Below are 122,262 nucleotides of genomic sequence, written 5' to 3' on the forward strand. Positions count from 1 at the left end.
ACGGTTGTGTCGGCCTCCATGCTTAGATTACAAGGAGGCGCAACCCTCCCCGGCCTTAGGCACCACCTCTAGCATTGTGCTACTATCTCCCACTGACCGACGTGCACGGCCTCCGAGAAGCTGGATTACAGAGGGTCGCCACACCCTCGAGCGTCAGCTGCCAAGACGCAAGTGTTCTCCAGACTAGGTCACACAGTTTATGCACACACACAGTGATGCCCCCTCCAATTGGACGGGTGGAGATCCACCTGTGACTGGACCAACCACCCGAGCTCCACTTGGATTACAGGACGACGCTGGACGTCCCGCTCGTAGCATGGAAGTACCAGCCACAGCCGCCTCCAGGTAATCATAGTTACTCCCGTCGTTTACCCATGCCTTGTATTTCTTAACGTTGACATTTAGAGCACTGGGCAGGCATCACATTGCGTCAGCATAGCCAACGGCCCCACAATGCTTTGTTTTAATTAGACAGTCGGATTCCTCCCGGTCCATACCAGTTGAAGCACACCGGACAGTGCAAAGCCGCACTGCTGTAGCCGCATTTACTCATTTATTCATTTTCCCTTTTCAGGTGGTAAAAGGGTAGCATCCGTCCATCGGTAGGCAAATACGTGGTAGGAGGCCATCGCCACTGGGGCTACAGGAATCCTGAAGCCTCCATGTTTTTCTTGTTTCTTGAGGACGTGGTGAGGGGGGCCAGTATACCGGACGGACGGCACAACCAGCCGCTATAGCAGGACTCTCTAGAAAAACAAAAAGTTAAAGAGAAAGGACAAAAGGCACCAAAAAAGATAAGCTTGCAAAAAAAATTAAGTGGACAACGCTCAAGCAGCTTTGGGGGCTGGAGTCGACTTCCACGCTATATTTGCTGGAAGCTTCTGTAAACATACATTTATACAAGATATTTCCCCAGTTGGGCCACAAAATATGGCCAGAAAATATATGAAGCATTGTACTGCTAAAATAATAAAGATAAAAGCGATGAAAAGGAGGGTAAAGGTAAAAAGCGATAAAAAAACGAAAGATAAAAGCGTTAAGAAGAGTATAGAGTACATGTATAAAGATAAAACACATAAATTTATGGCGTGAAAATGGAATGACGTGAAAAACATGGAATGGGGATGCAAGCACGTAAACGGGCTGCCAATTCCCTGGTCATCAAGCGACGACTTGTTTTGAAAACCGGTTACGGCAGATTAAAGTGCCCACCAGTGTTCTGGCTGCTAACCAAGCCAGTTCCCCTTTCCGAAGTCCAATTTCCTTGGAAGCCCGTTTGGTACTTGGACAAATTAGACCACGTGCACCGAGCGCCAAGCCCAGGACCTTCACCTCCTTCTGAGGCTGACGCTCTCGAAAAGGTGACACAAAGGGCAAATACTTGCGCGTCTTGTGGGTGGGCATGGCCTCAAGGGTATCAGTCCTGGCATCCCAAGCAACCGCCACATCCAATATGAATGTTTTATCCTTGAGGTCAACCACGATGCCGGGCCGAAGCCTGACACCGTCATCGGCCACAAGGAGGCGTTCACTTGAGACGTCAGCATCTGGGTGACGTGCCTGAAGTTTGTTAACTATGGCTTTCGCAATGAAGATCTCTCAAGGGAGTCATAGTTACTCCCGTAGATTACCCACACCTTGTTTCATTTCTTCACGTTGACAATTAGGGCACTAAGCAGAAATCACATTGTGTCAGCGTGGTAAACAGCCCTCGCAATCCTTTGTTTTAATTAGACAGTCTGATTCCTCCGGTCCATGCCAGTTGAAGCACACCGGACTGTGGAAAGCCGCACTGCTGTAGCCACAATACTCTTTATTTTCTTCCCCTTTGGTGTACAGGGGTAGCCATGCTGGAACCAGGAACCACAGAGTAGGCCGAAGTTGGCCATATTCAGAAGGCTTCTCGGAATTCCAGGTCACCTTAACTTGTAGTGGGTATACGTACTTGCTGTAGTCCACTGTTGGTTCCAACAGGCTTACAAAAGGTCTTCCTCGGATTACTAGAAAAAAAAGAAAGAATTAAAGACAAAAGACGCAAGAAGTGAAGCATGCTAGGAAAAAAGTGAAAAAGGACGTGCCGAAGAGACTAGAACATCGGGGCGATGCTCTCGCGCAGTTGGCAGAGCACCGGAGAGGCATTGTGCACGGACATTTCTTCCCGATGGGACCAGCTAAGTGGCCAGAATATATAAATGGTATTTAACCATAAAAACAATGCAGCAGCTGGAAAAAGGTAGGCACATGAAAGTGACATAAAGTGTACATGTTTTATTTAGCACATTAACCGAATACCCCTAAAAAGACTGTAATCAAGGGCCTAGAGGTTGCTAAAAAACCGTGATCCCTAATTTGTAAAATTAAGAACCCCAAGTGTTGTATAATAGGTACCCAAGGCTACCTGTAAAACTATGTTATTGACGATGTACATTTTTATTTCGCCTATTACCTATTACCTTACATTACCTATTACCTTATGCTTTTCAATTAAATTTAACGTTACGTTTATCGTGTAGGCTAACGCACAGGAGCTAAATGATTTTTTTAGTAAGTTATGGTGCGGTTTGGAAAAAAAAAGTTACGTATTAGATGAGAAAAAAGTATTTAAAAGAAGGAAAAAAAAGAAAAAAATTAAAATAAAGTGATATGCGGGCTGAGAGACAAGGATGGCATCAAGAGTGCTGTCGATTCTCCAGATCAAGCGATCACTTTTTTAGAAAAACGGTTGAGGCAGATAAGACTGCCAACCAAAGTGCGTGCCGCAAGCCAGGCCAATTCCTACTCCTTTAAGCCAATTTATTTGGCAGCCCTCTTGGTGCTGGGGAAAAGGAGACCGCGTGCGCCAAACGCCAGCCCTAACACCTTCACCTCCTTTCCAGGGCACTTGGCCTGAAGTACCGGCACCAAGGCCTGGTACTTTTGGCGTTTAGCAGCCCACATGCCTTCCAGTGTTTCTGTTCTGGCATCCCAAGCGATCGCCACATCCAAAATGAATGCTTTTTCCTTGAGCTCGAAACCAATGTCATGCGTAAGCCTGGTATTGTCCCCGGTCACAAGGAGGCGCTCGCTCGAAATCTCAGCATCCTTGTGCTTTTCCCGCAGTTTAGTGATGATTGCCTGAGAGATGAAGTTATGCCGAGAGCAACGCGGCTCGTGGACGGATGGACACACCTGGAGGATGTGATATGTGGTTTCTTGTGCCTGATGGCACCTTCTACAAAGCTTGGCCGAATCGTCAGTGGAATGCCGATTGCAGAGCGTCCTAATTGGAAATAGGTTAGTACGCAGGCGCATGGAGCGGATGCGATCACCTTCTCCCATATACCTGGTATCTGGCCGAAGCCACCCATTTCCAACCGGATCGCTCTCAAAAGCAAATAGGCTTTCGTTTGTATAATTTTTCTTACAATCCTCCAAGTGTGTTTTACGCGCCTGCTGCAGAGCTTTTTGCAGTGATTTAGGCTCTACGAGGGCGGTCGCTACGCCCATCTTTTCTTCGAGTGCCTCCCGGTCTGAAAGTAGTACTAAATGTTTTACATGGTGTTGTGCTGCACGTTATCAGCCGAAGAGATTGGTAGCACGCCTCCTCTCTAGAGGGTGCTGCTGCGATGCTAGTGTTTTAGGGCACATACCTTCAGGCCCTGGAACTCAAAAACCCCGTGGGGCGACTGTGCCACAGGCAGTGACACATTTTATTGTCTTATCCACATATACAGCATGTTTCATGATCATGGCCCACATCCCTTGTCATTGCCATTATTTCGGTGTATATATATCTTGCGCCATATACAGCGAATGTTTTGAGGCCTCCTTACAGCGTAGGACTATTACCACTTGTCATTTACCACTACATAGACTGCTCATGCTATTTTGCTTGGCGCTCTTTGGCCGTTCCTGGACTTTGCGCCAATAAAACCCATACCGTAATCATCATCAGCAGCATCATCACCCTTAGGTTAAATATAGCAAGCTAATTTTGTGTTTTGAGGTATGATTAGGCGCTCCCCTACCCCCACCCAAAATAAAGCTGGGCATGATGCATGAAGCGCAACGTGAAATTCATTATCGCGGGAACTGCCCAGCGCCAGCCGTCTCCGCCAGCATGTATGGCGCACCCCATTCGTCATTGGTTACACCTCTTCGCGGCGAGGCACGAAAGACAATCTTCGTTGCCCGAATAGGGGATACATAATAAAGAAAAGCATTACTTACGTGGCTAACGCATTAAGAAAAAAATTCGCCTCAGCTGCTGTTTTGTCGGATTTTCCGGCGTGCACCCAAAAGCGCGCGCTTTCAAGGGGGGGGGGGGGGGGGGGGCAGCAAATGGCATACTTTGCCCATCGGCTTCTGACAGGGGCGGAGAGGGATGTGCGCCGTCCATGGTGAACACGCTTATGCCCATGACGCCAACTTCCCACAGGGGACGGTCATTTCAGGAATCGCCCGACGTTTGTGCGCAGACGCGAGTACAAGAGGGTGTGAGAGAGAAAATCTGGAGCTGTTGCTGCTTGATTGCCTAAATTTGCCGAGGTACCACGGTGGAAAAGTTTCTTTGATCGTTTTGTATGCGTTAGTACCTAGGCGTGTTGACATTGCGGTGTGAGGTCGTGTGTGTGCGTTGAGGCCGTGCGTCGTCCACCAGTTTTCCTCGCGCTCCTTGGATGCTGCTGGTGAGTTTGTTGCGTTTTTGTCGCAACGGTAACATAGTAAATCGTTTGATAGTCGCGAGGGATCATTAAACCTGCGAGGTTGACGACGAATGGGATAGCTTTAACGCTGTGTCTAAAGGTACGCAGGACGTACGCGAATTCCAGAAGCTAAAGGTACGCCGGAGAGATTCTCCCGCCTGCGGCGCTCGTGGTGAGTCAGTCATGCTGGATTATACCTTTTTCGCTCAAAATAACATGACTGATTTTCCCGGGGGAGCAGTATATAGGACCTGTAGCAAATACCGGGCCTGCTATCCTGGAGCAGAACCTTCGCTCGTGCCAGGCTTTTCGTATGCTGCTCCCCGTGGCTTTTCAAAAGCATTTTATTGTCATAGGAATTATATGGACACTCCTGGCGCATTTTTTGCCGTCGCCGTGATGTACCGCGTAAGGTCCAAGGCCGATAACACCGCCGCCGCACGCCGTATGCTGTATGTGCGAGTGAAAGCAAGCGAGGGGAGCCGATGATCGTAACTCAATCTGGCACGCGCGAGGTAGTTAGGAAGGCGGAAACCAAACGAGCCGTCTTCCGTCGTGCGAAAGGCCGTAGGGGGATGGGAGGGAAGGAGGGAGGGAGGGAGGGCGGCGCTGGGCTTTGGGTTAGTAATATCGATGAACGACTCATCGATAAATCGATTAAATGTATCCCGCAAAACGGTTGTTCATCATCGATGTCCACCTTTCATTTTATCGACTTAATCGATCGTACCTGTTCAATTATTCGTTTTCGAGAGTTTCACAGGAGTCGTGCGAAAATTTTGAAATCGCACTGCATTGGCGGCGCACGAGCAGTGACTGTTGCACGGCTGTGGTAGAGCGACTGTCGACTGTTTTTTCGAGTCCCCAGTGATGCCGAGCCGAGCGCTTGCCCTCTCGTCCCCGACACCGCACACGCCACCACGCCGCCCGAAGCTTGGATTCCTTCACAATTCAAGGCAGCCTGTAGAAACTCAGTCATTGATCGTCGTGCCACTCCCAGTCCACTAAAGACGTGGCACAGCTTGCGCGTCGGTTTGGAGCATGTATGTTGGCATAGCGACGGTGTTATAGTGGATTCCAGCATATCTTTAGCGCTCGAGCATCTATCGTCGCATGCTGGCTGTGTGGCCATCCAGAGGTGGTGTCGGTTTCACCCAAACATCCCAGCTAATTGACATTCCTTGCACCCGCCGTGGTTGCTTAGTGGCTATGGTGTTGCGTTGCTAAGCACGAAGTCGCGCAATCGAATCCTGGCCATGGCGACCGCAATTCAATGGGGGCGAAATGCGGAAACAAGCGTGTACTTAGATTAGGCAAAAATTTCCGGAGTGCCCCAGCACGGCATGCCTCATAATCAGATCGTGGTTTTGGCAAGTAAAACCCCATAATTAATTCTTTTTAACATTCCTTCGCTCTCTAGAAAAGAGCACGTCGTGGTTTAAGATCCTGAACTATTAATTTTCTTTTCCCCTGTGCATACTCAGATTCCGAGCATATTTCAGTTGGACTGTATTTTTCACTTTTGCCATTTTCCTTCTTTAACTGTGCTGTACAAGGATTTACTAGTGCCGTATAACTTGTTTGGCTCTGCACTAGGTGCAATTTTGTAACATATCATCACTGGCGGGGGACTCACGCTGCAGCTCGACCTCCTCGTTATGGAATTTGTCGAGCAATCAACTACATAAATAAAAAATGGCTGTGGCTTAGCTAAGGTTAAGCCCAGGATGCGAAGCATAGTAGCCTTTATTTTAGTTGTTGAACCACTGTTTAGCCTGGTGAACTGCTGTTGCTTCGCTATATTTGGTTCGGCTAGACGAAGAAACAACTCATGCGTTACTCTGCTTCGCCTTCAAGAGTGGAACGCGACAGCGTTCCCGTCGACCCGCCAAGGGGTGTAAGACAATGGGCTACGGCGCAGCGACTACGCGCCCCGCATTGGACGCGGTGAGCGTCGAGCAACGCAACGTTCGGCGCGGCAACGAAATGTGCGCCTGAGCAAGCGACGCACGCCTGAGCCTTAGAAACAGCTCGTTTCTAAGGCAACACCGCATTCACTAGAGGCGCTTTTGTACCGCTTTGATGCATCGTACTCGTGGCTCAGTGGTAGCGTCTCCGTCTCACACTCCGGAGACCCTGGTTCGATTCCCACCCAGCCCATCTTGCAAGAGTTGAGCCAAAGCCACCTAGAAAATCAGTCTCTGTAGCACGCCGCAACCTTAGCTTCTCATTCCAACGAGCAGCTCTGTCTCCAGGAGGCATCTCACCTCGTGAGTGTCTAGCAGAGGCAAGCGCAGCTGCTTGTATACCGCCACGACGGCGCGAGTTGGAGCCCCGTTTCTCCTCTGTCGTGACGTCACGGTGTCACGTGGTATTGAAGGCGACACCGCCGCGCCTGAGGAGCTGGGTTCAGCTCTCATAATATGCTTCGCATGAAAAAAAAATGCAGCGCCCGGGCAGGCGGCTCCGGCGCGCTCTCAACGGCGGTAATTTCGTTCCAGGCCGCCAGGCGCCGCCAGCACGATAACGGCTCCGCGGGCTTGTAACCTTTTCTGGTCGCCGCAAGCAGCGGAGTTTCGACTCCTAACTGTTTCTTGCTCCGTGCCCTACACCTAAAACATGTTGATGATGGATTCGGTGTACAACCGGACTGGTACCCTGTTTTGGTGAGGTGCTTATCCTTGCCACCCTTCTAAAGTGAAACGAACGTTTCTACTCACAGTATGAACGCTGCCTTTTCTGTGTGTGACTTTCATTGTGCCCTCCATTCTCTGACTATGCAGAACTGGTGAACGTCTGCTACTATAAAAAATACCATGAATTAAAAATAAATGAGAAGCAGTAGCTGAGTGATACAATCGCGCGCACCTGTAGTCCCTCATCACGGTGGCCGAGGTTCGATTCCCGCTTCGCACTTTTTTTTAAGCCGCATAGGACCTAGTTTGGGGGTGGGCCTACTTAATGTTTGGGGGTGGGTTAATTGAAATTTGGGGGCCTGTTTACGAATAGTTAGACAACACCAGTGGTGTTTCTGCATCCTTTTCGTCATCGCAAAGTAGGTATATTAATAATTGTTGGCCAATACCCCTCAAGGTGAGCTACCACTCGAGCCTTCCCAGCCCACTGGGCTAATAATGTTACAGGAGTGCTCTCATCGTGACAACTGCGACGTTCAAAGTGGAGATCCACAAGAACTTATCGCAGACCAAGCTGACCATTTTCACACCAATGTCATCGCTAACACTACTCGCTCGTGCTAGACGCAACACAAGATTACAACGATCATAATTCAACTTTCAATCGCACGCTAGTCGACACGCTCTCAGTGCACAATTTCGCCAATCATCTGGATAGGAACCTTGCTCGATGTTTTACTGTTATGGTGCGTCGTTTTTCACTAAGGCCTTCTCCCGAAAAGAGAATGCATTTTGAGATTGACGAGGAAAGCTAATATATAACTCATACGAAGCAAATGTATAAAGGGTTATAGTGATTCTTCCAAAACACACACACACATATATATATATATATATATATATATATATATATATATATATATATATATATATATATATTGTGACGAAGATCGGCAGGCTGAAAAGCCCCATTGTCATCGCGTGGCTCGTACCCTGTTCGCTCGCTGGCTGCGCCCTACCTGCTGTTGCCGCGTTGGTCGCTGCTTCTCTACGACCCGCATAAACCCCCTTTACAATTGGTGGAGGTGCTGGGTACAACCGCATTTCTGGAACTTCGCAACCGGACACTGCAGCCTGTCTTCATTATGCCGGAAGAAGGATCACCGCAACCACAACCCGCTGCCCCGGTGACTACCGTGGTCTGCCCCGGCCCGCTGCGTCAACGCGACCCACCCATCTTCAGCGGTACCGAAGACCATGACGTAGAAGACTGGCTCGGTGACTACGACCGGGTGAGCATCCACAACCACTGGGACGACACCAAAAAACTGAATTACGTATCGTTTTATTTGAGCGGTGTCGCCAGCGTGTGGCACCGCAACCATGAACGTGATCTCACGACGTGGCCAGCCTTCAAAACTAACGTGACGGAGGTATTCGGGCGACCCGCCGTTCGCAAGCTTCGCGCCGAGCAACGTTTGCGCAGTCGTGCGCAACAGTGCGGGGAGACATTTACAAGTTATATAGAAGATGTTGTCGACCTCTGCAACCGCGTTGACGTCACAATGGCTGATGCCGAGAAGATCCGCCATATCTTAAAAGGCATTGAAGACGACGCCTTCCAGATGCTGTTGGCGAAAAATCCGGCGACAGTCTCTGAACTCGTCAGTCTCTGCCAAAGCTTCGACGAACTCCGCAAACAACGCCTAGCCACCCGCCAATCGCCTCCTCAGGCGACTTCAATGTCGAGCTTGGCGGTTTCCCCGGATAATACGTCGCTACTGCTACAGATCAAGGAGTTCGTCCGTGAAGAGGTGGCTCGTCAGCTTTCTCTGATTCCCCTCACGCACGGCCAGTCGAATTCTCCGTTGGCGCCCGCTCTCCAATCTGTCATCAAGGCGCAGGTAGCCGACCACATTCCACCTTCTCTCCAGCAGGCTCCGGTTGCCGCTCCCCTGACGTACGCCGAAGTCGCTTCGAGGCCTGCACCACAGACCTACGGTCCCCTTCGCCCGCCTTTGCGCCCGCCCGTATCCACTCCGGTCCGGCCACTGGTGCAGTATGCACGACCTCAAGATCATTGGCGCACGGAAGATAATCGGCCGATTTGTTTTTATTGTGGCCGTGCTGGACACGTAGCACGTCACTGTTGCCTCCTTACCCCCAACGTCCCCAACAATGTGCGTCCATATGCGCCACGTTTCCACCAACGCCGCAACTATTCGGACACCTTTGACTCTCCTCCTGTTGTTGACACCGCATTCTCCGCTGCTCGCCGTTCACCTTCTCCTCGCCGCCGCTGGCTTTCACCCATGCACCGGCGTCGGAGCCCTTTGCGCCAGGAAAACTAAATATCGCAGTTCAGGAGGCGAGAACTGCGGTGCCAGCGAAATGTATAAGGCCTCACACTTCCCCGAAGAACGTTATTGAAGTCGCAATAGAAGGAACATTGACGCTAGCACTTGTCGACACCGGCGCTGCACTTTCAGCGATGGATGCCCGTATTTGCCGCAAGATCGGAAAAGTGACGACACCGCTTTCTGGACTGTCTCTTCGAACTGCCAACGCGCAGCACGTCGAGCCATCCGGCGCCTGCACTGCTCGTGTCGTCATTCAGGACGTCCTCTATATCATAGAATTCGTCGTGTTGCCATCATGTTCACACGACGTCATATTAGGTTGGGACTTTCTCTCTACACATCATGCGATCATTGACTGCGCCCGCGCCGAAATCGAGCTGTTTCAGTTTTCGACGGATATTATCACAGACCATAAGGACCATTGCCGCAAAACTTCTTCGCTTGCTCCAAGGCTTCTCTTCCTCCTTTGATTGCCAAGCAACATCACTCGGCCGCACAACGACTGTTTCGCACACTATCGACACTGGGAGCCACGCACCACTTCGACAGCGTCCCTACCGAGTATCGGCGACTGAAAGACAAGTTATCAATGACCAGGTGAACGATATGCTCAATCGCGGTGTCATCCAGCCTTCTAGTAGTCCTTGGGCATCACCAGTCGTCCTAGTTAAAATGAAAGACGGCTCCATACGATTTTGCGTCGACTATCGAAGGCTTAACAAGATTACCCGAAAGGATGTATACCCGTTGCCACGTATTGACGACGCACTTGACTGTTTGCAAGGAGCAGAGTTCTTTTCCTCCTTAGATCTCCGCTCTGGCTACTGGCAGGTGCCCATGGCGGACGCTGACTGTTTTAAAACCGCATTTGTAACACCAGATGGCTTGTATGAATTCACTGTGATGCCGTTCGGTCTGTGCAATGCACCCGCCACCTTCGAACGCATGATGGACGGCATCCTACGTGGCCTAAAGTGGCATACTTGCCTCTGCTACCTCGACGACGTTGTCGTCTTTTCCCCTGATTTTCCGACCCACCTTCGGCGTTTACACCAAGTTTTGACCTGTCTCCGGAATGCTGGTCTCCAGCTTGACTTAAGAAAGTGCCGATTTGCAGCTCGAAAACTGACTATATTAGGCCACGTTGTCTCCAAAGAAGGCATTCTTCCTGATCCTGATAAACTTCGCGCCGTATCCGAATTTCCGAAGCCCACTAATTTGAAAGCACTGCGCAGCTTCATTGGCCTATGCTCCTATTTTCGACGTTTCGTTCGCAATTTCGCTACAGTGATCGCACCACTTAACCAACTTCTTCAAGGCGACAATGAACTTTCTGGTTGGTCGGAAGCCTCTGATGATGCCTTTACGACTCTTCGTCACCTCCTCACGTCTCCGCCAGTCTTGCGCCATTTTGATCCGAGCGCACCTACAGAACTTCACACTGACGCCAGTGGTGTCGGCCTTGGTGCCGTGCTCGCACAACGCAAGAACACTTATGCCGAATATGTCGTCGCTTATGCTAGTCGTGCCCTCACGAAACCTGAGGCCAATTACTCAGTCACAGAAAAAGAGTGCCTAGCTATCGTATGGGCTCTTCAAAAATTTCGTCCATATCTCTACGGTCGACGCTTTGACGTGGTGACGGATCATCACGCTCTTTGCTGGTTGTCCAACCTAAAAGACCCGTCGGGCCGCCTCGCTCGGTGGGCCCTCCGAATCCAGGAATACGATATCCGTGTCGTCTATCGTTCTGGACGCAAATACTCTGACGCCGATGCCCTCTCGCGCTCCCCAGTTACTTCAGACAGCAGCACTTCTACTTATAGACATGACATCTCACCACTTGACATCCTGGACATGGCATCGGAGCAACGAAAAGACCCATGGATCGTCATGATATTCGACTTTTTATCAAATCCTCCGGCAACTTCGGCACCTCGAGCGTTACGCCGACAGGCGCAGCATTTCACAATCCGCGACGGACTTTTATACCGCCGCAACTACCAAAATGACGGCCGCAAATGGCTCTTAGTAGTGCCTCGCCACCTACGACAAGATTTATGCTCCGCTTTTCATTCTGACCCGCAGTGTGGTCACGGCGGAGTGTCAAAAACTTACACACGGCTTCGCCTACCATATTATTGGCGAGGAATGTACACCTTCGTCCACAAATACGTGCGCTCCTGCATTGCCTGCCAGCGACGCAAATGTGTCCCGCATCTCTCCACCGCACCTCTCCAACCACTTCCCTGCCTAGCTCAACCATTCGACCACGTCGGCATTGATATATACGGGCCTCTTCCATCTACTGGCGCTGGCAACCGATGGATTGTTGTGGCCGTAGATCATCTGACACGGTATGCCGAAACCGCCGCCTTGCCTGCTGCATCAGCAAAAGACATCGCCTCGTTCATACTAAACAACTTCGTTCTCCGCCATGGCGCCCCTCGCGAACTGTTGAGCGATCGGGGCCGCGTATTCCTCTCAGACGTCCTGCAGTCACTCCTATCTGAATGCCAAATTATTCACCGCACTACTACTGCTTATCATCCACAGACCAATGGCTTAACAGAACGATTCAACAGAACTCTTGGTGACATGCTATCAATGTATGTTGCATCTGACCCCTCCAACTGGGATCTTGTACTTCCGTTCGTCACTTACGCATATAACACTGCCTCTCAAGCCACTACTGGATTCTCGCCATTCTTCCTGCTTTACGGCCGCCATCCCTCCAGCACCATTGATACTGTTCTCCCGTACCGGCCGGACACTGCTGAATGCTCACCTGTTTCTGCGATTGCTCAGCACGCCGAGAAATGCCGACAACTGGCCCGTTCTTTGACGTCTGCTCAACAGTGCCGCCAAAAAGAGCGCCATGACCTCAATCCTCCCCCTCACCCTCTCCCCGTCGACTCACTCGTGTGGCTTTGGGTCCCGCCTGTTGCTGCTCCTGGCCTTTCGTCCAAGCTCCTCCCGAAGTACCACGGGCCCTACCGCGTGGTTGCACAAACATCACCAGTGAACTACGTGGTCGAACCCGTATCGCCATCTCCCGATCTCCGTCGACGAGGGCGAGAGACTGTACACATTGGCCGGCTGAAGCAGTACTACGATCCGCCCACCTCTTCCTAAGTCGCCAGGATGGCTACTCTTCAATTTCAGGGGTGATTGCGACGAAGAAGATCGGCAGGCTGAAAAGCCCCATTGTCATCGCGTGGCTCGTACCCTGTTCGCTCGCTGGCTGCGCCCTACCTGCTGTTGCCGCGTTGGTCGCTGCTTCTCTACGACCCGCATAAACCCCCTTTACAATATATATATATATATATATATATATATATATATATATATATATATATATATATATATATATATATATATATAAGTAAATAAGATTTCAGATGGTATGGTTTCGACCGGGCATGACAACGATTTCTTCCCACATGTCACAGTGCTTTGACCAAAAACCTAATTATTTTGCTCAAACGTGTTGCCGCAATACTACATGGGCTAAATGTACAAAAGTGCGGTGCGTGGTCACAGCCTCAAAGCCAGGCTATTTTGTGTACTGTTGTTGATATTGTAGCAATGTGGAGTTTTCCTCTTCATTAGAGCACAGAATGAAAAATATTACAGTTGATAGCTAAACGCAAAGTACATTGGAAGGTCTGAAACCAGCGATCTTTTTTTTAGTTTGCGGGTTGGTCTTCTCGGCTGGTAGATCGCTGTCCGATCACTACAACGAATATCGTTTGTGTGCAACTGCAGCAAACATGTCGATACTACCATTTCATTACCAGGACCTTTATGCCCTCCACAAGAAGGACAAAAGAGGCACACGCACTTTTATAAGCTGATATTGTTTTGCTAATTTCAGTGTAGCGAGGTGTCTGCGAACGGAGCATTTCCTTAGTATCAGTCCAGCTTTAGCAGCGAGAAGCAGTTCGGTCGACTATACCCATGAGGGCATACTAGCCACTGTAGCGCTGTACTGTAGGACAAGTTAAGCGCTAAAACTTGGTGTGCCTTGCCCTTTCCGCAGGTCGTCCATCCATTATGTTATGGTGACGATCAACGTTGTGTCCGTCAGGCCTCCTCCTCATCTTTAGCTTCACCATCGCGAGAGCGGACCGAGAAAGGAAGCTTTCTTCACAATCAGCCCCAACGGGATTCCACCACTCGCAACTGCTCCAATTTGCATTCAGTGGCTGAACATGCTAACCACATCCTTAGTTTCACAATCGCTAGAGCGCGCAAAAAAAAGGAGAGCTTTGGTCGCTATCACTACCACGAACCCATGTCAATGCAGATATAAGTACGTGCAGGAGCCGGCCAATCTAACTTCTGCGCTACCACCTGCCACCGCCACCTTAGATTTTCCATGCATACCTGCTTCTTGTTTTCATCGCAGACGCATGCAGGACAAACGCGGATAAGAAAACAAATCTCAGTGCCCTTCCACTCTGTAAAGAAGGATGACCAGCAAAGCTGTGTATGTGGGCCCCTTAATGGCAAACTGCACCTCCGCCGCGGGTCGCCCCGCCATTTAACTTTGTTCGGGATCGGCCGACGTATGGGGATTGCTTAACGCCTGCTTCACAGCCGCTGCGGGTCGGGTCGGTATTGCACTATCTTCGGGATCGGCCCATGCATGAGGAGCGCTTAACGCCTGCTTCACTACCGCCGCGGGTCGGCTCGGTATTGCACTATCTTCGGGATCGGCCCACGAATGGGGAGTGCTTAACGCCTGCTTCACCGCCGCCGCGGGTCGGGTCGGGTCGGCATTTCACTATTTTCCGAATCGGCTATTTATGGGGAGCGCTTAACGCCTGCTTCACCTCCGCCGCAGGTCGGGTCGGTTTGCGCTATCTTCGGCATCGGCCCACGTATGGGGAGTGCTTAACGCCTGCTTCACCTCCGCCGCAGGTCGGGTCGGTTTGCACTATCTTCGGGATCGGCCCACGTATGGGGAGTGCTTAACGCCTGCTTCGCTGCCGCCGCGGGTCAGTGCGGCATTGTACTATTTTCGGGATTTTGTTCTACACGCGGACACGATAGTGGAGAACGTAGCCCTTAAGAGGAAGCTTTAGCTCGGGTGATTTTATCTAAATATATGGAAAAGGAGAATTCGTTTTTCTCGGCAACCACTGCACCAAATTTGACAAGGTTTGTTGCACTTTAAAGAAAAACGTAAAATCTAGTGACTGTTCGTTTCGAGTTTTTTATTTAGGTCATCATTTGTTTATTGAAAATTGGCGAAAATCGCAAATTTTCGGAAAACGAAACCATCAAGTTTACAACTCTGTCTTTCGGCAATGAAAAATGTTATCACAATTCTGTGCATTGCATCTAAAGCGGACAAAATTAATATATTAGACATGAATCTCAAAAGAAAATTAGTCATATTGTAAGGCAGATTGAAGACGGAGTCTTACAAAATACGGTTCTGTTTAATCGCGGGCCAGGAGAAGAACGTGCAGCTCACGCGCTTCATCGTCTTTTATGGCGCCGACCTTTGCCCGCGCCGTCCCGCGGTGCGGGAGCCCCACATCATAGTGTCAATTGCCCCTCCCCCCTCCCCCCATGCGAAAAGTGACCGTGTCGGTCGCGTCAAGAAGTTCTTTCGGCGACAAAAAATGGAGCTCCTCAGGTGTATCTCGGCGTTCACGTACGAGCATAGTAGGTTTTCATGCGCGCTATGTGAACAACTTCATTGCGAGGACGACGACAGAGCGAACCAGGGTCAGAACTGAAGGGGACGACTTCGTAGGTCACGTCATTGAGGCGGCGTGTAACCTTGTTGGGACCAAAATACCGGCTGAGCAACTTTTCCGAGAGTCCACGGCGACGGATGGGCGTCCAGACCCACACGAAGGCGCCGGTATTGTAATGGACGTCGCGTCGACCCTGGTTGTAGCGAATGGTGTCGGTATGCTGTTGGCTCCGGATACGATGCCGAGTAAGCTGGCGTGCTTCTTCGGCTCTTTGTACGAATCCGCGTGTTCGTTGGGCGGGCTATTATCAACCTGAAGTAGCATGGCGTCAAGTGTTGACGTGACGTGGCGCCCGTATACAAGTTCGAACGGCGTAAACTGTGTATTCTCCTGTACAGCAATGTTATACGCGAAGGTTACACAGGGTTAAATCTCATCCCACGTCTTGCGCTCTACGTCGATATACATGGAGAGCATATCAGCCAGCGTTCTGTTCAGACGTTCAGTTGATCCATTGGTTTGCGGGTGATACGCAGTGCTTTTGCGGTGAGAGCAATGCGTCAGCTGGAGAACGTCCTCCATAAGTTCGGCTGTAAAGCTGCACCGCGGTCGGTGATGAGAACAGACGGTGCACCATGTCGTAGGACGATGTGGCGTACAAAGAACTTGGCCACTATATGTAAATACAGCTTTTGCAGAACCCTTGTACACAACGTAACGAATTCACGTAAGATATAAATCGACATGTCGCATTTGTCCGCTTTGAATGATCGAATGGATGCCGTTTACAGAACCCTGATATCTATTCTTGATGCGGAGCTATTAATTTGTAAACTTCGCGCTTCTTTTTCCCACTTTCGAATCTCTCGAACTGTTCTAACAACATTCAGGCTCTAAATGGAAAGTCTGCTTCCAAAAGTCACTAGAAATTACCTTTCCCTCTAGAATCCAGCAAATATCAGTAAAATCGGTCCAGGGGTTATCTAAGAAAAGCGTTTCGGCGTTTTGCATGTATTTGAATAGGCCGCGCCAGAGTTGGGCAAGAGTTAAAACTTCCTCTTAACGGCTTCGCTATATAAAGAATAGGGAAAAGAAAATAAATGCCTCAGCCGTCAATACCGCAGCCCAAGATTTTGTCACGATGACACCGTCACCATCGGCACGGCTCCTTGAGCAGCTACCAAGCTGTTCAGTTTTGTTATCTTCCTTTCCTCGGCGGCAGCGCATTGTCTTGATGCCAGCGACACGCTATTTCTGCACGATCATTGCGTCATGCATCGCTTCTGCGACCAAGCAAGCTTTTGGCGGCACACGTTCACTGCTATATTGGCAATAAGAATTTAAACTGCTTGCGTTCGAAACGACAGCGTGAATAAAAACCGAAAGTGGACTGGCCGGCGACAAAGAATCTGCTCACGGGGCCATACTATTGATGACAGCATCACAAAAGGCTAGGTGCGGTCAGGTTGACTTTACATGTTTGCAAGTAATGACTGACGGGCTAGTCAATGATTGCAGCGCTAGAATTTTGTCTAGTATCTTCTAGGAAACTCACTGGCTCACCCTCACTCTTGCACTCGCACATACAGCATACGGCACGCGGCGATATTATCGCCCTTAGACTTTACACGGGACCTCACAGTGACGCCAACGGCAGAAATGTGTCTGGAGCGTCCATATAATTGCTATCGCAATAAAATTTTGCTTCCTAGGGTTGCTATAATTTTACTTCCTCTTAAATGCAACAAATATCGCATCTGATTTGGTTTAAGCGTTCTGTCATAAAATTATTGCTGCCTTTTACATGTGTTTCAACAGTAGAGTTGGATTTGCGCTAGAGCTTCTTCTTAGGCAGTGCTTGAACTGTTATAAGGAATGGTTATAGTGACCGTTTTTTAGCGGCAATTCCGTGAGCGTTGCCACGTTTGATCAAGTGCCTCCATTGCCTACAATGAGTGTGTATGACACCGGTGCTTGCTTAGAAAACTTCTGTTTCGGGAGCTATCGTAGACTGTCTGGGTGGACAACACGAAATTTCGGCCACAGCTTCAGAGAGCATGTAAAAGCGCCTGAAGCCTGTTTCACATGATGCGATTTTCGTCGCCCCGGAAGTGCGATTTCCATCGTTTGCGACGAAAATCGCAGTCGCAGTGCCAACTCCCTGATTTTCGCCTCCGACCAACCAGTTGGTCGCACCGTCGCAGCGATCCCTGCTATTTTCCCTCGAAGTTGTGCGGATAGCTATTTCGCCGGTTTGCTTTGGGAAATGGCGTCTCGCTCAACCAGTGCAATGGGTGGAGACATGAATTGCCGAATTCGGTACATATGCGAAGGGAGAATAAAAAAACTTGTACCACAGATTAAATTCTCCCATTTTTACGCGTTCGGTGACATGCTACGCAGCAAATGAAATGCATTTTTACGTTTGCTTCATACACCTTTGCGAGTTGCCACGAGACGACATGGCCTTTGGGGTCATCAGAATTTTCTTTTATTGAATAGCATACAAAAATCACGCGTACAGAGCAGCTTAAACACTTTCAACCTCAGCAAGGGCAAATGACAAGACAGCAAAGTAGCCGAAGTTTCAACGTTGTGCTGAACGCGGTACCGTTTAGTTGCATTTTCTTGTCGGTTTTCAAGCATGAGTTTCACGATTCATCTTGAAAGGTTATCTTACCTCACCTATTAAATTTGACAGAGCAAAAGCGTATGCTATCATAATGATTTGTTATGATTGCATTTAATCCGTGGCTTGAATAAACAGCGTCGTTAATTTGTTTTCGAATATTACATGCACGTTAAGTTGCACCTCTTCTCTGGAGAATTTTCTTTCTCTTGCACAGAAACCAACAAACGAATATGTTGCGGGCTTTGTAACCTTACTGCACCTGTATTAACATTTGCTTTGAAAGGTATTTAACTTTAACGCTAGTAAATTAAGTAAATTATTTGCTTGCTATAGTGGCACAGTGACAACGTACATTCATGCACCATCATGTAAAACTCGTGCAACAATGCGAAAAGCAGGCCAGCAGCCTGTTCTTGTGGGGATAAAACAGTAGAAAACGGCACGTTAAAGATAAGTAAATCAAAACTGTGCAGGTGAAGTCAGCCAGTTGCATCCCTTCCTGTGAAACTTTGAATCATTTAAGTACAAACAGTTCTTGCATGTTCACAGCTGATCAAGTGTGCAGAAACATTCATGCCTTACATGTTTCTAATAAGTTTGTGATCACATATATTAGTGTGTAAACCTATATAACAATATCCGCTGTGATTACTATCTTTATAAGTAATGAAATACCACGTTACTTGCAAGAACATATCACCCGGGGATTTTAGAAGTTTCTGCATTTCAACTATACACAATATGTGGTTTATTCAATAAAGGACCACAAACAGCTTTTTGCAATGACAAACTTATTCCAAATATTACCTACATACAGGCAAGGAAAAAATCTATACACAAAAATATTGTTCCTCAATTTATTCACCTGCCACTGTGGCTACAGCATTCTGCAGCTAACACAAGGCGAGGGGTTAAATTGCCCGCCATGGAAGTCGCATTTCGATGGGAGTCATAGGTTAAAAAAAGGTTTGTCTCTAACTACTATTGCATAGGGAGGGGGGGGCATGCTTATGCGAAATCTAACACCAATCGAAAGCAAAGGGCACAACTGTAAAACAACCATCTTTCGTGATCATTCGAGTGTGTACGTATTCATTGCATCAATATGTATTGTTCAAGAGCACTGCACAAATAAGAATAATCAGGTATAGGAAGTACTCCATCAGGAAGCTGGTTCTACAGATCTATAAATGTCAAGACATGAATGCTCATACTACGTCGCACATACAGCACAAAGAAAACCTTTTTCAAGAGCTGTCCCTTCTGGCAGATATGAGTGGGCCACAAGCAGCAGAAATTTTATTGCAGGGCATCACGTAATACCACTTATGAAAGAATGAAGAGAGTGAAGAGGCTTTTAACAGCAGTACCTCATCCTACTCTAATAACAGGAACAATGAGCAAAAAAATTTCTGGTAGAGCACTTAAGTTAAACAGTAAATTTTTGAAAGACAGAAAATGCCAGGTGAGAGTTGGAGGTACATTTGGCCCACCCATACCAACAACACAGGCATACTACAAGAAGTACTACAGCCTATGGTGTACTACAGTCTATGGGAAAGCTATCTTACACAGAAATCAAGAATGATGCAACAAGCTCTCGACAACACTGCAGACTTTCTTGACCAGTCTGGCCTCTCGCTTTCTGATAAGTCGGCTTACATCGACGTCGGAAAATATACTAGAATCAAGAACTACCCCAAATTGTACATTGTTCTCCACATAGCTGGACAAATATACCTCCAAGTCAACATCCATAAATGCTTAGCTAGTGCAAGACCATGACGGCAAAGCCAGCACGTGGGTGAAACAATTATGCCCTGCGTGGATGCAAATTTTACACCTGGTGAAAAGAATAATCTTGAAATCATGGGGGGGTGGACGAGTGGATACTATGGAAAGTCGCAGATGCTGTGCTTGTGTCCAAGGTATTGCACGGTATGAATTAACAGCAGCACACAAAGAATACAACTCCTCGAATACAGGCATCGGGTAATAACAGGTCTTTCCGACTTTACCATGCTTGAAGACCTCTATGAGAAAGAGCAAATGAACAAACACTAGACAGAGTAGAGTTGCAGCCTGCAGTACAAATTCTTTGCCTCAACAGCTCAGAACCTGGTCCCAAGATACAATGCCAGCTAGCATATGAGATGCAAGGACGACTACCCCTCCCTCCAAAAGCAACCTCGGGAGCACCTGAACTTCAAACACAATGAGCCCATACTGTGCAATATGGGGGCAAACATTATGGCCAGGAGACTATATGCAACTGCCAAACACACAGAGGAGGTTGCTAATCATGAAGATGCAAGCAAACATCAGAGACATATATGATGTGGCAATAGCAGTGTAACGGTAGTATGAGACTACATGAAATTAAACTCGACATAAGCGAGTACCATTCCAGGTCATCCTACACCTAGAAAAGGTGAACTGAAAGCAATCAAAGCAGCACTTGTAGTGCAAATTACACCCTGCACAACACCCTGCACACCCGCATGAATTCACCAGAAACAGTCTGGGCCGGCACATCACACGAGATTGTCACGAAAATCAACTGATTGAGACGCGACTTGCTAGCACATGGCCAAGAATTAAATTACAGGATACATAGCCACACAGATATTCCAGGTCACAAGTGCGCTTATAAGCCAGACGTAAGAACTGAAAACTGGATGAGTTGGCGTGTATTCATTATTAACTAAAGCGCAACAGATATACAACGGACAAGAGCGAAGCACTTAGTGTGTTCACTTCGTTCTTGTCCATCGTATTCCTGTTGCACTATAGTTAACGAATTCATGAAGCTGCACAGGAGAAGAATGATACCTCCGGCCAAGGGCCCGATTTCACATCCAAATTCATGAGTGCGCATGAACGCACACACACACACACAAACGTTCCAAGGATGCATAGCATGAAGTAACATCAACAGGGTGACACTAGAGATGGATGAGAACTTTCATCTAAGGTTCACTGTGAAAATATGGCGAGTTATACAAATTACCAGAAAAAAAAACATATTTGAAGGCTAGGTAAGAATTGGTGTTTGATGCAAACAAATGAAAATGCTACAGAAAGTAAACACAGAAAAATTCCAAGGGCAGGAAAAATCATTAAAATTGCCAATCCTGCTTGCCAGCACCTTTCAAGAAACTGTTCTTAATCCGACAGACAGGCTGACAGCTTGCTTATGCAAGCACACTCTTCTAGTTCCATGCCATCGGGGGAAAAACGACTTTCTTGGACGGCAGCCACGTGCGCACTTGGTGATCACGTTTTTTTCCCTGGACTTGTATATCTATATGTATTTTCTGCCTTTGCTGTTTTTATGGTTGGTTTCATCAATCACTAGTTTTATCAGGTTTTCTTCCTGTGCTACTTTCTCGTAATCTTTATCAACCACTCATCATCATCATTATCATCAGCCTATTCATGTCCACTGCAGGACGAAGGCCTCTCCCTACGATTTCCAATTACCCCTGTCCTGCATCAACCGATGCCATCTAACACCCACAAATTTCCTAATTTCATCGCACCATCTTGTCTTCTGCCGTCCTCTACTGCGCTTCCCTTCTCTTGGCACCCATTCTGTCACCCTAATGGTCCAACGGTTATCTAGTCTGCGCATTACATGACCAGCGCAGCGCCATTTTTTCTCTTAATGTATTAGAATCTCGTCTATACCCATTTGCTCTCTGATCCAAACCGCTCTCTTTTTGTCTCTTAAAGTTATGCCTAGCATTCTTTGTTCCATCGCTCTTTACGCGGTGTCACGATCCGCCCGGTTTCGTGAACAAGGGAGGGCTCGAGGCACCCTCCGTTAGACAGACGCTCCGCAGCGTGGTGGTGATGAACGGTGATTGACCGCCGAGCAGCTGTGCTCGTCGGTATTTATTGCGGACTTATTGCGGTGCGGTGACCAACGTTGCCTAACTGAGCCTGGCAGGCCACCGAGCCTGGCGGGCCAACGAAGATTATGCCCGAGGGGGGCGTCACATGCTTGTTACATTTCTAAGGTCACATGCTTGCGGTCCTTAACTTGTTCTCAAGCTTCTTTGTCAGCCTCCAAGTTTCTGCGCCATATGTCAGCACCGGTAAAATACACTGATTGTATACTTTCCTTTTCAATAATGACGGTAAGCACCAAGTCAGGAGCTTACGATGTCTGCCGTATGCGATCCAACCCATTTTTATTCTTCTGTGAATTTCCTTCTCATGGTCAGGGTTTCCTGTGATTAGTTGACCTAGATAAACGTACTCCACCGCAGACTCTAGAGGCTGACTTGCGATCTTGAACTCTTGTTCCTTTGCCAGGTTATTTATCATTATCTTTGTCTTCCGCATATTAATATTCAGCCCCACTCTTACACTCTCCCTGTTAAGGTCCTCAATAATTTGTCGTAACTCGTCTGCATTGTTGCTGAACAGAACAATGTCATCGGCAAACCGAAGTTGTTGAGGTATTCGCCGTCGATCTTTACTCCTAAGCCTTCCCAGTTTAATAGCTTGAATACTTCTAAGCACGCAGTGCATTTTCACAACAAACCTTTTAATTAGAAGTTAGCGCACCATGTTCTTACTGCTTCACACTATACATTCTAGCTACATTGGACAAATAAAAGATTTTATAAGGTACACAGGCGCATCATAAGGGTCATTAAAGTGATTTGTTGCAATCTAAAGAAATAAAGAATAGCCTGGCTGCAAACTGCACCAGAGAACACATAGGACGAAGAAAGCCGAGATGATCTAACAACCAAAAGTTTAATGTACACACCGAGTCAATGCTGGCTGAAAAGCAATAAACCGAACATACACAAAAAGGAGAAGCAAAAATTAATGCGTTTCCTGACATGAAATGCATCCATTTCTAACGGAGGCCATGCTGACAAGATTCTCCCAGCGTTTTTAGGTCTACAGCTTCCATAATTTCTCTAGGCAGCCGATGTGCACAGAATGCTAGCTTCTTCGTCTACAATGCACGCTGAGATGTTGAGAGTGCATTGCAGAGGAAGCTAGCATTCTGTGCACATCGGCTGCCTAGAGAAATTATGGAAGCTGTAGATGCAAAGACGCTGGGAGAACCTTGTGTCAGCATGGTCTCTGTTACACTTTCAGAGATGGATGCATTTTCTGTTGGGATCTGTATGGACACACATGTTATTGCTTCTGCTTTTTGTGTAACTTCGATTTATTGCTTGTCAACCAGCATTTACTCGGCATGCTTAATAAACTTTCATTAGTTAGTACGCCTCATGATCGTCTTGGTCTCTAGCAGAAAGGTGTTCATTCTTTGTATAGTGAAGCTGTATATGCCTAGACGAAACACTCGTGGTCCGATCACAAAAACCCTAGTGTGGGGGTATGAGCCATTGTTTAGGGGTGTGTGAGCCATTGCATTCGTCTTACGTGACTGCCGGAGAAATTTCTTGTTGGGTAGACATAGAAATGCTTAGGCATTTAAAACATACATTTACCTATTTATTATTGCAAGGAAGGGACACAGAGGGGGACGGGGTTAAGACAAGATCATGATGTCACAATTATCTCGCAGCAAAAGTGTGGTGGGCCATTGGCTATACCGATGATGTCGGTCGCAAATGCATCGCAAAGCCGACGCATTTCATGCGTCGGCTTTTGCACCTTTAGAAATATTTAGAGAGGCCTCCCATATATATATTCACAGCACACGCACGGCGATGGACGAACCAGGCTAGAGCTAAGGTTGAATTTTACAACGCAATTTTCATTCCACGTTCAGTAATTACGCAGATCATTTGCGGCTTCGTTCAGGGGTACACGAGGGCGTCGGGTTGGCGCTTGTTGCATTCGGCGCAAGAATATGGCTAGGAGCAGACACCGCATATGCGCAATCACGATCAATATACACACGTCATTTCTCCAGAAGCTGACGCCGAGCACGGGTAGCGCGAGCACCTTGTTGGGCTGACACGACGACTTCGTGGCAGCCGAATTCCGAATACTGCACATGTGGTGAGGGTAGCTATATTAACTTGAAGATAGGTCAGCTTGTAGATTGTTGTAATGCAGGCAGAACAAAACGGTCATAGAAGGCAGATGAGACAACACACAGGCTGAACCACCTGTGAACAGCTGTTTACGTGCACCATGTGGCACTGAACTTCAGAAACTGCCTCTGCGCACTCCAAAATAAATCTTAACAGGTTTTTAAATTACTAAAGTGCATAAGTTTGCAGGGACAACATGGCCACAATTAGTACATGATCGGGGTAGTTGGAGAAGTATGGGAGAGGCCTTTGCCCAGCTGCAGTGGGCGTAACCAGGCTGATGATGATGAATCAAGAAAAGTCAATATTATATCTAAACATTTTATTCATTACAATAAAAGAATTATGCAGCGTGTGCCACGGAACCTGGCAGTAAGCAACCCTAGGAGTCGCACCAGTCGCATTGTGGAAATCGCAATCATGTGAAATGGGCCCTCTAAAAATCGCATTGCGACTGCACCGATTTTCGTCGCTCCAGTCGCAGCATGTGAAACAGCATTTAGGAACTGATTAAGCTATGTCCAAATGCCATGAGTCACCGGCACAGCACGTGAAAGTATGTGAAGAAGATTACGACGCCCACCGGCGAAACGGAGAATGGAACCGTGAGGCGAGAAGCACGTGAAGCGCGAGAAAAAAAAATGAAGGGGGAGGAAGTCGGAAGAGGGAGCATTGCTGACGTGTCGCATCTCCAGCTGTGCTCTGGAGACTGAAAGCAGCCGCTTCGGGGTCCACAGACCGGACATTCGAGAGTGGGCTGGCAAGTGCTCGAGAGCCCAGACTACACGTCGCCGTGGCCGTGCTCCACGGCCCTGGTCCAGCCCCACGCTGCCGTAATCGGCCGCTGTCCAGTACCGCGGAGGCAGTCGCCTGGCCACGTCAGCGGTAGAACGGCCAACCGGCCCGGACCGCGTCCTGTGCTATGCTGCGCTAGTCTTGGCAGGGGACGACCACCTCGTTGCTCGCAACGGCGAGGCCTACGCCGCGTCGGAACTACGCAGGCCGACGAAGTCTTACGCCACGCCGGTCCAACGTGAACCGCTACTCTGACGGTCAGAACATCCCATTCTTACCGACAACGTGTCGGTGGCGAGTCAGAGTATAGATCAATATATAGCTAATGTTTAGTTTGTTCTTCCAGCTGCATGGTTTTGTGAATTGTCTCGTGTGTTTAAGGCTTATGTAGTTTGAGCTTACTTCGGTGCTTGTTTTACGAAACTGTTTCTTGAAATAAATGTTTTTTAACATGTTCGCATTGCGTATCTCTCCATTTCTGGAGGGCCGAAGTTCGTGACACCAAACGGCGCGAGCAGCGTATATGGAGCTTGTTCCAACAGCGTGTTCCAAGCTATCGAAAACTGCCGCTTATGAATCGAATCAAGATCAGCGTGTTTGGCTTTACGTTCTTTCTTTGGCAAATACTCTGAGGCAGCGGCTTGTCACGTTTCTGACCCAGTGAATGGAATGGAATGGAAAACTTTATTGGTTCTTTAAGATATTAGCGAGTTGAGGACGAAGTCTTCATTCTTGAAAACTTTGGGTCCTCTTCAGCCTTGGGTGGGCCCCTAGTCCAGGGGCACCACTGAGTCGGGCCACCTCGCTTGCGTGTGCTATGAGGGCCCTTTGGACCCCTAGCTCGCAGCTGGTGAGCCGGCTCTCCCATTGCTCCGCACTTGGTGTTGTATGTTTGTGGAATGTCTTGTTTCTCTCGCATTCCCATGTGATGTGATATAGCGTTGGCCTTGCTCCGCACCACGGGCATACGGCGCAATATTGTGTGGGGAACATCCTGCTTAGTACGTAAAGATTTGGAAAGGAACCCGTCTGCAGTCTACGCCATCCTGCGGCTTCCTCCTTCGTCAACGCTTTGTGTGGTGGGGGGTATTGGAATCTTCGCCCCCTATATAGGTTTAGCAGCTCTGAAAAACTGTCCCTGCAAGTAATCTGAGGCTCTCCCGGGGGGACTTAGGTGCCCGCTCGGATGGTGAAGCCTCGAGCTAAGCTGTCCGCCCCTTCATTGCCCTCAATCCCTGCGTGGCTTGGTATCCAGATTATGTTGTGTGTAGGTTGTCCTTCATAGAGCGGTGCTCTACTAAGGATCTTGAGTGCCGTGCTGCTTATTCTACCCCTGATATAGTTTCGGCACGCCTCTTGTGAGTCTGTTAGGATGTTGAGGGATTTTCCTATCCTGTATCCTTCCTCTGCTGCCAGTGCAACAGCTATTTCCTCTGCTTCGGTTACGTCTGATACCGCTGCCGTGAGACTCGTGATTAGTTTGCTTTTATTATTAGCTACTACCGCTACTGCGTGTTTCCTGTGTTCTTTTGGATAGAGGGAAGCATCTGTGTAGAATGTGTTGTCTCTCTGCCCCATCGTTCTTTCGTAGAATTCTGCCCTAGCCTGTCGCCTGCTGGTATGGAGATTGGGGTCCATATTGCCGGGGACAGGTTGTATATGTAGTTTCTTCCTTAGCAGGTACGGTATTATTGCCCTACTACTTTGCGGTTTTTCTATTTCCCAACCCAACTTTGTCAGGAGCGCCCTTCCTGTTGTTGTGTTACTGAGCCTTCGCGCTTGTGCCTTGAGCTGGCATTCTTTTAGTTCTTCAAACGTGTTGCTGATTCCCAGTTGCATCAGCTTGTCATTGGATGTGTTTCTTGGGAGATGAAGGGCTGTTTTGTATGCATTCCGAAGGATTGCTTCGGCTTGTTCTCTTTCGGCTTTGATGGTTACATGGTACGGCAGGGAGTATGTGACCCGGCTGACCACCAGGCTGTTGACCAGCCTGAGGGTATCTTCCTCTCTCATGCCGTATCTCTTGTGCGCAACTCTGCTGATCATGCGCAGTGAACTTCCTCGGTGCGGTCACTATCTGATTATTTTCTGCCTAATCGCTCGCGGGTGTGCTCAGTGGCGACAGATTCGTTCTTACTGCGCGCAAGGCTTGGAACGCGTAGCTGTGCATTGTAATACCTTGTGGCTAAGGTAATATTATCGCTAGTTACTCGCTTACTCTTGTGGACCGTCACAAACCATCCAGCTTCGCCCATTCGTATTCCGTCGGTGTAGTCCGTCATTTAATCTGCGTCTCAAGTGCATATACATTCGAGTGTGCCCCAACTTGTTCTTGATATGTTGTCAACAGAGTAGGCGTGAGTAAGTCTGCGTGCGAGTTGGGGTAGATGTGTCCAGACAACGTGAGCGAAACTTACTATAACTGGAAGCGCCGCTACTCCATTTTTCATTGTTTAACGAGCGGTACTCACTCTTGCCGACGTTCCGGGGGTTGAAGTCCCTTCTTTGGACGTTACCGATACAATGCTGGTGGATGAGTGAAGTCTTTTATTCTGGGGAAAATTGTGCATCACGAACACCCGGCAACACAGACTGTACTAATGTAGCTGCGGTCCGTGAGCTTGGTCACACACATTCATTTAATTCCTTAATATGCAAGTCACTATTTTCGCAGCCAACTACTTCACACGTCTTCAATCCACCACTCCACAATTTACAGCACAATTGGAACACAGTGTGCTGGCGAAAACTCAATTGCATTTCGTACAGCTGATTGCACAGAAGCAAGGTAGAAGCGGTAATGGTTTCGTATTCGTGCGCTGTCGCTGAGGCCATGTGCGGCGCGCCACCGAAAGCACCATCTCGTTTCTCTAGAACAAACTGCTCCGTGAAAAGGATAGCTAAGCACGAGCAATGGTAAATTTAATACAAACAAAAATTAATTCCTCGGTTGCTTCCCGAACTCTTTGGGATTGAGTCCTGCCTTCCGCCATCATGGGAGGTCGCCGAACTCCGTAACCATTGCGAAAAACTCAATGTTCTTCCACTCTGTGAAGGATGACCAGCGAAGCTGTGCATGTGGGCCCCTTAATGACGAGCGGTACTTCCGCCGCGGGTCGGCCCGCCATTTCACTATCTTAGGGATCGGCCCACGTATGGGGAGTGCTTAACGCCTGCTTCACCTCCACCCCGGGTCGGCCCGACATTGCACAATCTTCGGGATCAGCCCACGTATCGGGAGTGCTTAACGCCTGCTTTCACCTCCGCAGCGGGTCGGGCCTGTATTGCACTAACTTCGGGATCGGCCCACGTATAGGGAGTGCTTAACGCCTGATTCACCTCTGCCGCGCGTCGGCCCGGCATTGCACAATTTTCGGGATCGGCCCAAGTATCGGGAGTGCTTAACGCCTGCTTCACCTCCACCGCAGGTCCGGCCGGTATTGCACTATCTTTGGGATCGGCTCACACATGGGATGTGCTTAACGCCTGCTTCACCTCCACCGCACGTCGGCCCGGCATTGCACAATTTTCGGGATCGGCCCACGTATCGGGAGTGCTTAACGCCTGCTTCACCGCGGGTCGGGCCGGTATCCCACTATCTTCGGGATCGGCCCACGTATGGGGAGTGCTTAATGCCTGCTTCACCTCCGCCGCGCGTCGGCCCGGCATTGCACAATTTTAGGAATCGGCCCACGCATGGGGAGTGCTTAACGCCTGCTTGACCTCCGCTGCGGGTCGGGCCGGTATTCCACTATCTTCGGGATCGGCCCACGTATGGGGAGTGAGTAAAGTTTCGTTCGTTCTCTTGTCCTCGCTTCTCCGTGAAGCTTCTCGGACGATGATGGGCAGTTGTTGATCAAATGCAGACAGGAAGCGATGGAGATCAGATGTACAAGAAATATTTATAGGTAAACTTTTCTATATACACGGCAGGTAAAACAAATACATTACAAACTTGAACAATTGAGACACAAAATCTCTCTTCGACTGTCTCAATGACTGTTAGAGCCCAGAGTCTTTTTATCGTATATAGTACGGAGGCTCACTGATCTATCCGCAATCCTGATTTCAGCCAAGTCTAATGTATTATCGCGCTCAGTATGAGGTACAGCGCGTGACTACATTACCATGCGCTTTCCCGTTGTAGCTCATACTGAGCACGATAGTACATGATACGGAGCCTCACTGATCTATCAGCAATTCTGATTTCAGCCAAGTCTGAGGACAGCATGTCGTCCCGATTTTTATAGCCCAAATATACAAAGAAGAAAAAGGCGGTAGGGCCATTGGCCCGTCCCACAGGTTCAGTTGCCAATGAGAGTCAACTGTTTGTTAAGCCACAACCCAAAGCGCTGGGCTTACTATTAAAAGTAAGCATATTGGAAAACAAAGCTCTTTTCCTTCTACCCTAAAATACCATTGCCCTCTCATTTCTACGTAGTCAGTGACGGCCTCAGCAAGACACGCCAGGACCGAAGAAGTTATCGCTAGGCCGCCTCAAACCCCGAGGGCATCTCTAGGCCGCAAATGTCTCGGAAGCAGGGGCATCGACACCACGTACGGCAGCTGCACTCAAGGTTTGTCCGCGTGGGAGACTGATGACCGTCCTTGTCCTTCAAACTTATTGTCTACAAGACAAAGTCCTCCGAGTGCGTGTTTACAAGACGCCGCCGTCCAAATGCGCTCCTCACATGCGCACCGCATCTCTACGGCGCACACTGTAAGCTGTCCTTTTACACCACACAGGCTTTTCTCCGCACCCGCCTCCAAGGTCACCGATTGCCTTCCGGACGCGTAGAAGAATAGATCCCCGCTCCGTATATGCAGCACATGGTCAAGGTTGCTAAGCCCTTCTTAACCTCGGCGGAGCCAGGGCTCCGCATACCTTTATTGACAAGTGTGCAGCAGAATTTAGGCTCGTATATATAGTATTTTTTTAAAGTGGGGGGCAACTAACTTTACTTATTAAGACCTCTCCGAACTTCTTACAATGAGTGACAGCAGAAACAAAATGAGAGTTAACACATTCAGTGATCAAGGCTAAACTTTTCCGTACGTTTATCTTTGGTTGAAACACACCTTGAAAAAGAAGTATGCCTGCATATAACATTGCTCTTGTTAGCATGCTAACTGGTCTGCTCCAGGAACACAGCCACTCGTCGGTGCACTCAACGAACGGCCGCCCCCGTCGTTCTCGTGGGTACACAGGTGCCGATTCAGCCCGTTCCGCCTCGTGAAGGTGCACGGGCAAATGTGGCATTCGAAGAGCCTGTTTTCCGAGTGAGCGCGCAAATGGTTCGATAGGCGCTTCTCGTTTGTGAACGCCGTCGGGCAGAGCGAGCACTTGAAAGGCTTTTCGTGGCAGATGGCGTGCCTCTTTAGGCTCGGCATGGTGGAGAACTTGCGCAGGCACTCTTGGCACTTGAAGGGCATCTCTCCCGTGTGCTGCCTCATGTGAACCACCAGGGCCGTCCTTCTGCAGAATGCGCGAGAGCAGACGGTGCACGGGAAGTACTTCCTGTGGGTGATCCTGTGCTGCGACAGGTAGCTATAGTTGGCGAACATACGGCCGCACAGCTCGCACCGGTACCGTTTCTCGCAAGTGTGCCGGCACGCCCGCTTTGCCGGGCCATCCTCCCAGCTGGGCGTATTCGGGCACAGTCTGCACTCGGACGACTTCGGGTGGTCGTGCATGTGCTGCCGCAGGTATCGCCGGGCAGTGTAAGCCTTCGGGCACAACTCGCACTGGAATGGTTTCTCTCCCGTGTGCCTTCGCAGATGAACCTTCATGCGATCTTCGTCCTCGAACGCGCGCGAGCACACGGGGCACAGGGCAGGATTTTCATGAATGCGCGTATGCTTCACCAACTTCGTTTCGCTGCTGAAGCCTTGAGAACAATTTTCACATTTGAACGGCTTTTCCTGAGCCGCTCCGTGGCTCGTTCCAGCCACAGCACTTTCATGTGGGTGTTCGTGCGCGCGCATGTGCAGTGCCAGATGATACTCGTCGGAAAACGTGCGAAAGCACTTCTCGCATTCTAACAACGTATCTGTCATAGTATGCCGCTGCGAGTGCTTTGCCAATCTTTTCTTATGGTTAGTGCTGTAGGAGCACAACGGGCACCTATAATTGCCCTTCCTACTGCCGTGATTCCACTGCAGTCTTTCCCTAAGCGTTGACGCTCCTCGAATCCCAGAGGACAAGCCACGGCAACAGCCCACACCACCGTCGTCCGCATCAACGTCGTCCGCAATCGGAGAATTCGAGACGTCAGGTTTGCGAGAGCACAAGTCGGAAGTGCTTCTTTCATTCCCGATGTCAATTCTGCTCGTCTCAAAAAAGTTTGCGCTTCCAGACGACGCTGAAAGAAAAGAGAAAGTGCTTAAGTACATGCTCATACAAAAAGCAAACGAGACTTTGGTGACCTTGCAGGATCACCATTTAATTTCCAGCAAAGCTGTTCCTTTCGAGTTGTTGCAATACAAATTTCAGTTGTCCGTAGTTAAATACCATACTTTAAAACGTTGTTCCAATATGGCTTGTCCATTTGAAACCTTGCCAGCACATATCGTCTTCGCCTACATGGTAAACAAGGTTAATGCAGTAATTTATCCGCACACATTTTACTTCCCGAGAATATTGGACACATGTGAACACTTGCTTAAGAACATTGTTTGAAGAAGCTAGATTTGCTCCACAGGCAGTTAACTTCGTACACGGATTCGCCATGGAGGTCCACCCATTTTCGCTAAGTTTGATTTTTGTGGCATATGTAGTTATGTCAAGGTATCGGGCTAAGTTTATCGCCGCTTGTAAAGCACACTCGCAACGCTCCGGATCACTTGAACATGTAATTTATTTCCAAGTGCCGTAATTAGCCCGCATACTTTAAACTTTCCTTATATATGAGCCATAACTTGCGCAAATATAAACAAGGTGTCTTGTCTAGTTCACTGAGGACGCCGGAGAAACCAGCTACGAACCTCGTATGACACATGAACACAAGGAAAGAACGAGGGTTTAGTAATACCTTACAACGCTTCTACGTAAACCAAGAACTTTCGCCGCACATGTTACGCTCAACATTCCACCTATTTCCACCGAATGTGAAGCGGTGTCCTGTGCAGTTGTTTTAGGACTTTGAGAAATATTGTTAACAACAGAAGCATGACACACTTGAACGCTCGAATAATGATGTGTAGCGGTTAATGGCTCAAGGGCCAGCGATGGCCAAAGAGTGCCATGACATATGGTAATGAGTTAGTGTATTAGGAATGAGTGAACAGTGAGTTGCAAATGGTGTATACAACGTGGCTGTAAAGAGACCTAAGACAAGTCACTGTAAATTGCATAAAATATACGAGTATTAAAATAATGACATTGACTCATGACGTTGGTTATGAAAGAAATGTTCAGTTACGAAGAGTTCATATTATAAAACGTATGCAATAGCACTAGTGCTTCAAAAGGGTCCTTGAAGTCAAAGGCTCAGAGGCACGTGACGCTTGAATAAGGAACTTAATACAGAAACTGTAAACAAGATACATAGATGGCACCTTTATTGTTCACCACGCACCACATGCTTCCTACATCAACGAAATATCAACACCGTGCCTCGCATAGTTCTCCAAGGAGGCCGGGAAACAGCAACGGTACGCCGTGCGTACCGGACTAACATAGTAAGATGACAAGCATTCAGTAATTATTTTCAAAGCACGCAATTACCCTGAATACTTCAAACTTTCGTAAGACGTCACCCCTACAGTAACACCACCATTTTCTGTAAATACGAAATTTCTACCACCTATGGTCCTCCCACAGAAGAGAACAAACTTTTTAAGCGTTTCACATAACGCTTGTAAAAGGGCCAAAAACGACGGTTTAACAATTTTTATTTAACTCCTAACTGACGTAGACATTTGAAAATAGGCCTGCTTACGGCCTTTTGCATTCCCCACATTTCCTTAAGCTATAGATTACGTGAGTGATTTAGTTTATTTCTCATAGAACTGCGAAAACTCGCATACAACATTTTTGAGCGCTTCTATAGTCCCGTGTAACAGCCTCACTGTAAAACTGTGCAGTTTAAAATTTATAAGCTAAAACGTAAAATGAACATTAAAGCAAACATCTTCAATGAGTTTCAAGCATCCCGCAGAACACTAGCACAACTTAGGTCAACCCACCGTGGTTGCTTAGTGGCCGTAGCGTGGGGCTGCAAAGCACAAGGTCGCGGGATCGAATACAGGCCATGGTGGCCGCATTTCAGATGGAAGCAAAATGCGAAAACACCCGTGTACTTAGAATTTGGTGGACGTTAAAGTATGCCTAGTGATCCAAATTTACGGAGCCCCCCACCACGGCGTGCCTCATAATCAGAATGTGCTTTTGGCATGTAGTAAAACCCCATAATTTAGTTTTTTTAAACTTAGGTCACCCCACAGCTCGAATAAGGACTGCGCGCAGCTAGTAGGCACACCTGGAGATGAACGAAAACGTTAGTGTGCAAGTCTTGCAGTGCACCTTCACAAGTTTCAAGGCACACTGCGGTTGTACAGGAACATTGCGTCATTTCAATGAAAGACCAACATTAGTCATGAACTGACCAATCGCAGCCACATCTGATCACGTCTTGCGTCACTCATGTGACAGCAGTTGAAGGGGTGAGTGAACATTACGATTTCCATTTCAGATTGCCAATCTTTTGAAGCTCTCCATTATATAGCTTTTTTTTATACCGGCACATTACTCCACAAGCTCCTCAGAACTAAACAAGTTAAAAAAAAATTCTCAGTTTGCCGCAGATGTTCAGACAAAGATTCTGCACGAATGTTCCTTTGTTCGTCGTTTTTTTTAATGGCGTTAGGCTGCTGAGCACAAGGTCGCGGGATCGAATCCTGGCCACGGTGGCCACATTTCGATGGGGGCGACATGCGAAAACACCCGTGTACTTAGATTTAGGTGCACGTTAAAGAATCCCAGGCGGTCGAAATTTCCGGAGTCCTCCACTACGGCGTGCCCCATAATCAGAAAGTGGTTTTGGCACGTAAAACCCTATAATTTTCTTTTTCATTTCTTTAAGGAACATTCGGCTATATATGCATATTGAACAGTGGCGTAGCCAGAAATATCGTTCGGGGGGGGGGGGGGGGGGGGGAGGCTCACGTCGCAGCTTGGCCTCCTCCTTAAGAGGAAGCTTTAGCTCGGGGACTCCTATCTACGTAAATACATGTAGAAGCTGAATTCATTTTTCTCGGCAACCACTGCACCAAATTTGACGAGGATTGTTGTATTTAAAAGAAAAATTAAGCTCTACTGACTTCTGGTTTCGAATTTATCATTCAGTAGTCAATTTTTATTAAAAATTGGCAGAAATAGCAAATTTCCGGAAAACAAAACTATTATGTTCAAACCACTGTAACTCAACAATGAAAAACAGTGTCATAATTCTGTGAATCGCACCTAATAGTACATCTACAGCGGACAAAATCGACATCTTACTAATGAATCTAAAAAAAAGTTTAGTATTATCGACATACGGCTTTTGCAGAACTTTGTACACCGCGTAACCAATTCACGTAAGGTTCAAATTGACATGCCAAATTTCTCCACTTCGATTCTTATAATAGATGCCGTTTGAAGAATCTCGATATATCTTCTTGATGCAGAGCTATAAGTTTGTAAACGTCGTGCTTCTATTTCTTTTTTCGCACTTTTGAATTTTTCAAAATCTTTAAAAAAAATCAGGCCCTAAATCGAAATTACGTTTCGAACAGATACTAGAATTTAACTTTCTCTCTCAACTGCAACAAATTTCACTAGAAGCGATCCAGGGGTTATCTCAGAAAAGCATTTCTACGTTTTACATGTATTTGAATAGGCCGCGCCGGAGTTGGGCCCGAGCTAAAGCTTCCTCTTAAACACTTTGTCGAGGGATCAAATACATTATTAACTGCATTGCCATTGAAAAGGATGTTGCAAATGAATTCTTGAACGCTATACGCACTGTCAAAACAAGTAATATATGCATTTTTTAAGAAAACATATACTCGTACGTGCCAAACATTGTGCCCAATATACCTTATCTCAATGCTTCCATGTCTTTGTCTACTTAATAAGTAAAGAAAATATCACACGATCTTTAGAACTATATCAGTTCGAAACCAGCAAACCAGTGCATGCCACTGATATAAAAAATGTAAAGGCCATGAAATTAACAAGTTGAGGAGAAATATGTAAATGAACCTTTGTCATTCACGAACCTTGTTTACATGTTTGTACATATGCAACGGCCAGTGAAAAATCTAAATGACGCTTTCCTTTATTTTAATGTATTATGCGGGAACAGCTGTCACCGGTCGTGTATCGGGAGTAGTTGCACCGAAATTATTGTCCGAACAGAGAGCACGTATATACAGCCGTTCTGCAAAATACACCAGGGCGAGTCGAATGAAAGTGAGCCAATGCGAATATATGACAAACGGGGTACTTTATTTAACAGTAGTCTCCATAAGCATTTCGACATTTGTCCCATTGACTAACGAGTCTGGTGATTCCCGTCTCATAAAACTGCTTGGATTGCTGCTTCAAAAATCTGCAGCTGACTCTTTCACGTCATCGTCCGACACGAATCTGTTTCCCTTGAGCTGTTTTTTCATTTGTCCCAAAATGTGGAAGTCGCAAGGCGACAGGTCTCAGCTGTATGGCGGATGTTGCAGAGTTTCCCACTTCAACTTTACCAGTTTTGTAATAACTACTTCAGCCACGTGGGAACGGGCATTGTCGTGGAACAGCTAAAAATTAAATTATGGGGTTTTATTATGGGCAAAAACCAGTTTCTGATTGAGGCACGCCGTAGTGGACGACTCCGGAAATTTTGGCCACCTGGGGTTCTTTACCATGCACTTAAATCTAAGTACACGGGTGTTTTCGCATTTCGCTCACACTGAAATGCGGCCACCGTGGCCGGGATTCGATTCCGCGACCTCGTGCTCAGCAGCCGAACACCTTAGTCAATTTTCTACGTCGTTTGTTCTTGATTACGGCACACAGCCGATCCGGCGTTTCACATTATCGGAAACGATTGATAGTGTCCCCGACTTTAGCAAATTCCATCAGTAATGGCCCCTGACGACCGAAAAAAAAAGTCAACAATACCTTTCCGGCGGAAATGATGGCCTATGCTTTCTTTGGGGGTGGTGAATTGGAATGTTTCCATTGTAAGCTTTGCCGTCGTGTTTCAGGCTCGTAGTAGTGTCACCATGGTTCGTCCTCGATGACAATTGCAGAAAAAGGTCGTCACCCTCATTGTGATGCCAGATCAGATGAGTCAAGGCAGCGCAGAACCTTCTTCTAGCGGTGGTTCAAAATCTTGGGCATCCATTGCGCACACAAGGGCCGATAACCGAGATGTTCATGAATTATGGTGTGAACCGAACCGTGACTGATGTTCACACGCTCTGCCAGTTCATCTATTCTTATCCTCCGTTCTTGTCTCATCAGCTCATCAACCTTTGCAATTTTGTTGGGGGTGATTCCACGGAGGCTTTGGCCCGGCCTTGGATCGTGTTTGCAACTTTCACGTCCTTCTTTCAACAGTTTGCTGCAACGCTTCACAGTGGCCAATGAGATGCAATGTTCAACGTACATGGCAGCCATACGGCGACTAATTTATATTTTGGGAAACACCTTCAGCTGTCAAAAACCTCACGGCACTACGCTGCTCAACTTCTGAATCGTCCATTACGTCACGCAACCAAGTTCAACTCAGTGTATGAGATCATTAAAGAACACTAACCCTCACACCTGCGTGTTACTTTTGTAAATGCGAGGTGCCTGTGTGCTACGCGCATGCCTCGCAGATAATGAACCGAACCATTATTGCGCGAGGTGGGTAGGCTCACTTTCATTTGACTCACCCTCTTTCATTAGCAATACGAAGATACAATGATATATACTGTGGGAATGCGCGACTCTCGCGCGTCCCCTGATATCTTGTTTTCCCGCATAGCTTCCATCTCTTGCAGTGCGGCTTCGCGGCGTGGCCTGGCGCCCGCGGCGGTCGGAGTGGTTGAAGCGCAGTGCGAGAGATGGCGCGACTGTTGTGCTGCGGCAGGGTTACTTAGGCGCAAGGGCGAACACGCTTCCTTTTTGGCTGCGGGTCGAGGTACGACGCGGACGTCCCGCGCTTGCACCGATCCATGCTTCTGCGAGACCGTCTCGCGTGGCATCCATCGAACGCGCCACCGTTCGCGTGACCGTACGCGCGAACGACCAGGCGTTGGGATCCAGCATGGGGCGAACATATTCGCTCGCTATATCCGGTCGCGGTGAGTCAGACTTCTAGATTTGTCGCGCGCCCATCGGCATGTTTTGTGTATAGCAACTCGGCTAGCAGGCACTGATTTATGAAAGGTGCAATAAATGCCCTTGTGATTGTTTGCACTACTGTGTTGTCGTTCCTTTGTCCCAAGAGCATGGGTGTGAGAACCCCACAATACAAATCCATCCTTGATAAAGGGCCAAGAAAGTGTCACTGAAAAGAAAGTTCACTGCACGTATACACAAAACATTGCACCAAGATATTTAAATATACGTATAAGTCTCCAATAAATTTACGTATCTAAGAAAAGGTCACTGTATATAATGCGTCAAACAAGGCAAATAAACATGCCCAATCAGATTCACAGAATCCTAGATCCCACCCCCATTCCATCCACTCCCTCCAATGTATCGCGCGCGACGGAAGGCGGCGCGCTTGCTCCCGCTTTTCTCCTTTGAGCACACAAGACTGAGCAACCATCATCGGCTCACCCATCCCACCCGCCATCCTATTCTTTCACTTGCACGTACAGCATGCGGCACGCGGTCCCGACGTTATCGCCCTTAGACTTCATACGAAACATCAGGGCGACTGCGACAGCAGGAATGCGCCTGGAGTGTTCATATAGTTGCTATCGCAATAATATAATAATAGTAACCGGCAACTGAAGCGTGCCGTGGCCGAGTACTTTCCGCAATAGAAGTAACAAACTGTCACCATGCGACAATTCGCTGCGCCGCAACAATGTATTTTTTTTTTTTCATTTGTGGGGGGAGGGCACCGAAATGAAAAAAAAAAAACGCAAAGGACAATATGTTCGCCACAATCCGATGCCTACTTTGGGCACCTAATGTGGCTACCAAATGAATATCGAAGAAAACGTGAGACGCCTGGTCCACCGAGAACCATACGCTCGGTATCCTCGGTGTTCGGTATCCTACACCTGCGAGACAAGACTTTCTGGAGAGGTTGCGCTCAAGCGAACGTCGTGCAATCCGTCGAGTCTTCACAGTAATGGGGTTGAGCGACCACTGTTTCTTTTTCTCGTCTGCTAGCCAGAAGGCCAAAGAGAACCAAACGCGCACCGAAGTGCGCCGCGCGGTGGTCGGGGCAACACGACAAAACGCATGCGCTCTCGCTGGCCCTGGCAGCCTGCGGGTAGGGTAGCGAGTACAAAAAAAAATTTCAGAGGCTCAATGTGTCCTCACGAATAAAAGTCAAAGTAGAGAAATAAATAACGTAGTTACCCTGGCTGGCTTTAGTGTCTTGACATGGATGCTATGGCGAGGTGAAAAAAAAATGTTGATATTTTTTGTGCGACATGACGGCACAAATTAACCACCACAACGCTTCGTCTCATCGGATCTCGCTACGTGTTTTGTCAACTTGTCTGATAGTGTGTTGGTTTGACTTGTCTAGTGGTATGTTCCGATCTAAGACTTTAGAAAAGTCAATGCACCTTTGGTGTCAAATGTTTATAACAACATTAAACCTACAAACTTTCGCACTTGAATATCTGAAGCACAACTTTGGAAATGTGAATGCACGTTTCGCATCAAAAGTTTGAGAACTTTATGCCCGTATAGTTTGGGAATTTAAATCCATGCGCTCCGTAGATTCCGCGGCCTCCGCGCGATTCCGCGGCGAGCCCGTTCGCCATCAAAACGTCTTCGAAAATGTGTGCTCGGATGGGGCTCCTGGCGTTATGTGACTCTCGGGGCATGGGCGTTGCCGCGAAATCCAGCCCGAGTTCGCAATGTTCGCGGTGAAATGTCTTTTGGAGCGTGAAAAAGACATTCAAGACAAAATCCAGAATTATTTCCGGCACCGGGGGTTCTTTAGTCGACGGCGCATGGACAGCACGAAAAAATTTCGGGGAGGGGGTGAAGCCCCCATAAGCTCCCCCCCCCCCACCCCTTGGCTACCTGCCTGGCTACGCCCCTGATGTTGAAGGAAAACCGAGGAGCTCGATTTTTGTTAATCATGACCTACAACGCCAACAGACAATGAAGCCACAAAAGCATAGGGGAAATTAGCTGTGGTTGCAATTAAAGTTCAGAAGACAATTAAGACATAGAGAAATGAAAGTGAAAGAAAAAAACTTGCTGCGGATGGAAGCGAACTAACAACCTCCGCATTACGCGTGCGGTGCACAACCTCCATTACTTTCTACATTTCAATTTAAACCACAGCTAACTTCTTACTTTGGCTTCGTTGCTTCAGTAGCTTGGTTCACCTTATTAAGCTTACTTTGACTTCATTGTCTGTTGGCTTTGAATGACCCTGATTAACAAAAAAATCACCGCCCAAGCACACCGCAAAGATGGTTAACCTGCGAAGCTGAAACGTGTGGCCCCGATGTTTATTACTGGGCTAATCCCGACGGTTCGTAAAATCATGGCTTGGTAGGCTGCCGGATTCTCGGTACGCAGTTGCTGCTTGCGTTCGCTGCACGAGCCTGTTCTTGTACGCGGGCTGGAGCATCAGTACGGTGTAGACGAGCTCGTTTCCGGTTCTGCTCGCGGCGTTGCTGATGGAAAGCTGCCCGATTCTCAAGAGTGTGTATGACGCGTGGCCTACCCATTTCGGAGCAGGAGAGAAACTGGCGCAGCAAATCCACGCCTCTCTTTCTTCTTTCGCGCATGCGCATGGGGGTGCGCCGGAGGAGTTTTGGTCATACAGGCTACAGACGGACGGGCAAATCGGCTAGCCATATACAGCTTCGGTGTAAAATCGAGCTCCTCGGTTTCCCTTCTCTCGTGCATTCACAGCGAGGGCCTCAAATTTGGCAGCCTTGATTCCCGAGATTCCGTTCCAACTGGATATGCCTTGTGAACTCACCGGCTGTGCGTGGGTTCTCTGTTCCGTGAGTTCGCGGACTGCCGTAAAGTAATTCATTAAAAGGTTAATTAGCGCAACTGTATTAATTAGAATTCAATTAAGCAACTTGATTTTTAGTAGGAGTAATGGCTACCTAATCGAGTAATTTAGGCCACGGCGGCCCCGTTTCGATGGCGGCGAAATGCGAAAATGCCCGTGTACTTAGATTTAGGTGCACGCTAGAAACCCAGGTGGTCCAAATTAATGCGGAGTCACCCCACTACGGCGTGCATCATAATCAGATCGTAGTGTTGGCACGTAAAACCCCATAATTTTTTTAAATTTGAGTAATTTAGATCAATGGTTGGAATTGTGCCAACTGCCACAGACAATTTTTCAAAATAGCGTGCAGCTAAGAAAATACACTCGGTAGATAAAAAAAAGCTACAGTAGAGTAGGTAACGTGTAAAAAATTAGTTTTTAGAAACTCCAAAATTAGCAAAAGACATGCTGTAGAAACCTGCACAGCTAGTTGGCAGTCAGTAACTACTATTGCAGACAGAAACGATCGCAAGTCGGCCGTTTTATTAACGTTGCGGTGAGTACTTCCGGTCAGATACCTATTCACTAATATCTTTTTCTTTAGTTTTCTTTTTTTGTGACTGGGCGAAACCGTATTTCGTCACTTACATCTGACCAAGACGACAGGAAGCAGTGCATCCTCACCGCAGCCGGACAGCCACACACATCAGACCATCAGGTCACACGTAAGTTTATTGCACCATTCTCACGTGCGCAACGGTGCCCGGCGGTGACCGTATGGCCTATACATATGACCCAGCGGTGCAAGAGACCTGGATGCCCAGCGGCAGTGAGGACGCGCTGCTTGCTGTCATTTGCCATTATCGGATCTAAGCGGACAAAAGGTTTTTGCCGCGTCTGAGAAACTGCCAAAGAAAAAAAAACGCGTCGCACATCCCCACAACCTTAAATCACTACATATTCCGGCGAAACATGTCACACGGTCTAACATCAACGCGTGCTTCGCGAACAAGGTAGTGCATGAGACAGTGGCTGCGCCGAGGAAATGTCCCCACGCTGTCCATAACATGCGAGCCGACATTCTCCTTGGGTACACCGCTGGCGTCCGCCAGTCACAGCAGCAGCTTTGCAGACTCGACGGCACGATTCCAGGCCAGGACTCCGGAAACACGACGCAGTAGTCGGTACGAGCAAGCATCGCTCGCGCCGACGCGCCCTGCTGGCAAGAGCCGCCGTAGCTATCGGTGACCGCCGGCTCTTTTCTCCGCCGCCGAGGGTTGCGAGCTGGATACAGGCGGCCGCCGAAGTCGCTGCGCCGAACTGGCCACAGCACCACCATCGCCCGGGGTGGCTCGATCGTATTCCGGGGCAGCAGCGCAGACGACGTGCAGGTGGCAGCAAGCCAGGAGTGACTCCAATCACGCTGCGTACACTCAACGCACTCGGCAGACACTAAAGTAGTGCAAGGGAGAGGAATTCTGCATGCGCATCGCACACGTGGTACGATGTTCAACTCGGCTAGCAAAAGATCAGGCAGCCACTCAGATGCTAAGTTCACGTGAACGAAGCTCGCTTCCTTGAGTCAAACGAATAATTTCAATTCGTACGAGGCTAACTAAAATTAAGGGAGCCAAGTGCAACACCTCAACGTTACGGTCCACCAGGTTGCGGCCCTCCACGTGCGACAGGCAGCTTCGTAAAGCCTTAGGCCTAAAGTGTCGCTACCCTGATCACAACCGGCATCCAAAAACAACACCCAAAATGAGCGCATAACAGGCAGCCGCGAGGGGACGTCAGCTGTGTTAGGTGGTCCTACCCCACTCGGTGCACACAGCATCCGAGTTCACGGCGCCTACCGTTTCAGACGGTGTTGGAGCGCCCGGTGCCAGGCCGCAATACCAGTCAGCCCGTAGTGGCACCCGTGGCCCGCGGCCACCCGGCTCCCAGAGCCACGACTTCGTCAGAGTCAAAGAGATAGAAGAAGCTATTTACATAAGAAATTCGGACCACCCACGAGGCTTCCGTACTCACTCGCTTCAGGCTTGCCAATGCTCCGCGGGCACTAAGCCTCGTTCTCCCAGGATGCAGACTACGTGGCTCTCGTACCGACGAATGTCATTTAAAAAGAAAACACTCGCGAAAAGGCTTAGCATGTTGACCTATTCAAACACACTACAGCCACCGTCGCCTCGCTCAAGAAAGCACGCCGCCGGCGCTAGCGATCAAAATCCACGCTAGGCCTACGCTTCGGTTCAAACAAAGGTCTCAAACGAAGCAAAACTGTTAAAACTATCGTCCGATGCCCCAAGAACGCCACGTTGGGCAGCCAGATGTGGGGTTCTCATCCATGCTCTTGGGACAAAAGAACGACAACACAGTAGTGCAAACAATCACAAGGGCATTTATTGCACCTTTCATAGATCAATGCCTGCTAGCAGAGTTGCTATCCACAAAACATGCCGATCGGCGCGCGACAAATCTAGAAGTCCGACTCACCGCGACCGGATAACGAGCGAATATGTTCGCCCCATGATGGATCCCAACGCCTGGTCGTTCGCGCGTACGCTCACGCGAACGGTGGCACGTTCGAAGGAGGCTACGCGAGACGGTCTCGCAGAAGCATGGATCGGTGCACGCGCGGGACGTCCGCGGCACTCGCCGACCCGCAGCCAAAGAGGAAGAGCCTTCTCCTTTTAGCGCCCAAGTAACCCTGCCGTGAGGCGGCGTTAGTAGCGCAACACTCGCGCCATCTCTCGTACTGCGCTTCAACCACACCGTCCGCCGTGGGCCCCAGGCCCCGCGGCGAAGCCGGATTACAGGAGACGGGAGCTATGCGAGGAAAACAACATATCAGGGGACGCGTGAGAGTCACGCATCCCCACAAAACACATGGCCGGCATGCTGCGGAAACTGCGGCATTTGTCTTTACTATCCTGATACGGCACGTTTCCACTAAGGGCGGGCGAATATCTTAGGTGTGTTAAAAGCGTTGGCATATGAATAGAGTACATTTCGAACGTATCAGTGTAAATGTGGCTACTATCGTTGCCGCTCGCGATTTGTTGCGTGCCCACGAGTGCAGATAAGAATCGAAAGGCGACTTTTTTGTTGTTGTTGACCACAACTCATTATAAAGCCTACACATAATAAAGGCAACTTTGTTTGTACCTCTTTTTGTCATGGAAGTGCGGCAAGTGATGAAAGTAATGAAATGGAGCATCTACTTAAGAATGTTTGGTGTGTGCAGACCGCTTGGTTTGTCTTGAAGAGTCATTCGCGTAGCATTCGACAGATGGTAAGCGCGATCGTTATTAGCTAGACTTGGCACACGACATATCGCTGCGGCAAGTTCAGGGTGCGATCATTACACGGGAAATTAAAAAAAAATAGAATTTTGACGACACAATTCAGGGGTGCGATCATTACGCGAGTGCGCACATTATGCAACTAAATACGGTAATATATTTTAAGAATGAAAATGACATAGGAACCTTCTTGGCTACGTAAAATAAGGAAAATTTAGTGAAATTATTTTGGGGTTAAAGGGTTACACCTTCAGATGCCACAAGGAAAGCTTAACTAAACACGGCATCCCAGCCGCAGCCAGTCTTGGGCCTCGGGCATTGTCGATTTGGCTTCCAGCATCTCTGACTTCGAACAAACGGCTAGTTTGCATAGACACTTATTTCAGGCATAAAACTCATTTTTATTGTCAGCTAGGAGAGCCTGCGTTCTTACTATATATTTCAGTAGTGTCGTGCAAGTTGCGCTGTGTAAAGTCGCACAGTTAAAGCGCTTAAGCCTGTTTCCCATGCAAGCGATTTTGAGCCAGAAACGACGCGGCGGCCATCGCGTGAGCAAGCCTCCTTTCCCAAAACCAGTTTTTTCAGATGGCGCGTGCCGCTGCGATCATGACAGAAACATTTGGAAAAATTCGCGAGCAGCGAGAGTGGCAACCAAAGGCCGTGAGCAGTGACGTGAAGATCATGTCACTGCTCACGAGTTCACGAGCAGGCGAGTTCCCCGAGCCGCCCATGATGGGCGGCTCGGGGAACTCGCCTGTTCGATCATAAGGCATCAGTCGCAGAAGACGTCCACTGCAAGTTTGCAATGTCTCGCGCTATCTTCAACAAGCTGTTCATCACTCAAGCTGTGCAGCGTCAACTTGCTTGGGATGCTAAAATGAAGGATGTTCGCTACAAAGAGGAGGATTCCTCGGGAAGAAATTACGGACTGATGCTGAAAGTACCAGTCGTCGCAAGTGACGCATACCTACATAAAGTAAAAGCCGGCATCGCTCGAATCGACCATGTCCGTTGGTGCCTCAGAAGTGCCACTTGGTTCGATGTATCATTTTCAATTTCTATTTTGTGGAGCCAAATTGTCCGCATCTGCTGTTTTCTTTTTGCCTTTTTTCCACCGATGGTGACCCCATATGGGTCCTGACAGACAGGATGAAATGGCACTCCATACTTTTCGTTCACAGCGTTTGCAGGTGTGTCACACCGAAACTGTTCATGGCTAACCTTCCGTGAAATTTTCATGTACGTGAACAAAAACTCCAGTCTCAAAATTGAAGTAAAATTCCTTCATTCTACACAAAACCTTGTCTCATCACTTGAATATGCATATTGACCTGTAAAGGTTCCCTCCCTGCTCAAAGGTACCGTGCCCCGATTTTCGACCACGAACGAGTACGTCTACCTCCCAATGACTGACCATCTACCGAGATTGAACGACGTTGAGGAACGGCTAATCGCAGCACGACTTCCCTTCATGTGCACCCGACGTCTCACTCACGGCATCAAAGGGCAGGTTGCCAACGTGCAGCTAACCATGCAGTCTCCCGCGGCACATCGACAACCACACCGCCATCGAGGTACACATCAAGCGACATTCTCTTGAAGCTTCACACAAACTATTTATTTATTTTGCTGAAAGTACTGCAGCAGTGTCGCCTGCTTCTTAGTGGCAGCCACATGCATAACCATGGCGTCCTCAACATAGTCTAAACAATTCACAAGCAATAGGCCAGTGTCTTCTATTGCGCCGCTGTAGCAGCGTAGAAGGGCCAAAGCAGCTACAGCCTCAGTTGAAGTCGGGAGCGGGGCAAAATCAGCGCTTGCAGAATCAACCTCGGCAGCAACTTCGTTTGGTCGTTACTTCCACTGCGATCTCCACGTCCGTCGATCGCAGCATTTTGAAACACGCCAATAACAAATCATAAGAAGCCAACACCAACATCAAGGACAACAGAGGATAAATTACTTTTGCTTAATAAATGAAATAAAGAAACGATAAATAAATGGAAATGAAAGTGGATGAAAAAACTTGCCGCAGTGAGAAACGATCCCACAACCTTCGCATTTTGCATGCGATGATCTACCAATAGAGCTACCACGGCGCCGCTTCCCCGTCCACTTTCTTAGGTATTTATGTTTCCTTGTAGAACCCTGGGAGTGTTAGCCAGCGCCACCACTAACAGACCTTGGCGGCGGACGTGGGACATCCTTTTTGCCGCAGGCGTCACGAAAATGTGATCTTTTTGGGTGAAGGAAACCAGTCAATAAACCCACATATGCTACCTGAAGGCATGGGGGTGCTACCTGAAGGCATCAATGTTGCCGTATTCGAGACCCTCGTTATGTAACAAAAGAGAAGAAAGGGGGTTAATCAAGGGGCCTGATGTTTTATTACCCATATTATAAAAAGCCAACAAATACTGACACCAAGGACAACATAGCGGAAATTACTTGTGCTTAATAAATGAAATAAAGAAACGATAAATACATGGAAATGAAAGTAGATGAAAAAAACTTGCCGCAGCTGGGGAACGATCCCACACACCCTTCGCATTTCGCGTGCGATGCTCTACCAATTGAGCTACCGCCGCACTGCTTTCCTGTCCACTTTTTCGGTGTTTATGTTTCCTTGTAGAACCCTGGGAGTGTTAGCCAGCGCCACCACTCACAGACCTTGGTGGCAGACGTGGAACATCTTTTCTGCCGCAGGCGTCACGAGAATGCGCACGAGAATGTGCGACTTCTCGTTTATTCCAATAACAAAGTATTAAGTGGCATCTGTCATGAGGTCTACGAGTCAGCCTAGTGAACAGCGCGCGTCTATGTGGACGGAAACCGCCATTCCTCACGAGGCGCGGCAGGCACATAGTCCAGCACCAAGGAGGAGTCAGTGCGACAAATGCAATGCGTCGTTAACGTTGTTGACCTCGCCAAGCCGCCGTTTGAGTACGTTCACATGGCTCCCTCTGCGCAATCGATGCGTGCAGCTATAGTGCACAGCAGTCGGGACCGCTCATCATGCCACCGCTATCTTCGAGGGTGTTGCGGGAAAGTTCGATATATCCATTTTACCGCCAACCATGTTCTAAATGAAAACTAAAAAATGCATGCAATTCTCCATGTGATGTAAAAAGTGCTTGATATACGCAATAATTCGATATATCCATCTTCGATATATTTAGGTTGGACTTTATTTATTTGCACAAAAGGCTTGATTTCAATAGAACGACATTTTCATATACTGAAACCAAGGGCTGATTTTACCAACTTTGTTATATCAAAGTTTGAACGCATTACCGAGTTTGATATATCAGGGATCGAATTGTAAATACATTTTTATTTACATTCTCTTGCTATCTGTAATAAGCACATGGTTACATTATTCTGCAGCCATGTATGAATTTTTATTCGACATCACTTCAACTTTTCTTAGGGATTCATTATGATGGTAGTGTAATAAGAACGATGACACAGAGAAAACAAGTACAAGTGACAAGTGTTCAACGAACACATTGCAGTTTATTGCAGGAATAAATAGAAAGGATTTGGAGCCGGCACGCTGGCTGACGCGCAGCTAACACCACTGTTGGTTATGCAGGTCCTTATTGCAATCGGATCAGCGATCCTGCTCGGTGTGGATGGCGAGCGGGCACTGCTCCCACTATCGCCGAAACCGTCTTCATCAAGCGAAATCGGATGGGCCACGACGACAAACAAGTTTAACAGCGGATTGCCACTTATCACCGGCTTACATCACCGTTTGAATGAGCCGCTCGTCGACGACGTACTACCAGTCCCTGTTGAGCATCGAGGACCATGTGACAGGACCATGCAGGTTAGTACTTACTATCCAATGCAACTTCATGGTCCGCTATGCGCGTTGCCGGCTCCTCCCACGATAAGTGCTACTGCGCACCGTCGCAGACAAATGTGCGCGCGAGTGTCTTACCGAAATTTCCGCCTCTTTGTGAATAGAGTGTTGTACTTGATTATTCTTTTGTTGCTATCGGGCGATGTCGAGCTTAATCCTGGACCTCTCACCGAAGCAGCAATGGAGGTACTCAAAAGTTTACAGACTGGTCAGGCAGCAATCATGAGCAATCTAGATACCATCGATACCAAGTTAGCCAAGCACGAGGCTATGCTCGCGGAAGTAAACAGTAGGCTTGGTGTAACTGAGGAACGGGTTGGAACTGTAAATAAATTAGTGCCGGATCAAGCAAATGCAATAGGATCGCTTGAACAACAAGTATCTGCCGTGCGAAAAAAAACATCGATCTTGAAAACAGAAGTCGCAGGCTTAATCTTGTCTTCTATGGAATAGATGACGGAAACCATTCTGAAACGTGGATTCAATCAGAAAACTTGGTTAAAAGTATTTGCAAAGCTAACCTGGGGATCGAACTGAATTCGATACAAAGGGCACACCGAGTAGGTCGTTACAGCGATAGGTTCAAAAAGCCAGTCCTAGCAAATTTTTCTTCATATAAGGAAAAACAGGACGTCCTGTCAAATTCTAATAAGTTGAAGGGGTCACCGTACAGTGTGGATCAGGGTTATTCATCTGAGACCCGAGAAATGCGGAAGCATCTGTGGGAATACGCAAAAGTTAAAAAAGCAGACAGCAATAACAAGGTAAAGCTAAACTTCGACAAACTTATTAACGGAAAGACCTTCAGGTGGGACAAAGGAAAAAAAAGAAGTTGTTCCATTCAGGCAACGATGACGCAATAGAAAGGAAATTAAACAAGTATGCCGTAACCTCGTTGCTGTTGTAATAAACTGTAGGAGTATATTAAACAAAAGTCGAAGAATTCGCTGGTCTGATAGAGTCCGTTAAGGCTGACATCGTTTTTGGCACAGAATCGTGGATGAACCCGTCTATCGCAGATAGTGAAGTATTCCCTAAAGAATTCATTGCTTGCTTATCGGAAGCACAGGCCCCGCCTCAGTGGAGGGGTGTTTTTGTTAATTCACTCTTAAGTCATTAATGCTAGATCTTGATACGTACGATGTTGAATCAATTTGGTGCTCAGTCACCCTACCTGATAACTCCTCATACGCTGTTGGATCATTCTACAGAACACCGAACTCAAATTTAAAACCGTTGCAATCTTTGTTTGACATTGTTTCGGAGGCATCCCGGCAGCCTATTTTGCTTGCGGGTGATTTTAACTTACCTGACTTGGAATGGCTAGAAGGTGATTGTGTATGCAATGTTGACAGCCGTATAAACTTCGAAATGAAAAACATTGTAAACACCTTCGGACTATTACAGGATGTCAATGCTCCAACTCGGAATAGTAACATTCTGGACCTTTTGTTCTGCAGCTCAGCTACCCTTATTAGCTCAGTTTATATAATACCAGGAATAAGTGACCATCACGCTGTCATTGCAAACATTAAAACAGATATTAACCGATCAACATCATCCACATCAAGGAGTTTTTTTCTTCGAAAAAGGTGATTATCCTAGTATCTCCCAGGAGCTCCTCGATTACTTGCCAATTTTTGAAAGTCTTGCTGAGGATTACGACATCCATGATTTATGGCGGGTTTTTAAAGATAAACTGCTTGAGCTTACGGACAAGTATGTTCGAAGCATAGATTCCACCAGACTCAAAAAACGTAAGAAACCCTGGGTGAATTCGCGTATTCTCGGAATAATTAAAAAAGGAAAGAGAGCATTTAATAGATACAAAAAAACTGAAAGTATGAATCACATAAATAAGTTACCTCAAGTAACACAGGAGTATAAGTTTGCTATAAAAAATACGAAGGAAGAGTACTTTAAGACACTCAACCACAGAATGAAAACTAATCCTAAACATTTTTGGAGGTTTTTAAAAGGATGCGGATCAGATTTTGCAGGAATAAATGAAATTGTTTGTACTCAACAAATAATTACAGACAATACTAAAAAGGCAACGCATTTGAATACATATGTTCCATCTGTCTTCCTACCTAAATGTAATCATAGCTCTACACCACATGCAAGCACACTTCCTTTAATGGAACAAGTTGAATTAAGCATTAGAGGCATCGAGGCACTCCTAAAGGTCATAGATGAAACCAAAGCAAGCGGTCTGGATAGTATATCTCCACGTATACTAAAGCGGTGTGCTACACCTACATCGATGTACCTTTATTTAATCTATGTCAAATCGCTATCCACAGGACTCTTACCTAATGATTGGAAAACCGCTCAAGTTGTACCTATTCATAAAGGGCATAAATGGGGTTCGAAAACAGATGTCGCGAATTACAGGCCTATCTCACTGACATCAATCTCGTGCAAAATCACTGAGCATATTACATATACCGAGATAATGCGTCATATAACAAATAATAATATACTAATCAAAGAACAACACGGGTTTCGGAAAGCTCTATCTTGCACAACACAATTAATTAAATTTTATTATGAATTGGAATTCGATGTTGACGAGGGAGGACAAATAGATTGTGTCTTTTTAGACTTTCACAAGGCATTCGACACAGTGTCACATCCACTTCTTCTTATTAAACTTAAAATGTTAAATATTCACTCAAGCATGCTCGCATGGATTGAAAATTATCTGTCTCAGCGCCGACAATGTGTTGTTGTGAACGGCAAAAGCTCGGCCTACACTGATGTGACGTCAGGAGTCCCAGAGGGCTCAGTCCTAAGGCCACTTTTGTTTTTACTTTATATAAATGATATTTCTGTTGGTATTTCTTGTATTCAGAATGTATATGGTTGTTTGCCGACGATTGTGTTATTTATAGGAAAATTAAGAGTGAACAAGATGCTGCCATGTTACAATTTGACATAGAATGTATTAATACTTGGTGTTCCACGTGGAAGAGGAATTTGAATTTATAAAAGTGTGTTCATGTATGTTTTACAAAAAAGAAGAAACGGATTGTAAGTCTTTACCAGACAAATAATACCCTGATAAAAAATGAACCTATATACAAGTATCTAGATGTGACGCTATCATCCGACCGCTCACGGTCTGCTCACGTGGATGACGTCATTGTAAAAGCTGGTAGGGCACTCTATGTAGATGCAGAATCTACACTATGCATGAGTTTGAAACAATACATATTTACGAAGCATTGTTCTTGGGTGCTAGATGGAACATGCAAATAGAAATACACACAAAGTGCCACACAAAGTTGGTCAGATTTGTAAACCACTTGCCCAAGAAGCTCTATTAATGTATATTCCTTTTGAACCATTCATCATCATCAGCTTAGTTATGCCCACCGCAGGGCAAAGGCCTCCCCCATACTTCTCCAACAACCCCGGTCACGTACTAATTGTGGCCATGTCGTCCCTGCAAACTTCTTAATCTCATCCGCCCACCTAACTTTCTGCCACCTCCTGCTACGCTTTCCTTCCCTTGGAATCCAGTCCGTGACCCTTAATGACCATCGGTTATCTTCCCTCCTCATTACATGTCCTGCCCATGCCCATTTCTTTTTCTTGATTTCAACTAAGATGTCATTAACTCGCGTTTGTTCCCTCACCCAATCTGCTCTTTTCTTATCCCTTAATGTTACACCCATCATTCTTCTTTCCATAGCTCGTTGCGTCGTCCTCAATTTAAGTAGAACCCTTTTCGCAAGCCTCCAGGTTTCTGCCCCGTAGGCGAGTACTAGTAAGACACAGCTATTATACACTTTTCTCTTGAGGGATAACGGCAACCTGCTGTTCATGATCTGAGAATGCCTGCCAAACACACCCCAGCCCATTCTTATTGTTCTGATTATTTCCGTCTCCTGATCCGGGTCCGCCGTCACTACCTGCCCTAAGTAGATGTATTCCCTTACCATTTCCAGTGCCTCGCTACATATTGTAAATTGCTGTTCTCTTCCGAAACTGTTAAACATTACTTTAGTTTGAACCATTGAGTTTGAACTTTAGTTTGAACCATTACTACAAGCAATAAGACTGCACATAACTGCTGAAGTGAAGAAGACAGGTGTATCATTAACGCCTCGCTCAAGGATAGAGCTCACACGCTTGGCATATGATGCTCGACCAACAGACCTGCCTGTTTATCTTTCTGGCTTTGTAATTAAACAGCATTACACATTTGGTGGAGGTTGTTAGGCTTTCCCCAACCCTGGAACTCAGCACTAGGAAGTTGCCACCCATTACGCCTGATGGCACAAGTCCCCACTGCCGGCATTGCCCACTCTTCTATGTCCCGGCTCGCTGTATGAACAGGATCCAACAACCGTTAGCGGCTTCGACGAAAATGACGTTGCAGCATGGCTCTCATCCTATGAGCGTGCGAGTGCCCAGAACCAATGGGACAATACTCAAACTGAACAACATGGTCTTCTACCTCACGGGCGTTGCAAACCTGTGGTTTCAGAACCACGAATCTGACCTTCGCACCTGGTCCGACTTCAAGACAAGCTTCAAGCAAGTTCTCGGTCACCCCACAGTGCACAAGCTTCATGCTGAAGAGCGCTTGCGCTGCCGTTCCCAACAGCCTGGTGAGAACTTCACCGACTGCGTAGAAGATGTCGTCGACCTATGTAAGCACATCAATACATCAATGGCCAATCTATGTCCAGCTCAAACTGTTTTCCCATCAACTTAGGTCACTGGGTAGTTGTCACGGTGCGGCATTATTCGATTTGGCAAAACACTGATCAATGGGCACCAAAAGGTCGTAGGAATAGGAACCGACGAAGAAGATGGTTATTGCCGGCCACTTGGGCAAGCAGCCGAAAGAAGTCAAAGGCAGGTTTAGAGAGTACTTGTTGTTGTTGGAGCTACCATGACGCCCCGACGGCTTTTTGTAGGAACCCCTGTGTATTCTCTGCCCCACGCGTGCATGAGAAGCTTGCTAAGAAGGCAGGGGTGCAAATACTCCGAAATATGTGATGTCTCTGTGCAATCCTGTGCCCACAAATTGCTGACAGTGTATGTGTGCCGACAGTGTCATATGGCCAGCTTCTGTCGTTTCTCCTGTGTTTGTGAACGGACAATAGAGGCCTGCCACGGACTCAAGGGTGTACGTATGTAGTGTAATACAAGTGCGCAACCTCAAACAGCAGGGCGGAATCACCCGTTGCCTGGCCCTTAATTAAGGGGTGCAGCCAAGACCTTGGAAGGAGCCGGGATTCAATTGGCTGAACTTTATTGGATCATCACCAATATCTGCCGTTCCCCAACACAGAGACCTAGGGAAAGGAGAAGTTATTGAAACGCAGGTTTTAGACCAAGCTAAGCAGTCTGGAAGCTGAGCCTATATTCTTCTGAGAAGAATAAGCTAGTGCCGCCCAGTATTGCCTGAGCAGCCTAGCCACGTCTGAACTGTGAGTTACTAGTTGACGTAAGAGATGACAAACCAACGTCTGCAACGAAGCTCACGGTAGTTCCCCTCAACCTAGCTCAACCTGCTCGAGGGAAGATGTCAGACCTAGACTCCCGAAAAACCCAGCCCAGCAATCGCATCCACCGCAACGAGATCAGCTTGCCAGCATTCTTCGGGAAAGCTCTGCCATCCACTCCACGCTTTATGGACTTGCTGCTGCTGCCCGGCCATGCGTATGCCATCATTGGTTTTCTTTAGAACTCTGTTTAGTTGACCACCGTTAAGCGTGTTTTGTGTAGTGTTAATTTCTATATTTACTGTTAACTGTTCATTATATTTCTTTTATCTTCATCATTGATCTAGATGCATGTGCAAGTGCATGTGTGTTGGTATTCTTGTGTTTTGTTTAAATTGTTCGTCCTTGTCAGGCTATAAATGTCTTTTTTTCCTTTTTTCTCCCGACTCTGACTCCTTCGCTGTGTTCGCTTGAGTACAGAACAACCAAGCAGCTTGTATACCCCGCCGACAGCTGCGTGCCGATATCTAGGCAGATCTCCCAAGTTTAAAATGTAAAAGACTAATGGCAAAGCAAATAAATACTAAATTTGATTAAAATTACTAAAAATTGTTTTCAAGGCACGATGTATACTTGCCATTAAAAAAAATCTGCTGACTTTGTTTCTAGAGGTGCTGTAAAAAGGTACACAGCTCTATATTCAGTGAAAAAATTATCTGCATCAGGCCAGAAAAAATTTTCATGATATTTGTGAAATATCTGTGTAATGGCGGCCAAAATTGCATCTCCTGCTACACTACCTACGCCACCTACGCCACCTACACCAGTAGGTCCAAATAACTGAGCAGGTCCAAAAAGCTAACTGAGAAAAAGTCGCTCAACTGTACAGTTGAACCCACTTTAACAATACTGCTTTTAATATATCAAATCTAACATGCTGAACTCATGCTGGCTATTATTACAGGCTACGATAACGCTCATGGTATCATCCATGTGTCTTCACCCGGATCAACAACCACCTGCCGAACTGCAAAAATCCCATATGTACGGCTGGGACAAATTCCGAAGCCGTACGCATTGTGTCTGAGCAGGTGGCAGTTATTAGGGCACACTGTAACGACTCCGAGAAAAGGCTGCAGCATTTGAATCTGCTATTTTTCGGTTTGGAAGATAATGCTACAGAAGACTAGGGATAATCAGAGCAGAAAGTAATCGACTTCTGTGCAGATAAGCTTGGCATCAAAATAAATGAACAATTTGTGCGGGCGCATTGGTTGGGAAAATATAGTGACGATGAAGACAAGCAGAGACACATAATAGCCAAGCTGACCGTCTTTAAGGACAAAGATCGCATTCTCTCTTCTGCACACAAACTGAAGGGAACATCATATTCCATTCACAATTATTTTTCACCTGAAACTCAGCGTGCTAGACAAAAGCTAACTGAATTTGCGAAAACCCAGAATAGACCTTTTAAGCTTTCAGTGGACAAGCTGCGTATTGATTCAAGAATTTATATCTACGATGGTTCTTGTAAGTGCAGTTGTTCCACTGAATAGATAGCTACAGTTGAGAGCATGCACACAGAGTCACCAAGCACTAAAACTATCCCCGACTTCACCCTCGCTATCGCTATCATATGCCACCATACGAAGCTTACCGTATTTACTCGCAAAATGATCACACTCATGTAATGATCGCACCCCTGAATTTTGTCGTCAAAATTCGATTTTTTTTCTTCCCTGTGTAATGATCACACCCTGAACTTGTCGCAGCGATATGTCGTGTGCCAAGTCTAGCTAATGATGATCGCACTTACCATCTGTCGAATGCTACCCAAACGACTCTTGAAGACATACCAAGTGGTCTGCATGCAGCCAACATACTTAAGCAGGTGCCCCATTTCATTTCTTTCATCACTTTCCCCACTTCCATGAAAAAAAAAAAAAGAAAGCTGCAACCAAACTTGTCTCAGCTATATTATCTGTAGGCTTCATAATGGTTTTGGTCAACAACAACATAAAGGGCGCCTCTCGATTCTCGTCTGCACTCGTGGGCACGCAACAAATCGCAAACGGCAACGATAGTGGCCACATTTACACTGATATCTTAGAAGTGTACCCTATTCATATGCCGCCACTTGTAACGCAGCTAAGATATTCGCCCACCCTTGGCGGAAACGTGCCGCATTAGGATAGCAGTGAAGAAAAATGGCGCAGTTTCCGCAGCATGCCCGCCATGTGTTTCTATGTCACTGACAGCTGAGCGCGACCATCTTTGTTTCTGGCCCCTCAAAGTGGACATGGCTACGTTATTGTCACAAACTTGCCAATATTAACGATATTCATCATTAATGATATGAAGAAACTGTTTCGATGCACATAATGTACTCACGAGAAGAAAAATAATCGCATTCTACACGTTTGGCTTGCTCCACCGGCCGCCATTTTTGTTTTGGTGTCCCGCACTGACAGCAGCAGCTGCCTGCTTCTCATTCCGCAACAAATGCGAGATGAAAAAAGAAAATGTTTCTTTTTGCGGGAAATTTAACCCGCGTGATGATCGCACCCCTGAATTTGCGTCAATGTTTTTGAGAAAAAAGTGCGATCATTGTGCGAGTAAATACGGTATTATCAAAGCGTGATCTCATTTCTTCCTTCTTAAAAGACAGTAAATTGGACATATCGCTTTCACGGAGACTTGGCTGTATTCTGCAATAAAGAATGATGAAATCTTTTCATCTTCAAATATATATGACATTTATAGGTGTAACCACTCTCTTAATAGAGAGGGTGGTGTCTTGATTGGTGTGAAGAAAGCCACTACGTCATTTCTGGGCAACACTAATTCTGATCTCGAGATTGCTTGGATGGCCTGCATGATGTCATCTTCTAGGATACTAATAGGCAATTGCTATTGTGCAACAGATTGTAACAGTTCTTTCATCAATGCTCTACGTGAAATAAAGCCATGGAACTCTTCCCGGCTGGTTTAGTTCATCTTCTTGGGGATTTCAATTATCCACTAAATGATTGGACGAATTTATCCTCTCCTTGTCATATATTGTCTGAATTCATCAACTTGTTTTTAGATTTCAATCTCTTTCAAGTTGTCACGAAACCCACACATGGTGCTAATGTTCTTGATCTTATTCTAAGTACTACACCGAAAACAGCAGGTCACATGAAATACTTGGACTGTTTCAGTGACCACCATTTGCTCTAAATAAGAATAAACTCAATGCCGCCGGTTATGGGTGTAACGAGAAAGCAAATTCGCAATTACGATAAGGGTAATTATAAAACAATAATCTCAGAATTTGGAACTTCCTTCGTAAACACAATGTGGCCATGATTTTATAACAGATCGTTGAAGAAAGCTGGTTAATATTTAAAAATACACTGTGTGCATCAGTAGACAAGTAGGTTAACGAATGATAAGTTGAATTCCTAGTTTACTAAATAGCTTCAGCCCATGAGGAATAAGAATGCTTGTATAATATTGCTAAGCGAGAACGCACATCAGCTGCGTGGCAGAATTATAAAATGTACCTTAAATTGTACTGTTCTGCTTTGGGTGAAGCTAAGGGTAAATATTTTTCTAATAATCTTGCTGAGCTGTTTAAGAACAATCCAGCCAAGTTTTGGAAAATAATAAAGCCTAACGAATTCGACCAGGTGTCATAAAACAATAGCAATATTCCTATTCTAGACAGCGAATGTTCAGAGGCCTTTAATTCATTTTTAAGCTCTGTATTCACACAGGAGAACACTTCTAATATACCTGGTGTTTCAGAATTAAGCTACCAATACACGAAATCTATTGAAGTCACTTTGAAGGGCCTTCTCTCATAAGTAACCTTAACATGTCTTCTTCATGGGGCATAGATGGTATAAACTCACAGATTTTAAAGAATACCAAACCAATATCAAGCAAAATTCGCCTTCGCATATACAGAGAGTCGCTTGCAACTAGCCATCTTCCCACAGATCGGAAGATGGCCAAAGTTATACCGGTATTTAAAAATGGCAACAGGAACTCCTGTGAGAATTATAGTCTCATCTCCTTGACATGCATTTCCTGCAAGTTGCTCGAACATATCGCTTCACCGATTTACAGATATCTTGAGAGTAACAAATTCCTTTTTCATAATCAGCATGGTTTTAGGAAGGGCCTCCCATGCGAGACACAGTTATTTGAATTACAACAGATCTACACACTAACTTGAATTATATCTTACAAATTGATTGCTTGGAATTATATCCTACAAATTGATTGCTTGCTTCTTGATTTTTTGAAGGCATTCAATCATGTTGCGCATTGCCGCCTATATCAAAGCTCTCCGCACTCAAATTGAACTGTCTTACCTTGTCATGGCTCCATGACTTTCTGTCTAATCGTCAGCAGTATACTATTGTATATAACTACTCTTCCTCCATAACAGATGTGTCTTATGGTGTACCACAGGGTAGCATCCTCGGTCCCTTGCTTCTTCTAATCATTATGAAAGACCTACCTCACAATGTGTCCTCCACTATAAGAATATTTGCCAACAACTGCATAATTTATCGCCCAATTAAAAGTTCAGACGATCATCTCATTCTTCAGCAAGACCTTGAACAAATTATTAGCTGGTACAATAAATGGCTAATGACTTTAAATACCTCAAAATGCAAAGTAATATCGTCCCGAAAGTCGACAACCTCACCGTATCCTTACCATATTAATAATTACACTGTTACAATGGCTACACAATTTAAGTATCTAGGAGTTCTATTCACATCGAATCTTTCTTGGACAGGGCACATCACGTCCATTTCAGCTAACGCCTCCCAGTCGTTTGGGCTACTTATAACACAACTTAAGAAATGTCCCTTCTAATGTTCGCAAGCTAGCTTATCTAGCTCTCGTTCATCCCAAGCTCGAGTACGCATCTCCTGTTTGGTTCCCCCACCCGAAATACCTAATTGAAAGATTAGAATGGATCCAGAACAGAGCAAGTTGCTTCATCATAGTGTAACACAAATAAAAAAGTGAGGCCCTTACTCAATGCCTCACTTTGAGACCTGTAACATATTTAAATAAATAAATGTCAATGAGAAGCCGTGGCACGATGAACTTCTATGTGTGTTCTATGGTAAAATAAAGTGCTTACTACAATGCTTGCATGCCACGTTATTGGCTACAACAATCAAATCTGGTTTCTGGATATGTGCACCAAAAAAAATATAATGCAAAAGCCAAGTATGTAAAAGAAATTATTTTTTTAAATGCAAGACACCACACCTGCCTTTGCACTTTGCACGCCACACCTTCACCGCCACCTCGCGCATCTCTTTCCCATCTCCCTTCCACCCCTCTGACATAGGCACAGTCGACTCATATTTTGGAAGGGTCAGAGACAGAGGAGAGGTGCACAGTGCCGGCAAACCCGAACAGGAAGCCTGCCTGCAGGAGCCCCCTTGAATTTATAAGGAGCAATGAGCTTTGTGATTTGCTTTAATGCCTAGGCCCTGAGGCCATGTGTAAATGTATTTCCTTATTCTTAATATTTTTTTCTTTCTATTCATTTAATTCTTAAAAGTTTCATCACTCAATCACGCGAGATGTTTCCTAACTCCTTTACCGTTGGGTTCTGTGAGAGGCGAAGTTTTTTCCACGAGGTACTCTTCTATGTCATCCTGGACATCCAAGTGAATCTCTGCAGCCTCCGTGGTCATCCACACGGGTTCCTTTTTGACAACCACAACCTCGGAGCATGCCATTTTCACACTTGTGCGCCGTCCACCATAGACGGCAGCGCCACCTGTAATGTCAAGCAAGCAAAGGCCACATAATCCAGTGAGACATGAGGACAGATGGCTCATTTGACTAAAAAAGTTAATTAAATTGCGAGGTTTTACGTGTCAGCACCACTATTTGATTAAGAGGCATGCCACAGTGGGGAACTCGGGATTCGTTTTGGCTATCTGGGGTTATTTAGTGCAGGGTGCCCCTGGTGAAACGCGACCACTGTGACCTGCATGGAGCCTGCCACGTCAATCCCAGCAGCGCAATGCCATAGCCACTGGGCTGTCGCTGCGGGTCATCAACTTATTTGACTGTGCCACTGTCAGCATGCTACATGTCTAACCCTCTCGGAGCTTTCCGAACTGCAACAAGTCCAGTTTCTTTCTAAACAACACATTATCAGGCTTCAGTGCAAATGCTAGTTGTCTGCTATATGTTGCTGATCATATTACAAATTTGCTGGACAACCCAAACAAAAATTCACTTATGCTAATTACTTTATCTCGATAATTACTGTTCCACAAGCAACTCAAGATCACTGACCCTTCTGATACTAATGCCTTGCAGTCCGATCTTGACGAAATCGCCAAGTGATGTGAATGGCAGATGGAGATGGAGATGTTTCCAAAACAAAAGCTGTAACATTTACCACAACTAAACTCACTGTGTCCTCCTTTTATTCTATCAATAATGTTTCCGTAGAGAAAATTCATGCCAGTAAAATATTCAGGCATTCGTATTTCTTCAGACCTGACATGGCATAAACACATTGATTACATCACCACCAAAGCGTTGAAGACCCTAGGTTTCATTAGGCATCACTTACATTCGCAAATCAGGAAACCGAACTACTAGCATACATAACTTTAGTCAGATCGCAACTAGAATCACTGAGTGATAAAGAGTTCAAATATTTAGATGCAAATTTATGCCACTCGCGCCCACATGCCAACGTCAAGTGATGGTTGTCTGATGATTAGCAAGTGTGATTATGATACATGTATAAATGTGGCATTTCCCAGTGTAAATCTCAGTTGAAGTTCCACACCTGTCCTGTGTGTTTCCTTCTTTGTCCTTTGTTGTTTGCGCGGTTACATGATGCATTCCAATATCGACCACCAACTAGCCCGCCTATCCCTGTTAAATTGCAGAATAAGGCTGCTAGGTTTATCACAAGGAAGTACTCTCGCTACTCCAGCATTACTGATATCAAATCGCATCTAAATTTATGTCACTGGAAATTCAAAGACTTGTTACCCTGTTATCTCACTTTCACCAACTTTATTACAATCCTGTGCCATTCACAGAATCTCATATCAAAACGGCCCATCGCATCTTTCCCCGAGTAGACCACGGCTTTTAAGTACAACCAAAGATTGCTTGTACCAAGCTATGCGTCATTCGCCATTGTTCCTTGCCGTTTACCATTGGAATAAGCTGCCTGCGGTAATTGTTTCTGTCAATGACCACAACGCTTTTGTTAGCAAACTGAAGTGCTTATTGCATGCCGACTGTTAGAATTGTATTGTGCCGACTGCTTAGAATTGTACTATTTTCTATTGTTGCCACTACCATCTTAGTTCTACTTTTTCCAGTATGCTCTCAGTGTTAGCAGTGTACCATATTTACTCGCATAATGATCGCACTTGCGTAATGATCGCACCCCTGAATTTTGTCCGCAAAATTCGATTTTTTTTTATTTCCCGTGTAATGATCGCACCCCGAACTTGCCACAGCGTTATGTCGTGTGCCAAGTCTAGCTAATAATGATTGCGCTTACCATCTGTCGAATGCTACGCGAACGACTTCTCAGCACGCACCAAACATTCTTAAGTAGATGCCTCATTTCATTACTTTCATCACTTTCCGCACTTCCATGACAAAAAGAGGTACAACCAAACTTGCCTTTATTATGGGTAGGCTTTATAATGGTTGTGGTGAACAAAAACAAAAAAAAAGGCGCCGTTCGATTCTTTTCACCTGCACTCGTGAGCACGCAACAAATCGCGCGCGGCAATGATTATAGCCACGCTTACACTGATACGTTAAAAGTGCACCCTATTCGTACGCCAACGCTTGTAACACAGCTAAGATATTCACCCACCCTTAGCGGAAACGTGCCATGTTAGGATAGTAGTGAAGACAGATGCTGCAGTTTCCGCAGCACGCCGGCCATGCGTTTCTGTCACTGCAGCTAAGCGCGCCCATCTGTTTCTGTCCCCTCAAAGTGGACATGGCTACGTTATTGCCGCAAACTTAACGATATTAACGATATTATTCATCACTGATACGGAAGAAACTGTTTCAATGCACGTAATGTACTCATGAGAAGAAAAAAAAATGGCTTCGGCGCGTTTGGCTTGCTCCGCCGGCTGCCATTTTTGTTTTGGTGTCTCGCACCCGCATCCCGCAGCAAATGCGAGACGGAACAAAATGTTTTTGTTATTTTTCTTTGCAGGAAATTTAACCCGCGTAATTATTGCCCCCCTGAATTTGCGTCAATTTTTCTGACAAAAAAGTGCGATCATTATGCGAGTAAATACGGTATATTTGAGAATGTTTTATCAAGTCCTGTTTTAGCAAATGGCGCTTGTTTTTCATTTATTAACTGTAATATGTTATGTAATGTTATGTAACCCCCTATGTTATATGTGTAAAAGGGCCTTTAGGGTACATGAATGAATAAAAAAAGACACAGACTCTTGGTCACTGTCACTGCCCTTTCAAACATCTTGTAATCAACATCTAACTCCTAAGACTAAATCAGAGTGAATAAGGTACAATTCACATCACAGGGCGGATTGCCAATTCTGCCAGCGGATCAGCACGATGTGGATGAGCATGAGCATGATGGAATGCAGAACTATAATGTCGTATTTTTCTGCATATAACCTGCTACTGCGTGTAACCTACACCCCCCCATTACAACAGCCAGGAAAGAAAAAAAAATATCTGCGCGTATAACCCACAGAAATAACTGCAACAACAACGCTCAAAACTTTGCAAAAACAGTCCATTCATGGTTGCATGACTTGTCCACATCGTATCTTTGCATTAAAATTTCTTTCCGGGTGAGTTGGTGCATACTTGATTTGAATATTAGCGCTGTTACAATATTCAAATCAAGTATCTTTGCAGCCTCTGTGAATTTAATATTTAAAACGGGGATGTTTCTTCGTGAACTCGAGCACACCAATGTTAGGCCTGTTTTGAAAAAAGGGAGATTGTTCATAATTAACGAACTACCGACCCATAGTAATCAAGAAACTAACTGAGAAATTCCTATGAATTTATCTCAACTTTAATATTCTCATGTGTTATCAGTTCAGCTTTTGATCAGCATATTCTGCAGATCTCACCCTAATATTTCTCACAGATTATCTAAAGAAAGCTATTGACAATGGTAGCTATGCCAGCTCTATTTTTGTTGACCTAACTAAAGCCTTTGACTCTATAGATCACCAGATACTCTTTCTAAAACTACAAGCAAGGGGAATATGTGGCCCTGCCTTGCTGCTAATCTGCAGTTGTCTCCACAATAGAAACCAAGTGGTCAACATTTACTGCGTTTCTTTGGTCAGCATCAGCGTTTCTTTGGGTCAGTACTTACCCAAAGAAAAAAAGAATGACTAATATAGGGGTACCCACAGGGGTCCATTATTGGACCCCCTCCTGTTTTTAATTGATCTTAATGATCTCCCTAATTTCATCACACACTGTAATTGTTTGCTGTATGCTGACGATACTACAATATTTGACTCTGATAAAAGCATGAACTGCCTAGTAGATAAACTTACTGTGGACCTTTGCCACATATTACACCGATGTAAATTAAACAGATCACGATTTAATCCAGCTAAACAAAATTCAATGTCTTTACATTGCATCAATGGTCATTAGTTCTGTTCCATTTGTGTGCCACAATACTCAATCCAGGATAGTGATGACTGCATGTATTTGGGTGTCAGACCAGATAGAAACTTAAAATTTCATCACCACACCTCAGACGTAAAAAAGATGGCCTATGTGGTATGCATCCTCATTCGAGCTCGTCACTCTTTTTCACTTTCTATTTTCTTATCATTGTATTATGCATTCATTCATTCACATATCAACTACTGTATAATTACATGGGGACATACAGTACTTATTTTTGCACCACTGCAAGTCGTCCAGAATAGAGCAATTAAAAATCATCTTTAGCTTATATCACACCAATGCCAAAGAATTATTGTGAGCCAATAATATTCTCAGTGTCCGACATAACCAAATATAATGTAGGTATCTGGTTATGTAAGCATATCAACAATCGATTCTTCTTACTTTCATTTCGTGTTCTTCACTAGACAACACTAACAGGACAATATTTGCTTTTAACAAGAACCTCACCTTGCCCAAAGTCAAAACTAACTACGGCAAGCAAACTGTTCATTTCAGCGCTTTTTAATTATGGAACTAGCTACCATTTGTGTTAAAATTAATGATGCTACTCATTTATTACAGAATTCAAAAAGTTTCTTTTAAACCAACCCAGTCTTACATAAATTTTTTTCTGTCTATGCCACACAATGTATGCATTTTTGTTTTCATTGGTAAATACCACAGTTTATTAAATAATGCTTATTATTCACATACAAAGCTGTTTAAACATGCCCAATCAGTCACGTGGCATCTGATGTGAATTGGACCACTTCGCAAAGCGCAGCTAGCATTCACGCGACAAAGGAAGACAGCGCGGGTGGAGCAGCCCTTGCACTGGCAGCGGAGCAGACGCAACCGAGCTGACAATCCCAACTGTGATTTCGCTCTCCGCCGTATCACAAAGCACTTAGCATGGACCGAGGGAGCAAAATGGCGACCCATAAGGAGGAGAATGGCTGACCGTGAAGAAGGGGTGAAAGGAGCTTCAACATGCAGTGTTGGGGAGAGGGTGGGGTTCCCTAGGAGAAAACGGAACCAAGTGGCGAAGAACTTTGTCTCGAGGTGTGGCTACACAGCAGCGCGCCCCACACTGCCGTGAAGCCACAGCTCCAGGCAATATTTGTGTATAACCCACACTCTAACTTCACTGTTGATTTTTTCCAATTTGTGGTGTGGGTAGTACATGCAAAAACACAGTACTTTGTGGACATATTAGTCTCACAATTATGGGAACAGTCTGGTAATGCAAACAGGCATCTTTTCAGGTGCAAAGTAAAAGCCCTCATCGAAAAATACATCTCCATCCATTGAATATTGCTTTCTAAATGCGCTCCATGGTTTAACTCATCTTTGAGCCGTCTACAAAACAAAAAGAAGCAAATCTTCCGCCGTTGCAAACCAGCCAAAACACTGATCAAGTGGTCTGCTTATCTGTACGTCGTTTCAAAATGCAAACAAGCGCTTCAAAACGTAAAGCATATTTTCTTTCATAATACACTGCCTAACCTTCCAGAAATAAACCCACACAAATTTTGGAGTGTTGTAAAAATATATGGAAGTACAGATATTGTTTTAATATCAGAGTGTGGTGAGAGAGTTCTGCATGAAGAATGTTGCAGTGTTGATCACACTTCACTGATAACACGCTGCAAAGGTTTCCTGACACTCCTGTGCCAAATTATGTGCTTATGAAACTCACATTGATTGCCTGAGAGGGTATCTATAAATTAATTGTCAAAGCTAGACTCTTTTCTTCTGGCGCTTACAAGATCAAATACCATTTTCTTAAATATACAAAAACTTATTCGTAGATAATACTACCTTCTACAGTGAACTCTCACTTGAGTGAACTTCAAGGGACCAAAGGAAATAGTTCACTTAACTGAAAGTTCACTAAACTGAATATCCACTAGACCAACATGAGACATAGGACACAGAGTCAAAAGTTTGAAGTGCAATTCATGGAGCAAAAGATATGGCATCCATATTGTTAGAAATGTGTGAAGTGGAATTTGTACATATCAACAAGTACAAGGTTCATAACAGTTACAATGCTGCCTTTCTCACTTAGAAAAACATCACTAAACTTCTTCTGCACTTGTACTTTTAAAGCACAGGAAGTAACAAAACTGTCCAATGAGTCAATGTTTTTGTACACTTCTTCTGGCACAGTTTGCTGTTGAGACAAAAAGTCTCAACTTTCCAATGTACCCTACAACCTCAGCTAGAGTTATAGGGCTTGACACTGGCTCGGCGATGTTACTTTGTTCATGGCCTCCGAAATTACATGCTTGCTCGTTTTGTGCGGGCGATCTCGGAGGCCACGCCTCGTTGCCGTTCGTTTTCCGCGCCGCCGCTTTGCCCCAGGGGCGCTGTAGCGCCAGCGACGTTACGTTGCCGATCGTAAAAATAACGTAAAAATAACGTAAAAATAAGCCTTGGTCCTCTGAGTGAGTTCGTGAAACTGAAATATTGACTGTTCCGAAATTCGTTTAAGTGAAACAATTTTGCATAGAATCTATAAGAAAACTGCTGGGGATTTTTAAAAAGTTCATTATTCTGAAATATTCGATAAACCGACGTTCGTACAACTGAGAGATTACTGTATCTCCATGAAGTCTTTGCAGAATGCCAAGCTACGTGATGACTGAAAGGTGGGCAAGGCGATATCTGTGCAAAAATGCGGTAGTGTTTGCAATCCACTCAATTACAAGACTTTTTCATTAACTTCCTTGCAAACTACTAGAACACGTTATTTATTACAGCCTGGTTGATTTCTTGGAATCAATTTTTTTTTTTTTTGTCTGTTTAACCAGCACGGATTTCGTCAGCATCTTGTGAAACTCAGGTTCCGGCATTTACTTATGATTTACGTTCTCTCTTACATCGTTCATCTTTTTACTGTCCATTTACAGTCGAACCTCATTACAATGAAACAGTATATAATGAAATGAGTACAACCAAGCTGAAAATCGAGTGCTCTCTGTTCAGGAGCTTTAATGTTAGCTTTACATTAGTTTTCCACTTTCAACACAGAAATCAGGCACACACTTGATTCAGGGCATGTCAGAATTGGGCAAATACTAAAAAATGAATCCGCAGTGTGCTTTGACATTATTTCTGCATCTTATTTAATTCGACCTCTGTGCAATTCGATCAATTTCGTCAGTCCCATCAGGATCGAACTACTGTAAGTGAACTGTATTTGATCTCATTTGTCAATTTTACCTACTCCTTTCTGTAACATCTGAATAGTCCTGAAAGCCAAATAAATTACATAAATTTAATTACATTTTCAGGTTGAAGCAGACTCTGACAATGGCAAAAAGAAAAAAAAATTGAGCAGAAACCACCCCCAATGATTTTTTTCAATGTAAGCAAACAGCCAAACCAATCAATGAATGAGCCAGCGAGCAAGTGTACACGTTCCTTGCCAAGTCCAACCATCGACCAAACCTAACTGCCGCAAAAGCAAAACAAAGGTATTCTTAAAAACAAAAGAATTGCCTAGAGCCGGTGGCGCTATACTACAGGTCTTCCTGCTCACTTTAATCCTAGCGCCAGCTGAAATAATCCGAGTACTATGGAAATAAACTGAGCTTCGCGCTATGTAATCCAAGTGACAAACATCAAATCCTAGCACCAACATATTTAATCTCAGTGCCAGCACAAATATACTCCCGCCATTGGATGAGCATGAGCAATCCAAATGCCAACATGTTTAATACAAGCACTAACAACTTTAATTCAAGTGCCAGTCAATTTAATGTCAGCAAGAAAATAATATTGCAATATAAGATGGCTGAAATGTTGAAATACAATTATCATAAGCTAATAGCACTCATTTTTGAGGTCGCTGTTAACAGTCATCAAACGAACGACTGTGGTATTTTGGTGGACACCTGTAGATGTGCACAGAGTGCTTATACTTCAATAAACACCATCTGCAAAAAGATTGAATAGAGTCAATAATCTGTTGCTTGCAGTTCGGGTTATCAATGTGCAGTTACAAAAGAATAGTATCAAGTTTGTTGGGTAAAGAGTTTTATGTGTTGCGTAAAGGTGTTTGCTTGTCTTTTGAGCAACATTTGGACGAAAAGGTGGGTTTTTTAATACTTCTTTTGCATATTTAATGCAAAAGTGAAACAAGGAGCTTTTTAGTTAGCAGTTTTAAATTATTTTTGTCTATTTGAAATGCCAGAGACTTTTGTTCGTAAGGCAGGTTCGTGGGCGTCTTTTCACTCTTGCTTAACTTGGATATCAAAAAGTCGCCTGGTATTGATGGTATTCCTATTGTTTTTCTCTACCGATACGCTGAATGGTGCTCGAAATACCTATGCCCAATATTTAGAACATCGCTCGCCAGCGCTGAACTACCCCACGATTGGAAACAAGCCATCATTACTCCCATTCCAAAGGCAGACAAGTCAATTGCGTCATCGTATAGGCCTATTTCCTTGGTTTGTATTTGTGCTAAAACACTTGAGAATATCATATCCAAACACCTGTCGACATTCCTTGAACAAAACGACATAATTGACAACTGTCAGCATGGCTTTCGCCGGGGTATGTCTACCATTACTCAGCTACTCGAAACTATTCATGACCTTACGATGGCAAGTCCAGTCAAATTGATATCATATTTTTAGACTTCGAGAAAGCTTTTGACCGCGTGTCTCATTCTAAACTGCTCTCAAAATTAAGACGAATACTGAAGAATGATTCGTTACTCACAGGGTTTGTAGCCTACTTATCCCACAGGTCCCAGGCAGTCACCGTTGGCCACACAACTTCTAAATCTGCCCCTGTGCAAACTGGAATCCCTCAGGGCTCTGTACTAGGGCCTGTATTGTTCTTGATTTTTATAAATGATTTGGTTAGGGATCTTCCTGTTGTGGCACGGCTTTTCACAGATGACTGCATTATTTATAAAGAAATCCGCACTCCGGCAAATCAGGAATTGTTAAACAATGTGTTAAATTGCATAAAGACATGGTGTTTCATGTGGCAAATGAGTATTAACATTAAGAAAACAGTGGCAATGCAAGTAACACATAAGGTTCAATCTTTTAAGTTCACGTACGTCCTCAATGGCACCAGTCTATCCGAAGTATCGAGTTATCAGTACCTAAGACTATTAATTAATCATGATTTTCGTTGGAATAATCACGTGACCTACATAATTAAGAGAGCTATTAAACGCTTAGGATATTTACGCAGATCTTTAGGCACATCAACGACAGAAATTAAACTATTGGCCTGTAAAACTTATGTAAGACCGATCCTCGAATACGCTGCAGTAATTTGGGACCCCCATACAAAAACTAACATTCAAAAACTCGAGAAAGTACAGAGGAAATCGATCAGATTTATTTATAACTCTTATAGTTGGAAAACATCCCCTACAGCCCTTTTACAGACAGCCAATTTGGAGAGCTTGGAGACAAGGTGGTATCATGACAGACTAAAACTCTTCTATTTAGTGTATCATGACAAATTAGGAATGGATAAGAATTTATACTTTCAACCAGTACAGCGACGGCAAACTTGATCCTTCAACTCCAGGAAAGTCGGTGAATATTTTGCCAAAACGAATGCTTTTAAATACTTGTTCTTCCCGCGTACAATCCGTAATTCGAACGACCTGCCCACTGAGGTGGTCGAAAGCCCCAATATTTCGTCTTTCATGTGCACGCTTGACCGTTTGCGATAAGTAAGTGCTTTCTGCTTATCAAGCGTTTTTTTTTTCTTTCGCGCGTTTTTATTCATGTGCATTCATTCTGAGCTGTAACATCGAATACTTTCTTTCTTATGCGCACTGCCGAGTGCTGTGATGCGCAACGTTAGGATGCTGCTTATATGGAATTTTTGTATCCTTGTATTGTTTCACTTATTCTTGTATTGTTTCTTGCTTTATATATATGAGCTGTGATATCAAATGCTCACATTGTTATGCGCAGTGACGAGTGCTGTTACGCGCAACGTCAGGATGCTGTTGATAAGAAATTTTCGTACCCTTGTATTGATTATTTATTCTTGTATTGTTTCATATTGACATGTGTACTTGTTTGTCTTTATCGGGCGACACGTTTCACCGCCTAACAAATGTTATCGCACAGCGCGGGACGTGCCTGCATGTATCGGAAGTTTCTGGAATGTTGTCAATGCTTCTATCCACTGTCTGTTGTCGTCGAACCTTGTGTTATCCGATTTCATCGCGTGACACGAATGGTGTAGAACTTTGTGGAAGACACGCGGGTCCCAGCAATTAGTCTGGAACATTCAACAACTGCTGTATAAAAGTCGACGCACTTGACCCGCTGATCAGATTTTCGATGATTGCCGAGCGTGCTCGCCGCTACCATTGTTCTTTGAGTGTAGCCTGTTTTTGGAAAACCAGTAATGCATTTCTAAGGCGGCTAGCGACAGTACTAGAGGCCATCAAGTCATCAGGGCTCACTCTGAAGGCAGAAAAGTGCCGCTTCGCTTACGATTAACTTCTGTTCCTAGGCCACGTCATCAGCAAGTATGGAGTCCGCCGCGACCCGCAGAAGACAGCTGCCATCACAAAGTTCCCGCAGCCCATCGACAAGAAGGCAGTGCGTAGATTCCTTGGCATGTGTGCCTACTATAGACGTTTTGTCAAGGACTTCTCACGCATCGCTGAGCCGCTAACACAGCTAACTAAATGTGACGTCGAGTTCAAGTGGAAAACGCCGCAGGCCAATGCATTTCAAGAACTCAAACAACGCATGCAGTCGCCGCCTGTACTTGCGCACTTCGACGAGGACGCCGATACCGAAATCCACACTGACGCCAGTAGCCTAGGCCTCGGTGCCGTCCTAGTCCAGAGAAAAGATGGACATGAACATGTGATAGCTTACGCTAGCCGGTCGTTGTCAAAAGCTGAAGGCAATTATTCTACAACCGAAAAGGAATGCCTCGCCATCGTTTGGGCTACAACGAAATTTCGTCCTTACCTATATGGCAAGCCATTCAAAGTCGTCAGCGACCATCACGCCTTGTGTTGGCTAGCGAATTTAAAGGATCCTTCAGAACGACTAGCACGGTGGAGCCTAAGACTGCAAGAATATGATATCACTGTAATCTATAAGTCCGTACGAAAACACTCTGATGCCGATTGCCTATCATGTGCCCCCATTGACTCGCCACCGCAAGATGACGACGCCTTCCTTGTCATTTTAAGCGCGGAAGACTTCGCTGAGCAGCAACGAGCAGACCTGGAGTTGAAAATCCTTGTCAAGTATTTGGAAGAGCATACCGACGTTGTCCCTAGGGCATTTAAGCGAGGATTGTCTTCGTTCTCGCTTCAAAACAACCAACTCGTAAAGAAGAACTTCTCACCCAGTGCGCGCCAACTACCTTCTTGTCCCGTCAGGACTGCGCCCAGAAGTATTGCGCACCCTGCATGACGATCCGACCACTGGACACCTCAGATTTTCCCGGACACTATCGAAGATACAGGAAAGGTATTATTGGCCACGCCTGGCCACCGATGTCGCCCATTATGTCAGAACATGCCGAGACTGTCAGCGACGCAAAACACCACCCCCAAGGCCAGCGAGATTACTACAGCCAATCGAGCCTCCTTGCCGACCATTCCAGCAGATCGGGACGGACTTGTTGGGACCCTTTCCGACGTCAACAACCGGAAATAAGTGGATCGTCATGGTGACGGACTATCTCACCCGCTTCGCTGAAACTAAAGCTCTACCAAAAGGCAGTGCAGTCGAAGTGGTGAAATTTTTCGTCGAGAACATCCTGCTGCGACATGGTGCTCCAGAAGTCCTCATCACCGACAGAGGAACGGCTGTTACAGCAGAGCTCAAGCAAGTCATTCTGCAATACAGCCAGACAAGTCACAGGAGGACAACTGCCTAACATCCGCAGACGAATGGTCTCACGGAGCGCCTGAATAAGACCCTCGCCGACATGCTAGTGATGTACGTCGACGTCGAACACAAGACCTGGGATGCCGTCCTGCCGTACGTAACATTCGCCTACAACACGGCGGTGCAAGAAACAACACAGATCACGCCGTTTAAGCTGGTTTACGGCAGGAACCTGACGACGACGCTTGATGCCATGCTGCCGCACGTCACTGACGAGGAGAATCTTGACGTCGCTACCTATCCTACTCCAGTGCGCCGAAGAAGCTCGACAGCTCGCCCGCCTACGGATCAAGAACAAGCAGCGTACCGACAGCCGACACTACGACCGCCGACGACGCTTCATCGAGTACCAACCCGGTGACCGTGTTTGGGTACGGACCTCGATATGCCGAAGAGGACTGAGTGAGAAACTATTGCAACACCATTTCGGACCCTACAAGGTCATCCGACGTATTGGCACGCTGGGCTATGAGGTCGTGCCAGATGGTATTTTGCATTCACAGCAGCACCGCGCACGATCTGAAGTGGTACACGTGGTGCGTCTTAAACCCTTTTATGCACGCTGACGAACTTCTTTATTTTGTTGTTTTCTTTGCTACAGGTGCTTTTTTTATTACTACTTTTGTTTGTTTGCAGCATCGGGTCGATGCTTTTTAAGAGGGGGGTAGAGAGAGAGAGAGAACAACTTTAGTGAAAATGCCTGCAGAGTCAGTTAGGCTCCCTCCACGCAGGGAGGACAAGCTTTTACCGCGACGCGGCCACTACGTCAATCTCGTGCATTGTGCTCCTCGAGGGCTTGGTTCCTCGCTACTTCCGCGGATCCGAGAGGGCCGCCGCCCCCTTCCTCGGGGTGCTGCCCCCTTTCTCCTCGGTTTCGCGAGGTCGCTGCCTCTCTAGAGCTGCCGAGACCTGCTGGACGGCCTTAAGTTGTGTATCTTGGTCATATATCTTCGTTGCAGCCTCTAGCTGCGGCGGGATCGTCGTTTTCTCGCTGGCTTCTTGTGGATTTATACGACAGTCCCAAAGGATGTGAGCCGCGGTGGCTCTCTCCTTAGCGCACAGTCTACACACGTCACTCGCGTACACGCTCGGACACACGTGTTTAGCTAGCACCGGGGTGAGCAGGGACCCCGTCTGTAATTGCCGGTATAACACTGCCTCCTTCCGGGTAAGCCCCGGGTGAGGTGGCGGCATAGTCTGTATGTTAAGTCTGTACCACTTCACGATCTCGTTGAAGGTGGTCATCTTGTCCTTGGCACTGCACCGCCACCAACACTCCGAGTCGGCCGTGCTTGCAGCTGCGCGGTTGGTTAGTCCTCGCGCGGCCGAGTTGGCCGTCTCGTTGTGGTTCACGTTCCCGCGTTCCGACACGTCACTGCCCATGTGGGCCGGAAACCACTTGATCACCACAGCGCTTGTGCGTCCGATGTCTTCGGCCTTGCGCAGTATGCGCGCAGCCTCACTACATACCCTACCCTTGGCGTAGTTCTTCACTGCCGTTCTAGAGTTACACAACACTGTAGTGCATCCGGGGTCGGAGACGGCCAAGGCGATGGCCACCTCCTCCGCCCGGTGCGCCTGTCGAGTCCGGACGCTCGCCGCGGTCTTCGTTGCACCCGTCGATGCCCCGACAGCCACCACCGCGTATGCGTCGCTGCTCCCTCGGTACTCCGCCGCGTCCACGTAGATGGCGCCTTCTTCTCTGGCGTGGAGGTCCACGAGAGCCCTGGCCCTCGCCAACCTCCGCTCCTTGTTATGCTCGGGGTTCACGTTCCTCGGGATCGGGCAGACCCTGAGCTGTCTGTTGATGCTATCCGGTATAGGTACGTCTTTCTGCTGCTCGCCTTCCCTCGGCTCGAGGCCAAGGTCCCGCAGTATCTTTCTTCCGGTTCTCGTTTCAGAGAGACGCTCGAGTTGCGCCATTCTCTGTGCTTCGGCTATTTCGTCCAGCGTGTTGTGGACTCCCAGCGCCATGAATTTTTCGGTGTTCGTGCTCCCGAAGAGGCCGAGTGCCGCCTTATACGCCTTGCGTATGGTGGCGTCTATCTTGTTACGTTCGCTCGGCCTCCAGTTGTGGAAAGCGGCCACGTACGTTATGTGGCTAACTGCGAAGGATTGAACGAGCCTAGTCAGGCTCTCCTCCTTCATCCCCGCTCTTCTGTTGGACACTCTCTTGATGAGTCTCATTGCCGCGGCCGCTTTGGCCACGAGCTTGTTGACCGTTTCACCGTTGACTCGGTTTCGCTGGATGAGCAGCCCGAGCACTCGAATCTTCTCGACCTCCGGTATTACTTGTCCTAACGCTGCCACGTGTACTTGTTTGTCTTGATCAGGTGACACGTTTCACCGCCTAACAAATGTTATCGCACAGTGCGGGACGTGCCTGCATGTATCGGAAGTTTCTGGAATGTTGTCGATGCTTCTATCCACTGTCTGTTGTCGCCGAACCTTGTCTTATCTGGTTTTATCGCGTGACATGAATGGTGTAAAACTTTGTGGAAAACACGCAGGTCCCAGCGATTAGTCTGGAACATTCAACGACTGCTGTATAAAAGCCAACGCGCTTGACCCGCTGATCAGATTTTTGACGATCGCCGAGTGTGTTCGCCGCTACCGTTGTTCTTTGAGTGTAGCCTGTTTTTGAGGGCACAAGTTCGCCCAATAATAGGCTCATTTCGTTAATCACAGTTTTGCTGCCTTCTTAACCGTCACTACCACATGACAATATATACCCACTCCTGCCCAAGGCCTGACACTCAGGCCGGCAATATGTACCAAATAAAATAAATAAATAAAGGCACTGTTGACACCACCACACCTTTCCTGCCCTGACCGATGAATTTTGACACGTCTGCAAGAGAGTAAGTAACCTGAAAGCCACTTGCTAGCAGACAACAATAAATTTGTCCCAGAACATGATCACTCACCTACATTATTAGCCAAAATGCTGCAACAGCTATGAATAATTAAACTTAGAAGTTCTTGGTTGTTTATAAAATGATGACCTGATGGTGCTTTCAGCCTTCACAACCTCTAAGCATGTTAGCTAACCAACTCTTTTAACTCTTAGATGTTTTACATCACAAAGTCCAGCCATTATGCGACATTTATTTCCATGCAAAGTACCACAGTTATGCATCTGATCAATGTTAGCAGCGACCACAAAACTGAGTGCTGTCATCTTCCAGTAGCTGTATTTCAACGTTTAAGCCATTTTATTTCACAACCTTGGCGTTTTTCTTGCCTGGGTTAAATTTACTAGCCCTTGGATGAATATTGCTGGCATTTGGATTAAACATGTTGGCCCTTGGACTAATTTACCTGGCATGCGGCCTATTTCTGCTGTTGCTGACATTACATGCACTGGCACTAGGATTAAATGTATTGTAATTAAATAGTCTGGCACTCAGATTATTTCCGCAGCACTCGGATTAGTGCAGTTGCCGCTTGGATTAAAGTGAACAGGAATGCCTGTAGTCCAGGCATGCCCTGAGCTTCAACAAAACAATGCCTCACCAGAACAGGAATTTGCCTCCCTAGTGCAGTAGTTAGCCACTACCTCACTCAATGCTTTTGAGATTAAAATAACACCACTACGAAATGCCTGAAGCCCCAAGCACAAAGATTAGACAAATCCATGGACATACCTGCTTGCCAATAAACTGTGTAAGAATTCGTAAAATTCATGCTCAGGCAACACGTGTGAGGAAAGGGAGGGGGCACTGAACATATATATATATATATATATATTTTTTTTTTTTTAGTCCCGAGCACGAACCCCTTCTGGGACACATACGCACTTTATTAGTGATGATTTAACTGCAGACGTGGCATGCAAGCATCAGAAACCTTAAAACAGCACTTACTGACAAGCAATGTACTATGTTAAGGTCAGTCACTTTTTTTCAGTTACTGATTTCACCTGCTTCAGGAACTTATCTAAATAAGCTTGCTTGAAAAAATACCCCTCCAATGTCATTTCATGATCAGAAAACCTTTCGGGGTATGGTCAAGGAATCGCAAGCGAAATTCTGCTCGGGTCATGTTTGCAGCAGTGTACAGGCATTCGCATTCAGCACTACAGTTGAGAATTAACAGGATCCCCAGCATTTTTACTGCAATCTTGTGGAACCTTAAGTGCTGACATTGCAAAGCACACAGGAGGTTTTGCTTAGGTGATGTCTTGTGCAATTACAAGAGGTCAGTGCATATACCATCACTGTTTATTTTTTGCATGCATAATTTGCAATCTTGTGCCATCCCTCTCCTCTACAACACGGTTAAAGCATTTTTGGAAAAAGAGCTTATTTTTTGTAAAATTTGACACGAATCATTATAATTTTAGAATGAGCCTGAACAGGTGAACTTTAAGAAAAATCCAAGAGCACAGGCAGGTCTGACCGAACTATCCATCATTCCTGTGGCAGCTGAATGATCACAGTTACAGAGCTCCCTGTTGTAATTTTTGCAAGAAACTCCATGCATCTAAGCCAAGCAGCTTGCAAGCAACGAGTAACCAAGGAAAAGAGGCAAATAAAAGAAATTTAACGTATTTGTCATTAGAAAGGTTATTTAACTGAATAGAGTTTATTGGCACAAAAGCGACTTAGGCTATGCTGTGCCAACCACAGGGTGTTAAAAACAAGTGTAAAAACAGCAAAAGCTGCATTGTTATACAGCTTCTGTAAAAAACCTGTTTCATTAAAAAAAAGGAGCTGAGCAAGTCATTCAGTGACACCAGTGGATTGTCTCCTAAAATTAAAGAAGGGTGTAAAGGTATGTGTAGTCGATACAGTTAGTGCAAAAGGAGTGTGCGTCCAATTCAAGGTCGATATAACACTACTTCAATCAACAGTTCTTGGTGATGACACCACGTCCACTCACCTGGCATGGGTTTAATTAGATGTGGCTTGTTAGTTCTTCAAGAGTCCCATTCATGCTGCCGTGGTAATTGAATACCTCCTACCTAATTTTTCGTTACAGCCCCCCTGCCAACGTGTTCTTGTGTGTTCAAACCACCTGAGTAAAATCCGGCATAATTTTTATATTTCATATGAAGAGTGCGGAACCTTCGTACAATGAGCTCTTGTAGGGTGTCTTTCTTTCTTTAGATGTGTTAGTTCCCAATTGCATAATTGCCTAAAATCATACCATGACACCATTCTATGTGGCTTTTAGCAACTTGGAGAACCTTCATGAGGAATATCATAATTGCAGCAGTATTCTTCATAAAGTTAAAACTTGATCTAATGAAAACGGATCTTTGAATTGCCTGATCTAAAGAAGAAATTTCTATTCCACAAGGTGTACCCATAAGGTTCAATGTTGTCATCAATCCCAAATTCACAAAACTAGCTTGCATTAAGCCCGATTTACCAAAGCTTTTCCAGAAATAAATGAGTAAAAAAGCTGTGATTTCTTCCTAATGCTACCGCAGACGGGAGCATGCGCTCTATCGCTATGGTGTTAAAACCTCTAGACACCCTAGTCACGGCTCTAGCTTTATTTTGACAAAGCTGCATGCCACGCCCATGCACGGAACAATGGACTCTGCAGTCGCTAGCGTTCTTATGCACCAGATGGCGCTGGGGTGGCGGTAGCTGGGCCACCCTGGCAGACTTTTTATGCTCGCAAGTGTGGATTAGCAGCAAATACAATGCCGCTGCACCTTTTGGGTGTAGCTACACTACAAATTTTGATTTTGAAGGATCGAAAAATCCCTTACTCAATTTTCCAAACTTCCCAGTTTAACGAAATAATTTGACAATGGTCCATCACTTCGTTAAATCAAGTTTCAACTGTACCATAAAACAAGCGGCTTAATCATGTTTGGTTTATTTTAATAGTGTAAGAGTGTATAACATATTGGTGACAAGGTTATAGCATATGTGTTGTGGTAATGAATTAGCTCTCAGAACATAAGAAACAGTAAGTAGTGCTCTTCAATGATGCTTGACAGATTCATTGCACTCAACACAAACTCTGAACAGGCAATGTTCTATAGCCCCACTTGCTATTCGCAGTCCAAGATTGTGTACTGGATCAAGACACTGAATATGACTGTCGAGCTGAGCCATACATTACAAAACCATAGTCAGGAATGCTATGCACAACAGATCGGTACACACGCAGTAGATATGTTCAGTCAGATCCCCAGAGCTTGTGCGACAACACTTGGCGAATGTTTAGAGCTTTGTTTGTCCTAATTGTTATTATGTTTATGTGGGCCAAAATGTTTAGTTGTCTAAAGCATAAGCATTCTTTGGTGAGCACCGTAGACCTGTGACAAAATGTCTCGTTTCTGCACAAAAATATGTAATTTGCAAAGTTAAAATAATTTATTGTTATGATAGTGTAAATGTAGATCATTGGTAGCTTTTAAGCAATAAGGAAGAACTTAAAGCAAAAAAAATAAAAGAAGAATACCCATAGAGATACATAGGAATCCTTAAAAAATGCAAGGTAAGGCTTATACTAGGAGTGAGCAAACTGAAATTTTGGGGTGGGTAAACTTGAAATTAGGGGTTGGGTGAAATTAAAGGGCCCCTCAAACGGTCTGGACATATTTTGTATATGCGTAGGGTACAGCTAAAGCTGATTATTCGCACCACAATTTATGTGAAACGACTCATATTAAAAGCACTACAGACAATTACAAGTTACTCTCCTCCATAGTCACACATTTTCTCAACTTGTTCGCTGAGTGATTGGGGCTAAGCTCCGCCTTCACTGGCTCTGCTTCATGATGGCACATCGTGTCGTCGACTTCTGCATCTCTAGGAGCGCGCGTGCAAAGCCTTTCTAAACTCTCCACCAGCTGCTTGGCAGTCGACCCCAAGCGAGAGCTATCGAAGCTTACTTCAATGACGACCCTCAAAGCACCCATGCTGGCATCCTAAAAACCTTCACAAGGCTGTATCAATGGTAAATGGTATTACTGGGGTGGAATGTACTGGTTTGTTCAGCAGTATGTTTGATCATGCCCCATCTGCCAACAAAGCAAGACCCCTCCACAGCCCCCTCCTGGCGCACTACAGCAGCTACAGTGTCCTGGTTGACCATTCAACAACGTAGGCATCGACCTCTATGGCCTGCTCCCCTACAGTGGATGTGGAAAAAGCTGGATTACTGTTGGCGTTGATCACCTGACGCGCTACACCAAGACTGCGCGTGACATTGCGATATTCATTATTCGTAGCTTCATCCTTCGCCACTGTGCTCCATGAGATCTGCTAAGCGATAGGGGCCATGTCTTCTTGTCGGAAACAGTACAATCCTTCCTTCACGAGTGCAAGATCATTCACCGGAAATCGATTGCATATAACCCACAAACGAACGGTCCCATGGAGCAGTTCAACCGACACTCAGCAACATGTTGACAATGTACGTATCATCCGACCACACCAACTGGGACCCCGTACTCCCGTTTGTTACATTCACATATAACACCGCGACACAAGCAACCACTGGTTTTCCCCCCCCCCCCCTTTTTTTGGTACAGACATGAGCCTTCGTGTCTGCTGGATACTATCCTGCCACACTGACCTGACGTCTCTTAAGTACACCACAATTTCAGAAGTCACCTGATATGCTGAAGATTGCCGCCAGCTGGCTCGTTCACCGACCAGCAAGGATCAGGGGCATGAGAAGACAATACGTGACGGTTATCAGGCCACGCCCACCTTTCGTGCCAGTTCCCTTGTTTGGCTATCAATACTGCCTCACACCCTTGGCCTTTCTTCTTAACTACTTGCACACTACCACGGTCCATAGCAGATCATCGATGCCACTGCACCTGTGAACTATACTGTTGAGCCTGTCTGAGAAGAAAAACCAATTTGTCAGACGCTGGTGCCTGGTGTCCACAAATTGTATTTTAACAGAGCCTGCTCAATCTGGCGAGAGCGGGACCAAGTGCCACTGGCGTTCGATTTCACAACTGCCGATTCCACTGCTTGTGCACCGTAAACGTACTAGGCGTGTCATCATCTTTTATGATCGGATCTCTGTGGCACGTGGTAGTGCGCTACAAGCCCATCACACCATCACCGGACTTTCGCTGCCAGGGCCACGAGAAATGTTAGCCGGCTGAAGCCATATTACAAGCCCCTCATCTTGTCTTATCCCTGAGTTGCCAGTATGGCTCAGTTTCACACCCAGGGCCAATGTAACGAAGCAGACGCATCTCATTTTTCAGCAGCAACTCAAAGACGACGACGGCAACCTGTGCTGTGATTGCAAGAGACCTCGGGCTGTTCACTGCTGCTAGACTAATTATCACCTTTAATTAAATCTCATAACAGTTCTTACGTCAATCTTCACATAAGCTGCGCCGAGTGAACTAGGCACAATACTGGTACTAAAGGTATGTATTACATATTTGGTGGGGATTTGTTTGTCATTTCGTCAGTGAGTTATTCACTGAACCTTAATTTTATTTTGTTCTTGGAACACTTAAAGAAGTTGCTTGTCACTCAAGTTCAAGAAATCTTCTGATATCACATCCCTGCTTAGCGATCTGGGTGCTGAAAATGTGACTACGATACCACCAATACTGGTTAGATCAACAAGTTTCTTGCCTTTAGTCTTTGGTTTTGAGTACAAGAAGGAGGTCCCCACTTGACATCTTTGAAGCTTTATAATATTTTCCAATTTCTTCTGGGAGGCATTTTACTACCGAGAGTGCAGATAGATTTCTTATTGGTGTGTTTCCTTCACTGTGCATGACAGGGTAATGTGGAAATGTTTCTCAACTGCTTTAGAAAGTGCATGAAAAAGTTGCTTCGGTGCGCCCTCATTTCAGACGGTGATATGGAAGGGGAGGGGGGATGCATTTGCCATGACATTCTTTCAATATTTGGCAGCGATGGTAGCCAGTTGCCACTAAGCCCAACTAAGCCCAACAAGAGGATGCTACAAGATTCCAAGAATACCTGTAAACACCAGCTGTGCAACGCTGCTACATCCTAACATGTATCCAAGACTGGATATATTGCTCACGGTTAACCCTTGCTGCCTGGAAAACCAGAAGTAAAAGGAAGTGAGTACAAGACAGGAAAGATTGAATGTCAGAGAGAAAAATGAAGCTTGGAGAGAAGGACAGGAAAAGGCAACTACCGCTTTTCAGCCAGTTGGGTCATTCTGGGGGTGCCATCTACGTGAAGCGGAGGCCAAAGAGGTGTGTTGGTTCCACCAAGAGGCCATAAAGGTCAAAACACCTGACATTGGCTCAACCCCCAGGATCCTCTTTTACCTGGACATGGCTAAGCCACACACAGCTAGAGGCAGGAGGGTTCAACCCCCATGTGCTGAGGCCCGTGGTGTCGCAACACACCAAACGCCTGCTGACACAGATGCCCCTGAGGGAGCATTAGAAAGGAAGAGCAAAGAGAAACAAACTTGCCTTTTCTTTTCACACAATACTGCATTTGCTGCTCGGCACCATCTATGTCGTCCAGTCCAAAGACTTGCGTGCCTTGAGACACCAACTCCACAGTGCACTGCAACAGCTTGGACATGACTTTGATGGCGCAACATGTAGACTTGAAAGCCACTTTGACGTTGCATTGCGTAGCAACTACACCTGGACCTAAAGCCTCCACTTCTTCCTGCCTACCTGGAATGTAAAAAAAGAGGAAAGAAAATTAATAAGCAATACCACGTTAACTCGAACTCCCATATCTAAAAAAATCGACTAAGTCGAAATTTCCCACGGCACACAACCATTTCTTATATGTGCCATGTATTTATTGCCCTTTATCTCAAAGTATTTTTGGCCCAAATTGTAGATATCTCGAAATCTTGACTGAGAGGTGAGTGAGTGAGTGAGTGAGTGAAAACATTATTGAGCTCTAGTAATTGTGTTCTTCTGCGGCTGGGGCGGATTCTTCAGGGGAGTCATCCTCCTTGTGTCTTTCCTGGAGGTCTTATGTCGAAAGTTTTTCCGGCTTTTACTACTTCAAGTTAACGAGGTATTACTGTAGTTCCTTTTGGAATCAAAAGTATGTTGGCTAACACAAAATCTGTGATTGTAGAAGCCTCACCTCAGGCTAATTTAACGCTAAAACCAATTATGCGCTTCAAGCGTAATTGCTCTTTGCTGTTCTTGTTCAGCAACCATTTGCAAGTACAGAACACGCAATAGTGTGGCACATTTTTTTAACAGAAAGCAAATCACTCAATGTATGCGTGTAGTACTCCAACACTATACATGTAGAGACTATCACACACAGTACACATCAAACTAGACTCATCCTCGCAAAGTGCTACTCAAAGTATTTGTTTGCATTTGTAAATCACATGGTCCAGTTTCACTGCTGTCTCAAATTCTGTATCAATATACTGATAAACCACTAGTATTAAGGGGAGATCAAATCAATCAATCAATAAAAAGGGAATTTTATTACACAATAATATGAAAAGTGCGTATGAAGGTATTTGGTCCCATAGGCTAAAGCGGCTAGTGACGGGTCCAATACAAAAGATGTATTGCAATATTTTGCAGTCTTATACAAACAAAATAACGAAAGTATCATACATAGGCAGTAAATACTATATATAATCACAGAACTGCGCTAAAAACTAACAAAACAAAAACAAAACTTAAGAATGTGCTTGACAACAAGTGGCATTTGCATGTAATGTCAAATTTTCTTGCAAGTTTTATTTCAAGAGGCAAGTTGTTCCACAGCTTAACACCATAGAATTGAATTAATCTTTTGCCGTACACATACGAACATAAAGGGAGATTAAGATTACCACTGGGTGCATGCCGTGTGTTTAACGACGGAAATGTGAAAATGGCAAGCGGCAAAGGTGCGTTAGTGTTTATTATTCTATTTACTAAACAGAAAATCTTGTCTCGTACATCAGTAAACAGCAGTATACGCAGCCTCTCAAATAGAGGATTAGAGGGATGACACACCAAAGAGAAAGTAATCGCACGAACAGCTCGTTTTTGTAATTGGAATAACGGAGTAAGGTATGTTATGTACGTTTGGCCCCACAACTGGCAACATAGCTAAGGTGGCAGTGAAATAGGCTAAAATATAATATTCGTAGCAATGTCAAATCAAAGTATTAACGTGCTTGTATGAGAATGTAACAGTTGAATGACAACTTTTTGCAAACGGTATTGATTTGGTCTCACCAGTTAAGGTTACTGTCAAATATAATGCCTAGATACTTAATAGTTGGAACACATTCAATGGTTCGATTGTTTAATGATATGCTAATTGAAACATAGTTCACTTTTCATTCGTGAACGGAAAATAACGTATTTTGTTTTATCGGCATTTAGTAATAGTTGATTTTCACGAAACCACATTGAAACAGCTAGTAGTTCATTGGATACAGTATATTGTAAGGTTTCAAGTGAACTACCTGTGAACAAAATTACAATATCGTCCGCATACATCAATGTTTTAGATGATTGTAGAATTCACGGGAAATCATTAACCTATAGAGCAAATAAAATGGGACCCAATACGGATCCCTTGCGGTACACCACATATGACATTCCTAGATTCGGACAAAAAACCATCAATTAGTACTTTCTGCTTTCGCAATGTGAGATAACTGGAAAAGAAGTCATGAGTGCCATCGATAATACCATAGCACTTCAGTTTTTTCAGTAGTGCCGAAGGACAAAAGGTATCAAACACCTTTTTTATGTCAATAAAAATTCCAATAATCTTTTGATGCTTGAGGGAAGAGTTCAGTATTTGAGATAAAGTAAGCACCGCTGTTGATATGGATTTCCCTGGGACGAAACCATGTTGTTCCGGGCAAATTATGTTATTCTTGCTAAGGAGGTCTTTCAGCTGTTGAGCGATTAATTTTTCAAAGATATTGTTTACTATACTCAATACGGATATTAGTCTGTAGCTGCTCGGAATATTATGGTTGCCCGTTTTGTATATTGGTACAACTTTGGCCATTCTGAATTTATTTATTTATTTATTTATTTTACCCTCAGGGCAAAGCATTACAGAGGGGAGTGGGTAATACATAACACTGAAAATACAAGCAACAGCAGAGAACAATTACCAAGACATAGGTAAGTTAGAATAAGTTATCAACACAATATATCATTCAATAGAAGCGGTAACAGCAGTCCGAAACAATACAGGGTCAGGAATTGTGGCAATTGAGGAAGGAAGGTGGTTCCAGTCATATGACGTGCGAGGAATACAGGAATCCAAGAATGTTTTAGTTTTGCATGTAGAAATGCCTACCTTATGTATGTGATCTGTGCGGCGTGAAACATATGAAGGGCGAAGAAGTAACTCGTAGCCAATGGACTCATGATGAAATATTTTGTGAAAAAGGCACAGGCGTGCAATTTTGCGTCGTGATGCAAGTGAAGTTAGGCCCAGGGTAGTCTTCATAGTGGTTACGCTTGATGTACGCCGAAAGTCAGAAAGAATAAACCGCGCTGATTTGTGTTGTAACATCTCCAGTTGGTCGATCAAACTCTTAACACCAGGGTCCCAGATTGATGAAGCATATTCCAGTTGTGAACGTACGAGTGTGGTATAGAGTAGAAGTTTGATGCTAGTTGGGGCTGCGTGAAAGTTCCGTTTCAGATATCCGAGCATGCGATTAGCCTTGTTAGTGATGTGCTAGGAATTGCTAGGAATATGGATAGGAATTCGCATTTAATGAATGACAAAGTGAATAGATGACAAAGTGGAGCACTCAAAACATCTGGATTGTCTTTTAGTACCCTAGCTTGTATACCATCTATTCCTGTGGCTTTGTTCAACTGTACATTTTTATAGCAGACGTCACCAGCTCTTGTTACGGCCTGAAAGCTAAATCTGTTTTCACTTTTTTCGATGTAAGTGGTGGGCCGTGCAGTACTAAATTGTTTCGTAATGTTTTCGCCAATCGTGGCAAAGTAATAATTAAATCATTTGTAAGGCTATTTGTGACGTCAGGGAGAAGTTTCTTTTTGTTATCGAGCCCCGACACTTCTCTGACTATTTGCCATGTTTGTTTTGTGTCGCAACGGGCAACGAGACGTGCATAATATGCCTTTTTAGATTTACGCAATAGCTCAACTGACTGATTTCTGAAGTACTTAAACAGAACCTTGTAATATTCATTTGTTTTGTTTAACTTCAGCTTATTGTAATGGTAATCTTATTTCTTCACTAGTGCTATAATAGGCTGTGTTATCCAAGGACATATGGCGTGATCATACCTACGTCGGGTGCACGTATACGATGACTGCTTTATTGCATTCATGATACTGCAATTAATGTTATCACATTCTACTTGCACGTCATCATTATACAGCGTTTCGAACATAGTGTGTTGCAAGACGGTGCATACTTGCAAATAATGCGTGTGTGATATCTCGGGAGCAACTTTTCTGTTTCATGAGTAAGATGTAGGTAAATACGAATGTGGCATGAAAAAAAGTCGGGTGGTGATCAGCCATTACAAAATCATAAACACTAGCTTCTACATTAGTATCAAGACTGCACAGCATGTGATCAATTATGTGTCGGAATTTTCAGAGAAACATGTTTGTTCGCTTATAACATTTCTAAGATTAAATGATTGTAGGAGGAACAAGTAGTCATGGCACTGATCCTTTAGCAGATCTATTTTGAAGTCATCACTGATTATTACCACGGAATGCCAGGTTACACATTGAATCAGCATACTTTCCTTGACGGATATGAAACTTGGGGGGCGATAACTACACCAGCTATGACACTGCATTCAATTGTCGCAAATAGTGTTTGCGCAGATTGTTGAGTGCTCGAGATATCATTTAGATGCTGAGAACTGAGCTCGTTCCTGATAAACATGGCTACTCCACCGCCACGTGTCACATGTGCTCTCGGCTGCGACAACATCACATATCCAGGTATATTTGCGTACTCATCTTCCTTTAGCCATGTTTCTGTTATTGCAATTATATAGTATTGAAATGAATGTTGCGACAGATTAGTAGCTGGTCGAAATTTTTCTTTATGCTGTGGATATTGCAATGAAAAATTGATATGTTTTTATGTTTGTGCCACACCCTTTCAACCTCTGCGTTATTAATCATCTCGATTGTTTACTGTACTCTAGCGAGGTCCTCTGCGCATGTCAGATGCAGAACCGTCGAATTTTCTGTCTTGCGCATTAACACTTTGCCATTTGACACCCAGGTGAACTTCCAATTTTTTTCATGTTTTGCATTCAATGCTTTTGCCAAAAGTATCTTATTTGCTGTACAAAGGTGTTCATTCATGAACACTGGCGAACTATCCTTGAATCCCAAGGTGGACGTGTTCAGCCTCTGCTTTTTTTGCCGCTCTCAGAACCCAGTCCCTCACTTTGCGAGAGTGGAATTTTACTATGATGTTGGGTTTCTCTTTGTCCTTCAATGGGACTCGATGAATTACTTCGATGTCAGACTTGTCAATCTCACAGCCAATGCAAGTTGAAATTGCTTTCATTGTCAAAGTTAGATCTTTGTGTCGGGCTAAAGGCATTCCTTTTATTTCCAGGTTGCTCTTACGAATATATTGCTGCATGTCAGTTAACTCTTTCTTAATGTCTCCAAGTTCCTTTGCAAGATGCAAGTTGTTGCTTTTTATTTCCCTATTGTCGTCTTTAACTTTGGTATATATCGCTCTTTAGTGTTTGCATTTCTGCTTGAAGTGCCTCAAAGCTTTCATTGATGAAGTTCATTGCTTGTTTTACAGGGTCCAGCTCAGTTTTTATCAAGCTCATTAGGTCGTGTTTCAGTTCATCATATTTGTCATCAAGTCTACTAGTCAAGTCTACCAAAGCCTTGGCAAGTTCTTTAACCGTCATAGGAGCCTTTTCACTCATATTGCGCACACAGTAGGGAGCAGTCCGGCAGCCTAAGTAATGATTACTTAAGTAACAATATAAATAGAATGTACCTGCACAAAATAAGTACTTCGTTAAAAGGCCATTCGATTGTTGTGGCTGCCTGGACTGCTCCTGTGTGATACTGCCCTCAGTTAAGGAACCTTTTAAGTACCCGACTGGTGACGTCAGGGCTTATGAGGATGCGCAGAAGCATTTGTTGGTCCAGCGGGTTCTCTCCAATGGAAAGTTGGATGGTTCCCCTGTCGCTGCGTGACCTGGCAGAGTGACTAGGCATAGGCACTCGATGTAAAACGGCGACGGGCGCTCCGGCTGGTGACGTCAGGGCTCATGAGGATGCGCAGAAGCATTTGTTGGTCCAGCGGGTTCTTTCAAATGGTCAATTGGATGGTTCGCCTGTCACTGCGTGACCTGGCAGAGTGACTAGACGTAGGCGCTCAATGTAAAATGGCGACGGGCGCTCCAGCTGGTGACGCCAGGGCTCATGAGGATGCGCAGAAGCATTTGTTGGTCCAGCGGGTTCTCTCCAATGGTCAGTTGGATGGTTCCCCTGTTGCTGCGTGACCTGGCAGAGTGACTAGGCATAGGCGCTCAATGTAAAATGGCGACAGGCGCTCTGCACAAAATAAGTACTTCGTTAAAAGGCCGTTCGATCGTTGTGGCTGCCTAGACTGCTCCTGTGTGCTTTTCGTTTTTGTTCGATGTTACTTGAAAAAAAAAAAAAGTTTTATTATTTGTAATAGAGGTTTGAAAATTTAGCCAGTAGGAGAGTTCAAGCAGATTTCGTCTATGATTTTTGTCTAGCTACTACATTTCTTGAGTTATGTCCTACACAACGGCAAAATAGAGCAATCTTTCTGAGCACTTTCTTGTGTATTAAATTTTCACAAAAAGCATCATGCTGTAGTGTATTTAGCTCTTTGTGGACTGCAAAGTGTCTATATGTATCCAAACAGCATGTAGAATTAGTGGAACTATGCAAAAAAAAAAGGATTAGTACACTTCAACAAGTCTTTCTCACAATCTGTGTTTTTACAAAGTACACACCAAGACCTTTCTTTCATTTCACCGACTCTGGGAAGTAGAGCATCCCAAAGGGCGCATGAAAATTGCACACGGTGTGCTTTCTTCATATAGCTTAATACTTTTTGAAAGCATTCAATAGTAGTTTATTGTTTCTGCACCAATTTAACAGTGAAAAGGCGTCTTTTTGGAGTTCAATGCAGTCGTGAACACTGCTGAGAGTCATCCATAACCTTAAGTCATCAGCATATAGAGAGAAATAAAGAGTGTTGAATTGCGGAGGAAATGTTATGAACAGTAGAAAGAGAAGAGGACCACGAACAGATCCTTGAAAGACTCTGCTACTGACCTCGTGCCTAACAGAACTCTGTCTATCAATGACAACGAAGCACAATCTATTGCTTAAGTAATTTGATGCCAGGGCAGTGATGGACGATGGTATGTCCATTTGCGTGAGTTTTGTAAAGAGGAGTTCATGGCAAACATGCTTTACTTGGGTCTAAGTAGAGAGCACCTAATTTGCCCCTACTACGTACCACACTGGAAGCATGGGTCATAAATGTGGCCAAGTTTGTTGTGGAGCACACCGTGATACACAGCCATCCTGTTCATCTATTAAAATGTTCTTAGCACTAACAAAAAGCAGGGATGTAATACAGATTCAAATACTTCTGACGCAGGGCAGAGTATAGATATAGGCCAGTAGTTAGTAACTGCACTTCTAGAAGCCAGCTTGTCTATGGGCACTACCTGTGCTACCTTTCAAGCACCAGGGAACATACTAGACTTTACGAAACTATTAAAGATGGTTGTGAGAACACTGACAAGTATGCTTTTATGCATCTTAAGCAGTGCGGGAGGGATACCATCAGTGCAACAAGCAAAGGTGTGAGGCACTTCATACACTCGAAAACAAGGTCTTCATTGACTAATAGCATACCCACCATACCAGAGTGAGAAGGAAGGTTACTTGAGGTAGAAGCATTTTCTAAGCCATATAATGAACACAAATGTTCTGCAAAGTCATCAGCAGTGTTCAAGAAAACATCACCATTTTCACCAAGACGTACATCTTCAGCAGTCTTTTTAGACGAGAGAGAGCATGTAGCTCCAAAAATATTTTGACTTGCATGTCATGCTGGCTTCAACACGTTCAATGTGGTCAGAGTGAACATTGTTATAATAGTAATAATAATAATAATAATAATAATAATAATAATCCTAGTGGGAACCTGGAACTCTAGACAGCTCACAAGGCTAAACAAGAAGGCTGAGGCCCATACACTACAATGTCTGATAGCCAGCCATCTAGAGAATTTGCAGGGTGCAGAAGACACACATGCACACACTTGCTCACTTGCAGAACATGTGACACACAAACAGGCCAAGAACTGGGCAGTCGACAGCTACACAACGTGCAGATTTAGTGTTCCCAGTGGTGTAAGATGGAGTGCACTAAGTGCACCAATTTAGTCTGGTCGCAAGGAATGGGGAGTCTGAATGGCCATGGAGGTGAAGAGAAAGCTCTGTATGCCAGATATAAAATGCAGTTGCGGTGTCGGGCCATGCGTACATGATGTGGCTCAGGATGTGCTGACCACTTGTTCAGAAAGACTAAAGAAAGATGAGTGCTGTCCAGAGAACCGTCAAGCATCCTGCAGAGTAGATGGGCTCGTGCAACATCATGCCAGTATTGCAAGGTGTGCCACTTGAGGGCTTTGAGGCAATCCTCGTAGGCTGGCATGAGCTTGAAATGACCGAAAAGATGGGAGTAGAGGATGCCTGTTGGCTGGCGCTGAACCCCCCAAGTTTGTCAGCAAGGCGAGTTTGGTACTGGGACTATACCGATGACCAGTACTCAAACTGTGGCAGAATGGGAGAAGTGTAGAGTGCTTTGAAAACTTCAGGTTCACAGGGAAGAGAGATATGGGACACAAACCCCAGAATGTGACGAGCCTTCAATAGAGTGCTGGTGACATGTGTGAAAAAGTCTCCGCACAGAAGAGCTGAATGTTACATCCAGAATCAGAAGAGTTTGAACAGTGTTTATAGGGGTGCCTCCAAAGAACTAGGCTGAGCATAGAGTTTCATATTAGTAGAACTAGAGGGAAATCTGGTGCTGCGATCGTTCAACCATCATAGGAATGATAGGAAGTACAGGCTACTGATTGGCATTCTGTTGACTGGCTAACCAGTCTACAAGTATTTTTTGGCAGTTTTGGTTTCGTTCCAAGAGCAAATGCTATAATCTGCAGTGGGACAGTGCAACGCAAAGCTCTCTGCCTTTGTTCTGTTGCTCGAAGTGGCGATAGCACGCTGGGCCAGCAGCTGGGACGATGTTTATGTCGCGGTGTGGTGTCGAAGCCCTGGTGAGAAAGCGACGGCACAGTAAACGTTGAAAGAACATGTTTTGATCGTTTGGACCTTGCTTCGTGAAGTGTGTTAGGTTGGCACTGTAGCATTACGTGCTTTATGAAACTTCAGAATAGGAAAAAGAAGGCACTACTGATACAAGACATGGACATTTGTACTTCTAGTGGCTTGACAATCAAATTTTATTGAAGGCTTCATTATGTAATGCTTGTTTACGTGCTCATTGAAATGTGCGTTTTTGGATTTGGAGAACACATACTTACTTGTGGTAGGAAAGGTTGCTGCTTCCTGGCTGTAGCCTAGTGTTGAAAAATGGGTAAGTGCAAACCCACACCATAGCGCTTCAGAAGCGATACGTCAACATAAAATAAAATGAAGCATACTTGTAGGAGGCCTCAAGCATCCCTGTTAGCAGTGCAGCAGATGTGCTTAAAAGTACTTAAGACATTCAGCAATCATGACAGCTGATGCAGCCTTTTGAAAGAGCAAGAGAGTTTGCAAGTGCCTGTCATCTGCGAGAAAAGTCTCGCGTTTGCAGCGAGCAGGTGTCGTAGCCGTCGACACTTGTAGCATTTCTCTCAAGGGCGCAGCACTTTCTCACAATGCAACATTTTTATTTCCATAAATACTTGAGTATATTTATATAAGTACATGCACGGTTGTTATTGCTGTTGTAAAAATAAATAATTATTCTCTGGCGTTAAATCGGGAACAGAATCGCACAAGAATGCATATCCTGGTGTGCCCTGTTGATAAACCATAGTAAATCGTCCTTCAATATCAAAGTCATACAAAGTTTATGTAGCGTATTGTACATTATATAAGATACTGCAGAAAGAAAATTAGATTTTACGTCGTAATATTTGAGTATAGCTTCGTTCACTGCACCGCAAGCAAATGCCTCTAGCCTAAAGATCGAAGTCAATCCAAAGCCTGTACTTCCCGTCATTCCCATGTAGGTTGAGGCAACGCTCATGAGACTCTAGCGCCACATTTCCCTCTAGGGTATTTATTTAGAAACTCTATGAGGCTGGGCATGCTGCAGTTTTGTTGTGGGTGATGTGCATGGCAGCACTTTTTTTAGTGCTAATGTGAAGTTTGTTATTGCAGGCCCAGTCAATCACCATCAGAAAACGTTCTTGAAGGTGAGCAGAGGAGGCTGGGGAAGGAATTGGAGGTACAATCATGGTGCTGTTGGCATTCTGGACAAGCAGGCTGTCAGCTTGAATCGGCATATCATTCACATTAAGAAAAAAAATTTAGCAGAGACACTTAAAGTGACCCTGAAACAACGCTAACATTCCAACTATTACGAACATCATTTGTTCGCCATAAAGGTGGAAAAATTATCGATGACGCGCCCTGGGCAGCCAATCGGATAGCTCGCTCACATGACGTCAATTGGGTGATTTACATCATATGGGTAGGGGTGGATGAAAATTCCGCCAAGCAGTGTGCTGCGATCGAGAGCGATGTACATTTTTAAAACCTTATAATAAATTACACGGCACTTAGATGCGTCAATTAATGATCAGAAGGACCTACTCTAACTACTCAGTATGTTTGTAGAAAAGAACATTATTGTAATTAATTTAGTTACTTTTTCGGATACTTTTGAGGCACGCTCACTGCGCCTGGCATGTAATGCAGTAAGCGAAACGCAGCTCGGCCGTGTGACACAGTTTCGCGTGTACAGAACCTTACTGGGACAAGTTCGTGATGCTTTCTCTGATCCCCACCATTATAGTGACTAATTTCGTTACTTTTTGGGGTACCTTTGAAGCACACTCGCTGTGCCTGTCATGAAGCAGCGAAAAGCAACTTGGCCATGGTGACAAAGTTAGTTTGGCACGTACTGAATCTTAGTGGGACAAGCTTGCGACACTTCTTATGACCCTGCAGCAACATATACCTTCTTTCGGTACTCACGCTTGTGGAAAATGCAAAGAGCGATTTCCAAGAGTGGTAACACGGGAGTATGTTGCTTGCACCGGCAGAACACGCAAATGATAACGCCAAGGCGCTCTAACACTACGAACTTGTAACTCGAAAATTCTGTCTTCTGAACAACCGAAAACAGGCTTTATACCCAAGCATTTGTCTTGAGTTCGAGTAGAAGGAATTCTGCGAGCATCTAGAATGGCCTGGTTAAGAGCCTGTGTTGTGGCCACCTCTGTGTATAATAGCGTACTATCGCATCGGTTGAAGCCAAGTTCTTTTAGAAATGCACAGTCGCCTGTGTATTGGTGCAGGAAATACCCGAGAATGGGGGAATGCTAGGAAATCTGATGTTTTCATGATATGTATGGTATTGCCTGGGATGAGTTGGGTATTTTCTATGCCACGCATGTAAAAGCAAACTGCTTTTGTTTGTAATGCCACCTGTTCACAACTTCCACACGCTTCGCCTCTACACGCATTATCTCTATAAGGTGTAACTAAAATGACACATGCTTGTAATTGACTTTTTTCAGCTGACATCCAGTGGGGCTTCGCATGGGAACTATTGCTGCTTACCTAGTGCCACAACAAAAAGCCCTGAACGAGCATTTACATAGAGCAAAATAAACATTTCATTTCACACTGTGTCTTATGTCTTCTATATGAAATTGCACATGGCACATATTTGATGGAGGCTTGTAAAGATCATTTGCAATCATTAATAATTCCACACCAAGACTGCACGTGGTTGAGCAGTAGAAGCAAAAAAAAAATGCTGCGCTGATCAGCGCAGCTGGCGTCAGGCGTTCCAGCTAGGGTTCAAAACGCGCGCCCAAGAGTGAAAGTGTTGTTCAGGTATTAATTTCGGCAGCTTGGTGCTCTGCAGTCAATTCAGCCGCTGGGCTGTATGGGAGTGTCCGCTCTTGTTGAATCCTTTCTCTATGGTATGACTTTTAGGTGGCGAGCGAATGCAACAGCCATCTCCATTGCGACGCTTGTCGCCGTCGTGGGCAAAACCTCTTGCATGAGGTTTATACTTTAACCTGTTCACGATCAACACTTTTGACGCGAAGGCACATGCTCACACATGCCAACCTATGCCAGTGGTTCGCCTTAAGGCAAACAGCAAGAAAAGCATCCAGGGGAAGCCTCTGCTTTTCTGGTTCGCATCATACGTCTAACAGTTCATGCAACAAATTCTACATTTTATTTGGTGCTACTCAAATGTGGGCACTCGAAAAGACAGTAAAGGACAGCAGACTTCGTCTACACTGCAAAATCATTGCCCAATTGCTCCGTCGAAGCTGTTTCTTGCAAGCAGTTGCATTAAGTTGCCTACGATTAAACTACACACTTTAAAATATTTCTCACATGACTCACCCATTTGAAAATTATCTGCATACAACACTTCCTTGAACAATTCAGAAAGGTTGAACAAAGGCTGCACTTCACTTACACTTCTAATTTCCCATGCATATCAACCATAACGTTCCCCCCATTTTCACCAAATTTTATTTTATTGACTCAGTTTTTTTCCAGCACAGCTAGCCAAATTCGTGGTTCGGAAGTAAATTTTGCAACCATGAATGCACATCAACTCCCCCAACTTTAAGTACTTGAGAGCTAGTAATTTCTATGCTGTTCTCAAAACACGCTTATAACTTTATGGAGCGCCTGCATAAAAAATAACTCTAAAGGCTCTAGTTAACCCACACACATTGAAGAGATTTTTCTCAATACCCATATTTAACAGGCACTCTTCAAGCTTTACCAACGAATCACTCATAAGATTACCCAAGAAGAAAGGGGGTTAACCGAGGGGCCCAATTTTTATTAATCATTTCATAAAAAGCCAACAGACACCATGGACAACACAGGGAAATTACTTGTACTTCCTAATTGAAATAAATAAATTACATTAATGGAATTGAAAGTGGATGAAAAAACAACTTGCCGCAGGTGAGGAATGATCCCACGTCTTCGCATTACGTGTGATGCTCTACCAATTGAGCTACCACGGCGGCGTCTTTCCATCCACTTTCTGGGGTATTTATGTGTTGCTACTAGAACTAACCCTGGGAGTGTTAGCCAGCACCACCACTCGCAAACCTTGACGGCGGATGGGCAACCTCCTTTCTGCCGCAGGCATTTCTTTATTTCAATTAGTAAGTACAATTTCCCCTGTGTTGTTCATGGTGTCTGTTTGTTGCCTTCTTATGTCATAAGATTACCCGTATTTCCATAAAATGTGAACTTTGTGGCATATGGAGTTCTTTGAAGACATTGGGTAAGCTTTTTACACAGTTCATAAAATACGCTTGCAAAGCTCTGGAACACCTGTATTAGTCATTTGCGGCAAAGGCTATATTAACCAACATACTTCAAACCTTATGCACTCATCACACAGTACACGGCCCTTGGTCTCGCCAAATATAAAATTGATGCCACCTTTTCACATAAGCATTTCACATAACAGATCTAAAGAAGCAGAAAACGAGGGTGTAGCTTTCATTTAGCCTCTAATTAAACCAGACACTTCCAAGATTTCCCTGCGCATCACCCAAAATAAGCCCCACATTTCTTCTAAAATAAACTCGGTGAATGATCAAATTTTTGGGAGGACACTGAAAACAGGCATATAATAGAGTGTCCCAGCTAAAGTTAGCCAAGCTCTTAAATATAAAATAGAGAATATACAGGATGCAACCAATCGTATTCTTTCAGCAGTGATGTACCGCACCAGGAGGATTTTTGCATCATTGAACAGGTGATAATTAGATGAGATTAATTAATGAACTTTAAATTAATGAATAGAGGGTGTGAATTTTGATAGAAAGGTAATAATTGTTTTAAAACACCCGATTTAGTTGTTTTCGTGTGCTATGTCTTGTGTAATTATTTTTTCCGTGTTACAGAGAAAACGCAAAATCTGGAAATAGCCACATGATCCTGTGTCCTTATGCCCTGATGGGAGAACGAGGCAATAGACAGTTTTAGTAAAGCGTACGCTACACCATTGCGTACGTTAAAAAATAGCGGATCGTCACTGCGCATGCGCTGAACGCTAAACGAAATAGTGGGTATAGCGGGCGTACGCAACGCAAACGAGTTAGCGTTAGCGTTTTTGCGGGGTTTGCGGGAAACATGGCAGTGGTCCCGGCTGCCCGCTTCGAATTGAATTTGGCGTTGCTTTTGTAAAATGCACTTCGTTCGTAGTAATCACTGTGTAAACAGCTTTCGCTTAGCCTCAGGCTGCTTCGATGACAGAGTATTATGGATAACCTCGTGGTGTTTTCGTTTCGAACGAGTCGAAGCCTAACGAAAGAAACATTCGAGATGTCCGCGCCACCTGTCGCTAAAGGCATGAAATAGCCGCAACGACGGCATATGGCCTATGAGATCCAAAGATATCGCCGGCCAACTAAAATTGTAGAAAATGTGCGCTGCTTAGCGTACGTTATATTATAGCGTATAGCGTACTTTATAGTTGCGGACGCTAAACTAAAACTGTCTAATGAGAACCGAGGAATGCAATGAACATTTCCTCCAGAAATGCAAAGTCGCGCAGCATCGACAGACAGTGAACAGTGGCTTCAAGTTCAAGCACTTACTCGGACATATATCATCTGGCGATGAGACAGCTATGGAACAGGACCATATCATTCACAGGTGCAAACAAGTACAGCCCATTTCAAGGCTGTTTAGAGCGCGGGAGCAATGCGCTTCTGAGACCTTTGGTGCTGCATGCCTCAAGAAACAAATTAAATAGTTGCTTCTGAGCATGCGCTGCCCGGACTACAAGGCATCACTCTATGTGGTCATAGCCTTGTGCCTTGCGCATCTCCCCCCTTCTGATGACTTAGCCCGCTGATGGGTCGTGTGATTACCCTAATAAAGAGCCATGCTATAAAGAACCATTCCTGTTGCTATGCCTTCACAGCGTGGTGGCTCCCCCTATCAGCAGACAGATTTATCTGCAAGGGGAGCTTCACAATGTAAAAAGCTACGACCGCGAGTGACGATTCCCTGTCCACCTGGCAGCACATGCCGAGAAGAAACTATTTGATCTTCTTAAATTAGGCAGTGCCAATGGTCTCGAAAGCATATCACTTGCGTGCTCTAGCCAGCCATGAAAGTGGCTGACAAACATGAATACTTTGTTTAGCGCAAAACAACAGACACAAGAAAGACGACAGGGAAAAGCACCTCGTCCTGTCATCTTTCTTGTGTCTATTGTATTGCGCTAAGCTAAGTATTCATGGATTCGCACCAACTAGCCCACCAACACATTGCGCTGACAAACACTTTGTGGAGAAAGAGTTCTGTGCAGTGCACGTGATAGGCCTTGTTTCTGTTGTATGTGCCTGCGGTGCTGGAATGCCTCAAGTTTATACCAAACTCGGCATTTTCCAATGAAGATTTGTCCAAATTTGTAACGTGCTCTACATTAGCAAATAGTCTTTAAACATGAACAGTGTTCATCACAAACATCAAAGAAGGTTTGGCTTGCTTTCTGCACAGATTCCACAAATTTTTCTCAGGCCCATGCACTGTGATTGGTTACCACTGACCTGATAATGGTAACTGCTGATGATCTTACATCTCAAAGACACAGTTCGCTTATGAAAAGTGCTGCAGTGAAGACCTCCTGATCACTTTGAAACCCACACTGTTCCTTCAACATGCACCAATATCAGAGTTCATGAATATTTGTGCATGTCATCCGCATTGGAATGCAGCTGCTCTGATTATGTCTCAGAGTGGAAACATTTACCTCTAGCAGAGTTCCTAGTTGAGTGTTAATGCTTGACGGGCATAACACAATGTGAAATTTAGCATGCAAATGTTCCTTTCGTGCTGCGCTTATAAGGTTGTCGTTGCAATGTTGCAAAACAGGTGGAAAGAGCGAAAGAACGACGACACACACACATTCTTCTGTGTAGTGTCGTTCTTGCGCTGCTTTCACCCTTTTCAATCATGCTTAACCAACTAGCCCAGCGTTGCACACTTCTGCAATTCTTTATCAATGTGTATAACAACTTGCAAGACCGCTTGCCTAGGAAGCTTGACAAGTGGTTTGCATATTGCAGAATCTTTGACAGTAGTTTAAGCCATACATAACGAGCATCACTGTTTATGTGTGTCGTTCATACGCGTCATGCAAACAGGAACGATAATGAGTCAGTGCCGAAGCAGTAGTAAGTTGCACGCACACCAGGCGTACTTATTCAACAAACCCTGCGCGGATGCAGCGACAACGATGTTGGCCTCGGCGATGCGGCGGAGTTGCTCCCGACTCGGGTACAGCGTGGGCACCGCGCCGGTCCTGGCACTCAGAAACTTGCCCCCGATTCGCCTGAGCCAGTTGGACGTAAAATGAAGCGTGCAGACGAAGCCGGTGTGGCTATCGGGCTCCCAGTAGGCGTTGTCGGGGCATCCGCGCACGAAGTCGATCCAGGCATAGTACAGCTCCGGGTGGGTTCTCAGGTCTGGCAGCGGGAGAAGCACGGCGTTCGCTGCGCTCCGCAGGCCGCACACGGCGCAGCGCGGCGCTTTCATGTTTTCCTCCAGCATATCGGTGCTGGCGGCCACTTGGGCTGTCACAGTTCCGCACCCGCACGGCAAAACGCTGAAAGGTGTAAAGCACCAACGCAGGGTCGCGCCTTTCTGCGTTTTCGCAGAATGTGCCTAAAAGACAAGACGCTGTCAGTCGCGGGCGAGCTGTCACTTGGCCACAAAGACCATGCACGCACTTCAAGGCCGGCGGATAAGCGTTGTTTGTCACTGCACACAAACTAGCACAAAAACAACTCCAACTTGTGGCAATGCTGCTGCTGAAACGACGAAAATCGGTGCAGTTGCTCCAACTTGTGGCAATGCTGCTGCTGAAACGACGAAAATCGGTGCAGTTGCACGCGTCGCGTTGTGATTTGGGAGCGCTTCTTCGCAGGAAGGTCATAGAATAAAACACCAACGGGAGGTTCGTACTGTGTCATCGCCTTCTGTAATGGCAGAGTGTACTAGAATACGGTACAGTGGAAGAAGCATGCCTTGCAGGAAGGCGCGCCACAGAACACCTATACAAACTTATAGCGTCCTCGATCACCTTGCCCCGGGGTTGCCCCGAAACCAGAATGGTGCGCCTTGCACCGCCGTGGTGGCGCACTGCGGAGGGTCAACATCGAGGACAAAACTGCACCCATTGCAGGGTGCTTGCATGCAGCGCTACTTTGCCCCTGGCGCGCAAGACGTGCGCGAAAACGCGCGCGCGCACATTTTGTTGTTTGCAGGTGCTGAGCATCTGCGGCAAGCGCTCGAACCTCGACAAACTGCGTGCTCCGACATACCTGGTTGCAAGCAAACACCAATACATTTTATCATTAATCCTGACGACCCGTTCCTGACGACCCGTTCAACGAACCTGTCCACTTTCGGCCGCTGTTCACCACATTGTTTTTGGACGAGGTCGATCAGCATGTCGTCTTCGCTGTCAAACGAACTTGCAAAAAGCTCATCGAATGCGGCAACTAGCAGCGCTTCCTTTCTCATTGCCGACATCTCCATTAGCTAACTCCGTGAACTCCGTTGCAACCGCAGCTATCGGGCCAGAGCGTCCGCGCTCTGCAGTCGGCAGTGCGCGCGCGCGTCCCGCATTGCTTGCTGGGATTGCACCCCGGCGCACCGCCGATTTTCTCGGTGCGAGACGGGGCAACAGAAAACCGCTCCAGCACGGTGCGCTTCCGGTGATCGAGGATGGTCGGTGCGCACTGGTGCGGTTGATCGAGGATAAAAGTGCGCACCAAGGCGCCCCGGTGCGCACCGGTGCGGGTGATCGAGGACGCTATTAGAGAAGGGAAACTGTACCTTCCACAGTGCTACGGAAATAAGCGTAGCGGTGGCGTCGTGAACTAAAGTATGCGACCACAGGTGGCGCTGTACAACAGGAAACGGAAACGGGGTTTTGCACACGCTTTACCAGGTGTTCTGTGGCTTTACTGGGTTTCGGGCTGCTGCGCCTCGATCGTGCTCCCGCCAGTTTAGTTGCTGTGTAGCAAACGTAGCGCCTACATATTTATGTAGGCGCTACGTTTGCCACACAGCAGCGAACTGGCGGGAGCACGATCGAGGCGCAGCAGAATACATGTAGCGCTGAGTCATATCGAGTTAAGGCACACTCTGAACTGACTTTTAAGGGCATCCCGAGCGGTTTTTCATTTATTACGCCGTCGTTACCCTGAGTTAAATTGTGCCGCCGCGCTCCAGCTGTTGCATTTCGTGTAGGGCTACTGCCAGAATGCGGTTTCCAGGTGGCACGATGGCCTCGACTGGAATAAACGCACACGACACCAAAGATTGAGTAAGCCTGAAAATATTTTATTTGCATTTTACAAGTACAACAAAAAGCACACGTCTACGCATCCACACAAACGCGGTTACATAGTCAAGAACATAGTCAAGAAATGGCTCATTAATAAGGGTAGCACAAACGCACAAGAAAGAAGACCTAAGCTACAAAACGTACGGTCGGCTGCTAAGTATAATAATTTCCCTGTCACCGCGTGTCACTTTTATACAGCATCTTTACAGCACTACCAGGCCGTGTAGTTTGGCGGAAAGAACGCAACAGCTTATACGGCCGTCAGCTGCCTCTTCCTTACGGGTGTCATAATTATCCTAATCTCCGCATCAACGTCGTGCAAGTTCGCATACAGGTATCTGTATCTGAACCATATGTGCCAGCTTAATACACGTGTAGTGAAATTATGATAACCACTGCGTCTTATCAAACGTATTGGTTTTGCAAATGCGCATTACAGCTGACGGAACGACATACTGTAAGTGAAGCACAAGAGAACAAGGACAAAAGGAGGATATAACACTTGAAGAAATGAAGAATTAGTAGGCATACAGCAAACAAGCGATGACGGAGAACACACAATGATGCATCGGGTGTTCTGTGACATCGGTTTGCGTACTTACGGTGTTATGGAGATCAACTGCATAAAAACGTACCTTCAAGCGTACTCCCTCAACCTCCGCCGCATTCATTATGATAATCAACGCCTAAACAAAATGAGGCACTATTCTTTGCCAAGAGTAGACCTTTTTACAGCAAGTCTATGTAATGACTCGCAGACGAAACCAGCATGCTTTCGAAAATGTTTTACCGCCGTAGTATTCGAACGCCAACGGCCAGGAAACACATCGATACCAATAGGCTGTCGGCTGTCGGTGTTTAATCGAGCACAAAAACCTTGACGCTATGACTAAAAAGCAGCTTCAACAATCAAATTAAAAAAAAATCACCTGCCTATTTGCCTGAGGTAAAAAAGCACCCTTAGACACCTCGATTGTTCATGTCAATGGTTTGTGTAAATTAAAAAATTAAGCATGTTTAGCGCCCCTAGCAGAGAAAGCACAAAAAAAGTAGTCGACCAAATTACAGTAGCTCCACTTGCGCGCTTACGCTGAAACGCGCCTCGATTGATTTTTCGCCCTCTGTGGCCATTTGTTGAACTTGAGAGTGTGCGGGGCCTGGGCGCGCGTCGACGACAAATGCTGGCGGCGCTGTGATAGAAGTAAATTGGCTCCTTAATCATGGGTGGCGGCAATGGAAAAGAAACCTGCCATGAGTAACTACCTAAGGGGAAAAAACAAAATTAGGAAAGAAACCATTTATGATAACTCAAAGGGAAGCCCATTACTTTTCGAAGCGAGATCGGGATGCCTTAGAACACGCACCTATAAAGCGAGATATAAGAAGGAAGAAGAAACATGTGCTTGCTGCGGTAAAGCTAGGGAAACGACGGAGCATATTTTATTAGAATGTGAAGACGTCTACGCAGCGGTCGATTTAGGCACCACTGGCCTCCTTGAAGCCCTTGGGTTCAGCGGGAGCAGTGGTAAAGCAAACAGGTCCGACATCAGTAAGAGGCGATTGGAGGATTGGTGGAAGAAAAGTAGGGAAACGACAAAAGACGGAGACGTACAAAAGCACAGTTCGCAATAGGGTATCAGAAAATTTGGACGTGGTAGTTCATAGTGGGTTTTTTTTTTTTTTTTCCTTGGTGAGCTTAGGTAGGAAATTAGGCAGCATAGTAGCAAGAGCTTGGTGACGCAAGCCACCGCCCCGTTCCAAAGGGGACGCTCATAACATTCATCCATCCATCCATTGGCTTGCCTTGGCTTGAGATTTTGTGGCGAATGGATGTGCTTTTCGCGTGCGTCTATACACCAGAACACCGTGAATTCAAAGCGCGCCGCCATATTGATGAGCGCCGGTCGCGCCATCTATCCCAAGCGCCGCGAAGTAGCAGGCCTGGGCTGCCACGCCGGGAGATGAGACTCGGCGCGAAAGCGAAACTTGGGCTTTTTAGCTGGGCGGAAGGCGTGTTTCGCGTTTTTTCTAGCCTGTCATTTTCGCTGTCTCGATTCAATCAAACTTCAAGACCTCATGCAAGTCCGCAATGGCCGCACTGAGTGATGTGCAGACTGCAGAAGCGAATACATCGGGTAACCACGTAAGGAAGCGCACGTAACCTGTGAAGGATTTTACAGCACTGTGTTGGTGCCACATTTTATTAAAGCACGCAGAACATTGTCCTCTGCACTTTGTTTGGTCTTGTTTGTCATGGTCACTACTGGGTTGGCCGCGTTTGGCAACCAACTGGCGAGGTCGTTTGACTGCCTGATTAGCAGACGCCTGCCCTTCACCACCTGCACATTGAAAACAATATATATGTTATAGTAAGAAGGGCTGTAGTTCTTTCCCATGCCATCACTGTTGCGAAGACATAAAGTCCTCTCAAAATGAAATAGCAAATGCACCAGGCCAATTGTATCGTGCAACCCCTTAAGAGTACAACATTAAGAACACAAGCCTACAGTACTCGAACAAGCAGCATGTGATGCTAAACCTGCACTCATTGGAAAATGAGGAACTACAGTAGTTATAATGTTCAACTACATGTGCAGTCAAAGCCCATATAACAGGGCGAGCATGACGGATGCAGTTTTGTACAGTTGCACAAACCATGACAGGGCACATAAAATTACCATCCCTACTTAAAGCTGCATCATCAGGGAAGCCTTTGGTACAAGACAACAACCGCACCTGCATTCCAAAAAACTAGCCCCACCGACTGCAGCTACCTGGTATCAGACCTGTTTCGCTTGTGCGAGGCCATATCGGATTGTTAGCGCTCCCTTAGAAAACAGTAAAAGAAACTGGTGAGAACGAGCAAAATTTTGTTACAAAATACAACAATAATTAAGCACCTTATTTTCCTCGCCTTATGAACGGAAAAATTTTGCGCTTTGCCCTGCATAACAGCCCGCACGCAGTTTAGAGCTCAGGATGCTCAAATGAATTCGTTACGAATGACACCTGCAACACCAGCTCGTAAAGACAGGCGCGCTGCAAGAACGCCTTCGGCGACGAGCAGTCGTTGTTTACGTTTATGTCGACGCATGCTACGTGACGAGCAGACTTCGTTTTACTTTCATTAGCAATAACGCTCACCAGCAGGGCAACATACTATCGTTTACAACTTGTCGTTCACGCTTAATGGTCATGCCGTGCAGCAGCTGCAAGTATCGCTAACCGCAAACTCAACTGTTCCGCTAACCGTCGGGAGCTCTGCCTGAATGAAAACACGAAAAGGCTTGCCTTCTTGTTACAGCCAAGGCGAAGCACCGGCGCGGGATTCTGCTCTGTGGGCTTGTCCAGAAAGTGCTCGGAGCAAACCTGCGTGTTACACATATTACGTTCGTAAGGCGCAAAGTTGAACGTGGCACCAAAATATACACAGATCGAATACTCACTCGTGCATTTTCACTGGGTTGGTGGTTCTTCCTATTCACTGCAGCTATCCACCGCTGGTTATTTTGGCATCCAAACACGACCCAACGATGCCCAGATGACTTCTTGTACTTTGGATTCGCGTGAACGGGCACATTTCCGCACTTTGGAGTCCTAGAGCTAGCGCTAGCCATGTCTGCTGGTCGCCGGCGAACACGCTTTGGCAGCCCAGAACAAAATGGCGCTGGTCGACCGGGCAATCCGGGTGCGAGAGTATGCGTTCGATTAGCCTGGGTGCGAGGCTAGCGTGTTCTGGTCTATTGGCCTGTCGAACAAAAATCCCTCACGTGACCTGATCCTAGGTGCAATGCTAGGTGCACGACCTACTGAACTCCAGGCCTGCACAGATCTCCTTCCTCCAGCACGCCTGGTTTAGTTCGCCCCTCTCGCCGCTAGGGAAGGAACATACGAGCAGAGTGGCGCTAGTTATAACCTGTTCGCTGTCGTCTGCTTCTGCGATTTGTTCAGCGCTTGTCTTGCCATTTCGACAGGCACAAAGCGCTTGTATTGGCGCTAAATGACTAAATTCACAAATATACAAAAGAAGACATATATGCGAATGCTTTGCGTTTGAATAGTGAAACTATAAGAGGATGAGCGGTGCAAGAAATGTCAACGAGCATAGGTGGCCGCTGCAATGCTAGATCGACGGCATAAATTTCCCTTTCCTAGCCTCCTTAAGAGACTGGAAAAATTGTTTAAGATTCATAGCATAATCTAGCTTTTTTTAGCTGATTACAGACAGCCTAATGTCGTAGATGACATTAGGATTTACTGCTCTGTGCCGTAGTGAAATGAAGATGATCTGGTAAAAGTATAGTAAAAGTATTCACGAGTAAGTCCTCCGCCCGATATGTGCTATAGGCTGATCGATTCTGTTTCAAGGGAAGGTGAGCATATCTTGTTTTTAATATCCTTGGATGTCTAGCTCAGTAGAAAGCTTGCAAAATATTAAGCGATCCCAGTGCTTTAAAACGTGCTGCACTGCAGGCCTTAAAAATCGTGTCACGGAACTCTTTTCAAACTGTAAAGCTAGCTTTTCTGCGTGGTACGGCGGCAGCATAACGGTGGTGCTTAAGATACGTATGCAGTGAAGCTGTGTGCGTAATTCACTTTTTGAACTCGCGACGCATTGACGGACAACTTTTAAGAGCTAAAATGAGTGGTAATCGTTCTGTCGTCGAACGTTACGGTGGCTTCAAGTTTCTAAAGAGCGCAGTCGCGAATTTTACAACGTGTACAATGAAACTGTTGTGTACGTTGCGAACTCTATACACAATGTGATTTATTATAATCTGCTTGAAAAAGGCAATATATATTAGAGAGCAGCGGACTACACGCTCCGACATTTTTTAGGTTCGGGCAGTCAACTTTTGGAGCCAATTGTACATCATAAACAGCAGTGGGGATAAAGGGCACCCCTGCCTCAGTCCCTTGTTGATATGAACTTTCTCCTCGCTCCTCATCCCTTCCCATTCAACGCAAACAGTATTTTCTAGGTAAATCTCTCTCAAAAGCTGTAGACAGTCGTTACCTAAGCCTTCCCCTTCCAGAATATCCCACAAAATGTTGCTGTCTACGTTGTCGTAGGCTCCTGCAATGTCCAAAAAGGCCACATACAACGGTCTGCTTTCTGCTTTTAATATTTCAATACACTGAGTAAGAACAAACAAGTTATCATCCAAACGCCTACCTATTCTAAAGCCATTCTGAAGCTCTCCCAAACTGCCATTATTTTCTGCTCATGCTTGAAGCTTTAATTTGATTGCCTGCATTGCTAGCCTGTATATTACCGATGTAATGGGCAACGGTCTATACGAGTGAATTCTGTCTTTCTCCCCCTTACCTTTATAAATTAAATTCATTCTACTTTGTCGCCAACTGTCTGGTATTCGTCTATCTTTTAAAGTTTTTTCCACTGCTTTCACCAGAGCTTCCTTACTTTTTGGTCCCAGTTCATTTATCAGCTTAACGGGAACCTCGTCTAGCCCTGTGGCTGTGCGCTTAGGAATTTTCTCTTCCGCTTTCTTCCAGTTTAAATTTGTAAGCACCAGTTCCTTTTCCACTCGGGTCTCTTTCATGCTCTTTTTTTCTTCAAATACAACCTCGTCCTTGCCTTGGAAAGATTCGGCTGTTACTTTTTGGATGTAATTTATTGCTGCCTCTCCTTCCAGTCTGTTTTCATCTTCGTCTAGGATATGTTGTTGTATTGTTGTTGACTTCCTGCCTAATAATTTTCTGTGATTCCAAAATATTCTAGGTGCAGCCTTCTTTTTCTCACGTATTTCTGACAACCAACGTTCACTTTCACCTTTTAATTTTGCTTGCACCAGTACTAGTATTTGAACCATAGACTTTTTCGCCCGGTATATTTCCCATTTACTGGTTACTTCATCCTGTGGCAAATAGCGTCTTGCGCTCACAGCGCCACTATACGGCGTCAAAGAAAAGCTATTAGAAATAATTAAATAAAATATACCATTTTATGATAGGAATAATTTTGGCTTGCGTTTATTTGCCTTTAATTACAATTTAGAGGTTATTCTGTAAGCAGCAAATAATTAGTTGCGCTTAGTTTTGAGCAAACCAACTTTACTAGCCTTCACCAGCCAAGCTTAGCCGCGTTAGGCCTACGAGCCATAAAATCCACAATCGAATTCAAATCAGCGGCGTCGAATGAGTCAATCTTCATAACACACGCTAGTTGGGAGAAAGCGATAACCGCGCGCAGTCACTTCTCCTAGCTTGCGAACTGCACGCGTTACCGCGAATGGAACCCAGTTTTGTGCTAGGTTAGAGCTGTCGCTTCGATGGGTGCCGCCATGTTTGCCGACGCAAAGCTTTTGGGGACGCTATTTGGGCTCCCGCTAAATCGGTGAAATAGCGTTCCCAACGCAAAACCCAAACACAGTTTGCGTCGTGCGCATGCGCAGTGGCTTCGACGCTATTTCTTTGGGGCCCCAAAACGTTTGGGGCCCCTATTCTAAAACTCTCTAATGCACTGGATTACAAAAAAGAAGCAGCGGGAAATCGCACGCTGAGAATACCAATAAACATACAGTGCGACGCAACTCGAGAAATAATATTGAAACGTCCAAGAATTTACCAGAAAAAAAAAGATTGAATCGTCGCGACGGCACATCACAGTCCCCGTAGGCGTCGAAGTCTCTGCGACGAAATTATTTTTGAACGGCTCTGATAGCGCCCACGCAACAATGGTTGCTTGTATACTGTCAAATGCTCATATTCTGCGGCCTAAAGCTCATGGCACGGTGCGAAAATGCGCACGCGGCGGAAGTGAAACAGTGCGCGGACAAGCATGCAGACGCGCAGTCGGTCGCTGCGAATCTGTTCGATCGCTGCATTGAGGCTTCATTCTGTTATGCTCCATTTAGTTATACAAACACTATAAGAACATATTTCACATAGTTTGCTCTCAGCGTTTACCTACCTTTCACGGAAGAAGCCGGTTTGGGAGACTCCATCGCGGCGACCGCGCGCAGTGGCGTTCACTGTACGCATTCGGTAAAGAGATAGCGTCTGTAAACGATTATGTGCTTTCAGTTTGCCCAAGATTATTATTTAGACAGTAAAAAACTTCTCTCGTTTCGAAAGTACTTACAGAAATGTCCGGGAGAGCTCGCGCGTGGTGTTTTCAGTGAGCGCTGACAGCAAAACCTATGAGGAGCGCGCCGCGTGATCCCTCATACTACGCAAGCGAGGCGCTTCCGATAGATGGCGACTCCTTAACTCCTCGCCACCAATACCGCGCGTCGTAGGCGAAACGTAACAGACCGCCCCGCCGGGAGAAGGAGATCCCGATGCTCAGGGGACTGCATCCGCTGTCCGGAGGGATGTCGCTCGATGATGCTCATAACCGAAGTCGGTCGTCCCTCGGCGTTTCTTGAGCGCAGCTCACAGAGAAGGCCTCGTTCTCACGTTCAGGTTCACACAGGACACTGCAAAGTGACTTCGGGAGAGTTGCCATTTTTGTTCTCGTTCCCAGCAAGCGTTAGAACTACGCCGAAACTCAACCGCTCAGTCAGCAAGCACGACACAACCCTCACTAGCCATGCCAGGCTCTTTCCCCTTTTATACTACTGCCTAGTTCCTTACAGTAGTCTAGCAGCACTCAGAACGCGTCCACAAATTGGAAAATTGCACTAGAAAGCACGTCATGACTTTGAAACACTAAAAAAAAAAGCAATATGTCAAAATCCTGCCTCAGGAAGAAAACATCAGTAACAAACAACTTTGAGGCTGATTCCTACGTTAGGGGCCTCGACTTAAGCCATCGGCGTTACCGTTGAGACTCCCCTTTTTGTAACGCACCTCAAAGGAATATTGTTGCAAAGCGAGGCTCCAGCGCAGGAGGCGGCCATTTTTGGAAGAGATGGTCTGCAGCCATTGGAGAGGGCAGTGATCCGTCTCAATGATAAACCTCGAGCCGGCTAGGTAGCATGACAATTTCTGAACGGCCCATACGAGACACGCACACTCTTTCTCGGTGGCGCTGTACGCCTGCTCACGACTGGTCAGCTTACGACTAGCATACAGGACGGGGTGTTCCACTTCTCCATTTTCCCGTTGGCACAGTACAACGCCCATGCCTCGCTCACTAGCATCGCACTGAACAACGAACCCTTTTGTGTAGTCTGGCGATCGTAGCACAGGCTGGCTTGTTAGGGCGCTCTTTAGGGCGCTAAAAGCTCTTTCCCTTGTCTCGTCCCAGACGACTGTTTGGGGCTCTGTTTTTCTTAGAGCATCCGTCAGGGGAGCCGCGATATCAGAGTACCTGGGGATGTACCTCTGATAGTAGCCGGCGACACCTAAGAACGACCGAATATCGGTCTTCGTGCGCGGTTGCGGGAAGTCTCGCACCGCGGCCACCTTTATTTCAGAGGGGCGGCGACGACCCTGTCCAATCACGTGACCGAGGTTGACAACCTCGGCCTGTGCTAACTGGCACTTGGGAGCCTTGACGGTCAAGCCCGCTTCGCGCAGGCGTGTTAGCACTGCCCGCAAGTGTGCCATATGTTCAGACCAGGATGCAGAGAATATCGCTACGTCGTCTAAATACGGTAAAGCGAATTCTTCCTGTCCCCGCAACATTTTGTCCATGAGGCTTGAAAAGCAGTATGGCGCGTTCTTCAAACCAAAGCGCAAAACTTTAGGACGGAATGTTCCCATTGGTGGAATGAACGCCGCATACGTACTAGCCTCTTCTGTAAGTGGAACCTGCCAATAACCCCTGACAAGATCTAGGGTGGAAATAAACTGAGCGCTACTAACTTTCTCAAGGCGCTCCTCGATGTTAGGGATCGGATAAATTTGATCCTTAGTGATGGAATTAAGCCTGCGGTAGTCGACGCAAGGACGAGGTTCCTTGCGCGGTACCTCAACTAAAATCAAAGGGGAGGTATAATCACTCTCACCCGCTTCAATAACACCGAGCTGTAGCATTTTCCTTACCTCAGCCTCCATAATATCGCACTGGCGAGGTGACACCCGGTACGCCTTGGATCGTACTGGCTCTGGGGAGGTAAGTTCTATTTCATGAGTAAGGACAGAAGTCCTACCAGGCCTCTCAGAGAACTGACCTTGAAACTCTTGTAAGAGCTGGTGTAGTTTGGTTTTCTGCTCAGGCGACAGCGGTGTTTTACTGATTAAGTCACTAATGACTTGATCGGTGTCTTCCCTGTTCGTCACTGAGCCTAGTCCCGGAAGCTCGACCGGAAGCTCTTCGGGAACGTTTACCATCATACACACCACTGCTTCCCGTTGTCTATAGGGTTTGAGGAGATTACAGTGGTAAACTTGCTGTGCTTTCCGTTTTCCTGGCAGACTCACCACGTAGTTAACGTCCGACAGTTTTTGAACAACCCGTGCTGGGCCCTCCCACTGCACGTCGAGTTTGTTTTTTAGCGATGTGCGCAATATCATTACCTCATCGCCCACCTCAAAACGACGGGCCCTGGCTGTCCGATCATAATAAACCCTGGCCCTCTGCTGGGCCTTTGCCATTGCTTCACCTGACAACTCCTGTGCCCTTCTTAAGCGTTCGAGGAGCCTAAGCACGTACTCCACCACGACTGGGTCGTCGCCCCTGCATTCCCACGAGTCTCGAAGCATGCGAAGCGGAGACCGCAGCGAGCGACCGTACACCAGCTCAGCTGGCGAAAACCCCGTAGCCGCATGCGGCGCGGTCCTTAATGCAAACATCACCCCCGGCAGACACAGCTCCCAGTCAGTTTGTTGTTCAAACCACAATGCTCTCAACACGCGCTTCATGACGGAGTGGAGCTTCTCAACGGAATTCGACTGTGAGTGGTACACTGAGCTGTGTAACAGCTTTACCCCACACCTTTCGAGAAAGGCTGTCGTCAAAGCGCTAGTAAACACTGTGCCCTGATCTGACTGGATTTCCGCAGGAAACCCAACTCGCGCAAATATGGACAGTAGTGCATTGACTATCTCAACTGAGCTGAGTTCTTTAAGCGGCACTGCTTCAGGGAACTTTGTCGCTGGGCAGATCACAGTCAAAATGTGTCTGTACCCCGTGGCTGTTACCGGCAGAGGTCCCACTGTATCAATAACGAGCCGTCTAAAAGGCTCCGTAATGATAGGTACCAACTTCAACGGCGCCCTCGATTTGTCCCCTGGTTTGCCCACCCGCTGACAGGTGTCACATGTCCTCACAAAGTGGTCTGCGTCACGAAAACACCCTGGCCAATAGTACTCTTGCAAGAGACGGTCCTTAGTCTTCTTAACTCCTAGGTGTCCGGACCACGAACCTCCATGCGACAAGCGCAACAGATCCTGACGGTAGCACTGAGGCACGATCGATCAGCTGATCGAACTCCACTCCCCTGCGGTCTAGATACTTCCGGTACAGGACCCCACTTCTTTCCACAAAATGAGCATTTTTCTTGGCGATACCTTCCTTGACATTGCAGCGCATGTTTTCTAGGCTGCCATCCTTTTTTTGCTCGGCTATCAAAGCCGACCGGCTGGCTTCTAGCAACCTATTAAGTCCATCTGACGTAGGCGCGATGAGCAAATCTGCAGATAGCTCTTCTAACTTTCCCGTGTCGGGCATGTCCTCTCCAGTACGTGGTGCCTTCAACGCTACAGGCTCAATTTTATTCAGTTCAGACGTGCTCTGAATATCAGCTTGCTGCGCCTCCGACCCTTTCTCATTGTTCGACAACGTCGGCCCCGCAACTACCGCCTTTGCAGCGAGCTCCCGAACTCTCGATCTGGTTAAGGCCTGAACGCTAGCCCCCCAAACAAAAGCCCCTTCTCGCGCAGGAGGTGATCGGACCTGTTCGAAAATAGGTACGGGTACTGGGGGGGGAGGGGGGGCAGCATAGATGACACTGCGGCCTCCGTCTCAAGTGCTCCGAAAGGTCCTTCAATAAGCACTTTTGCTACGGGCAGACACACGCTATGAGCTTCCACGGCTTGCTTGATCCATGCGCACTCGCCCGTGAACATATCGGGTTCTACGTAGGAGGGGTGAACTACATCCATTGTAGCTGCGGAATCACGAAGCACTCGGCACTCTTTCCCATTCACGAGGAGGTCTCGCATGTAAGGCTCGAGAAGCTTCATGTTCTCGTCAGTGCTGCATAATGAAAAAAACACGACTTTTGTTTTTGTTTCTGGACACTGCGCCGAACAATGACCCGGCTTCTGGCACGTATAACACACGCGCGCTTGCCTCGTGTCGAACCGCTTTCTGCGTTCGGCTTCGCTGCCGCCGTCTCCTTACGTTCGGTCGGACACTGCGCCGAAAAGTGGCCCGGCTTCTGGCACGTATAACACACGCGCGCTTGCCTCGTCTCGAACCGCTTTCTGCGTTCGGCTTCGGCTGCCGCCGTCTCCTTACGTTCGGTCGGACTGCTTTCACTCGCATCCGCACTACGTGTGTCCCCCCTTGCTCTCATGGGCGTGAACTTCGGCCTCTCAAACTTGGAGCCAAATTCACCCTTTTGACCGTCCTTAGCTCCGCGAGCCCGACGCGTCACAAACTCCTCGGCTAGCTCGGCGGCTTTAGCCACCGTACTAACGTCTGGCCTATCCAAGACCCAGTACCGCACGTTCTCAGGTAACCGACTAATAAAACTGTTCCAGCCCGAAACACTGCAGAACTTTCTCGTGGTCACCAAACGCTTTCTCTTCTTTGAGCCACTCCTGCATGTTTGACATAAGCCTGTAGGCAAACTCTGTATATGACTCACTTCTGCCTTTCTCATTTTCCAGAAACTTCCGACGGAACGCCTCCGCTGACAACCTGTACTTCTTTAGCAGACTCGATTTCACTTGGTCGAAATCCTCTGCCTCCTCTCTCTTCAAGCTAGCGACTACGTCGGCTGAGCAAGCGCTGTGGCCACGTTTCCCGAGAGAACCCCTGCTTCTCCCACGTTCGCTCAAAGTTAACCAGGAACAAACCAATGTCCTCTCCGAGCTTAAACGGCCGCATCAGGTCAGTCATTTTGAACGATACTCGTTCTCCTGCACCGTGTGCCTCACTTCCATTACGAGCGCGTTCCATCTTTACCTCGAGACGCTTCATTTCCAAAGCGTGTTGACGGTCGCGCTCCTCTTTTAGCTCTTTACGTTCGAGCTCGTCTTTCTCTTTTTGCTCTTTTCGTTCGCGCTCGTCTTCCTCTTTTTGCTCTTTTCGTTCGCGCTCGTCTTTCTCTTTTTGCTCTTTTCGTTCGCTCTCGTCTTTCTCTTTTTGCTCTTTGCGTTCGCGCTCGTCTTTCTCTTTTTGCGTCTCAATCTCCTCAATGGTCTCAAGGCATTCCGACAGCTCGTCATCCTCAGCTTCTAACTCAAGAATAGCCCTTAGCAGTTCTGGTTTTCTGAGTTTGTCTGAGACATCCAGACCCAACTCTCTTGCAAGCTCCAGCAATTTCGGTTTGCGCAACGACTTCCAATCCATGGTTGCTCTGAATGCTGCTTTCTGTACTGCCTACTATTGTCTTGCCGCAAACTAACCCGGCAGCAACGACAACCACAATTACCAGCTCTGTTTCTGACACTAACAAAAGCCTGGCAAAACTCAGAAGAAAAAAGTCCCGCACTCACCAAACCTCGCAGCCAAGAATTCAGCGCAGTTGTTCCGCTGCAGGCAACCAGTCATCACACAGGGCTCGTTGCACTGCTCCCGGATGGTCGTTGTGCTGCTCAGCATACAGCCGACCGCATATCTTCGCTGCTGGCCTCCGTTGTCGCGATCTCACCGCTAGCAACCAGTTGTTGCAAATGGGTCGCAAGCCCCAAGGGTAGCGTTGGCCTGGCGGCCTAGGGCACAGCTGGAAGCATCCGAAGGTCCTGGCAAAGGATGAGTCGACTGCTAACAGAACAACTTGTTTATTCTAGCATCGCAAAAGAGCGGCCGGTCAGGTCGACCGAAGTGGAGAGACGGGAGGCCACGTTACTCGACGGAAGAAATCGGAGCCTCCATCGGCGTCCGTGGGCTGCTGCTTTTATACTCTCGGAGTCGAGGGCAAGAAGGAACGGCTCGCGATGAGGCGCACGTGACGGCGCCGCACGGACACGTTGAGACTAGAAGTGACGCATCCGCCGGGCCGGCGCCGGTCAGACCTCCTCGCTTCACAGTTGGGGATCTCCTCTCCCCGGCTGCCGCGTGGGCGTGGGCACCAACTGCACACACACGCACACACGAAGACACGTGGCATTGAAACATGCCTGGACGCGCTTGGCGGGGAGGCGTTGCGCAGCGCTGAACGGGCCAAAATGTCCGCCGCTTTGAACGAAGCCCCGGCGTCCGTTGCATCCGCGCCGGCTATAGACCAGAACACGATAGCCTCGCACCAAGACTAACCGAACGCATACTCTCGCACCCGGGTTGCCCGGTCGACCGGCGCCATATTGTACTGGGCTGCCAAAGTGTGTTCGCCGGCGACCGGTAGACATGGCAAGCGTTAGCTCTAGGACTCCAAAGTGCGGAAATGTGCCCGCTCACGCGGATCCAAAGTACAAGATGTCATCTGGGCATCATTGTGTCGTGTTTGGAAGCCAAAAGCAGCAGCGCAAAAGGAGCAGGTGTGTTAGCGCTGTTTGCGAAGAGCACAACACACGTAGGGAATCGTGCCGGTGCGGTGTTTTCAGCCTGCACCGATTTCCATCCGCAACGAAGAATGCCAAGCTGCGCCACCGGTGGATAGCTGCAGTGAATAGGAAGAACTACCAACCCAGTGAAAATACACGAGTGAGTATTCGATCTGTGTATATTTTGGTGCGACGTTCAACTTTGCGCCCTACGAACGTAATATGTGCAACACGCAGGTTTGCTCCCAGCAATTTCTGAACAACAAGCCTACAGAGAAGAATCCCGTGCCGGTGCTTCGCCTTGGCTATTACAAAAAGGCAAGCCTTTTCGTGTTTTCAGTAATGCAGAGCCCTCGACAGTTAAGCGGAACAGTTGAGTTTGCGGTTAGCGACACTTGCAGCTGGTGCACGGCATGACCATTAAGCGTGAACGACAAGTTGTAGGCAACAGAATGTTGCCCTGCTGGTGAGCGTTATCGCTATGAAAGTAAACCGAAGTCTGCTCGTCACGTAGCACGCGTTCACAGAAACGTAAACGACGACTGCTCGTCGCCGAAGGTGCTCTTGCAGCGCGCCTGTCTTTACGAGCTGGTGTTGCAGGTGTCATTCGTAACGAATGCATTTGAGCCTCCTGAGCTCTAAACTGCGTGCGGGCTGTTATGCGGGGCAAAGCTCAAGATTTTTCCGTTCGTATAGCGAGGGAAATAAGGTGGTTATTTATTGCTGTATTTTGTAACAAAATTTTGCTCGTTCTCACCAGTTTTTTTCTACTGTTTTCTTTTCTAAGGGAGCGCCAACAGTCCGATATGGCCTTACACAAGCGAAACAGGTCTGATACCAGGTAGCTGCAGTTGGTGGGGATAATTTCTTGGAATGCAGGTGCGGCTGTTGTACCATCGGGCTCCCTGATGATGCAGCTTTAAGTAGGGATGGTAATTTTATGTGCCCTGTCATGGTTTGTGCAACAACTGTACAACACCTGTATCTGTCATGCTCACCCTGTTATACGGGCTTTGACTACACATGTAGTTGAACATTATAACTACTGTAGTTCCTCATTTTCCAATGAGTGCAGGTTTAGCATCATATGCTGCTTGTTCGAGTGCTGTAGGCTTGTGTTCTGAATGTTGTACCCTTAAGTGGTTGCACGATACAATTGGCCTGGTGTATTTTCTATTTCATTTGGAGAGGACTTTATATCTTCGCAACAGTGATGGCATGGGAAAGAACTACAGCCCTTCTTACTATAACATATATTTTGTTTTCAATGTGCAGGTGGTAAAGGGCAGGCGTCTGCTAATCAGGCAGGCTATAAGCCCCGTCAAACGACCTCGCCAGTTGGTTGCCAAACGCGGCGAACCCAGTAGTGACCATGACAAACAAGACCAAACTGAAAGTGCAGAGGACAATGTTCTGCGTGCTTTAATAATATATGGCACCAACACAGTGCTGTATATTCCTTCACAGGTTATGTGCCAAAAATGCGGATATATTACAGCTCACACGTGTTCTAGCATATAACGCGCGGTTTGTACAAACATAATAGCGTACTTGCCCGATGTATTCGCTTCTGCAGTCTGCACAGCACTCAGTGTGGCCATTGCGGACTTGCATGAGGTCTTGAAGTTTGATTGGATCGAGACAGCGAAAATGACAGGTTAGAAAAAACGCTAAACACGCCTTCCGCCCAGCTAAAAAGCCCAAGTTTCGCTTTTGCGCCGGGTCGCATCTCCCGGCGTGGCAGCCCAGACCTGCTACTTCGCGGCGCTTAGGATAGATGGCGCGATCAGCGCTCATCAATATGGCGGCGCGCTTTGAATTCACGGTGTTCTGGTGTATACCGCGCGTCGTAGGCGAAACGTAACAGCATGTAGCAAGCTACAGAAGAAACATCGCATAATTGGGCTTTTTAAGATTACCTTTCTCGCAATACACTAATAGTTCGCGGTGAAGCCTAAGCAATGTACTGCGGTGAAGCATACTAAAAGTGAAAAGGGGTCACTGTCACTGGACATAATAAGGGTTCTTTAATCATACACTCACGCACCCGCCGCCTCATAGGGCGCCTAAGTGGACATGCTATGCTGGCTGATAGCGGCCCCCTGCCACTTTTAGTATGCTTCACCGCGTAACTAAAGTGTACTGCGGCGAAGAAGCCGTGCATTTGTATTGAGTGAATAAACAAATCGTTTTTACAACAGTGCAGAAATAAACGCGCACCATGCATCATTCTACCACACGGAAGAGCGTCGCAACATACGGTAGCTGATTCACACAGGCCGTGTAGCCCGCTTATCAGTCATAAAGGGTATTATGGGTAATTCAAAATTTCAGACACACGTGTTTGTTTGCGTTCGCACTTCTTACGTAATAAGACTCCCAGAACATCCACAATAGAAACTAATTTACAAAACACAAACGCAAAGAACACAGGCATACGTCTCGTTTTCGACTCGGCCGTCATGCAAATGACATATAGACCTCAGACTCTGCCCAGGCGGCGCTGCGGAAAAACCCGTCACCAGCGCCCCCATCGCCGCCTTGGCGCGAACTGAGTAGTGCAAGGAGAGCTGTCCGCAAGCGAAGGTGCATAGGCCACAATGGACCCTTCTCTTTCGTTTGTGTTGAGGCACGGTTTCCTAAAAATCAAAGACCTGGAAAGCTCCTTCCGTCCGTCCACGCTTCAGGAAAGGAAGCTCAGCAGGGCGAAGTGCGTGTGCAATATAAAATAATGTCTCAGGTGTTTTTTCGGCGCACTGCAACTCAAGTACAGAGAGCATCAGGTTTGTCTATCTGTCTATCGGCATATCAGCATAAAAATCTAAGCATTCCAAATTGGTTCATATTGAATGTCTTGAACACAAGACTTAAGTATCTCCTTTATTTTTATGTATTTAATCGTAATGTTTTGTCTCGCAATTATTTACAGAGAGTAAATCCTTTCATAGCCTTTTCCAGGACAGCAACCAGAAAACGTTTTCCAAGGCAGCAAACAGCGTGCGATCATAACGAAAGTAAGCTTCCTACAGTGCCTACGCGCTGCATCTTTCTTTCTCGCAGGAGCTACAGCATCGCTCAGTACCTTAATTTGAACTTTTCGCAGACGCTTCGAGCAACAAGCGCGCACAAATAAATGTAAATAAATGCGTCATTTTTTCTTTACACACGTGCGTTACTTCACAATTACTCATCCAGTGCTCCTACAGCAACTTTATTGCTCACATTTGAAAAACGCAGTCGAGCAGGCTCAGCACATTGCGAAGCATGCTTGTTGTATCGGCGCAGGACATACGAAATACCGAAAGTAGAAATGAGCTCGCGATACAACGATGCTCTAGAACAGTATTTTGAATTCATAAACAAGCCAAAATGTTTGGTTAAGCTGACCTGCCAAATCTCTCCGTTCCACTTGTTGAGTCAAGAGGAGACGGACGTCTGTTAAACGTGGAGATTACGATGGCACATAAGCAGGATGGTTCGCAACGTTGTTTTTTCTGTTACCAACGAAGTGGCGGATACAGGTTCTTGAGTTTTCGCTTGGTTACCACGGTCCTCCGTCAGGGCTACGCAACACAATTACAGAAGAACAAAATTGTCGCACTTCCTCATGCGAGCCGCTGTGTTGTGGGGAATGCAAGTAATTCGATTACCCAACAGGTTGAACGGCCCGTATCCAGCGATCTCGCCTTTCCCCTTCATACGATCGCGATGGAAATCGGTAAAACTGAAGGTTGTTATTCCGTCATTCACGTTCATGGCAATTTACAACACAACAGTAGCGTCGATTGCGCCGTTTCTTCGTAGCGCGCGGAGCTATCGCGGTTGCCGTCGTTCCCACCATCAGTCTGAAGAGAGAGCCAGCAAGCGCTTTATGGCAGTTCGGTGGCGCGTCCGACTATCGGAGAAATTCATAGCTCTCTGTCTGGGTGTTAAATGCGCAAAACACTCGCAATATGGACCAAAATCTAGTTAAATTCTTGTTTCGCAGTCGCTAGGTGCATAGGCAACTTATCAAGGGAGTCGGGCTTCGCACTACTCAATTACTGCCTCTTCGCACCGGCAGGTGGCGCTGCGAGTCTTGCAATATTCCAGAGTCGGACGTCCATAGCACGGAAAAACGTGAATATGCTGTGTGTCAGCGTGTCAGCACATCCCTCGATGTCCGTTAAGAGGAAGCTTTAGCTCGGGTGCTCCTATCTAAATACATGTAAAAGGAGAATTCGTTTTTCTCGGCAACCACTGCACGATATTTGACGGGGTTTGCTGTATTTAAAAGAAAAACTTAAAATCTAGTGTCTGTTGGTTTCGAATTTTCGATTTAGGTCGTCAATTTTTTATAAAAACTTGGCAAAAATCACCAATGTTCAGAAAACGAAACTATCAAGTTTACAACTCTGTAACTCAGCAAGAAAAAATTATATCGCAATTCTGTGAATTGTACCTGATAGCACATCTAAAGCGGACACAATTGATATGTTACACATGAACTTCGAAAAATGGAGTAATGTGTAATTATAACTTTTGCAGAACCCTTGTAAACAACGTAACAAATTCACGTAAGATGTAAACTGACATATCAAATTTGTCCACTTTGAATGGTCTAACGGATGCCGTTTACAGAATTGCGATATCTGTTCTTGATGCAGAGCTATTAGTTTGTAAACTTCGTGCTTCTATTTTCTTCAAACGTTTGAATTTTTGAAAATCCTTTTAACAAAATTCAAACCCTAAATCGCAATTCCACTTCCAACAGTCACTAGAATTTAACTTTCTCTCTCAAATGCAACAAATTTCATTACAATCGGCCCAGGGGTTATCTCAGAAAAACGTTTTTGCGTTTTTACATGTATTTGAATAGGCCGCGTCGGAGTTGGGCCCGAGCTAAAGCTTCCTCTTAAGCAACGTCGGACACGGCGACGACACATCGCGGTTCGAAGGACTTCGCTGCCGAGGCGCTAGGCCACTTCGATATTTCAATTGTCACCACCGCCGGGTTCAAAAGAAAACACGGGACACACAACGCAGATTCTGTACTGCCAGAGCTCACCGAGGCAAAAGCCGCACCGCCACTACTCACGGCTTAACACAGAACCTACAACCAACACACAAGCAACGCACGTACAATTGTTTAAGAGGAAGCTTTAGCTCGGGCCCAACTCCGACGCCGCCTATTCAGGTACATGTAAAAGGCAGAAACGATTTTCTGAAATAACTCCTGAATCGTTTTTAATGAAATTTGTTGCATTTGAGAGAGTAAGTTAAATTCTAGTGTCTGTTGGAAGCGGACTTTCGATTTAGGGCCCGAACTTTGTTTAAATATTTTAAAAAATTCGAAACTCCGAAAAAAAGTAGAAGCACGAAGTTTACAAATGAATAGCTCTTCATCAAGAACAGATATCGTGGTTCTGTAAACAGCATCCATTACACCATTCAAAGCGGACAAATTCGATATGTCTATTTGAATTGGTTATGTTATGTACAAGGGTTCTGCAAAAGCCTTATTTCGATAATACTTGATTTTTTTAGACTCATGTGTAACATCAATTTTGTCCGCTGTAGATGTACTATTATGTGCAATTTACAGAATTGTGATATCAATTTTCATTTCTGATTTACAGAGTTGTAAACTTCATTGTTTCGTCTTCTGAAAATTGTGGATGTTTGCCACTTTTCAATAAAATATTGAGGACCTAAATCGAAAATTCGAAACAAACAATCACTAGAATTTACGTTTTTCTTTTAAATGCTTTGAACCTAATCAAATTTAGCGAAGTGGTTGCCGAGAAAACAAATTTTCCTTCTACATGTATTTAGATAGGAGCATCCGACCTAATGTTTCCTCTTATGACGTGGCTGAGCTGCATTGTGAGCCCCCCCCCCCCCCCCCGAACGAAATTTCTGGCTACGCCACTGCTCACATACATATCGCGGCATCTGCTGCCCCTGGTGCGGCGACACACGCCCTACACTCTTTCACATCTCGTGGGGGTGCGGGGGCAAACCTCAACACTTAAAGACGCCTAGCACGTCATTTGAGCGGTGGGAGGTACAGCTGACCGGCGATACCCTGCCGGGACAAGAATCTCTCGTCCGGCAAGTACGTCGAGCAGCCATGGCCAGTGGAGTCCTGGAATGAGGACACCACCCACTCGACCTCAAGAGCAACCACGTCAATGATCCGAATAAATGTTTTCTCTCTCTCTCTTACATGGTAGCTTGGAGGTGGCAATACTAATAGCTATTAGCGGTTTTACTGTGCGTGTTTTGATAGGAAAGTGAGAGCGTGGCCGCGTGGATGAGCGCGTGCGAGAGCGCGTCATACCTTCGGTCTCCGCAGCATTGATTGCTTTTGAAACAGTGGTGAGAGTTGCTTTGCGACATTTTGAGGATTTGGATCCTGTGCGTATCGGTTTTTGCTAAAAGGAACGTGCTCTGCATTATTATAGTATTATAGTATTTGCATCAGAAAAAGCCGTGCACTACATGGCAAGAAAGCCGGGAAAGCAGGCAGTGCGTGCGGGGCCCCTCAAGGCAGCTGAGGGGACGGATGAGAATGGAGAGGGAATCGAGTCAACCGGCACACACTGTGACGTCAATACTAGGCGGCAGAAAATGGAGGCTTTCCAGGAAGAGCTGGTCAAACAGGTGGAAGAGCTCCAAAAATAAGCTAAAGAGGGAGCGTGATGCACGGAACGTAGTTGAGAAAAGACTTGAAGCAGCCTAGGAAAAGCTGAACAGGGCCGCCATTGTGAACGAGAATGGTCGTGACAATGGAACGCAGTCCCCCGACGTGACAGGAGATGGAGTGCCAGCAAAGTACGTGGAATGTGTGCAACATGGTGAGGGGTTAGCTAGAAAGAGCGGCACCTACCTTGAGGCCGCCACGCGGAAAAAGCAGGAGCGCATGGGTCAATGCCTCTTGTCAAGTGCCCAATCACGAGGAAAAGGACAAAAGGAAGCGGGGAATGCTAGGAGAGAGTGAAATGGTGATTCATAATTGAATCATTCATAAGCTGAGAGAAATAAGTTATTGATGAGGAAGGGTATAGCAGCATAGGGAGTGACCATAAACGCATCATTTTGAAAATGGGATATGTGGTTGGGAAAGAGAGCAAGGAGTGCAAAATGGCCTGTCCAAATTTGAACGCTGAACAAATAACAAATGTAGTCACTAGAGTCGAGGAAGAACTTGGCAAATGGACAAGTAAAGTGTAGGAATATAGTCAGATTCTAAGTGTAACAACGACAGAAATACGGAAAGAGAAACATGTTCTTTGGCTTTGGAAAGGAAAAAAGAAACCGAAAAGCTGGTGGAACAAGGAGATACAAGAAGCGATCGCCGAACGACCGAAAGCATCCCGAGAGCACAGGCAGGCAAAGATGGTGCAGTTACCGCAGGATGAAGTAACCAGTAAATAGGCAATACACCGAGAGAAAAGGTCTATGGTTCAAATACTGGTGCAAGCAAAGATAAAAGGTGAAATTGAACGTTGGTTGGAAGAAATACGTGAGAAAAAGAAGGCCGCACCTAGAATATATTGGAACCACATAAAATTATTAGGCAGGAAGTAAACAACAATACAACAACATATCCTAGATGAAGATGGAAACAAACTGGAAGATGAAGCTGCAATAAATTACATCCGAAAAATAACACCCGAGTCTTTCCAAGGCAATGCCGAGGTTGTACTTGAAAAAAAAAGAGTATGAAAGAGACCCAGGTGGAAAAGGGACCGGTGCTATGTAGCCAGTAATAGCCAGTAATATGTAGCAGACACGCACCAGATGAGAAAAGAAACTGTTAAACAAGACGACCTCGCGCATTTATACGAGAGTCGCCCCACAGGCTGCTGTGTGCATTGAAATCGCCAAGAACGACATAAGGTTCTGGCAATTCATCTATAAAGGACTGAAATTAATGTTTGTTTAATTGGTATTGTGGGGGTACGTAAAGCGAGCAAATGGTGATGAGTTTGTCAAGGAGTACAACTCGAACCGCCACTGCTTCAAGGGGCGTGTGTAGCTGTAAACATTGACACGCAGTGATTTTATGAATTACAATGACAACCCCGCCTGATGATGCGAGAGCATCATCGCGATCTTTACGAAACGTAACATGCTGTCGGAGAAAGTTTGTATGTTTCGATTTTAAGTGCGTTTCCTATGCACACAGCACTTTTGGATTGTGTTCATGGATCGTTCTTGCACATCATCAAGGTTTCTAAGGCCTCTGACGTTCCATTGTATAATTTGTGTATCCGTAGTGAAAATAAATTGGTACTGTGAGTACAAAAACGGAAGCATTGCCTTAGATTACAGAGCTCTTTCGAGGCCCTGTAACGCGGAGTTTGTCCTTTCTGGAGCGATCGAGGGAGCCTCGCCGCTCCTCAGGCGCTCGGTGCGCCGTCGGGATAGGTGTAGTGTCCACTGCATCTTGTCAGGCGCCGGACACGTGCCTTAGCGAGAGAGAAGTTCCACGAGAGAGTCTCGCCTCAGATACAGTGCACTAGAATAGGGGCAGTGTGTTCAGGAAGCGCTCGCGACTGAGGCGCTTCATGTAGATAACACAACATGGCGCTGTAGGAACATGGGCTGTCAGTCAACAACAATACACCAACATATCCTAGACGAAGATGAAAACAGACTGGAAGATGAAGCGGCAATAAATTACATCCGAAAAGTAACAGCCGAATCTTTCCAAGGCAATGACGAGGTTGTACTTGAAGAAAAAAAGAGCATGAAAGAGACCCAAGTGGAAAAGGAGCTGGTGCTGACAGATTTAAGAAAGTCAGAAAGAATTTCAGAAACTGGAAGAAAGCGGAAGAGAAAATTCCGAAGCGCACAGCCACAGGGCTAGACGAGGTTCCCGTTAGGCTGATAAATTAACTAGGACCAAGAAGTAAGGAAGCTCTGGTGAAAGCAGTGGAAGAAAACTTTAAAAGATAGACGAATACCAGACAGTTGGCGACAAAGTAGAATGAATTTAATTTACAAAGGGAGAGAAAGATAGCATTCACTGGTATAGACCGTTGACCACCACACCGGTAATATACAGGCTAGCAATGCAGGCAATCAAATTAAAGCTTCAAGCATGGGCAGAGAATAATGGCATTTTGGGAGAGCTTCAGAATTGCTTCAGAATAGGTAGGCGTTTGGATGAAAACTTATTTGTTCTTACTCAGTGTATTGAAATATCAAAAGTAGAAAGCAGACCGTTATACGTGGCCTTTTTAGACACTACAGGAGCCTATGACAAGGTAGACCGCAACATTTTGTGGGATATTCTGGAAGGGGAAGGCTTAGGTGACGATTGTCTACAGCTTTTGAGAGAGATTTACTTAGAAAATACAGTTTGCGTTGAATGGGAAGGGATGAGGAGCGAGGAGAAAGTTCACATCAACAAGGGACTGAGGCAGGGGTGCCCTTTATCCCTGCTGCTGTTTATGATGTACATGGTGAGGATGGAGAGGGCGCTAGAATGAAGTAATATCGGGTTTAATCTCTCATACAAACAGGCGGGTACAGTATAGTAGAGCACCGGCTCCCAGGTTTATTTTACGCGGAAGACATTGTGTTGCTAGCTAAATTGTTTTACGCGGAAGCATTGTGTTGCTAAACAGGGAACAGACAGTGGAGATACAGGGCCAGGAAGTACCTCGGGTAACAAAATATAAATACCTTGGTATATGGATAAACGAAAGCAATAGATATATGGAAACACAGGAAAAACAAGAACAGTGAAGGGGAAGAGAAATGCAGCCATAATAAAGCACAGAGCGTTATGGGGATACAATAGGTACGAGGTGCTCCGAGGTATGTGTAAAGGTGTAATGGTTCCAGGACTTCCTTTCGTAAATGCGGTTGTTTGCTTTAAATCAGTGGTACAATCAGGACTTGACGGGAACCAAAGGTCAGTGGGTCACCTCGCATTGGGCGCTCACGGGAAGAATACAAATGAAGCTGTGCAGGGTGATATGGGCTGGACTAGTTTTGAAGTGAGGGAAGTTCGCAGTAAAATTGAGTATGAAGAACGGCTGAGGAATATGGAAGAAAGTAAATGGGCTGGGAGAGTGTTCAGGTATCTGTACAGGAAAAACATTGATTCACAGTGAAGGAAAAGAACTAGGAAGCTTACCAGCAAGTATGCGACCTGTAGGGTGGGCAACACAGCAACAAAGAAGGTCAAGCGGAAAGTCACAGAGGCTGAAATATTCTCATGAGTGGTGGCAATGGAAAAGAAACCTGCCAGGAGTAATTATATATTACTTAAGAGGAAAAATCGAAATCAGGAAAGAAACCATTCATGATAACTCAAAGGGAAGCTCAGGGGCTCGGTGGCTGTGCCATGACACAGCCTTCTCATCCACTGACTTTCGCAATGCAGGTACTCGTGCCTACCTTCGCCTACGTCTTGCCAGCACTCTTCAACGTTTCCTCGGTCGTCCTACCACAGCTGGAAATGCCGTTCTACAACGGGAACTACGGAGCCCTTGTTTTGAGCGCCTCGGAAGCGTCGACGAAAGCCGCGCTCCCTCACTGGATCCTCGACATCGGATGGAAAGCGCAATCGGCAGCGACATCGTTCCTGCCAGCGTATAAAGAGCACCGCCTCCCGCCTGCGCTTTGTGGGCTCGGTGGCTGTGCCATGACACAGCCTTCTCATCCACTGACTTTCGCAATGCAGGTCAGTAAACCATGCTGCCTTTTCGCTAAAAAAACTAATAACTACTGTCTGGTACAGCTGCCGAGCCTGCAGTGTTGCATTTGTGTCGCTGGTGAATGTTTTGGTGTTATGAAATCCCTCCTGCTCTTGTC

The 122,262-nt window shown here is 46.1% G+C and overlaps 1 protein-coding gene across 1 annotated transcript; it reads right to left on the reverse strand.

Annotated features, from left to right (window-relative positions):
* Positions 1–28,740: 28,740 nt before the first annotated feature.
* Positions 28,741–96,359, reverse strand: LOC126526616 (uncharacterized). Its single transcript, XM_050174483.2, has 4 exons — positions 95,741–96,359; positions 79,708–79,920; positions 58,307–58,486; positions 28,741–31,219 (listed from the first exon to the last, which is right to left on the reverse strand). The coding sequence occupies exons 1-4, from the start codon at positions 96,075–96,077 to the stop codon at positions 29,976–29,978; spliced, it is 1,974 nt and encodes a 657-aa protein (XP_050030440.1). The 5' UTR covers positions 96,078–96,359; the 3' UTR covers positions 28,741–29,975.
* Positions 96,360–122,262: the final 25,903 nt, after the last annotated feature.

Source organism: Dermacentor andersoni, chromosome 8, assembly GCF_023375885.2.
Source record: "Dermacentor andersoni chromosome 8, qqDerAnde1_hic_scaffold, whole genome shotgun sequence".
Lineage (NCBI taxonomy): Eukaryota > Metazoa > Arthropoda > Arachnida > Ixodida > Ixodidae > Dermacentor > Dermacentor andersoni.

Excerpts from the sequence above, each read along its gene's own strand:
- LOC126526616 (XM_050174483.2), bottom strand. The coding sequence starts at position 96,077 with ATGCTGGAGGAAAACATGAAAGCGCCGCGCTGCGCCGTGTGCGGCCTG. Across the intron at positions 58,487-79,707 it reads GTATTGTGTGAAAAGAAAAG|GTGGCGCTGCCGTCTATGGT; the intron begins GCAAGTTTGTTT and ends TTGACATTACAG. Across the intron at positions 31,220-58,306 it reads GCCTCTCACAGAACCCAACG|CGTCGTCTGGAAGCGCAAAC; the intron begins GTAAAGGAGTTA and ends CTTTTCTTTCAG.